Raw genomic sequence first — 144,179 nt, forward strand, 5'->3', positions numbered from 1 at the left:
CCAGATTTCTATGAAATATGGCCTAGAAATAATTCATTATTAGAAATGAAATATTTTTCCTTCCTGAAAATTGTAATTAAGTATGTTAAACAAACTTTTCTGTATTTGAATGGTGTGGAAGTACCACAACAACAGAATGGTGTGGGCGTATAACGGTAATAAAAAAATATTCAGTAGACCGCTGATTGGACAGCTCAGCCAATGAGCCAACATGACATCATGATTTATGAGGAAATAGCATTTACTCATAGTTTATTTTTTATTTTTGTGTGTTTTTCTTAAACTGTTTCTTCTCCAATTTATGCTTTGGTCACAAATATGAGTATAGGATTGGTCAACAACATTATTTAATTGTGAGTTAACAGAATATAACAGATTTTCACTGGACAATTAATTTAAATGCATCTGGAAAATGTTGGCCTTCAATACAAATTTGAAGAAAGAGATATGATGTGTCACAACACTTGTCATTAACTAGAATTTTAAATCTCTCTTTAAAACATAGATTTTTCTCTCTATCTCCCCCAGTGTGCGTACGCCATTTCCAGTGCTGTGATATCCAAACCACGGAGGGCCTGGGCCAGGCTTGGTGGCGGTTAAGGAAGACCTGCTTTCAGATCGTGGAGCACAGCTGGTTCGAGTCCTTCATCATATTCATGATCCTGCTGAGCAGCGGTGCTCTGGTGAGCAGTGTGCATGCTGGGTAGGGGTTGTGTGGGAGTGGCACCGGGCGCTTTGCTCTGCCTGCTAACTGGTTAATCTGCCAGGGAGAGAAACCGGGGAAGAGGTTGGCACAGAGCAGTCTGACACGGACGGCTACTGTAATATGGTAGAGGTCTCAGGCTGTGTGAGATGTTTGTTACCAATGTTCCCTCTAAACAGCGCGCAGCTCCCCTCAGACTGCAGCGCAGAAGAAATATGAGCCAACGCAGATAAGCACGAAATTTAACTTCACCCAACTTTCTACAGTTTTCTCCTTTAGTTAACACTATTAACGTTTCGCTCTACTGTGAGAATTATAATCGAATCAACGTAATATTAGACACTTTCAATGTAATATACCGAAACAAAACTAACTATGCAATATCTACAGTGAGGGAAAAAGTATTTGATCCCCTACTGATTTTGTACATTTGCCCACTGACAAAGAAATTATCAATGATCTATAATTGTAATGGTAGGTTTATTTGAACAGTGAGAGACAGAATCCTGAAATCCTGAAAAACGCATGTCAAAAATGTTATAAATTGATTTGCATTTTAGGGAAATAAGTATTTGACCCCTCTGCAAAACATGACTTAGTACTTGGTGGCAAAATCCTTGTTGGCAATCACAGAGGTCAGATGTTTCTTGTAGTTGGCCACCAGGTTTGCACACATCTCAGGAGGGATTTTGTCCCACTCCTCTTTGAAGATCTTCTCCAAGTCATTAAGGTTTCGAGGCTGACGTTTGGCAACTCGAACCTTCAGCTCCCTCCACAGATTTTCTATTGGATTAAGGTCTGGAGACTGGCTAGGCCACTCCAGGACCTTAATGTGCTTCTTCTTGAGCCACTCCTTTGTTGCCTTGGCCGTGTGTTTTGGGTCATTGTCATGCTGGAATACCCATCCACAACTAATTTTCAATGCCCTGGCTGAGGAAAGGACATTCTCACCCAAGGTTAGACAGTACATGGCCCCGTCCATCGTCAGTTTGATGCGGTGAAGTTGTCCTGTCCCCTTAGCAGAAAAACACCCCCACAGCTTAATGTTTCCACCTCCATTTTTGACGGTGGAGATGGTGTTCTTGGGGTCATAGGCAGCATTCCTCCTCCTCCAAACACGGCGAGTTGAGTTGATGCCAAAGAGCTCCATGTTGGTCTCATCTGAGCACAACACTTTCACCCAGTTGTCCTCTGAATCATTCAGATGTTCATTGGCAAACTTCAGACAGGCATATGTGCTTTCTTGAGCAGGGAGACCTTGCTGGCGCTGCAGGATTTCAGTCCTTCACATCGTAGTGTGTTACCAATTGTTTTCTTGGTGACTGTGGTCCCAGCTGCCTTTAGATGATTGACAAGATCCTTCTGTGTAGTTCTGGGCTGATTCCTCACCATTCTCATGATCATTGCAACTCCACAAGGTGAGATCTTGCATGGAGCCCCAGGCCGAGGGAGATTGACAGTTCTTTTGTGTTTATTCCATTTGCCACCAACTGTTGTCACCAACTCACCAAGCTGCTTGGCGATGGTCTTGTAGCCCATTCCAGCCTTGTGTAGGTCTACAATCTTGTCCCTGACATCCTTGGAGAGCTCTTTGGTCTTGGCCATGGTGGAGAGTTTGGAATCTGATTGATTGCTTCTGTGGACAGGTGTCTTTTATACAGGTAACAAGCTGTGATTAGGAGCACTGCCTTTAAGTGTGCTTCTAATCTCAGCCTGTTACATGTATAAAAGACACCTGGGAGCCAGAAATCTTTCTGCTTGAGAGGGGGCCAAATACTTATTCCCTCATTTTCCTCATTAAAATGCACATTTTTGACATGCGTTTTCCTGGATTTTGTTGATGTTATTCTGTTTCTCACTGTTCAAATAAACCTACAATTAAAATGATAGATGGATCACTTCTTTGTCAGTGGGGAAACGTACAAAATTAGCAGAAAATTATTTCAGGCAGAGCGCATTGGAGTAGGATTCTAATGCATTGACAGTCAAGACTCAGGCCTGTACTCTACACTGACTGGTGCGGCATAGCCCGACAGAGCTGCAGTAGGCTTATATGTAAAGCCCCACCTGTTTTGAGCTAACATATATACAGTGGGGCAAAAAAGTATTTAGTCAGCCACCAATTGTGCAAGTTCTCCCACTTAAAAAGATGAGAGAGGCCTGTATGTAATTTCCATCATAGGTACACTTCAACTATGACAGACAAAATGAGAAAAAAAATCCAGAAAATCACATTGTAGGATTTTTTATGAATTTATTTGCAAATTATGGTGGAAAACAAATAACAAAAGTTTATCTCAATACTTTGTTATATACCCTTTGTTGGCAATGACAGAGGTCAAACGTTTTCTGTAAGTCTTCACAAGGTTTTCACACACTGTTGCTGGTATTTTGGCCCATTCCTCCATGCAGATCTCCTCCTCTAAATTTCAATCTCTCGATGTGCAAAACTGATAGGGACACACCCCAAGCGACTTACAGAGATTGAAATCAGACCACTGATTCTTCACAAAAAAATACAGTTTTATATCTTTATGTTTGAAGCCTGAAATGTGGCAAAAGGTTGCAAAGTTCAAGGGGGCCGAATACTTTCGCAAGGCACTGTATATATATATATATATATATATATATATATATCTATATATATATATATATATATATATATATATATATATATATACTAATATATATATATTATATTAGCTACCATTCAAAAGTTTGGGGTCACTTAGAAATGTCCTTGTTTTGAAAGAAAATCTATTTTTTTGTCCATTAAAATATATAATTGATCAGAAATACAGTGTAGACATTGTTAATGTTGTAAATTACTATTGTAGCTGGAAATGGCTGATATTCAATGGAACATCTACATTATCAGCCACCATCAGTCCTATGTTCCAATGGCACGTTGTGTTAGCTAATCCATGTTTATCATTTTAAAAGGTTAATTGATCATTAAAAAACCCTTTTGCAATTATGTTAGCAACGCTGAAAACTCTAGTTCTGATTAAAGAAGCAATAAAACTGGCCTTCTTTAGACTGGTTGAGTATCTGGAGCATCGGCATTTGTGGGTTCGATTAAGAAAGAACTTTCTTCTGAAACTCGTCAGTCTATTCTTGTTCTGAGAAATTAGAAATTGCCAAGAAACTGAAGATCTCGTACGACGCTGTGTGCTACTCCCTTCACAGAACAGCGCAAACTGGCTCTAACCAGAATAGAAAGAGGAGTGGGTGGCCCCGGTGCACAACTTAGAAAGACGACATTAGAAAGTACATTAGAGTGTCTAGTTTGAGAAACAAATGCCTCACAAGTCCTCAACTGGCAGCTTCATTAAATAGTACCCACAAAACACCAGTCTCAACGTCAACAGTGAAGAGGCGACTCCGGAATGCTGGCCTTCTAGGCAGAGTTGCAAAGAAAAAGCCATATCTCAGACTGGCCAATAAAAAGAAAAGATTAAAGAACACAGACACTGGACAGAGAAACTCTGCCTAGAAGGTCAGCATCCCTCTTCACTGTTGACATTGAGACTGGTGTTTTGCGGGCACTACTATTATACTTTCAAAATCTTAGCTAGTAAGCTAGACAAGCAGTCATCATCATGAATCAAGTTGACAATCTACTGGCAATTCCTTTTCAATCCTTGTCATATGAAGAGAAATTATAGATAAAACATATCGGTGCTCATCGGCCATAAACATTACACAACAAGTTGGAAATCCAAATTCAACAATGAGTGGTTTGGAAGGAATCAGAGGCTAACTGCAAGCATTGCAAAGCAATTGCTAGCTTACTATTCAGGGGAGTGGGTGTGTGGTCCAAGTCTGGGTTTAAGGGTCTCTTTTCCAAGGTCAAAGGATAAACATTCAACACCATGGGCCAGAAAAGGTTGAATACATTGGCCATGCTGTCAATCCAGCATGACTTTTGCCGCATTCAAAACCAATGGAAACTTGGTACTGGGAAATCTTAGACTTCAGTGAGTTCAAGACAACTGGGAACTCTGAAAGAAATGAGCACCGACTGGGAAAATATTTTTTTCAGAGTTCTCATTTGTCTTGAAAGCACAATAAATCCAGAGAATGACAGACTTTGATGACAAAATTTGGACCACCGCGCTACCTTCCTGTTCAAGTGAGCACAGCACAAGGTGAGTCCAAAAATATCTTGTATGCGGCAGCATAAATTATGTAATTTGCCAGGGAGATATGTATACCTAAATAGTAGCCTATTTTCCACACTCATAATTTGGTCCCTTTCCCCCTCCAAACTTAGCCTACTGTTATGACTTGGTGTTGCACATGTAACCTATAGCCTATTTTAGACAAATGTTATTATTGAATATTGTAAGAGCTTTCATTGTCTGCTTATATGCCCACTTTATTTATCCAACGGTTTTGACTTGCTATACAGGGAGAATACTGTAAGAATGGCCCATGTTCTGAATTCTGTTGTAAATTTTAAAAGTTCTGAACAAATAGTTATAATGACTACATCAGTCCTATCTCGCTCATTAATATCTTAATCAAAATTACGGATTGCCTCTCTCTTCGTCATCCCCTTATGCCATAGTTTGTACATCTCTATTTTCAGTAGAAACCACATTTGTGTAAGCAAGTCAGCCATATCAGATTAGTTTTTTAAAGGCCGTAAATGAGGCTGAATGAACTGTTTCACTGCCAGACAAGGCTCCGCTGATAGTCAGGTGCATCGGTGGTAAAGGTTCACTCCATTGTGCTGAAAATAAAGCTCTGGTGTTGGGACAGCTTTATGTAGGCCCTAACAGTTTGTGGGCACTATTATAGTGCAATGAATGTATTGTTAAGTGTTGGGTGTCTTTTTCTACCTTTTATTTTACTAGGCAAGTCAGTTAAGAACAAATTCTTATTTACAATGACGGCCAACCCCGGCCAAACCTAGACAACGCTGGGCCAATTGTGCACATGCCCTATGAGACTCCCAATCACGGCCAGATGTGATACAGCCTGAATTTGAACCAGGGACAGTAGTGATGCCTCTTGCACTGAGGCATTACATTATGAGATGCAGTGCCTTAGCCTAATGCGCTAATGCTGGCATGCATCTAACAAATGTTTTGGAGCTTTCCCCACGCTAAAATCGCCACTGGTTGCTTCCTACAAGAGCACAACATGTGTGCAATTCTAGCAATCTTTGAAAAGTGATTCAGGTAAAGTTTTTTTATGTCTTAAAGAGAAAGTGCTGTATTTTGAGACATCTTGAATAAGCTAAGCTAGCGAATAGGCAGAGCATAGTCTGATTCTCTGTAATAATGGAATGGTAATAATAATTTATTTTGGAAAGTGGTTTCTTGCATCAAACACAACATTTTCAGTCACCTCTTTGTCTGAGTGGACAAACAGGTTAATGTCAAGTCCTGCATGTTTTTTCTTCTTCAAAAGGCTCATGGAATGTAGGCATTGAACACCACACATTGGTTGCTACATTGGTTGCTACATTGGTTGTAGGCTGAATGAACAGCTATCTATGTTAAAATGTTATGGTAGGCCTACATAATGATCAGATAGCCACAGTAGCCTACTTGGGCACCATTAAAACTGTAATTTAAAGTTGGTACAGCATCAGTGTTCACAGTAAATGCGAGCCAGAAGTAACACATCATTTTCACATTATTCAAGCTTGCGGTCCGCAGACCTGAACTTAGTTCAGTGACAAAAAAAATGTGAAGGAACATTGTTTGTTACTCTTCTTTTTTTTTGCTCTTTCTCTCCACAGTCATTGATTTACTCTATGATCGAAGCTATTAAATAAGATAATAATAAGATAATCTCATCAAAAAGAAGGTCAGCCAATAAACTTTGTACCAAAAAAAGAATAGTCACAAAGTCCCATATTTGATGACGGGTGGATGCTAACATGGATGGCCGACTCTTGATCAGCGTGTGTGATGTGCTAACCTTGGTCTTAGGTTGTAATAACAGTAACGGGTGTTTTGTGCATGAGCCCTCATACACTGTTTCCCAGAGAGCACCCGACAACCCTCCAAGGACTAACACTAACAGCATTTGTTCCAGGGTGCAGCTCACAAACAAGGTCAGTGACTCCTTCACCTGCTATTACAATCTAACACCAAGGTTGGCAGGCATGAAATGCCCAACATGGTAGAATTAGCTGATAATTTAAAGCAGGCGAAATTGAATATATACAGTGTATATAAGACAAAATTGTGGTGTATATGAAAACATTGAATATAAAGTTTCTATTGCAATAAATTGGACACACAGAATCAAGGAATGATTGGTTGAGGTGCAGCTTTTCTTTGCCTCTGCCCGGGCCCTCCTTCTTCTTCTTCTTCCTCCTCAGTGATGTAGTGCATGAGCAGATGTGCAGCTGAGGGGAGTCAGGTCAATGATTGGTCAAGCCTTCTCAGCTCTCCTCCTAATTAGCAGCGGATTGGTCGGAGCCCAAACCTCAGCTGTTTCTACCAGTGCCGGCCTCTCCCCTCCACCCTGGCCCTAGCCCATACTGCAACCATCCTCCTACTCCTCCCGCTCCATCTCTGTCCAAGCAGATTGTTGTTTCTCCTGGGTATTACCCGGTCTGTGCCCGTGTGACGTAAATGTAGGGCGCCTGGTAGCCGAGCTCACGAGAGCAGAGCAAACAGTTTCCAATGATGACGCGTCAAGCTGGATAGGGCTCTTGTTCAGCAAAATCCCTCCATTTTGTTTGTTTGTTTGTTTGTTGTTTTCCCCTCTCTGAAAGCACTTCCCTTCTTTTACAGAAAAGCATGCAGAGGCATATTCTGTATAAAGTATGTTAGTCATTATAATATAAAGAATAGCCACACACTGATGAATGCTCCTGTTGTTTTATTGTGCAACGTGTGTCTATATGACAAAGTCTAATTAATGACACACCTTGTATCACCTGCTTATGTTGAAACTATAAATATCACTGCATTTCTCATGTGGAATAAGCCTGACAAAGACCTTTTGGGTTGAAACATTGTACAAAAACAACAGGGGCATTCATCAGTGTGTGAGTATCTATTATTTCAAGAGTTTATTTTGTACCCAGCACCTGCAAGTCATTGGATGTGAGTACACGATGTTTGAAATTAGTCATTATACATTACTAGACATTTTAGAGGTCAAAGTCCCTCATTCGTGAAATGTTATTATAAGCAAAATGCCCTGTTTTCATCCAACTTTATTATCGGGGTAATATTTATAATAACTGTGATGCAAACATTGCAGCATTATTATATACTGTAGCATATAAACATACCCTTTTTCCCAATTGTAAAATGAAATTACTGAAAGGGTTTTTGGACAATAATGTGTAGACTTCCCTCATGGGTGCATACTGTCCAGTGGTCAGAATGAGACACTGCTGCATAGTCAGTAAGTATGTCATCGTGATACTGCATACATATTGCTACGTACAATTGATTGCCGAGTGAATATGAGTCTAGGGGCGTTCCACTGTATTACAACATGAGACTAATTTACTATTTAAAAAGCAGTCCCGAATCATTACTCGTCTCTCTTGTATCTTTCACAAGGCCTTTGAGGACATCTACATTGAACAAAGAAAAGTGATCAAAATGGTGCTGGAGTACGCCGACAAGATCTTCACCTACATTTTCATCCTGGAGATGCTCCTCAAGTGGATTGCCTACGGATTCAAGAAGTACTTCACTAACTATTGGTGCTGGCTGGATTTCCTGATTGTGGATGTAAGTACAACGTTTATTTCCAACCCCTCAGACATGATGATGAGATGATAATGTCATTTGCTCAAGCAGCGGCCCACTTCACTTGATTGTGTTGTATAATCTGTCCAGGCATTATCAATCGAGCTTGATCAGTTTGTCGTGTGTAATCTGTCCAGGCATTATCAATCGAGCTTGATCTGTTTGTCGAGTGTATTCTGAAATCCCTGAATTTGTTTTGAGACATGGACCATGTGGAATCCTGATGTGCCTTTGTTTTACTTTGTCAATAATAGTTTTACAAAACATTGAACATTATTGAGCCACTTCACTTTCTGGGTGATTTAGCTGTCTTGCCAGACAGGATGCTCAATGGAGATTCTTGTCCGGGAAAAGGCTTCATCTGTGTGCTGGAAACCGTTTCATAATGTAAAGTATACTGGTAGATACTGTCTTGGCAGGACTAGATGAATTCTCACCCGACCTACTGCGGTTCTCAAAAATTCTTTGTCCAAACAGCACAACCCTGAAGCGAGTTTAGCGACCCACAAAGCCCTGAGTTTATACGTCACTTATTTACATGTTGTTTGTTACCACTATCCTCAGGGAGAAACATGAGAGGTGAGTTCACGTCAGTAGTTTGGACATATTGGTCTGTGGCAGAGAATCTTTGGGCAGAGAGAGAGGCTTGAGCAATTAGTGTTTGCTCTCTGCACACAGACATACCACACAAAGGGAGGGAGAGAGTGTGGACAGGGAAGCGGGGGAGGGAAGAAAATGAAATAGAGGGAGGGAGGGAGAGAGAGCTGACTAGACAGATGTAAACAGCAGTTTCTCCCCGGGAAATGTCTCCCGCATGGCTTCATGTTTTATCATTGCCATGAAAACTGCCCAGTCAATACATATTCCCCATACATAGCTAGTTGGGTCTATTTAAATTGATAGATTATATCTTAATGTGTCTTTGTTTTGGATTTGCAACAGAAGTTGTTCTATTTAATTTGCCATGTTGTCCTGTGTTTCTTCAGGGCGATACATTGCCTTTTCTTCATGTAAATGTGAGATGAAGTGAATTGAAAAGCTGGCATTCAAGAAAATGGCATTCAAAATGATGTCTTCCTATTGTCCAGCAAAATAATGCCGACATGCTGTATACAGGTGTACTATCTTAATTTGACCAGTTTTTCACAACAGGAAACAATTTATGTGGATTTAAATTAATATAAATTTTTGTAGGGGTTGATACATGTTTAGTTAGAACAAATAAAGTCTGACATTTAAAGTGGAAATTATATGTTTTAGAAGCCTTTTTAAAACTCACTACATGTTTAACATTTCCTGAATTGCAGGAAAGTTCTCCTGCAACAGAGGGATCAAATTGAGATCCTACATCTGTATAGTTCCCTCCTGAGTGAAGTGATTCAATATTCTAAATTGCTGATAAAAATGTGACAAGTGAAGGGGGAATCCCATTGTGTACATGCGCTCGCTGATTCTTTTGAAAGCCTCCTCAACAAAGTGTTTTAATGCATCCTAAAATAGTATGTGTAATGCCAAAAGATCTCCAAGTGCTGAAGTACCAAACCCCTTTAGCAAGAGGATAACGAATGAGTTCATCCCCGTTATCTCAGTGTGCTCTACAGTTCATGTTCAACAAATGATTACAAGTGTTTTCTTACACTCCGAGGCATAAAAGCTCAAAAAGACCCTGCTCTTGAATCGGTGATTCATTAAAACAACATGACGAAGTCTGTGAACCTTTGACAATATTATTTATCTGATTGTGATATTAATCTCATATAGTGTCTGGAGGGCAGTTGAATATGAAGTTGTGAGGGGTTTTGGGGGGCTAAAAGTTTGCTCCATGCAACGTTTGCTGGTGTAGAAACCTGTGTGTATTTAATAAGTCTGTACTGTATATTCATTTACAAGTAAATAAGCAAGTAAGTAAGTAAATAAGTAAGTATCTGTTTTCACTGAATTAACTATAATTTGATTCACACAGATATCAGTGATTGGCCTGTTGGCCAGTGCCGTCAATATAGAGCAAATTGGCACCATGCGAGTTCTCAGGACCCTGCGAGCATTGCGCCCGCTGAGAGCGGTGGCCCGCTTTGCCGGCATAAGGGTAAGGCCTGATTTGACTGCTGACCACCGCCACGACCATCCACAGTAGACACCTAGAGCTGTAGTTTCTGGTTGGCTTTGCGGTTGACTTTTCATCGACCTCTCTTCCTCCCTCTCTTACACAGTTCCAAGAAGAGGTCTTTAACCGTCCTATTTCTATTTCAAAGTCTGTTAACAGGCCTCTTTATTTCTTCAGCTATGAAATAAACTAAATTTAACATTATATTCCCTTGAATAGCAGATAGACGTCCTTGATGGGTGACAGCACACCTTGGAGTCTAATGAACTATCCGTTTTTCCCTTAGGGCTGTTGCTAACAGGAGGGACTCGCCAGGGTTGTCCAGTGTTCCCTTTCAGGTTCTGTGTATCACAATTCCTTTTGAACAGGTTGTGGCAGCCCCCCTAACCATGTGGGTTCTTGCACTTTCTGTCCCCACCTAGGTGTCTTTGGTGAGTCTAGTAGCTAACATGCTGGGCTACTCGGACTTTGCTGCCATCAAATCACTTAGAACCCTCAGAGCTCTGAGGCCGCTAAGAGCACTGTCCCGATTTGAAGGCATGCGGGTAAGAGTCTTCTCTCCTCTCTGACTCATCAACTCCCGATTGTCCTCAAACCGTCTTCATCATCACTCTCTCTACCTCTGTTGCCACCCTTTCTTTCCCTTACCAGCAGTTTCTATTCAGAATACTCAAAATGTTTCCCCACTTTATCTCTCCACTTATAGTGTTATAATGCTGTCAAATACAATTCTCCAGCTAATGCCACTAATCCCTTGACATACTTTCCCTTGGAGCTGGCAGTGGCAATATTAGCACAAAGTGGCAATATTAGCACAGAGATAATTTGGTTTTCATATTTCCCCTCAACTCTCCCCTCTACCTGACATGACTACCTCATTATCCGACTTATCAATTTGGATAAGCTTTATTTCATATTAAGCTTTATTTTGTAGTCTTTTCTACCTGTTATTTACATAGAGCTTTCATGGTGAAATGATCATTAGGCCCTACATCATCATTTGGGAATCCTCAAAACAGGCAGTATAAAATGTGTACAACATACTGAAGTTAGAACAGAAAGTGGCCTATTGTTACCACATAATTACCAAGTAAATACTTGACAGACACATGTTGTAACACGTATGTCAAATACAGCATCAGCATCCATTTTTGTTGGATCCTTAAAATCTTTCATGACCATCGATGCACCAAATCATGTCTAGTTCTATAATGTCTAATTATACATAATGGTTCAGATAATTATGAGAATAGACTGAAGTGCCCGAGCAGAGTAAATTAAGTACATAGATTGAATTACAACTGCAGTCTTAGAGTTCTCCAGCAGTATTACATTTCATGTCAATTCTTCAACCCTTGGCTCTTACATGTAACATCACCACACGATTTCTTCTTTAGATTCTTCGATAGATTCTTTTGAAAGGAGAGATTGCACATGTATGTGTCTAATGAGAAAACCAGTGTAATTACGTAGAAGTTGAGAAATTGCTTGGTAATGGAATTGAGCATTTTTTGTAATTACAAGTTTGCAGTTAGATAGACCAGTTCTTAATAAATCGATGTTGTTACAGGGAATTACAGCATTATTACGCAGGAATATGGACACAGTTATGTAGTGTTACCAGAAAAGCTGATAAATATAGCAGCATTATTCATGTACATGCCTAATCCACTTAGTATGGAATATTTCAATTATCTCATTCCAATCTTTCCATCCTTTCTCACATCTATAGTTATCTGTGATATTACATTACAAGTTGTTGCTCACTACTGACAGTATTAATATTATTCTCCTTGCTGTTCCGCTGTTTGTTTTAGCTGTTGATTTTCTTATCACGTTCTCTTGCACGCATCCCCGTGTTCAGATATTCCGATGAATGTTTAGCCCGTAACATTTCCATAATCGTTATTCATTCCCTAAAGCACATCCTTAAACCCTCTTGAACATTTCATGCACACTATAGTTAGGATTTTGGCCTATTGTTCCCTCCCATTACACAGTGTTCGTTTTCTAAGTCGACACCTGTCAGCCTAGCTTGTGGCCTCTAATATGTATATCATTTCCCCTGACATCCACTGGAATTAATTTGAATTCCTGCCCATGAAATTTGCATGCTGTCGGAAATGGGGGGCTGATGTCCGCCGAGCTCACTGCTCTCCGCCACTGTAAATCTGGCAAATGGGATTAGGCGTCACGCTGCTTTAAAAGGCTGGGTCCACTACTCAGTGGTAAACGCAAAGTGGAAGTGCAGCCCGGCTATACAGAGGCGGGAGTCTGAGTGAGCAGCAGATTTCTTTGTGACACTCTCTTGAGGGATGCACGGGGCTAAACCCCCTATCTACTGGTTCCATTAGAGCTGTGATACTCAGGATCTCCTGGCTCAGCACTCATTTCCTCTCAACCAGGAAATCTCTTACCAGGGTGGTTTGAAAATCTGCTGCTGCTCCTGATTGAATATAAGACACACACTCAATAATCTCATTTGCCAGATTCAGTAGTTTGCATGAACTTTGGAAATTTTGGGTTTGATTATTATGTTTTCATTAGGATCTCTTTTGTTTGAGTGGTTTGATATTTTGTGTTTTGGGGGGGTGTGGATTGGGTAAGCACTTAGGGTAGGTTAATTGAACCACAAGCATGCAGACACTGAGTTTCTCTGATTGAGTTACTGTCGTGTATGAAGTGTGGCACGTGACAGCAAAAGGGGGCCGGATGGATACCTGACTTGATGTGTTTCCATGGAAACAGGTTGTGGTGAACGCCCTGATTGGCGCCATCCCGTCCATCATGAACGTCCTGCTGGTGTGCCTCATCTTCTGGCTCATCTTCAGCATCATGGGGGTCAACTTGTTCGCAGGCAAGTACGGCCGCTGCGTTAACCGGACGGGCTACATCCACAACGTGTCCGTGGTCAACAATAAGACTGACTGCCTGGCCATGAACGACACGCAGTTCTACTGGACTAAAGTCAAAGTGAACTTCGACAACGTGGGCGCTGGTTACCTTGCACTCCTACAAGTTGTGAGTTTGGCTTTTTTTCCCCTTTCCTTTTATTTTTCCTCACAGTTTGAGACGTTCTTTCCTCCCACTTTGTACATTATACTTTTTGTCGCTGCCCACCTTGTCTGTCCAGAGAGCCCCGAATCAATCAACAAGTCGCTAGGTTCTTATTTTTAGCAGCGACGGGGGCCATTACAGAGAATTGTGTGATCAGCGAGAGTGCACTTCATTCTTCGTTTTAACTTAGTTGGCGCGGTAGCCTAGCAACAGTTCACTTAGCTCCTTTCTGTCACCTTCTTGTGACTTGCCTCCATGCAAACCTCCCATTTGCATCTGGAAATAGTCTGACCCTCAGTCATTCACAAAAGCCAGTAATAACACGTAACCAAAGGGAAAAGGCCCACCGGCGTGATTTCTCGCTGATAAGAACTCACTTGTGTTGAAGTGGGGCTCCCCACTCACTCTCCTTTTTCCTCCCTCTAGAAATACACTCCATGCAGTCAGGAGGAAGCCCATATAAGTCCTTTCCACTGCCATTAATAAAAACATGGCTCTCACATGGCACACATGCAATATTTTGTACAGACTGTAAGTGTTTTTCTCTGGGTGGGGGGGGGGACTTCCTTAAAGGAAAGAGATTCCCCCTCTCTGTGTCATAGTTTGGAAAAATCCAGAGGCTGGAAATACAAACATATACACTATATATACAAAAGTATGTGGGCACCCCCTCAAATTAGTAGATTCAGCTATTGCAGCCACACAATTTGCTGACAGGTGTATAACATTGAGCACACAGCCATGCAATCTCCATAGAGAAATCAACTGGAACAACTGTCTTCATTGACATTTTCAACCTCTCCCTGACCAAGTCTGTAATACCTACATGTTTCAAGCAGACCACCATAGCCCCTGTGCCCAAGAATGCCAAGGTAACCTGCCTAAATGACTACCACTCCGTAGCGCTCACGTCTGTATCCATGAAGTGCTTTGAAAGAATAGTTGTGACTCAAATGAACACCATCATCCAGGAAACCCTAGACCCACTCCAATTCGCATACCACCCCAACAGATCCACAGATGATGCAATCTCTAATGCACTCCACACTGCCGTTTCCCACCTGGACAAAAGGAACACCTATGCGAGAATGCTGCTCATTGACTACAGCTCAGCGTTCAACACCATAGTGCCCACAAAGCTCATCACTAAGCTAAGGACCTTGGGACTAAACACCTCCCTCTGCAACTGGATCCTGGACTTCCTGACGGGCCACACCCAGGGGGTAAGGGTAGGCAACAACACATCTGCCACACTGATCGTCAACACAGAGTCCCCTCAGGGGTGCGTGCTTAGTCCCCTCCTGTACTCCCTGTTCACCCATGTGTGTGTGGCCAGGCATGACTCCAACACTATAATTAAGTTTGCTGATGATGCAACGATGGTAGGCCTGATCACCGACAACAATGAGACAGCCTATAGGGAGGAGGTCAGAGACCTGGCAATTTGGTGCCAGGACAACAACCTCTCCCTCAACGTGAGCAAGACAAAGAAGCTGATTGTGGACTATAGGAAAAGGAGGGCCGATCACACCCCCATTCACATCGACAGGGCTGTAGTGGAGCGGGTCGAGAGCTTCAAGTTCATTGGTGTCCACATCACCAAAAAAAACTATATGGTCCAAACACACCAAGACAGTCGTGAAAAGGGCATGACAAAGCCTATTCCCCCTCAGTAGACTGAAAGGTTTTGGCATGGGTCCCCAGGTCCCCACCAATCAAGACTGGTTGCATCACCACCTGGTATGACAACTGCTCTGCATCCGACCAGAAAGCGCTACAGTAGTAGTAGTGCGTACGGCCCAATACATAATTCTGGCCAAGCTTCCTGCCATCCAGGACCTTTATACTAGGCGGTGTCAGAGGAAGGCCCCAAAAAAATTAAAATACTCCAGTCACCCAAGTCATAGACTGTTCTCTCTGCTACCACACGGCAAGTGGTACCGGAATACCAAGTCTAGGTCCAAAAGGCTCCTTAACAGCTTCTACCCCAAGCCATAAGAATGCTGAACAATTAATCAAAGTGCCTTGTTATTGTTATTTTATTGTGCTACTTTTTATACTTTAGTTTATTTAGTAAAAATGTTATTGACTCCTATTTTCTTAAAACTGCATTGTTGGTTAAGAGCTTGTAAGTAAGCATTTCACGGTAAGGTCTATTCGGCCCATGTGACAAATCAAATTTGATTTGAAACATTGCCAGTAGAATGGCCTTACTGAAGAGCTCAGTGACATTCGACGTGGCACCGTTATAGGATGCCACTTTCCCAACTTGTCAGTGTGTAAAATGTCTGCCCTGCTAGAGCTGCCCCGGTCAACTGTATGTGCCGTTATAGTGAAGTGGAAACGTCTAGGAGCAACAACGGCTCAGACGCAAAGTGGTAGGCCCCTCGAGCTCACAGAACGGGACCGCTGAGTGCTTAATCGCGTAGCGTGTAAAAATCGCCTGTCCTCAGTTGCAACACTCACTACCGAGTTCCAAACTGCCTCTGGAAGCAACATCAGCACAAGAGCTGTTTGTCGGGAGCTCCATGAAACCGGTTACCATGGCCGAGCAGCCACACACAAGCCTAACGCTTCAAACACGCTGACAACATTTTGGTAAACCAGAATTACATTAATTTCCGATGAAACGCTGCGTTTGCCTCACAGCATTGCGTTGCAGAGGCAGTTGCAGTGCGTTCGGTCTGGTGCATATGTTGGATTTATCAAACGCATGTGTCAAACTGTATGCGTAGACAGCTTGACAGAAATAGTAGCGGAAGGTGAATGTTGAACTTTTGTTGCATGCATTTCCAGATGATGCTGCATACTATTTTGCCCAACGACACTGTGGGTGAGTTCAAAGCGTAAGATCACCATGTGCAATGCAAAGCATTGGCTGGAGTGGTGTAAAGCTGGCCCGCATTGGACTCTGCAGCAGTTGAAACGCGTTTTCTAGATCACTCTTCACCATCTGCCCCCATACGAGTCAGGCCTAATCGCCCAACATCATTGCCCGACCTCACTAATGCTCTTGTGGCTGAATGGAAGCAAGTCCCCTCAGCAATGTTCCAACATCTAGTGGAAAGCCTTCCCAGAACAGTGGAGGCTGTTATAGCAGTGAAGGTGGAAGCTGGTCCATATTAATACCCATGATTTTGGAATGAGATGTTTGACTACCAGGTGTCCACATATTTTTGGTCATGTAGTGTATCTTCAAATCTGATGTCAAAAGCGAACATCTTTTACTGCATGAACGTTGTGTATACAAATGCATCTTTTGTCCTCCGCATGTGTTTATATGGCGATAATAGTGGCACACCTCCTCTAATTACCTCATCATGCCCATTGAAGTTTATGTCCTTTGTTTACAAGGCTACATTCAAAGGCTGGATGGACATCATGTATGCAGCAGTGGATTCTCGTGCTGTAAGTATTAAATGCCAATGTACTTGTTTTGTATAACATTTTCGAAAGGGTTTGGTACATAGAGCTTTAGTATTTTCATTAATTTCATTAATGGCTGTCTTTGTCATAGCCATGCCTTGATGCAATATCACAATAACATTTACCAGAATAACACAGATTTCCACTGATAAAAAAAAAATGGAACTGAATGATGAATTGCTTTTTCCACTGGCTGGACTAGGTGGAGGAACAGCCTATCAGAGAGGTGAACATGTACATGTACCTATACTTCATCATCTTCATCATCTTTGGCTCCTTCTTCACCCTCAACCTCTTTATCGGGGTGATCATCGACAACTTCAACCAGCAGAAACGAAAGATAAGTATCAAAAGCATCATGGCCAACAAATGGTTTGATGTGAACAAACCAGATACCTGCCATGAAAAAAAGTGTTATTTTCACAGTGAAAATAACAGAAAACGGGGTGTCTCTTTACTTAGGTGGGCAAGACATCTTCATGACAGAGGAACAGAAAAAATATTACAACGCCATGAAGAAGCTAGGGTCTAAAAAGCCTCAGAAACCGATTCCAAGGCCAGTGGTAAGCTGGAGCTAATTGAACCCTACTTTCTTGATCTTATTAAAGGGATAGATCATTTCTTTGAAGGTATTAACTTGTTTTTGATAACACCCCAGATAAGTCGAAAATAAGTTAAAACCGAAATAAAGTGAACTATTCCTTTAATTTTCTTTGCCCTAGTGTATTAGCCTCTTGGGTTCCAAAAGGGCTTTTCACCCACTTCTCACACCTCCTCTCTTCTCCCAGAACCAAGTGCAGGGCTTCTTCTTCGACCTGGTGGGCAAGCAGGCGTTCGACATCATCATCATGGTCCTCATCCTGCTCAACATGATTACCATGATGGTGGAGACGGACGAGCAGCCGGCCCGCATGGAGTACATCCTCAACAAAATCAACCTGGCCTTCATCATCATCTTCTCCTGCGAGTGCCTCATCAAGATCGTGGCGCTGCGGTGCTACTTCTTCACCATTGGCTGGAACATCTTTGACTTTGTGGTGGTCATCCTCTCCATCGTTGGTGAGTCTGTTGCTTGGGCTTAATCAGAGGTTTTCAATTATTCTCGTTACAATGTAATTACATGGGTTCATCACCTGCCAGTTATACTGGAATAAGGTTGCTATATGTAGCTATATGTACCTGATGTCTGGCCAACGGTTTGTAGTTATCTTCTAATGTCACTGTGTCCTTGGGTGTCCTTGGGTGTCCTTGGGTGTTACAGTTGATCACATGACCTTGCGTTGGCTGACAATGTCAAAAAAATGATGCGTGCGCATCGATGAGGCTGAAGCTGTGCTTAGCTATGATTCTGAGCGGTCAGATAGCTAGCAACAATGACAAGAAGCTGCCATGTGGGGAATCGTAGGTGGCTCGTTTCAGCTAGTTTTATCTTGTTCTTGATACCATGTCTTGCATTTGTGAATGCTAATATGGCTAAAATTCGCTAGCTAGCTAACCAACAATTGAGAGACAACAATGTATTTGAGAGACAACAAGTGCTCTGTGTGCAAATGTATTTCTATTTTCAATAAACATTTGGAGACTAAATATAGTTTACATGTTGTCAAAAATCTAATCCAACCCCATCTGTTTGCCTCATACTTGCTCACATACTTGCTAAACAACCAACCCGTCTGTAAGCAAGGCAAACCACGTCGCTAGCTGGCCCATACACAGATTATGGCATTTAGCTTGGAACCTTCAAATTTACAACAGATTACAAATCATTTTTGAATTTAGTTCCAAACAATATCATGCTCAAAGAACACATTTCAGAATCTTAGTTGTGTTTTTCAATGACACGGACAATACACCTTGGCCATCATCCAAGATTTTAGTGTCCATTTGGCAAGGTTATCTATCATGTCAATCAAGTCATTGAATTTAAGTGGGGCTATATCTGATGAAACTAGGGCACTGTGCTTACAGTAGGTAATAGACCCATTTTTTCCCTCGTTCTGTGAACATATATGTTCTGCATTGGGGTGGAGGCTGAAGCAAACCAAAGGGCCAGCACATAGATTGAAGCTAAGTAGCTGCCTCCATGCTAACTGATGTGTGTGGACAAGGATGCCCCTGTTGAGGTGAAGGTAATCCTAGCAATCAGGGCTGTCAGTGGGGGTGATTTGGGCGTGATTGAGGTGCTGCATCAGCTGACTGTAGTCGGTGAGGGGGCTGGGGGCTTGACTTATGGCTCTAAAGGGTGACTCCCAACCCCCCTCTCCGATCCATCTAAGGTGACAGTCTTGTTCCATGGGGAGAGGAGGGTCACAAATCAGGGACAGATGGTATATTGGTTGTGGGGGTGAGAGGGTTGGGAGGCAACATGAATGTCATTTGAGGGCAGACAGACTCTGTAGTAAGAGTGGAAGCCTTTATCATGGGCTCATTGGTGATTGAGATGGTGGAAGTTGGAATTTACATGGAGGAGAACGAGGCTAATATTCACTCCTGGTTACCAATTGTCAACCTAATTTTCTAAGATATTGTGTACATAGTGTGTAGGGGTGGCAGGTAGCCTAACGGTTAAGAGTGTTGGGCCAGTAACCAAAAGGTTACTGGTTCCAATCCCTGAGCTGATTAGTTGAAAAATCTGTCAATGTGCCTTTGAGCAAGGCACTTATTCCTAAATGCTCCTGTAAGTCACTCTGTATAAGAGCATCTGCTAAATGATGTGAAAAAGTTGACCTTACTCTATGCCGTTAAATGGTTCATGATGGTCTATTAGAAGTACAGAGATCTCAATCATGTTTTTTTCCCCTCTCTTCCAGGTATCGTTCTCGCTGACATCATAGAGAAGTACTTTGTATCGCCCACTCTTTTCAGAGTCATTCGATTAGCCAGGATTGGACGAGTACTGCGACTCATCCGCGGAGCCAAAGGAATAAGGACCTTACTCTTTGCCTTAATGATGTCCCTTCCCGCCCTGTTCAACATCGGCCTCCTGCTCTTCCTGGTAATGTTCATATACGCCATCTTTGGCATGGCCAACTTTGCCTATGTCAAGAAGCAGGCAGGGATTGACGACATGTTCAACTTCGAGACATTCGGCAACAGTATGATCTGTCTGTTCCAAATCACCACGTCGGCAGGCTGGGACGGCCTGCTCAGCCCCATCCTCAACAACTCTCCGGAAGAGTGCAACCCCAACCTCATCCACACCGGCACCAATGCCCGGGGAAACTGTGGCAACCCCTCGGTGGGCATCACCTTCTTTGTCACCTACATCATAATTTCCTTCCTCATCGTGGTCAACATGTACATCGCCATCATCCTGGAGAACTTCAGCGTGGCCACCGAGGAGAGCACCGAGCCACTGAGCGAGGACGACTTCGAGATGTTCTACGAGGTGTGGGAGAAGTTTGACCCGGAAGCCACGCAGTTCATCGAGTACGCCAAGCTGTCAGACTTTGCAGACACGCTGTCGGAGCCGCTGCGCATCGGCAAGCCCAACAAGATCAAGCTGATCTCCATGGACCTGCCCATGGTGAGCGGTGATAAGATCCACTGCCTGGACATTCTGTTTGCCTTCACCAAGCGCGTGCTGGGCGAGTCGGGTGAGATGGATGCTCTCAAACAGCAGATGGAGGAGAAGTTCATGATGGCCAATCCGTCCAAGATCTCCTACGAGCCCATCACCACCACGCTGAGGCGCAAGCAGGAGGATGTGTCGGCCGCTGTTATCCAGAGGTGCTACCGCAGGCATCTGGTGCGGAGGCAAATGAAGCAAGCCTCCTTCCTGTACAGATCAATGCAGATCAGTCTGACGCAGAGCCCCACGGGCGAGGGGGGCACCGCTCCAGAGAAAGAGGGTCTCATAGCCTCCATGATCAAGGAGCACTACGGGGGGCCTGAGATGGAGCTGATGGAGACCCTGTCCTCCACCTCCTCTCCACCGTCTTACGACAGCGTCACACGGGCGACTAGTGAACTTTTCCAAGTTTTAATTTCCGAGCAGTCCAGGAACAGTGACTTGAGGGAACATTGCCCCGCACCCGACAGAGTACCAGACCGCGAGACATTTCTGTAATGGCAACTAGGAAATGCTTTTTTCTCTTTTTTCTTTTTTTGTTGTTTACCGAATGTAACATAGCTCAAATGACACTGGTTTAATACTTGTGGTTGTCCAGAGAGTCTGCAGGGGTTTTCATAGAGAAAAGGCTAACTATTTCTTTCTTTTTGGAGAACATGCTTTGAGGGAGTACACAAAGGCGGTGTGTGTAAATCCTAGATGACCTTTGACCCTGCTCATGTCAACTTTGCTTCACAGTTAATATGCATGAATGACCTTTGCAGGGTCACAACAATTATATCACTGATGTAATAATAATTTATTAGACTGAAGGAAATACAGTTTATCAATATTTACAAAGTATGCCTGACCTTATGAGTTCATTAAAGGTCTTACTATTATTGGTGTGATTACTTATAATAAATAGTTTTCAAACTGTGAGATGTGAGAAAAAAACTAAGGGATACAATTTTTCGTAGTAAAGTATAACATTGTTGATGTTACCAGTCTTTCATAGCAGTACAATAATTACTATTTTTTATATTTTTAGAGTAAGAAAAAAAACATGGCCTCTTCTGAATTGCAGTACTACCACATTGTATTTGAGCATATTCTGAGCATTTTTGCATTTACGTTTCCACGTAAAGATATCCCGGGATATCCGGGGGCCCTGCATTTTAGTTGTTTTCTTTCATAACAATCTGGGCCTAGTTACACAAAGCTAAGAAGCAGTGCAGTAACCATGATCTGTATGTGACAATCAAACCTACATCTATCTCATGGTTACGATTGACAGATTTCTCTTTCTCCATAACTTCTGTAGGATTAAAACTGCCCCAATGGCTATATATTTTATATGACCATCAGCGATCATATTCACTATTAGTCGGACGGATAATTGTCCTATTTATTTTTTATTTAAAGTGTGTTTCGCATGTTTTGACTGCATCATATAGAGACGTTGCGCTCAAGACTGAAAAACAATTATTTATCTATTTTGCACAAACTGTGTTTAGCAATAATTTACTACTTTTTAGGATAAAAGGGTCAAAGTTTGTACAGCATTTATTTTTGCTTGAACTCTACAAACCGTTCAGCTTCTCTTGGTTACCCATAGCTTAGGCCTACTCTCAACTATATCACTGACACTGGTTTCTATTTGACTCAAATAATAATAAGGACACCGCTTAAGGACAACTTTAATATGATATATATTTTCAGGTTATGGTTGCAGGTGTGTTGAAGGGCTGTTTTCTGTAGCAATAGATCCAGTGTGTGCCTGGTATATACCCTGTCCTGTTTCTAAATGAACCTCTACTCACATCGTTCTCCCATTAGATGCCATGGGTGTGTGACTGGGATCGCACTGCTATTTACCAGTGTCTACGGGGACTTTTCTAAAGACATTTCTGATTGCATGCTTTGTATTGGGAATGTTGGGAACATGTTTAAAAGTCGGGAGCGATCCTATTCGTTTTTGGGTGGGACATTTGTATACAAAAATGTCATGGTGAAAAGTCAACTCTGCACATCTCTGTCATAAATGCACTGTTTTCATCCTAACGAGAGCTGCTTCATCATAAAATCATCCAAGACATGCACAGTAAATGCTTATTTTTCATTCTTATAAACTGTCAGAAATGCAATAACCTACAACAGGCATCTTCTCAGCAGTCCGTATATAATCGTTTTGTTGTTATAATGATTATTCCCAGAGCATTTCTCACTGCTCAACCACAATGCAGTGCCTCAGTGAAGCCCCCGTTGCAGTAAATATTATTCAGAAAGAAGTTTTACTACTTTCAGTTGACATTTTTTTCCGTATGTTGCAAACACTTGCCTCTGTATTTAAGATAACAACCTCCTGTGAAATAAATGAGAGAGCCTACAATATCACTGATTATTCTTTTGATTTCAGAGTCATGTATGTGGTAGTGGTGCGCGGGTCAGCTGTTTGTTCACCCGCACCCACAATTGCTAATAACCCATCTGCAACTGCCCGACTTCATGTGATAGTGAAAATCTGAGGCCTGCACTCGACCCCAACCCTAATATAGAAAATGCACTGTAAGCTACAGCCAGAGATGGCAGAACGATTTCTTTACGGGGATACAGGATATTTTTTGCCTGATTTAGATATGTTTCTGCTGATAATTCTTGACATTTTGGTATGGTATTTGTTAGTCAACTTGTCCATAATTAGATACATGCAGCTTCTCTTCTGTCATTATATGTTGCCCTAGAAGACTAAATAAACCCTTGCTAACCAGAATAATGTCATAAATCAATAGAATGAATGCTTCTGCTGCTTTCACACAACAAATACATTTAGGGACCAGGGAGAAAATGCAATAACTCAACCCCAAAAAACTGGAAAGATATTCTGTGCAAAATCTCCAAATGACATCAGTTTGATCGGTTGTAACGAAATAGAAAACTGTGAAAACGACCCAACATGTTTTTGGAATCCTATTTTATGTGGTTGAAATATCAGCTTTTATGATGCTGATAAACATGATGCACCTACAGATGGTATCTAACTGGCCTTCACATTCTCTCAAGATGCTCAAAGAAAGAAATCATATTTCTTCACTCCTGTTCCGAGTCAAACTTTCGCCGACATTTGGAGTATCATTTTACTTCAATAAATGCTTAATTCTGCAGGAGTTAATATTAAGGCTATGTGAGAGGTTATAGACCTACAGTCAGTGTCTGGATTTCAGTTTCCATTTAAAACATCTGAACAGTAGGCTACAGTTCCCTTGACGTGCCATAGGCCTATTTGAAGTCCCCATCTTGTGACTGTCGAATTTGTATAGCGCCTCACAATCATCACACAACATAACAGACATTCCTATCATCCTCTTTAACCACTTTGACAAATCTTTCCCAAACATGACTTTTCTGGGCCTCCTTTCTCTTTATTTTCAACTCTACATTTCGCAGCTTTTCTCCAATTGAATTAAACTCAGACATTGTCCTTTTGCCTACATGGATCATGTTAACATTTTCTGTCATTTCCCAAAGCATTTGGCGATTGGTGTGTAGGCTATTTGGCGATTGGTGTGTAGGCTATTTGGCGCATGTACAGTTAGGCCCTAAAGCTTATAGGCTTACACATTAGTACCAGGTAGTCTAAAATGATAAAAGAAAAACTCAATGTAGCCTATAGATATAAACGGTAATAGAATGATACATTTATGGATTTCTAAAAGGTATTGTTTTCAACCCCCAATATTTAATGACCCTAAACCCACCAGCCCCACACCTCGGACTGGGGTTATGACTCAACCCGCTCATCACTAGTATGTGGCAGACCTAGGTGAAAATATTTTCTTTCAAATACTTTAGCTGCACCTGATTGAGCTTGCTTAGCACAATGGAAACAATGGGATAGTCCGAGCTCATCCCATCTGGAACTGCAGAAAGGCTCCATCGAACACTCAAAGTTTTTCAAAGAAACAGATACTATTTGAACCCACGGCTGGTATGTGGTGGGTATGTGCGAGCAATCTTCATTTTGCCAAATGAGAATGGCATTATGTTGAGAAGAAGGCGATGGATTGTACTATGACTCCGCATGAAGAAGACGTTTGGATTTGGCATACAGAAGGGATGCAGCATCATGCTACAGTAGCTCAGAACATCAACTCAAGTGACCTACTATGATGTAGGTTACTGGCTGTCAGTAAGTATTACATGTCTCTATTATGGCTGCGTTTAGACAGGTAGACCAATTCTGATCTTTTTTCCACTAATTTGTCTTCTGACCAATCACATCAGATCTTTTCACGTCAGATATTTTTCAGAGCTGATCTGATTGGTCAAAAGACCAATTAATTTAGAAAAATTTCAGAATTGTGCTGCCTGTCTAAACGCAACCTATTTGGTTATACAAGGAAGATTGGCTACTTAAGCGGAAACCCCACCAGGGCTACAATGCAGATGTTCCCACCGACCCTCAAAAGAGATGATGTAATTTGGAATCAGTTGGGTTAATTCTGGCATCAGTAATTTGGTAATTATTTTTTTTCCAACACAGATTGAAAGGGACTTGAAAGGGATCTTAGGGCTACCTAAGATGATCAAATCCTAAAGTAGGGCCAATAATACAGAAACTGCAGAAAAAAACATTACATTAAAGTCTTGTCTTGCATGGATGTTAAAAACAGTAGAGGAAATGTCATTGTGCTGTGCATGTCGTTATGTGCAACAAGAAGGAGTCAGTCAAAATGTATCCTAAACCTGTCTTCGGGCTTAATACAATCAAGCGTAAAACACAGTATTTATACAGTAGCATATATAGAAATATTTTTTTTCCTGTAGTCAGAAAAATCACAGAGGATGACGCTGAGGTTCTCTGAGGATAATAAGAATGCACATCCGTAATTACTGTAAAAAGAAAAACCTTCACTCGTCATTGCTTATGGTTTTCCAAGCACAATACACGTGTGCAAGGACAGTGATTTTATACTGAAAGACATTGCATGTTTGACTGGATTCTGCCCAAAGTCTTATTGCTATTGCGCACAACCTGAGCTATTATTATATAAGTGTGTGTGTGTGTGTGTGTGTGTGTGTGTGTGTGTGTGTGTGTGTGTGTGTGTGTGTGCGTGTGTGTGTGTGTGTGTATGTCTGCTATAGTAGCTGTAGGAACAGGCGTGTGTGTGTGTGTGTGTCTGCTATAGTAGCTGTAGGAACAGGAGTGTGTGTGTGTGTGTGTGTGTGTGTGTGTGTGTGTGTGTGTGTGTGTGTGTGTGTGTGTGTGTGTGTGTGTGTGTGTGTGTGTGTGTGTGTGTGTGTGTGTATACCCAGGTGTGTGCTTCTAGATTATACAGTATGTTTATATATTGGGTGTTGTGTGTGTGGTTGTGTTTTCTTGTACGTGTGTGTACTTGTATTTGTATGTGCCTGTGTATGTGGACTTCACCATACCATGGCATACAGTGCTGCGTCTGATCAGCAGGATGAAAGCGGAGCGATGCTGCTATCTCTGTGATCTGATGCTTTCAGATGGCTTCTGTGCCGGAGAAGAGGAGCAGATCGACTTTGACACCTGGACGCAGGGCACAAAGGCCCCCTTCTGTTTAGGGCTTAGTTTAACAGCACATCGCTCTGGCTCCACTTCTTCTCTTTGCAGTCTAGAAGACCAGGAATTCACTGTTTATGTTTTTCTCATTTAAGCAATTACCATTATTTAAAAAATATATTTTATGTGGATGTTTATGAAGCGTGGTAACTTGTTCAGCATGAGACCATACACCTGATATGAGTGATCACTGCTGTAAGTGCACACAATTTTATTTTGTCAAAACGGATGTACTTTGTTTGTTACTTCTATAATTGCTAGTCCTGTCAATATTACAGCCCTACACACACACACACGCAGGCAGACACACACGCACGCATGCATACACACAGCTGTCAACCTCCACTGGGGACAGACCTTGGAGTATTTTGTCTGGATTGTGGGACTTCAAAAGTAGCACTGTTTAGGTTATATGGTGCCAATTCAGACGCACCCCCGACTCGTTGAGATGGAGACCCAAAAAGAAAAAGTGCACAGAAACTCTCTCTTTCTCACTGTCCTTTTTTTAAAAGAACGCCAGATGTCCTCAACATATGAGCAGAGAAAAAAACACTGTGAGCGTGAAATAATCTGCATCTCTCTTTGCCTGAAACCTAGTTGTGCAACCAAGGTAAATAAGCCAATGCCCTTGATGCTACTCAGAGCATGTTCACGTCTTCTGCAATGAGGCTTGTTATGAGGAGAATATATTTAAAATAATCTAGTTGTCTGAACAAGGACGTCTATATTGAGTTGTCAACTAACTGCAGGACAGGAGTTATTGTAGAACAAAATGCATAATTGTGTAGTCAATTATGTTGTTATTGTACTATTATGACAGTTTTGTAATTCAACAGTGATCCAATTTCTAGTTTCAGGCCCTGGCTAATCCAGGAATGCATCTCAATAGTCTAAAATAGGTTCTTCTCACTTTCTCTTTTCATGAATCTCCACTGCCTGGAAAGAACTGGTGAGGTGAAAGCAGCTCCTTACAAGGCATCAATCATATTGCTTTCACCTAATCCTGTAGTTTCAGATCAGTGCAGTTGAAGAAGATTGAAGGAAGCCACAGTAGACTATTGAAACGTGCCCAGGGCCGACTCCAGGCATAAGCGACATGACCAGACTCTTTGGGCCCCAGGCTGCTAGGGGGCACTCGGCTCCCCCCAAAATATGTTTTTTTATATACAGTATATCTCAATTTTTTTAAAGAAACTTACTTTTGAGAGCTAGAATAGTAGAAAACATAAGGTGCAAGTTCGAAATTTGTACATCAGTACTTTTTCTCTTGTTATGTCAGTCACTGACAGTCACTCAATTAGCTAACAATATTTATATTGGTCAGTTAGTCTCGCCAGCCTTCTAAACATCTAGTAATCATGGCCGAATATCGACCTCACTCAGATATCATTAACGTGGCATACGTCATCGCAAAATATGTAGAATTGCAGGAAATGAGTTTCAAAACGGATTTCTTTTTTTCTCTGTCCCATGGCAAAATGAATAGAATTGCATGAAATTTGTTATAAAAACACTCTAATGGGAGGGGCAAACAAATCTCGCTTAGGGCCTGGACGCACCCCTGCAATAAGATTTGAAGAACTGTCTGTGCCCTAATCTGACCCTGGCCTGGTTAATGTCTAAATGCCCTGGACAATATCGACACATGGGCTCTGTGTGAACTGACTGAAAGTACATGACACACTCAACCACTGGCAGGACACAGACACACAAACTGACAGGAAACACACGCACGCAGACATGCACGCACATGCACACACACATTGGCGAATACCCAGTTTGGAACACCCCCTAAGGGATTTGAATATTTTCCTCTGCAGGGTGTTTTTCAGTGAATGAGAAAGGCACCTATACCCATATCCACAACCTGGAGCAGATGGCGCCCACAGTGAGAATCTGAACCTAAAAGATCTTACAGTAAACATCACTGGCTTTAATTACTGTTTTACACAAACACACACACGCTGTACGGGAGACATGTGGCGTAGCCTTGCCAAGTGACAGACAGCGGCGGAAATGTTGACGTTAGCCTGGCAACCCCCTCACTGTATGTCCTCATCAGTGTCGTTGGGAAGGAAGTTGCTTTGATGCTTTCTATTAGATTAGTGTTTGTACAGGAGAGAGATTAGCTGTTCCTCCACGATGACCTGGTATCATCTGAGGACAATGCCCTTTAGAAAGCCTCAGTCCCTTCAGTTTGTTCAACTTTATTTGACTATAGGTGAAATAAAATGATGAAATAATTTACCTGTATTAATACTACTCCCTCCTTTTATCCATTAGGATCTGAAAGGCAAAACTGATACTAGATCAGCACTCATAGGCATTTTCAACAGTCAAAGCAAGAAATTCTAAGCACGTGCAGGACCATGCTGTTTTCTTGTAAACATGTATAAAATTACAAATTATGAGACACGTTGTGTCCTGGACTAAAATACATTTTAAATGCAGATTCTCACTTGAGAATGCTTTTTAATCCAGGACTAAGCTTAATTTGGGTCTAGGAAACAGGCCCCATATATATATATATGACGCATTTATGTGTGTAATGTAAACACTGCCCATGTAGTCATCTCACCTGACTGTTTGGTGGTCACCTTGGGTTGTGTCTGTCATTAAAACACAGTGACAGCTGTCACTTTGGCTCAGTGTGTAACCTGTTTGTCTTGTGGTTAAAACGCGGTGCTTATTACCATACCTGCCCCGGCTCATTCCTATCAATCCGACAGTGCTGTCGCACACACTCTGCCACAGCACGAGTCAGGACTATGTATCCTCGTTATGTCAGGTGTATAAACATCGCTCAGCCCCCAACGCTTCTCACGCACATACATGTATATGTAACCAGCCTCGTGCTGCCACAGTGTAAATGACCTATAGCATTACAGTATAGCTTCCGCCCTCATGAGCTCGCACTGAGACAAGCTCTTGGGACGCCTTTCTTGCAAACATAAGTGACTCTCGAAACACTGGTAGCCAGCTGCGCCACAGAAAAGCTAGCAATTTCATGGCGCGGGTCCGTGGGGGTATTTCAACATGAGCAGTGAGTTTAACCAATCAGCAATGGGGGCATGAGGGGCTCAACAGATATATTGAAACATATCCCATGTGACATACCAACTCGTCTGCTGTATGACTGTGATGGCTGAAATACTTAAGTCAATGAACCTCTCATTTCTAATCTCTGAATGGTCATTAAATCAAAATAATTCATATAGTGATATGCTTTAACATGAACCTTAGACAACAGAAACCGTGAAGGCCTCAAGCTACAGTATGTAGACCTGCATAGTTTATTTGTTGCATTAGAGCTGGCCTGCGTTATGTACCATCCATCCCATACTGCACTGAGTCAGTCTCGAAGTCCTTTCTCATGTCAAAGTGATATGACCGATAGGAGAAATTGTGTGCCCCATTTGGGCTGTCAGTGAAGGTTGATGTGGGTGGTATTGGGGATGGGAGGGTTGGACATTTTAAAGGGGGGATGGCTAGTCGCTAGTGGTGCACGTGTCAGCTGTTTGTTCACCCGCACCCACCCGCAATTGCTAATAACCCATCTTCAACGGCCAACTATATGTGATAAAGTGAAAATCTGAGGCCCACATCCGACCCTAACCCGCTAATATAGAAAATGTACTGTAGGCTAGTCAGAGACAATGGAGGATTTTTTGACAGGGGATGCAGGATATTCTTTTGCCTTTTTTTTGTCTTTCTGACATTTTGGTAGGCTATATGTTAGTCAACTTGTCTATAATTAGATACTGTACATACAGCTTCTCTTCAGTTATGTTGCCCTGGAAGGCTAAATAAACCCTTGCTCACCAGAATAATGTCGTAAATCGATAGAATGAACGCTTCAGTCTAGTTGACATCCTTAAACTTTTCTCTGTCATCTGCTTTTTTCGTGGACCAAAGACATTTCGGGATCGTGGAGAAAATGAAAAAATAAAATGAAAAATATATTTCTGATATGATTTCAGTCTGGCTTAGATACATATTTGATGTGGTTGAAATACAATTAGCTTTTATGATGCTGACAAAGATAATGCACCTACAGATAGTATCTAACTGACATTCACGAGATCTCACAATTTCTCGCATGGAATATCCTTCATTTCTCAGAACAAGAATAGACTGACGAGTTTCAGAAGAAAGTTCTTTGTTTCTGGCCATTTTGAGCCTGTAATCGAACCCACACATGCTGATGCTCTAGATACTCAACTAGTCTAAAGAAGGCCAGTTTTATTGCTTCTTTAAACAGCACAACAGTTTTCAGCTATGCTAATATAATTGCAAAAGGGGTTTCTAATGATCAATTAGCCTTTTAAAATTATAAACTTGGATTAGCTACTCAACATGCCATTGGAACACAGGAGTGATGGTTGCTTATAAATGGGCCTCTGTACGCCTATGTAGAAATTCCATCAAAAATCTGCCGTTTCCAGCTACAATAGTCATTTACAACATTAACAATGTCTACACTGTATTTCTGATAAATTTGATGTTATTTTAATGGACAAAAAATGTGCTTCTCTTTCAAAAACAAGGACATTTCTAAGTGACCCCAAACTTTTGAACGGTAGTGTACATTCAGCCTCTTGCATATTGAAGGAAACACAGAGAGACGAAAGATAAATAATTAGATGCTTTTTAAAATGTATATTATTGGTCAGATTTTTGGTGCAAGCTTGGCTTCCGTTGGCATCCATGAATACACACCACTGGGGATGCAGGGGTGTGGGGATAGAGGGATACAGTGGCGTGAGGAGTGGAATGGGCAAGGGGGTGGGTATATGGGAATGGTACGGGAGAGAGAGAGACAAATAGAAGAGATTTGGACTAGTACACCACCAGTTGGGCAAATGTTGTCCTGTGCCCTACCCAGAAGCTGGTGTGCAGTTGTATAGTCGTGGTAGGCACTTTGTCTAGGGCTCATTTGCAGTGTTAAAGATGAAACCAACACAAGTTGGTTAGACGTTAAGAGTTGGAGAGGTGAGTTGGTTAAAAGGGGAGATTAGAGAGACCACAGGGCATGGGGCGCGCACACAATAGGTTGGTTAGAGGTTAGTTTTGGTTAGGAGTGGAGGTTAGAGAGACCTCGCGGCATAGGGCACTCACACGACAACAGCTGGTCACACACTAGTCTAACTCATGGGAAGGTTACAGGTCCTACTGTGCATAAAGTTATCATCAATCTAGCTATTCTATTCTATTGCTCCAGCAATGATTAGGCTTGAATAGTACTTACTCCAAGATGAGGGTCAAATATATTAGGATATCAGCATACTAACGCAGAAAATATCAAGTCAACAGAAATGATTGTGGTTTTAGTAAGAAGTCATTACAACAAACAAATGGCCATAAAAATGAACTAAAACTTGTTGTGTCAATGCAAAACCTTTAATCAACTGAAATAAACTGACTAAACCAGCCATTCACCACAGGTCACTGCTGTGAGGAAGCAGAACAGAGCAGTAGTCAAAGAGTCCTGGGTCCGGTCTTTATCTCTCTCCCTCCCTCTCTTTCGTCTCTCTTTCTGTAATTACCTCTCCTTCTCTCTCTATCTTCCACTCCACTCTCCCCGCTCCCCACTCCCCCCTCTTTCCATGTGTTAAGAGATAAGCGTATGTGTCTGCGGTGGGTCCCGGGGGAGCAGTGTGTTGCTGTATGACGTTGCCATGGCAGCCGCGGTCCTGATGAGGTCTCAGGATGGCCCGGGAAGATGACTGTGTTCTCCCAGGTGGAAGGCTCTGACCTCACTCTCCCAGGGTTAATCCTCCTGTTTGCCTCCCGTCGTACAGACAGAGATGACTACGAACCACACCACTCACTCACACACACACACACACACACGTACATGTATACAGTATGTACAATACACACACATGTACACACAATGCGCAATACACACAGTACACAATTGTGTACACACACAATATTGGGACTATAAATTGTGCATCCTATATTATACTTATGCTAAAATGTTTATTATATTCTACTGATTTTACTATATTCTAATATTTTCTTGCATTATTTATTTTTGTTGTTGCATTATCAAGAAGGAACCTGCAGGTAAGCATTTTGTTGGATCGTGTGTATCCTGTACATAAGGCCAATAAAACTTGAAACACACACATAAAATAAGCACAGACACATATGCATGTCCACACATGTACGCCATTTCAATGTGCTAACACATGCCCACAGCTGTAGAGAGAAAATACCCTATAGTGATAGAGAAGGGCATCCCTTACCTTCAGAATCAAGGTTAGGAAAAGTAGCATTTCAAACTTCTGCAAACTGACTCATTGGTGACACCGTGATTGGCCTCGGACTCATTTGGGCTGACATTTTGTCGATGCAAAAAAGCTGTGCAGTTGTCACAGACATCATCACTTCACTTCAGCATGGCTTATATTAAAAAATGACCTTTTTCCTTATTTAGCTAATACTGCTTATTTTAACGCTAACAATACTTATGTTGACGCTAACACTACTTATTCTGATGCTAACACTGCCTATTTTGACAGTAACACTGTTTATTATGGCACTAACACTGCCTATTTTGGTCTTAACACTACTTAATTGGGTTGTCAAAATGAGACCCTGGGTGATTGTTTCTGGAGGACCAAAACTTTAGGCCCGAAAGATGTGAAAAGAAGAGGGACAGTTTGATCATACACTCTGGGTGGATGGGACAGTCAATCCACTCTGGTGTGCTTATCCTATGTGTTCTTCTCAGTGTTGAATAGTCGCCTTTCTCAAAGACCATCCCACATACCCCTGAAGTTTAACAAGATTGAGAGTAAACAATTCAAGCCTCTACCAAATCGTGTGGCAAGTGCCTCTCCTTGACGAGCTTCCAGGAAAGTCAAGCCAGCAAAAGGTGAGTAGGGCCTCGGAGGGCCACAAATACAACAATACCGGAAGCCCCTCCGACAGCATATCGGCTGCAGCTCTCCTTACTCAGACTTAATGCGAGTGGTCCTCGGAGCCAAGCGTGTTGTGCTGTCCTCTAGAATGCCTGACCTCAGAGCGTCTCTGTGTTTTCCAAATCTTTCAGGGTGGCATTGTCGCGCTAATTCAACGTGACAGCTCGTTAGGGGAAAGAGAGAAAGAAAGAGAGAAAGAGGGAGAGAGAAAGAGAGAGAGCAACTGAAGTTCATTATGTCGACTTGCAAGTGTCAAGGGAAAGAAAGAGAGAGGGAGAGAAAGATAGAGAGAGAGAAAGAAAGAGAGAGACCGAGAGGCTCTTCACGAAGTCCATTACGTTGACTATTATCAGCTGGCCTAAACTTCTACACAAAGCATAATATTATCCGGCCTACTTCACAGCACTTAAAAAAGTTAATTGTTTCTATTTTTGATAGGTCTAGTTATAAGAATAAGACGAAGGAGGCAAAAGTGGCCTAAAAAATGGAGATTCATATTACAGTAAGCAGAACAAGTCCATTGTACAGGGCTAAGCTATAAATATTAATGAACTGTTTAAGTCTGTGTGGACAGACATGCCTGGGTCGTATTCATTAAGGTACCAAACAGAAGAAAACAGACAAACAGGGAGGGACTAGATTAACTGTCAAATAAGAAATGCTTGTTTTCGTTTTCCATTGCAAAACGTTTTTCTATAGTGTGCCCTAAACGACATTCCCTGTGTGGTTCTTGAAGCACCTTTCGGAGGATGATATTAAGGAACAGGGCAAAGGTCAGTGTAATTTACATGAATGGGAGAAAAGGCTAGTCTTAATCACAGATCCTTTGACCTCAATCCCCTCAAGGAGTCTGAGCTTGTTCGCCCCTCTCTCTATTTCTCTTCCTCTCCCTCCATCTCTGCCACTCCTGTATCCTCTGTATCAACACATGCACGCACGTATGCACACACACTCACACACGCACACAAACACACACACAATTCAAGACTTCTGTGCTCCAAAGCAAGATCCTAAACCTGCTGGTATTAAACTACACTGTTATTACCATCAACTCTAAAGACGTGTGGTAATCAACTCACTAATAATATAGCACCGATACTGTCAGTACATGGTCTAACATCTCCCCCTGCTGGATTCTACAGGTAGGAACCAAGAGTGTCCTGAACACAGAACCTGCTCTCGGCTGAAGGAGACACACCCTCGAAGGAATTACCAACAGTTTCCCTTATATCTGCTTTGACTGAGTGGAGATAGTCAGTAGTACTCATTGTCAGTATCCTGTGTTTACAGATCTGAGCAGATGATGGGAAGGAGATGAGGAGAGTAAGTTGTATTGAGCCTATAGAGCCCCAATGGTAATGCACTCTATGGAATAAATGGATGAGTCAGGGTATTTCAATTAGCTATAGCTTTGCCAAGCTTGGAAAACACTGGATTAAAGACAGTGGTTCAATAAATTGATGTCAGATTCACAACAACTTTGAGCTTGGTCTATGAAGGGACACAGAGGAAGTGAGGGACAATGTGAGAGAGTGCAACATTTTTTTTCCCCTCCCAGAAGTGTGTAGGCCTACAAACATAGCAATGTTGATTATAAGTCAGCACAGTAGCCTTGTGTAAGCCAGATCAGCCCTCCTACTGTGCTGTTAACCAGAGGACGGGCAGAGCATAGATGGACTAATTGCTTACATGGCATGTTGTTCTGAGGGGGAATTCACTCCGACACCGTGGCAGACTGGGGCAGCTAATTACAGCCTTGGGTTGGCCAACGCAGCTGCTCCACACACAGTAACAGCACAGGTCTGCATGGGGAGGAGAAACACTGCAACTTCACACATACACACACACACATGCATGAAAGTCTACACAGACACACACTTTCACATGCACGCAGGTACACACACTCACTTGCAGATATGACACTCACAAGACTCACAGACGCTACTCAAAACCGCCCATGCCATCGCCAAAACCGCCCATGCCACCGTCAAAACCGCCCATGCCATCGCCAAAACCCCCATGCCACCGTCAAAACCGCCCATGCCACCGTCAAAACGCCCATGCCACCGTCAAAACCGCCCATGCCACCGTCAAAACCGCCCATGCCACCGTCAAAACCGCCCATGCCACCGTCAAAACCGCCCATGCCACCGTCAAAACCGCCCATGCCACCGTCAAAACCGCCCATGCCATCGCCAAAACCGCCCATGCCACCGTCAAAACCGCCCATGCCACCGTCAAAACCGCCCATTACACTCAAATTAGTATGATATGTTACGTTTGGTATGGTTACATAAGACAGAAGGTTATTTAAGCCAAAAACCAAAGGAGGAAGGTTGGTCAGGGAGGTGTATAATGCAAAAGTCTAGCAACCCAAAGGTTGCGGGTTCGAATCACATCACATAAAACTTTAGCTAATTAGCAACTTGTTACTACTTTTTTGCAACTACTTAGCATGTTAGCTAACCCTTCCCCTAACCTTAACCCTAGACTTAACCCTTAACCCATAACCTTCACCACTAACCTAGCTAAAGTTAGCCACCTAGCTAATGTTAGCCACAACAAATTGTAATAACATATCCTACAAAATGGGTGATGGACATCCACAAATTAATACATACCATATGAAATGTAACATTTCATACTAAATGGAGGGAGACAAGAGTTACACTTGCTATGTTACATCTACCCCTGAGTCCAGCTTGGAATTAAACATACCCTTTTCCACGCCATAGTTCTTGTAACCATGCAACCGAGCAGCACAATACGGTTTGGATCTGCCTTTATTGTGTGTATCAAGTATTTCTCTTGCTAGCCTATTCAGATTCCATTCACATTTTTAACACCTGTAGCCAACACCTTTGAAAATAGTATGATATCTCCCAAAGGCCATGTGAAGTTATGAACTCTCTCATGTAATTTACAATGTAATGACCTGGATTACACAAAAAAATGTGATTACATTTGATCCAGCTGCATTCAATTTCCTTTATGGCGTCTGCCTTATTAGTAAGGTTAAGAGGATGTAGGTGATAAAAAAAAGTTAAAAGGAAAATCTGCTTTAAAATGGGACAAGGTCCCATCTTCCAAATGAGAACTTCTCTGCTCTCCATATATATTAGCTGTTGGGAGAACTTGATCTTAATGTACAGTTGATTATTAATAAAACCATGCCATACATTGGAAAAGTAACAACGTATTTCTACATAATATATCATCACATGGTTCCCAGTGCCACCCTTGCCCCTGACCTTCCCTGGCTGGTGATCCCTGACAAACACAGTGGCACAGTGGGAATCGAAAGCAGTGCCAGCTGAGCTCAGACTGGATTACTGTCGCCCCAACCTACTGTAAAGTGGCATCAAATCATTTAAGCTAGACGAATTACAAATATAGCATCTCAATAGTTGAAAATGGTCGAGAGCCATGCGTCCTCCAAAACAAAACTCAACCAAGCCGTACTGCTTTTTGACACAATGGCCACTTAACCCGGAAGCCAGCCACACCAATGTGTCGGAGGAAACACCGTGCACCGGACGACCGTGTCAGCGTGCACTGCACCCGGGCCGCCACAGGAGTTGCTAGTGTGCAATGGGACAAGGACATCCTGCCAGCCAAACCCTCCACTAACCAGGACGATGCTGGGCCAATTGTGCGCCGCCCCATCGGTCTCCCAGTCGCGGCAAGCTGCGACAGAGGCTGCACCTTTAGTAATCTCACAGGACTGGAGAGGTCCAAGCAAATTCCTAGTAGGCATCAAGCATGAGAGTTTCAAGGAGAGAACACAAGCAGAGTAAACTGCTTCGTAATATTGAGATGCAGCTCTGGTCTGCCAGACAGTGTGTGTACAGTAGACAGAGTGTGTGTTCATGTGTTCTCATCTGTCAATTACATTGCATTAGGCCTAATACTTCTCATCCTGGTTCCAATAGGCTATGGTTGATTTTTCTTTGGCTGAGTAGGATCCTGTGTGTGTGGTTGTGTGTGTGTGTGTGTGTAAGGTGGATGATGGGTGAGTGATGGGGTCTAGGCTAGTCTTTATTGATGTGATACTACTGTATATCTGATATCTAACGGGTCCATTTGGCAGAAGGCAGTGGTTGAGTGGTAATGTCCTGAAGTCAGCTATGAGGTAATACAAACAATATAGCGACCCATAGTGCTTCTCGGTAACAAACTGATCCATTACACTGGTGATACATGTGCCCTTCTTTTCCTGCGGTCCAATTGAAATGTCTCAATGCAATTAGTGGCGACAGGAAACACATGATTCCGCCTGGGTCTCTATTATCGATTAGTACACATAAAACCCTGATCAGCTGATTGAGTTAGACGGGGGGACAATACATTTATTTAAAATGCTGATTTTTTTATATGAACTGTAACTCAGTAAAATGCTGAAATTGTTGCATGTTGCGTTTATATTTTTGTTCAGGGTAAATAAAAAAAACTATCCACATTTAAAAAAAACTTTTTGTAATTCTGGCATGGGAAATAACCCTTCCAATGGGAAAAAAGTAATATACAGAAAGATCTGTTCAATAAACAATCTAACAAACTATGTAACCCATAGCAAAACAGCCACTTGACCAGCTGCTCATTTCACAGAGCCATAATGGACATTCCATCCAGGGTTGTGTTCATTAGGCACCAAACCAATCAAAACAGGAGGGACTATGTGGACTTGTCCAATTAGAAACCCTCATTTTCTGTTTCTGCTACAAAACGTTTTCTCTTAGTGCCCTAAGGAACATGAGCCAGGTTATGCTCTTTGTTTTCCAGCTCCTTCTTCTTCTCCTGGTACAGTTTGAGTACGTAGTCGTCCGGGGCGATGCCTTGCTCTTTCAGCTCCGCCATGCTCTTCTCCAGCTTCACCGTGGTGCGGGCACTGCCCACCTTCCTGGCCGTGAGGTACAAGGTGAAATCCTTAAAGTCCATCAATTGGCAGGAATCCCTATCGCACAAGTTGGGGAGGCTCGGAGTTGTCCGCTCCACTTTGGGAAAGAAGGTCAGGCCCGAGATCTTCTCTAGTTCCGATAGACTCACCTGGAAGTCCGTCAGTGGGCGCTTGAAGCCGATTGGCTGGTTGGGTACGACAAAGGCCCCGAGGGCCAAGGTTTCTGATACCGATTGGTTGTTAGTCAAATTGCCCGATGCCGATTGGTCTTTCCCGACGAGGATGACTTTGAAGAGGTGGGTGGGGACGGCCACGTCGTCTTTGCCTATGACCTGCACAAATAACAACATATTACGTTAAATCATGTTAAAACACACATTTTTTTTGCATTTTGCATATTTTGGTCTACCCGTGCCTCGATAGATTGTGGGCTAGGCTGTTCCGAGATACGACAGTGTTAGTTTATGGAGGCCTCGTAAAGAACAGATGGACTTATGCCTTCAGCGCCCTGAGATCTCAAGGAGAGGTCCACGCTGATTTATGGTAAAGGTTGTTTGTTCTAGATTAAAGTAGCCTCATCAAATAATCCAGGAGCCAGGCAGATCCGCTTCAGCCGACTTCCGCATATCTGTAGCTGTTGTTTTGATGGTGTGAGGTGGAACTGCATTAGAGCTGTCAAATCCACAAGTGGCACCTAAATAGGACAATGCCATCGCTTTGTTAGTGGGGCAATAACCATTCAGTTAAAGGGAGAATCATTCACACCTGCCCAGTGCCCGGGGCTCCAACTAAGGCCTTGACAAATCAGGGAGACCTCTCAATCAGTTACATTACTCGAATAAACGGGAGTACAGACTGTACACTAAGATCACATTTCCCTTCATAAGGTCATAAAATAAAATTGGGGTTGTGAAGGAAAGTACCGAAAATAAAACACATACAGTGCCTTGCGAAAGTATTCGGCCCCCTTGAATTTTGCGACCTTTTGCCACATTTCAGGCTTCAAACATAAAGATATAAAACTGTATTTTTTTGTGAAGAATCAACAACAAGTGGGACACAATCATGAAGTGGAACGACATTTATTGGATATTTCAAACTTTTTTAACAAATCAAAAACTGAAAAATTGGGCGTGCAAAATTATTCAGCCCCCTTAAGTTAATACTTTGTAGCGCCACCCTTTGCTGCGATTACAGCTGTAAGTCGCTTGGGGTATGTCTCTATCAGTTTTGCACATCAAGAGACTGAACTTTTTTCCCATTCCTCCTTGCAAAACAGCTGTTGTTGGGCAACACGGACTTTCAACTCCCTCCAAAGATTTTCTATGGGGTTGAGATCTGGAGACTAGCTAGGCCACTCCGGGACCTTGAAATGCTTCTTACGAAGCCACTCCTTTGTTGCCCGGGTGGTGTGTTTGGGATCATTGTCATGCTGAAAGACCCAGCCACGTTTCATCTTCAATGCCCTTGCTGATGGAAGGAGGTTTTCACTCAAAATCCCACGATACATGGCCCCATTCATTCTTTCCTTTACACGGATCAGTTGTCCTGGTCCCAGCCCCAAAGCATGATGTTTCCACCCCCATGCTTCACAGTAGGTATGGTGTTCTTTGTATGCCACTCAGCATTCTTTGTCCTCCAAACACGACGAGTTGAGTTTTTTTTACAAAAAAGTTATATTTTGATTTCATCTGACCATATGATATTCTCCCAATCTTCTTCTGGATCATCCAAATGCTCTCTAGCAAACTTCAGACGGGCCTGGACATGTACTGGCTTAAGCAGGGGGACACATCTGGCACTGCAGGATTTGAGTCGCTGGCAGCATAGTGTGTTACTGATGGTAGGCTTTGTTACTTTGGTCCCAGCTCTCTGCAGGTCATTCACTAGGTCCCCCCGTGTGGTTCTGGGATTTTTGACCCCACGGGGTGAGATCTTGCGTGGAGCCCCAGATCGAGGGTGATTATCAGTGGTCTTGTATGTCTTCTATTTCCTAATAATTATATATATAGACACAGTTGAAATCGGAAGTTTACATACACTTAGGTTGGAGTCAACAAACTATAGTTTTAGAAAGTCGGTTAGGACATCTACTTTGTGCATGACACAAGTCATTTTTCCAACAATTGTTTACAGACAGATTATTTGACTTATAATTCACTGTATCACAATTCCAGTGGGTCAGATGTTTACATACACCAAGTTGACTGTGCCTTTAAACAGCTTGGAAAATTTCTGGAGATGAAAGTACTTTGGTGCGAAAAGTGCAAATCAATCCCAGAACAGCAGCAAAGGACCTTGTGAAGATGCTGGAGGAAACAGGTACAAAAGTATCTATATCCACAGTAAAACGAGTCCTATATCATCATAACCTGAAAGGCTGCTCAGCAAGGAAGAAGCCACTGCTCCAAAACCTCCATAAAAAAGCCAGACTACGGTTTGCAACTGCACATGGGGTCAAAGATCGTACTTTTTGGAGAAATGTCCTCTGGTCTGATGAAACAAAAATAGAACTGTTTGGCCATAATGACCATCATTATGTTTGGAGGAAAAAGGGGGAAGCTTGCAAGCAGAAGAATACCATCCCAACCGTGAAGCACCATGGAGGTTGCAGCATCATGTTGTGGGGGGACTGGTGCACTTCACAAAATAGATGGCATCATGAGGTAGGAAAATGATGTAAACTAATTATATTGAAGCAACATCTCAAGACATCAGTCAGGAATTTAAAGCTTGGTCACAAATGGGTCTTCCAAATGGAAAATGACCTCAAGCATACTTCCAAAGTTATGGCAAAACGGCCTAAGGACAACAAAGTCAAGGTATGAGAGTGGCCATCACAAAGCCCTGACTTCAATGTATGGGCAGAACTGAAAAAGTGTGTGCGAGCAAGGAGGCCTACAACCCTGACTCAGTTATACCAGCTCTGTCAGGAGGAATGGGCCAACATTCACCCAACATATTGTTGGAAGCTTGTGGAAGGCTACCCGAAACATTTGACCCAAGTTAAACAATTTAAAGGCAATGCTACCAAATACTAATTTAATGTATGTAAACTTCTGACCCACTGGGAATGTGATGAAATAAATAAATCTCTCTACTATTATTCTGACATGTCACGTTCTTAAAATAAAATGGTGATCCTAACTGACCTAAAAAGACAGGGAATTTTTACTAGGATTAAATGTCAACTGAGCTTATATGTGTGTGTGTGTGTGTGTGTGTGTGTGTGTGTGTGTGTGTGTGTGTGTGTGTGTGTGTGTGTGTGTGTGTGTGTGTGTGTGTGTGTGTGTGTGTGTGTGTGTGTGTGTGTGTGTGTGTGTGTGTATATATATATATATATATATATATGTACAAAGTTGAAGATGGAAGTTTACATACACCTTAGTCAAATAAATCTAAACTCAGTTTTTTACAATTCCTGACATTTGATCCAAGTAAAAATTCTGTCTTAGGTCAGTTAGGATCAACACTTTATTTTAAGAACGTGACATGTCAGAATAATACTAGAGTGAATTATTTATTTAAGCTTTTATTTCTAATTGTTATAATGGACAAAAGAAATGAGATTTTCTTTCAAAAACAAGGACATTTCTAAGTGATGCCAAACTTTTGAATGGTAGTATATATATATAATATCCCCATAATGACAAAAGGTAGGCCTACTACACAGAGCTTTCATTCTTCTCTACGCTCTCCTTCTCCACTCCATCCCTCCCTCTCTCTCTGTTTTATCTTCCTCTCATTCTCTTTCTTCTTCCTCTCTAGGTGGGAGTCCTGTTCCTGCTGATGGGGGGACAGTGTGTTGGCCCCTGATAAACCACAGGGAGACCCCACTCCAGGGGAGTTCATCTGGGATAAAGACACTGCACTCCAGGCCTCTCCACCATGGATGTTAGAGGCTGGCACAACCAACCTAAGGCGGGCATCCCCAGAGCCCTCTAAACCTCTCAATCCCTCACAGGAAACAAGGACCGCCTGGCAATGCCCAGGGGGCACTGCCATGGCAACTGGAGAGGTAGCAAAAGGAAACAATAAACTGTGGGTGTGTCGTGTGTGTTTAATCCCCACCGCTGCAGCTCAGGCCCCAGGTGGGTTTGGGGTTTCAATGGGTGGAACACGGCCCCTGTCGCAGATGATCTGTGTGTCTAGGTAACAGCCCTAGGGCTAGGTTCCCCAACTGGCGGGGAACCCATACACCTGTCACTGTGACTTTATTTGGTCCCCGAAAAAGTGTTATTTTATTTATTATAATTTTTTATTGGTAGACATAAGACTGTAAAAACACCAGCAAATCAGCTCCCAAGTTATTTTGATGTAAAAAAAAAACTGTTCCAAAGTATTCCCACGAATAATAGAGATATGTGATCGTATACAAATGTAAGCAAGGTTTGAAATTATGTTTCAGTCAAATACTATATCTGTTTGGGCATCTTGCTGTCAATTTGCAGTCTACAAATGATTTGAAATTATGTTCTGGCCCCTTGACCATCGACTCAAGAAAAAATCTGCCTGCGGCTGAATCTAGTTGATGATCCCTGCCCTTGTGGGTTTACACTCTGGGCCTCACTGGAGGACAAAGAAGCATTCATAGCACACTTTCTCTGATAGAACAGCCACAGGGGGGCAAAGCATTGATGCAAACCTAACCAACGCAGAGGAAAACAAACACTAACCGAACCAGCCGACAGCATCCAGATATTCACTTTTTTTTTTATTAAAAGCTACTAAACAGCCACTGTCATAATCTAGCGAGTGTTGTCTGATGTTGAGTAAGACTAATATTACGAGAGTGGGCAGTGTACAAAAGTCTCAGTGAATAAATAACAACTTAGTACTTGTGTGCTTTCTGTGGGTTGGAAAAACTTGAAAAAAAGATGGGCTTCATCAACAAGAGGGATTTTTTTTGTGCAACAGTGACATCTAGTGGCCATGAGGCTACACTGTGATATGTCCAGGAAATAGCATTATGTTATCTCCTCCCTCATTTCATTGTATACGTAAGGGATAATCAACGAGCTGCATTTGGAAGCAAAGTTCAAATTGAAGTTATTGGCATTGCTGAATTCTATTTTCAAAATAGCGAGCAAGGACTAATGGGTTGGTTAGCTAAACTAGTAAGTCTGTTTGTTTGGTTACCAAGGCAACTACTGTAGCTATCTAGTGAACTTGCTAATTATTTCAGTAGATGTTGAACACGTTTATTCCTGCAAATGAACACATTTCTAGCTGCAAATGTGTTAAATTATAGCCATGGTATAAAATAGATAATCAACTTGGGGCACTATGTGTTCTCTGGAAAATAATGTAACTCCTTGGAAGGTTAGTTCCACTCTCCTAGCGTGTCGTGGAAAACACCTTCCATATCATACATTTTTTCTCTCCAGAGAACGCATAGCTCCTCGTTGATTATCCCTTATTTATAAACTGTGTGGTTCGAGCCCTGAATGCTGATTGGCTGACAGCCGTGGTATATCAGACCGTATACCACGGGTATGACAAAACATTTATTTTTACTGCTCTTATTAAGTTGGTAACAGGTTTATAATAGCAATAAGGCATCTAGGGGGTTTGAGGTATATGGCCAATATACTCCACATTGTGTCGTGCTAAGAACAGCCCTTAGCCGTGGTATATTGGCCATATACCACACCTCCTCGTGCATTATTGCTTACATAATAATGCACACTCTAGAATGCCCTTCAAGCCAATTAGAAACGAGCATTCAACAATGTCATGGTATAATTAAGTAATGATGCCCGAGCATAATTAAGTGACTCTTCCTAGAGCTGGCCTCCCGGCCAAACTGAGAAATTGGGGAAGAAGGGCCTTGGTCAGGGAGGTGACCAAGAACCCAATGGTCACTCTGATAGAGCTCCAGAGTTCCTCTGTGGAGATGGGAGAACCTTCCAGAAGGACAGGTTCTGCAGCACTCCACCAATCAGGCTTTTATGGTAGAGTGGCCAGACAGAAACCACTCCTCAGTAAAAGCCACATCACAGCCCACTCTCAGACCATGAAAAACAAGATTCTCTGGTCTGATGAAACCAAGACTGAACACTTTGTCCTGAATGCCAAGCGTCACATCTGGAGGAAACCTGGCACCATCCCTACTGTGAAGCATGGTGGTGGCAGCATCATGCTGTGGGGATGTATTTCAGCAGCAGGGACTGGGAAACTAGTCTGGATTGAGGGAAAGATGAACAGAGCAAAGTACAGAGAGATCCTTGATGAAAACCTGCTCCAGAGTGCTCAGGACCTCAGACTGAGGTGAAGGTGTACCTTACAACAGGACAATGACCCTAAGCACACAGCCAAGACAACACAGGAGTGGCTTCGTGGACAAGTCTCTGAACGTCCTTGAGTGGCCCAGCCAAAGCCCGGACATGAACCCGATCAAACATCTCTGGAGACACCTGAAAATAGCTGTGCAGCAACGCTCCCCATCCAACCTGACAAAGCTTGAGAGGATCAGAGAAGAATGGGAGAAGCTCCCAAAATATAGGTGTGACAAGCTTGTAGCGTCATACCCAAGAAGACTTGAGGATGTAATCGTTGCCAAAGGTGCTTCAACAAAGTACTGAACAAAAGGGTCTGAATACTTATGGAAATGTGATATTCCCCCCAAAAAAATTATACATTTGCAAACATATCTAAAAAAAAAAACTGTTTTTGATTTGTCATTATGGTGTATTGTGTGTAGATCGATGAGAATGTTTTCTTTTTAATCAATTTTAGAATAAGACTTTAATGTAACAAAATGTGGAAAAAGTCAAGGGATCTAAATACTTTACAAGTGCATTTCTTTTTGGAGCTCTCAGACAAACCACTGACATTGAGTGGACACTGTACAGTTGCCCCTAGTCGCATTTCCCCCATTAATGGTTAAGGTTAGGATTTGGGGAGATCCTAGAGCTGTGCACCCTGGACTGCACAGTGTGGTCTGCCTAACAGCTTCAGTTACCTGGTAGGACACTGTCTTTTTCCCATCAGCCTCCTCTTCAGAAAGGACCAGAGGTCCCGATATGACCCACACGTCATCAAAGCGCTTGGCTAGGTCCCTGCAGTACATCTCCAGTCTGAAATACAAAACAGTATATTATACTGGGGCAACACACAAATCACGGACTTCAAAATGATCATACAATAGCTTAGATTAAGAGAGTTTTATTTCAGCATAGGTCATTCCATTTATATACAGTACTAGGACCAAGTAGTATCACCTAACTTGTGGAACAAATGCAATGAATATCACTGGGGGTTCCCATATACCTGTTCCAGTATCCAGCGTTGTTTTCATAGTTCTGGGGCACAATGTTGGATAGGTAGAAAGTTTCAGCCATTGACTGCTGTTAATAGGAAGAGAAAGGAGAGAATTCTGTAAGACCAGTTCACCTCACATACCATCAAAACGAGAAAAGGTCTTAACAAACCACTGGTGTAAACCACATCAACTCAGGACAAGACATTACTCCAAGCTCAATCTATGACACCAATATGTTGGATAGGTGTGATGTTGCTGGGTACCTCGGAGGCCTTGTTGTCTCCTGCGGGGGCCATGTGGCCCCTGGACCAGCCACTGCCCAGGTAGTCAGCATTGTGTGCAGTGAAGGGTTCTGGGATACTGGGGTCTGGCTTGAATTTACAGTGCTTTCTGTCAGCTTTCCCTGCGGCAGCAAGAAGAAGAGAATTCGCCTATATCTAGAATGTCTGTATAACAGCTGCCTATGACTATCCCAGTGAGCACAATTTTTGCTCATAGGGATATTATGACTACATTATTAGATTATCATTACAGCATTATTACCCAATAGTTTCTCATGTGACAGGTGCTCTGCGACCCATCTTGGTGTTTTCATGGCTTGGTTGTAGGACAATGTGTGGTTGGCGTAGTATCGTATCTCAGCTCCTGTCAAGGGGAAGCCATACCGCCCTATCTCCTGCTGTGCCTGAGGAACTGTAACAAAGCATTGACGTTATTTACATAGACAGAACTCACAAATATTGCAAAATTCTACCACATTTGGCTGGCTTCTGAACTGGCTAAGTTTAATATGAATAATTTGGGTACTTGTGTATCAGCTATGATAATTGTTCATTAGGTAATCATTACGTATCATCTGTGTATACTGGCTAATTTCATTACAGGTGACGGCTAACTTAACTTAGCTAAATACTAACTTAAAAGCAAACCTTTCTCGGGCTCTCTCTGGTCCTCTGTGTCCTCATCCTTGTAAAGTTTCATCACTGCAACACATGATCCAGTGGTGACGGCGGCGCCGCACACATAACCACCGACAAATCTAAAGAATTTAATATTCCCTGCCATCTTTATAATATTCAACTGATGAAATACTTTGAAATAATTTGTCTTGTTGCTTTGTGTTTTTAGGTAGAAGCGATCACCAGCGTCTCGTGGGCAACACAAAGAAAAGTACATCCGGGTCACGAAATTTTGAACATTTTCAAAATAAAAGTATCCTACGTTCATGATATGTGAAAAATACTAGTCTAAACATGAACACTGATCCATATTTGTTTATATTTAAGTGACATTTGCACTTTTATTTGGGTCAAATAAATGCTCCAATGAAATACACTGTATATGCAATACAGTACATATTGGCTTATTATATTATTGGCTTACATGTTGGCTTAGAAAACTACTCCAGATGCTGAAGTAAAAGTGGGGTTGAGGTTACTCACTAGAGAATGTAGAATCTATATGTTATTTAATGGGGGACTGAGGTCTATGTGCCCAGCAACACTTTCTAGTCCACCCACTCCATTCGTCCCAATGTAGTCTCGTCTTGCCATACCTCCCATATCACGTTGTTGTCATATCTCCCTTGGAAGTCTGAAGAACGTTCTTTTGCAAAAACGGTTTGAATGGTCCGCTGGCTCCCAGTGGCAAGATTTTGATTTCAAGAACCCTCCCCTTACACGCCCGTGGAAGGAGGTGCTGTATGTCATGTGAGTCACTGTTGCGTCATTGTAATTGTTGCCTCTGCTTGATTCATGCATTGTTTCTATGTCCGAGGTTTTCCTGTTAAATGGGCTACTTTGAAAACGATGTCGCTTGTGAATGTTTTTTGTTGTTGTTGTCGCAGGTTGCTTTTTGCGTGCCCATTTCTAAGTTGCACCGCAGCCGCAATGGAATTTATCTTAAACATATTTCACTGTGACCTGCTGCTGACTGTCAGGCTGTTGCTGAGTGAGTGAGTGGTTGGGAGGGCTGGAGCGGTGTGTGTGTGTGTTGAGAGAGCAGTAGAGCTATAGGCTGAGTCACGTGAGCGAGAGGAGAGAGCAGCACGCGCACGTTCTAAACCGCTCTGGAGACAAAACACACCTGTCCCCCCCATTCCATTTGTCAACATGGCTGCGCTTTGCTACCACCAAAAATATTGTGACGGTTGAACATTATTTTGTTTTTGTAAGGACACAAAAAACAGGCAGTGGGAGAATACATTTTTTTAAAGTAAAAAAATATATATTATTAGCTAGCTGCTACAGTAGGCCACGTTATAGGCAAACTCAACTGAGCTGGTAGCTGTCAAATTTGCTAAGTGAATTAAGTGTGATCAGCTAACTAACTTCTTATTAGCTAGCTATCTTGATGTAATCCTTGTAAATTAAAAATACAGACTCCAAATGCATTTGTAGATAACAGCCCCCATGACAGGGTGAAATTGCAGCTCCAGCTGTCAGTAAAGGGAGTGTACAGTAGACTACTGGATAGGGTGAGGTAATTACGTTGGAGGACATGACAATATTCTCCAGTTCCAGTCTATGTAAAGTCTATGTCCTCAGATATGTAAAGCCTGATTGCGATGAAGAGAGAAGTCCCAATGAATGTCCTAAGAGACTAAGGGTATATCCTATATGCCATGTGTAGGCCTACCTATGTTAGCAAATAATGTATACATAAATACAGTTAAACATCACACAAAATGTATAAACATATTGCAATTGGAGCAGGCCAACCCTGCTGGAGGTCTGCTGGATATGCAGGGTTTTCTTTCAGCCCAGCAATAATACACCTGATAATTAAGCGGGCTATTTCTAGGCTGGAATATAAATCCGTTAACCCAGTAGATCAGGGAACAGTGGAGCAAGGTTAGCCACCGCTGGTATGGAGTTTTTTTTTTGTTCACCTTAAATTATGCTTTAGTAATAGTAGCCTACTTGTTACTACTCAAGTACCTATTGTTGTTTAGACTAAGATGTCTAATCTTTACATATGATCTTATTTGTACATGTTGAAGTCATGAGAAGAATCATGAAGTGTTGATTCTTTGAAGATCTCCAATCTGTTTTATATTTGATTGTCACTCTCTCTCAGTATATCCGTTATGTGAATACATTTTTAGTTTTTCACATGACATGCGTTGCCAATGCAGCCATAAACCTAGATAGAGTATGATAGCGTAATTGACTTTTGATTTGTCATTATGGTGTATTGTGTGTAGATCGATGAGAATGTTTTCTTTTTAATCAATTTTAGAATAAGACTTTAACGTAACAAAATGTGGAAGAATAGCGAACCTCACACATTGTTTACATGTTGAGCTATATGCTCAATTTAAAATGATACCAGTCGACAATGAATATGAGGCAAACCATATACCAGATTTGGCCTTTTAAGTGCTGACAAATAAAATTGTTTAGTGGGAATCCATCCCTTGAAATTTAGGTACAGTGGGAAAATAAGATGACAATTAAACTACATGAGATCCCCATTACAGGTAACATTTTATTTCATTAATTTTAGCAATGTTGCTAGGAACATGATTGCAGATGTTTTTTTCAGGGAGTTGGATCAGCTTTAATATTGCAGATAGATTGTGGCTTCCATCAATGTAATTGTCTGCATCATTTCCAATCCACCATATGATTGCAGTTGTTCCCATAGATAGACAGTACATGGTTTATCTATGTATCACTGACACTGGATACGCTAGCAACGGCTAACCTTTTAGGTCAATAATATGCCCTTTTTCTTAAAATGTTGGCGTTATAATCGTGAGAGAAATTGAACTAGCCAGTAGCTAGCCAGTTATACCCTAGGTATTTTACAAGTTAGCTGACTTCTCAAAATGAACGTCATTGTGGCTAGCTGCTTCTTGTCCCTCATATTTACCTTTACAGCCAAATATCAATTCAGAAATGTCCAAATAAAAAATGTTGATATGGTCAGCATTGTTGACCATTTCTCCCCTCTTGTTGCAGCTTTAGCTCATCTCGAAATAACAGAGTAATTAATGCTTTGAAAACCAGCGCGCTGCAAACGTTCTAAAATGTTCTGTAACGAATGCTTGTTTTATTGAAATAGACCTCAACAGGTCTATATGCCCAACAACACTTTCTACTCCACCCACTCCATTGGTCCCAATGCAATACACTATAGGCCTATAAATTACATATTAGTTTATATATAGAACAAAAACACAACATGTAACAATTTCAAAGATTTTACTGAGTTACAGTTTATATAAGGAAATCAGTCAATTGAAATAAATTCATTTGGCCCTAATCTATGGATTTCACATGAGTGGGTAGGTGTACAGGCACACCCACTTGGCATCCAGGCCCACCCACTGGGGAGCCAGGCCCAGCCAATCAGAATGAATTTTTCACTACAAAAGGCCTTTATGAGACAGACATACCCACCCCAGATGATTCCGCAGGTGAAGAAGCCGGAGCTGGGGTGGTTCCACGCGGTCTGCAGTTGTCAGGCCACACCGCCAAATTCTCTAAAACAATGTTGGAGGCGGCTTATGGTAGATAAATGAACATTACATTTACCGGTAACAGCTCGTGTACATTCCTGCAGTCAGCATGCCAATTGCAGGCTCCCTCAAAACTTGAGACACCTGTTGCATTGTTTTGTGTGACAAAACCACACATTTTAAAATGGCCTTTTGTCCCCAGCACAAGGTACACCTGTGTAATGATCATGTTTAATCAGCTTCTTGATATGCCACACCTGTCAGGTGGATGGATTATCTTGGCAAAGGAAAAATGCTCACTAACAGGGATGTAAACAAATGTGTGCACCACATTTTAGAGAAATAATCTTTTTGTATGGAAGATTTTGGGGATTTTTTATTTCAGCTCATAGTTATAATTTGGGGTAGTGCATAATATTAAAATGTTACAAAGCTGCAAAATACATTTCGTATCTAACACTTAAGGCAAAATAGGAAAACCCGTAAGTCTTAATGTTGCTGCCATGACGCTAATCAAGTTGCCGGTTGGTTTCATTTTCCAATGAGCTTTCTTTGAAACTGTTGAACTTGAAACACATGTGGTCAACAACAACAACGCAAGCTTGGTGAAGGAAGTACTAGAAATATAATCATTGCTTTCTGGTGGCAGGGGTATAAACAGAGTGGCATCAAAGGAATTTACTGGTCTTGGATTTATGGATTAAAGTTTACTGAATTTCTATCAACACGTTTTGCATTTAATTGAAACTACAATCAAGCACTAAAGAATGCCCTTTTCATCACCGATCAATAGATTTAGCCTATCACATAACCAAACCACAGGTTGTGTTTGTATGGAGAGCCTAAATTCAAAGTGAAAATAAAAAAATAAAGGTCTTTAATTGATTTACAAAAATTATGTATATATTTTCAGTGTATCATGACACAATAACATGTTATATTTATGTGGTAGCAACTGAGCCAGGGGACACAGTTAGCACAAAGCACTTGAACAGACTACACTATCTCAAGCAAGAACAAATTGAGAAGTCATTGAAATCACTAAATTGCTGCTGTGCTTTAATATAAGTTCCTTTAGGACATTCCATAGAACAGCCTTGGAGAGTTCATATTTAATTTGCGAATGTGCAGTAATCTTGTGTAATTATCAATAGTTGAGGCATTTAGCCCACTCCTGCATGGTAGTTCACTGCATGAAGAGCATTTTCAAATTCCAGAGAATAAACATTGTCAGCTCCCTTCAAGGCCACTGAGGCTACACAGAACACACGCAACATTATCACAAAAACTTGTGATGGATAGAATCTCTTTCTATTATGGTGTGATTAACATCCTAGCACATTAGAAAACTTAAACATAATTCTGATGAACGGTCATTCTAAATGGACAACACATACACAATAAAGTAGGAACATGCTGCAATCAAATGCTTTAACAGTATTTTATTGTTTACTTTCATATACAAAAAGATACAATTGAAATAATCCATTCTAGTATTTTTTCTCTAACAGTCAGGGTGTAGTTGTTTCACACTGGGCAAATACTACATTCATACTGGTTTATTCTGGCACCAAGTGCAGAGTAGAAACAGCCACACCCCAACAACTAGGCAAATCTACTTGGATAATGAGTTCTAAAATTACCACAGTAAAAAGGAACAATGATCCACTGCAAATTAAAGAACTATGTTACACTGATCGTTCAAAAAGTCCTCATGTCATTACGGCAATACAATGGATGTTGGATTTTTCCAGGGCATTTCATATACATAAAACTTTTAAACATATTCTTCAATCCAAAAGAGGGGTTTACAGCAACAATCTCAACTCTCCGTATACATTTTATCTTATACAGATTTATTTGAGTATATTTATGTTAAAATCAGTAGTACAAGCCATCTCTGTTCTACAATTTAGCTACAATAGTGAAACATAACCTACAACATTTACATTTCACGTATCCTGGTATAGAAACATCACTTTTAAATAAGACCCCTTGACAAAACAAGAAACCCCCCTTGACCCGTTTGCCGAATCCTGCACCCTTGTTTTGGTGGGTCTTGGAAGAAAGACATTGTGAATCAGTTCTTTGCAGTGGAATAGTTTTTCGGATTTGTTTGAACACTTCCATGTGCAAAGAGCCACTGATGAGCTCTTATGAGGAACAAAAAAACATTCCACATTGACATTGTTTACCAACAGCAAATTCCACCTGGTTTTAAAGGAGCGAAAGAAACTGGCACTGTATGGAAGTGGCTTTTTAAAGCAGCAAGCTCTACTAACCCAGAGGCTACAGAGATATTGGACGTTCTTAGCGTTTAGTCATTGGCATTTAGAATCAATAGTTCTCCCCTGCTGGGGAAGATCTTAATACTTGAGGGTAAGTCGATTGCCCGGGCTCACAGCTCGTCCTGTTTGACACAGGACCTGAACACTGATCTCTTGGAAAACCAGGTAACGCTCACATGGCCTGAGTGACTGTCCATGTACAGTAAATAAGTAACGTAATATCACTAAAAGATGCTCAGAGAGTTGGGTAAAGAAGTAGACGTATAAGAGGGATTGATGACCAATCTAAGGGTACAATGGTAATTAGTGTTGTTGTGGCATTTTTAGTGAGGTAGACAGGACTATAATGAAATCTCAGCTAATTTAAATGTTTTTTTTTCTTCAGTTCTGTCAGATGACAGAGTGAGCTGTCAAACCAGTGTACACTAACAATTTCAGCTGGGAAAGTAGCAGAGGAAGCACTTGAACATGGTTTTCCATACAATACCATTTCTTAGCTGTTGAAAACTAGAGGCGAGAAGCTCGGAAAGGAAGAGGATTTTCACATTGTCAAGGGGTGGATCATACATGTTACACCAGTACAAACGAGGTTTCCTGTTGGTATGACGAAAGTGTACATAATTTTTCTGTAGTAGACGACTATCCAGCTAGCAACACTGTTTCACGTGAGGTCTGAGGTAATTGGTTCCTGAACAACCTGGATCTAAGACTGCATCCAGAATTACAGCTGGTCACTTAAGATTTTAATATATATATTTTAATATATATATTTTAATATATATATATATATATATATATATATTTATTTTTTTAAATATATATATATACATATATATATTTTAATATATATAAATATATAAATATATATATATATATATATATAAATAAAAATATATATAAATATATATATTAATATATATATATAGATTAGTATATAGATTAATATATATAGTTTAATATATATACTAAAATATATATATTAATATATAGATTAATATACATATTAAAATATATAGATTAATATATATATTAAAATATATAGATTAATATATATATTAAAATATATAGATTAATATATTGATATATAGATTAATATATATATTAAAATATATAGATTAATATTAATATATATATAGCATTTTTTTGTCAGGTACTAATAACAAACAAACAAAGAGGGGCGCCGCAGCAGTGGCTTCAGCAACGACGATGAGGAAAATAAAAGGCACAACATCAGAACACCTCAGGATTTTAGTCCAAAGCTCCAGCAATAGCAATGTTACTGATATTACATGCTGTTTGTATTCCAAGACTTCAGCTTTGTCATCATGAACCCAAATGTGAGTATTGGTAATAATAGATCACTGATTTTACCCTATGTCCAATGTACTAAAGCTAAACTATTCATTTGGAAAGATGTGTTACGTCCAGCTCCCATCCCTCTGCTCTCAGATAAGACTAAACTAGAGTAACGGTAGAATCATTAAAATGGCACCAGAGTAAAAACCCAGACAATGATGAAAGACCAGAGTAATACTTGCCTTTCCCATTGTGGCTAAAACTTTAAAACCACCGATTGGTATTGCATAATTCATCATAAGTGACCCCCCCCCAAAAAACCTGAAAGAATTAAACCCTTAAGACCGCACGACAAATGTAATGCTGAGAGTGCAACGGGCCACTATTTGGAAAGAAACTTTAGAGCTTTTAATTTGGAAGTCAACAACTAACAACTCACTTTTGTAGACCTTACTCCCTGCACTGACACTCCCTCCCCATCAAATTAATCCACTTAGCTCTGGAAAAGGTGGCAAAAATGTCAAAGCAAGGGAAAAATGTCAGATTATTTTGTCTAGCGTCTCAAATCATCAAAGTCAAAGGATCATAGGACAGAAGGATTTTGTCTCCGCTGTTCCACATAAACAGAAAGTGAGAGTGGGGACACATTACAATTCTCTCAAATATAGAAAAAAAGAAAGACTTTGGTTCCCCTTCTTTCAGACTGAGGTGCAAGGATTTGGCGACATGTTTTTCATGGTCAAAGGTCTACAACTGAAGGTAAACCTATCATAACTCAACAAGCATTATGACCATGACTTGGGGATCAGCAAACCCACCAACCTTCCTCTTGACAACAAAGCGCATCTTGAACAAGATGTTTTGGTTGGTCGCTAGCTCAGGGGCCTATTGCAGTACCTATGAGGTTATTCTGTCATACCAGAAACAATATGTAGGACTATTGCTGTAGATATTGCTTGCTACATTTATATCCAAACTTGCAATTTCTTGATCCCATTACATTTATAGCAGAAATACTGTAAACCATAGTGTTCCAATAAGCTTCCTGAAAAGATAGACATCAAACACTAACCTGATAATTTGACACAAACATAACCCCGATTTGCTAACAGGCCATTGAAATCAAAGCAAGAATACTTCCATTCTGGTTAATGATAAAATGGTGGGGAGTCAATCCAGAGAAACTAAAAAGTGCTAAACAAGCGTGCTCTACCTTGGCAGAAAGAGAAATTATTTTCTTACCCTCTTGGCAAATATTACAGAGAAAGTGGGGCTCCTTGAAAAGCAGTCTCTTAACAGACCTAAATACATGTTCAAGTTTCCTAAGCCCAAAAGCTCAAAATAAAGCTAGCTGTGGTTTTCCTACTCAAAGCAGCTGGATCACAGCGATCTGCAGGCCCACATCAATCACTGGGGTTCATGATGACAAGAGATTGAAGTCACGAGTGTCTCAATGCTCTCACTTCTCCATGGGTATCCCTAAAACACCCTGAAAGACTCTGCGCACATGGTTCCACTTACACACATGCGGAACACTGGTAAATGATGTAGAACCTTAAAAGACCGTATGACACCGTGAATAAAACTTAAAGCGCTCGTCTGAAGGATGTAGTGCTAAGGTGCTGAAGCCGCCGCCATGGTGTCTCGTCAGTCAATGTGTGAGGAAAGGAGATGAAGGGATGAGAATCCAGGGACACCCCCCCCTCCCCCAAAGGCGCTATCAATTTCATAAAAATATGACTATGCTTTAAAAAGTTAGAACGCTATAAATCGAGAAACTAATTTGGAGATGCGTTGCTTTGTATAAGGAAATTCAATGGTATTTCTTAGTTCTCAATTTGTCTTTTCTGTATAAATGCTTTCTTTTTTTATAGAGGAATGGGATAAGTCATTAAAATACATTTTAAAAGCAATGACAAACCCAAGGTATATCCTGGGGTATGCAAAAATATTACAGGTGAGACACGGTGGTGGTGGTGGGTGGGTGGATATTTGTTTTTCTGGGAGGAAAATCAAATACAAGGTTCAATGTCCCTTTAGGTAACGGAGAGGGGGGGGGAGCCAGCACAAATCATGAATAATGCCTAGGTGTCATATATTGGTAGAATACTACAACTGTATACAGCTATTTACACTATTTTCTTTAATTTATACAACATGTTGCGGTAGCACTATTTTTCCAAAACTCCCTAATCATATAAGCCAAAAAAACTCACATTAAAATATACTTAATACAAGTCAACACAACTAACAAAATATATAACAGAACTCATACACGTAGAAAAATCTGAGGTATCTCTGGTTTGAGGTGGTCTGTGGTTCATTAATGTTTTTTGTTTTTTTTGCGTTTCGTTTTATGTTTTATCTCTACTAGATTGTATTGTTCACCTCGGAAGCCTTGTACGTTGGTAGACATGACTTTTGCTGTTTTATGCATGTTTCCTTTACTACTGAGAGTTGCACGTGTAATGCACAGAAAAAAAGGAACACAGAAATATATTCATCTTTGAGTTGAAACAGCAGCATTGTGGACATTCACTGTTACATTATGGCATACGGAAATGTGGTTTCTTGCGTGCCACTTTTAAGACAAAAAAAGTTCCATGTTCGTTTTCAGTTTCTTTTTTTCCTTCTAATGAATGAGAACGTGTAACTAATCGTGATGAAGTTAAGTTTAAACCGCTTGTTACGCTCGGTGCCCTGTCAAAAACGGTTCTACAATGCAGGACCTACCCGGTACAAACAGTTTGGTCCCTGTGCAAAAGAGGTAAATAACAAAGGGACCAGGCAGTGATGATTCAACTGTATTCCCTCCCGCTCAACACTAGTGAAGGATATAGGCTTTTGCTGAGGCCTAGGATGGGCCTCTGTGGAGAAGAGTCTAGGTCCTTAGCTCCCAATGTCCAATCTACTGACTGAAATAAAGGAGGAGAAAAAAAACTGAACAAAAATACATTTAACTTATCTTCAGATGTTTACGGCTGAAACTTTATGGTCTTAATCTCCATCCCTCTCCGCTACACACACACACACACAGTCACTCTCACTGCACAAGTAGTCACACGCAAACACACACCCACCCAAAATGCATACATATCTTCCCCAGGGTCTTGCACCGATTGTGTTTTTTGTGGTTGTTTGGGCACGTTCTGTGTTTAGACTCCATTTTGATCTCAGATAAAAAGGCTCTGAACCAAGTCAGAAAAGCCCCCCCCCCACTAAAGTTTGCCCCCTCCGACCACTCAAGGGCGGCAGTTGTGGCTCTCGCCCTACTTTACGGGACGCGTTGCGATATCACCTCAAATCAACATCTCCTGCCCCTTGAGACTGGTTACCTGAGAAGTAGTTCCATACCAAACGCACTATCCAGATGATGTGATGTCCAATCTCTGAATGTAAGCCATTTCCTTTTGAACTTTTCAACATGCACTCATAAGAATGCTGTAGCCAACCCCATCCATAGTCACCAGTCTGAACACAGAAAAAACCTAAAAGAAATGAGTCCAGTTGTTTTCCACTTTGCCCTGTGTTCTAGAGACACCCGTTAGTTCCGAAGGTTTGTATGGGACACGCTGTCGGAAAGGAAACGTTTTCTGAAAACTAAAATCCCTTGAGGAAGGTTAGTTGTGTGTAACAGTCTTAATGTTCCTACAAGGTTTATGCAGCATTGTTGTATTGTCCAACGTGGTAGATGGTTGCTTGGTTGGTGGGTGAGTTGGTTGGTTCTGTCACAGGCAATCCTGTCCAGAAGACAGAAAAAGAGGAATAAACTAAACCCAAAGAAACTACTGAGAGCTGAAAACATCTGAGGTACCTGCACCTTGTCAGCATTCATAAGTCGGCACCTGAATGCGCTTTTGAGATGTCCATTTAGCTTTTTTTTGTCCTGTATTGATAAAAAAAAGTATAGAAGAAGTGTGCTGGTAATAGTGATCCGATCGGAAATCAAATAGAAATAATAATAATTAATAATTAAAAATATTCAGGATAAAATAGCAGCTGCATTCATGTTTTTTTTCTGAGATCCGCTGAGACTTAAGAAGAAGACGACGAGTGGTTGTTTTGTATGCTTGCTTGCTTGCAGCTCTGCGTTGGGAGGGTTGGTGGTGGTCGGGTTGAGACTCAGATACTGGACTCTTTGGGTGGCAAGTCCACGTTGGTGACAGAGGTCACCATGGAGACCAGGCAGTCCGAGGTAGGGGGGCTGGTCAGCCGGCGGATCTGCGAGATGCGCTCCTCCACGCAGCCAGCAGAGAGGCGCGCCTCCGCGTCATGGTCCCAGCACTCCTCTATCGTCTCACACATAGACTCCAGGCCCTGGGAGACACATCAGTTAGGACAGGAACTCAGCATTTAGCAAAACCAATCTGCTTATTTATTGTCATTTAAGTGTTATTACATGCATGTATTAACATCTTATTCAGTGTTTGTTAGATGTATTAAATGTGTATTAACGGGGCGGAGCGGACATGTTCTTAGATCTCTCCTGCCAATTGCGGCTAAACTTCTTTTACAGGACAATGTCAGGCGTATCTACATCCATTATGAATCGACTTAAACATAGTCCTCCTAAAACATGAACATATCACAGACAACGTGGTCCAGGTTAGACCAGTTAGCCCTGCTAATTCAGCCAGCTCTACTAACCCAGTTAGCTCTGCAAGCTCCTCACACCACGAGTCTGACATGACAACCAAGGATGTAGACAACCTAAATCAGAACAAAGGGGTTATGGAAGCAATCTTTGCCATGAGGGCAGGCCTTTTCATCGAACTTGAAGGTGTCCTAACGGGGATTAGTGAGGTTAAACGTGACCATCAAGACAACTTCACGCGCTTGGACGAATCAGAGGAACACATTAGCATGGTGGAAGTTACTGTCGTCCCTTTCAACTCAATGACCGTAAAGTTGGATAAACAGGCGGCGGACCTTACTTCAAAACTAAGCTCGCTCGAGAACCACCACAGGTCTAATTTGAGAGACTGGTTAATCCACCCAAAAAAGTGGAAAAGGGTGACGTAGTTGCATGAGAGAGATGGCTTACAGAGGCATTAGGGCCGGACAACTTTCCGGACGCCTTGCGCATTGAAAGAGCCCTTCGCTTCAGGCTCCTACAGGCCCGAGAAACCACCCCTCTCAGAGTCCTTATCATTAAGTTTCTCAACTTTCAAGACTTTCAAACTCCAAGTGATGCAGAAAGCCAGGTCTGTGTATGGGCAAGGTGATGTACCCAAGAGATCATGTTCTTCCCTGGCCTATCCACGGACCTGCACCAAAAAAAGAAAAGGCTACGATGGGGTGAAACGCCAGCTCAGGTCCCGAAACATCGCCGTTGGAATAGCCTTCCCAGCTAAACTATGTCTGGCTTACAATCGACGGTCACACGAGTTTGAATCTCTATATGACAGGCGAGATAGCTGTCCATTGAGCATTGGACGCCATGTTAAGTTTAATTATGTTAATCAATCGCTTCCATTGGATTACATAAAACACTAAAATGTCAGACAAGATGTTTAGCTCCATGTCAACGGACACGTCGGCACCTTATTCGTTCTGGACCACAGAGAAGCATCGGGACTACTTTATATGATGACTTAAGTTTCAATCATATCCTTGGACTAAAATGATTGACACTCACGTGCAAGCCTGACATCAACATCATGTGCAAGGGTCTTTGGGTAACGTAGCGTATATTCAATGGTATCACTTTATCTCAAGTAGCCTGTTCATTTCTGAGCTTTGATATTTTTGGGGGGGTTTATAAACTTACTAATGGTATACTATGTTAACACTGTATGTATGGGCCATTTTGCTACTTGGTAGACCCTATGTTGTGGCTCATCTACAACTATTTAGGACTGTCCATATTGTAACGTTAGTTAGGATTCACTAACTAGCGTTACTGTTTTAGGTGGAGCTATTCTTTGCTACTTTTCAAACGAATACTACATGATATTTCACATATCTTCCTAGATATGCCTTTTGGTGTGATATTTCACACAACATCTTTTCAAGATATGCCTTTTGTTTTGTTCATGTGGAGTAATGGCCGAGAAGGCAGGAGACACTGTTTTGTTAAGCGTCACATTAGTTAGACTGCTCCCTGTAACAGATCAGTCGTCCACCAGACTACACTCTACGATTAGAGGGAGGTGGGAGAGGAAGCGCTGGGTGTCTCGGTTAGGGAGACAAGGGAATGGGATTCAGTGTTTTCCTGTTAGGATAGATTTATGTTTGTTTCAACAGATCTTTACATATTTTCCTCACTACAACATATTAATGTGGTCCTTGTGGTTACTAAGCATATTTTAGATATGCCTTTATGCTATAGCTTATTCCATGTTTACATCTTTGGTTAGATGACTTCAAATGTAAAACAAATGTACTTTGTGGAATGTCCATGGAGTTTGTAAACTACCCAAGCTTAAAAAGGTTATTACTAGGTTTAAACAACTTTATTCCTCTATTGTGTTTCTACAAGATACTCACTTGTTGAAGGATGAGCTATTTAAAGTACGCAGGAGGTGGCAAGGGTAGGTAATAGCATTCCGTTTCTCTTCTCGTGGTGTTATGTTTAAAACAAATTCTGTTCCATTTCAAGTGGACAATATTATAACTGATACAGCATGTAGATACAGGGAACTCTTTTGAATAATCATATTAATCTGGTTAATGTTTATGGTCCTAATGATGATAATCCCAAATTCTTTGAGAATGTATTTCTATTGATAGGACTTTACCAGGAAGGGAGTCTAATAACTTTTGATCCTCATCTAGATCACTCCTCTTCACACTCGCAGAGTAGAAGGGAATTAAAGCATTTCATGAGATCTATGTGAACCTTGGAGAACTCAGAACCCGAGTACAAATGCGTATTCATGTTACTTGCTGATTGCTTCCCAATGTAGCAGGAAATGGATATGATAGTATTGTTTGTTCGGTGTGACCATTCCCCCGTGTCATTATTCTATAGGGATACAAAACTAGTAAAAGGATCTTCTAGATGACATTTGCATCCCAGATGGTTACAGGACCAAGACTTTTACCAGTTTCAAATCCAATCAATTCAATCTAAAAATGAGACAGATTGACAGCCAAATCTGAAAATTGGAGAGGGAAGCTTTTTTGGATAATTTAGAAGATTGTAAACAAGGAATTATTTGTTCTTAAAGTTCTGAAGAACTTCCTCCCCTCAAAGGCCATAAACAGCTTAACGAGGCTGAAGGAGTCCTATGATCAAGGTGAAAAACCTGGTCATTTGCTTGCCTGGTGCATTAAGAAGTTAAATTCAGACAGAGCCATTAATGCAATTCATTATTTACAAGGACAATTATCAATGGAACCTGTAGAAATAAACCAAACATTTGGTTCCTACTACAACTCACTTTACGCTGAATCTCCTGAGAACTTAACTAATCAGACATCATTTTTGGATGGTCTTGATTTTCCCCTCTATTTCAGAAGACACAAAATTGGCCCCGGAAAAAGGAATTGGATGGTGTTGAAATATCGGATGCTATTTCAAATATGAAGGGAGGTAGAGCGGCAGGTCCAGATGGGCTCCCAACAGATATTTCCAAGATATTTAAGGACAAACTTCAAGGTCCACTTTTGGATATGTATGCTGAATCCTTTCAGCAAGGTTGTTTCACCTTTAAAATCACTCTTATTCTGGAGCCTGATAAATCCCAGACAAATCGTGAAAGTTAAATTGGTCTATCTTCTGAACTCGGACTCAAAAAATTATTGCTAAAGCTTTAGCCAGGAGATTGGATAGAGTGCTCCCTTATAATACACAAAGACCAAAATGGCTTTGTGAAAAACCGTCAAGGTTTTCACAATGTGAGGAGAGTACTAAACATAGTATCAGGGGACTGCACTGCCATACTCTACCTTGATGTAGAGAAGGCATTCAATAGAGTTGAGTGGTCTTATTTATTTGAAGTGCTTCAGAGATTTGGGTTTGGGAACTACTTCTGTAAATGGATTAAGATATGATATACAGACCCAACTGCAGAAGTTGACACTAACAACTTGATCTCACAACCTTAAGTTTTTTCAGGGCATGAGACAAGGATGTCCAGCCAGTCCAGGATTATTTCTTTTAGCTTTGAACCCTTTGCCATTGCAGTAAGGTCCCACCTGTCAATTAGTGGAATTATAAAACTGGATTTTGAACATTGAGTGGAACATGTATGCCGGTAATACCCTCTTATTCCTAACAGATCTAAAGAATTCTCTCTTCCCTCTCCAACTTATAACTTTGGGCAGTTTTCTGGGTTGAAAGTTAATAAAACCAAGTCTTCTATCCTTTTCCTCAACAAGCAAGAGAGACTGCATCCAGTTGTACAGCATCCGTCGGTGAATAGAGAACAAGGTTTCACTTATCTTGGTATTAAAATCACACCAGAAATAAGCTCCTTGAGTTCAACAAATGATGAACCCATGTAACGAATGCAACAGAACCCATCAACAGATGGACATCATTGCCTAGATCTATTATTGATAGAATAAATATCATTAAGATGAATATCCTGCACAAATGTTTTATCCATTTCAATAAATTATTCTGGCTCCACCTTTTTTCCCCACCCAAAGTTCAGAAAGATACTTCAGAAAGATACTTCCAAATTGTATCTGGATCAACAGAAAACCAAGGTTTAGACTTTCTCTTCTTTATTTGACCTATGGCAGAGGGAGGTTGCAACTTCCATATTTTTGTACTCTGCTCCATTTTAGAAGCTAAAGAAGAATACTACTAATCCCCTTTTAAGAAACACCCTAACTATATGGCACGAAGTACAGAAATATCTGTGCGAATCCCCTGTATTATCCAGTTTTTTTCCACACCTTAAAGAATGGGCAATAAAAGGTATTGTTAAAGTAATGGATTTATACAATGAAAAGGGGCTCATGTTTGAAGAACTAAAGGTAAGATTTAACTCGAGAAGCTTTATTCTTTCCAGTCTATAACAATCTGCCCTACAACCTCCTTTGACCACTAGAGAAACGCTCTCTGTTAATATGCGTTATGGGAGAGGTCAGATGACATCATTATATGGGAAAATGGTAGCTACTCACAAAGACAACTCTGATAGTAAGAGACTTCAGTGGATATACGATTTGTAGGAAGATATTTCAGCAGAGGACTGGGTAATGATATGCTCTAGAGCTCAGATACAGACAAACACCTGCCTGAGATTGCTGCAATACAATTGGATAATGAGAACATATATCACACCCATGTTAAGCTCCACAAAATTGAGCCTAATACCCCAGACCTGTGTTTTAAATGTAACACGCATTTAGGCACCTTCTTTCATTGCCTGTGGGAATGTGCTGAGATACAAATGTTTGAGCTCAGTACTGCACTATATCTCTGAGATTACTTCTACCCCAATACCATTAATCCCTAAATGTTGCATCCTAAATCTTTACAGAGGGAATATCTCTTTACATAGGAGAGAGAATAAAATGGTTGACCTCTGTCTATTACAAGCTAGATGTTCAATTTCTCTCCACTATGTCAGTTCCCCATCACTTGGTCATTGGTTAAAATAATTAACGTCAAGCCTAGCTCTTGAGAGTTTTTGCAAATCAGTGATACTGTAGAAGCATTGGAATTATAAATCTGTATATTCTTTATTTTTTTTAGGTGAACCTTGGCTATAGTCTAAGCGTATTCTGCATTATCTGTGACTACATATTATACTTCTGCATTTTTATTTTTGGAAATGGACTTTATTTTATTTGTCTGTGGAATGTTTGGGGGTTATGTTTTTGTCTCTTTGGGTTGGGGGGGCAACATGTTTACGCACTCAAGTCATGCCTGGGTGACATATTGTGGGAAATGTGAATCAAACCGTACTATAAGTACTGTACATCCCAGCATTGACCCACTGCTCTCTGCGTTGGAGACAGAGCTGGCATACTCACAGCGTGTTTGAGCCAGCAGTCCTTGAAGACCGGTCTCATCTTTTTGTGGACCACCACCTCCTGTAAGTCCTCCAGGGACGGGTGCTGTCCGATCTCCTCCTCAAACGGCAGCATGTACTCATCCACTGGGCCTGACCAATCAGCACAACAGCAACGTGTCTTAGCACGGAACACCTTACAGGCTATGCTACATCGTTACCCATAAGCTATGCGTTCTCATTTGTCTATTACACAGCATTAAAAAGGTCTCATCCTGATTCCAATGTGGTATGGTTGCTGATAAATCGCAGAGTAGGATCCCGTGTGTGTGCTTGCGTGTTTATGACTCACCGTCGGCCGCCTTGCAGCGCGACACCAGCTCCCACAGCACCAGGCCCATGGCGTACATGTCTATCCTGAGAAAGGCGTCCCGCTGGAAGTTGATGGCACCTTCCAGGACCTCCGGCGCCATGTAGCGCCTGGTACCCACCTGGACGACAGAGATAGACGGACAAGACACTGTCAGACAAGGTCCACTACGCACACACACACTTCCTTGCGTGTGAGTATGTGGAGCTAACTTTAAAACAGTATTTCCATGATGGCACTTGTTCATAGTTAGTATGGCTCCCTAATTCATGTACACTAGTTAAAAGCAGCTAACCCTTGGGACGCAACCAGACTGATAGTAGCCCACTGACCTGGCCGTGAGTGTCCCCTGGGGGCTTGCCCGGCTCGAACCGCACCGCCAGCCCAAAGTCCCCGATGATGGACGTAAGGTCCGTCCGCAGCATCACATTCTTACTCTTGAAGTCCCTGGAAGGAGAAGGAAGAGAGGACGGGGGTTCATTGACAGTTTTCTTTTTAAGCCAATCAATTAACATCGGTGATTGGCCTGAGAGTTTCCCCCCCCTGACTTGGGATCAGTTTGCCCTTTGTCAAGCCTGAACTTATCCTGAACTACAAACAAATAAAGCTCACAGAACGGTCCCGTCTAGACTTAAGGCTCGGTTTGATTGTAACGGAATTGAAGTGAATTCCCAATGGAATAAACTGTAAACAATTTTGATGCCACGCAGAAAAATAAAATTGCAGTCCAGAGATTTGAGTGCAATAATAATTATAACAGACTCCCTCAGGGTTAGATGCTTCTGGATTGCAGAATGAAGACACAGGGGACCGCAGACAGAACAAAGATTCAGCATAAACATCAATACGCTATAGGATTAACCTCAACTTTACTTAGCCAGATGGGTCATTGAGAAAACAACAAGATGCTTGAACCAGGCCAAGTCTAATGTTTCTCTCTTTTACACATGCATTTTTGAGTTTGGTTCGATTTCGGTTGCAATTATTTCATTAACATTAAATGCCCAATGCATTATGTGGGTTGAATGATGTAACACAGAATAAAACTATTAATAAATGTCCTATAATTGTAGTGACTGCTCATCCCTTATTAAACATAATTTATTCACATTACTTTAATAAAATATTTCATTTGTGTATATTAACATTTGTTTTACTTGACTATTTCATTCCAAGTCACCTCATCTCTATTAGGGCTGCTGCCTATGCTGTCTGACAAAATACCCATTGTGTAGTTCAACGTAATTAAGGCATACTTTTTCATGACAGCGGAATACAAACCATCAATCACATGGATCATGTATTTTCAGATAGAGATGCCTCAAAGCAACAGCTGCTCTCTATATCACCTCATAATCTCGCATTCTTCGCTCTTCAGCAGCGGTCGTAAAAGAAACAGACCGGACAAGTATATGCGCAATGGATTATGGTCATTCTAGGTAATTACCACATTTTATGTGCTAAACTATGTAGAATTTTGGCCTGTTGGAAACTACAACTCCCTTCTACATCCCACAGTTCAGGCTGGATCTAATTTTTCTCTAGAGAAACTGTGCAATGTCTGTACTGAGCTCACAGAAAAGTATCAAAATAAATCTAATTCAAATAATTGAACCGACGTCACTCAAGTAGTTCATTTTTAAAAATAAATAATCAACATTTCTGTTAATCGCTCAGCTCTAAACATACACCTAAGTGCTGAACTCGTGTGCCTTACCTGTGAGCAATGGCCGGTTTGGGTCCCTCTCCTTTGTAGCGAGGCACATCTTCGTGCAGGTAGGCCAGCCCGCAGGCCATGGTCTCAGCGATGTGGCACAGCTCAGTCCAGCTGATTGCATTCCCTTTCAGATAGTCCGTCAGGGAGCCCTGGAGCATAGACAGAGAGAGACACACACGCCGTGCGCATACACAGAAAGAGAGAGAAAGAGTGAGAAAGAAGTGGCGCTGTTAACAACTAGCTACAGTAAGACATCCCCAGAGCACACTAAATAGCTTGTCAATGATTGAACTGGGAAAAATACAAGTGAACTCGACTGCAGAGACAGGGATCACATCGTTTATTGTCCGAGAAATGCCAGCCAACCCACTGTGGTCAGTCAAATTGAGTGCTATTAAATTGTAGCAAACAACTTTCACGCTACTGAAAATTAAACAGCGAGGAAAATTAAAAGGCAATAGCTCTGAGCAACAAAACGCAGCTTCCTCAGTGCCAATAAATAGTGGATCTCTGTAGCAAGCCTGATACGAAAGCCTAGAGAACATTGCTAAAGCTCAGTGGCGGGACCTTATGAAGGCTAACTGATATAAACTTATGTCCCAGGCTTACAGCTGGTTTTATACTTCTTATACTTCCTCCACCAAACCGAACCTAACCTCCCCACACCTTAACACCTCTCCCTCCACCCCAGTCTCGCTCCTCACCCTCTCGTGGAACTCAGAGATGAGCCACAGCTCCATCTCCAGGTTGGTCCCGCGCTTCTCGGCGGCGATGTAGCGCAGCAGGTTCTCGTGCTTCATCCCCGGTGTTAGGAACACGTCCCGCTCGTTCATCCACGACTGTTTATCCTGTGGGAGGACACACACACAAAGAGGTGTTGTTACACCAAGGCTTCAGAGGACACAGACAGTTGAATCAACCTTTCAGCAACTTACCTGAATGGGGAAGACCTTGACAGCCACGTAGTCGTTCATCATCTGGGCCTTCCACACACAGCCAAAGCGCCCCCTGGCCTTAATCTCCAGCAACTGCAGGGGTTTGAGACCTACCAGGGGGGAGGGAGGGAGAACGAGGCCGGGATCCTGGTAGATCAAGAGGTCAGAGGTCGGAGGTCAGAACAGGTAAACACTGGGTCATTATATTCAATAAGGTTATGAGGATTGATTGCCACTCGCGACATACTTACAATTTATATAATAACTGGAGCTTTTATATCAATATAAAATATGAATTCTAATACTCATTCAAAACAGTTAAAAAGAAAAACAGATAAGGCTTTATGCACAATGGCTTGTGTAAAGTAGATGTACAGATACTGAAAACTGACAGTAGTAAACTAACAATGGTCCTATAGGTGGGACCTGTATCACGTCAGTGGCCCCCGACTACCTCTAGATGGGGCTAGTCGTTAACAGAGGTCCTGTGTGGCCTACTTGGCAGCTTTGGGGCTACTAACAAGATGGCCTCCGAAAAACAAGGGATGAAAACGGCAAGAGCGAGAGAATACAGGAGTGAGAAACCACAAAGAGGTAGCACCACAGAAGATAAGCAAACAGCTCTACAGACAAAGAGAGCAAACAATACCGACAGACAGGAGGACCACAATAAGTAGAAACTTTCCTTTGATTTGAATCCTCTATTTGTTTTGTATGTGTATTGTTCCACTTAGCTGAGGGAAGTCTACATGCACTTTAAACATGTCAAATAAATTCAGTCATTCAAAGATGAAAACAGAAGAGTGATGGGAAGCAAAAGTGAAAGATGCGTAGCTCGGGAGGGAATTGGCCGACCTCATTGATGTCCACATGGCCATAGGGTGGCTTGCGGTGGCGGTACATCCAGAAGGCCAGCAGCAGGGCCATGGAGAGCATGGTGATGGGCAGCAGTGAGTAGACCAGCACATTGAGTAGTGTGGGCATGGGGGGAGGCGACTTGATCACTGGCGGTAGAGAGAGGGACAGAACACAGTGTTACCCAGCGGCCATCGAGGAGCGGTGGGGGGGAGAAAAGAGGGAGAGAGGGAGGGGTGAGAGAAAATGACAAGAGGATAGGTAAAGAGGGAGAGGAAGGGAGAAGGGGAGAGAAGAAACCAGGAGAAGGGGGGAAAAAAAACAAGGAGGGAGTAGTGGAAAGGAGGGAAGGATAGGGAGAGAGGTGGATTGAGGGAGGGTAGAAAGAGGGGAAAATGGCAGAAATATAGGAATAGTTAGGCACACACTAGTTTTTTCCACCTTTCTAAGCCAAGCTTTGGCTTTAACACACACAAATAAGTTTGCTGCCTGTCTGGATGTCTGTGTGCTCAAGAAAATCTGGCGAGGAAAGGGAGCTGTAAAATAGAAGAGGTGCTATTCTCCTGGGCAAAATTGCCCCTAACTTTTGGAGCTTCAGTCTGCAAACAGGCGGTGTAATTCAATACTCGTGTGGCCTCTTGCACATTTCTGTCCATCGTGTTTAAGATCCTACAATACCCCACTGTGAGGACTTTTCGGGGAACAAAGTCAATACTTAACCCTGGGTGAGGCCCGTGGAGCTTCCAACTCGGTTTAAAGCTGGTATAGGTCTTACACGGATGTCAAATATAATATCAACTTACTGGGTTTCACGTCACACCAAACAGGGTTAAAATACCAAGTTAACATACCAAGATATCATAGCAAAGCAGGTGATATTGGCTCGGGAAACAAATGGAGCGAGCAATGATTGGGAAAATCAAATATTCCAAAATGACGACAAGCTAATTGAGATATGGGTCAATATAACATCTACATTTCCCTAGCCCTTGACATCTGACCCCAGACAGAGGAGTACAAGAGTCATCAGGGGTGAGATCCAGAAACACAAATTCTACTCAGGTCTGCAAAAGACTATCAGATCTTAACAATGCCTTGAGGTGTTTTAACGTCTCAGGAACCCAATCATATATGGATCTTCTGACCTGCACAGGCCGGAGCAGAATTTGTTTAGAACATTGCAATCAAGGTGTAGCCATAGAAATGTAATTAGTAGCACAGACTTTTCCTTTCGTGCTCTGTGACGGTTGGACCTGCGGCCCTATCTACTTTCTATGGGTGTAAAACAAAGAGGTAGAGTCCTACAGGTTCACTTACATGGTCCGTTGATATCAGGCAGGTGAGTGAACCTCTCGTTGCAGAAGTTCCCCTCGCAGCAACAGAAGAACACCTGAGGATTCTCCTCTGTTGCCACACACTCTTGCCTGAGAGAAAGAACGGGAGATAACATTTAATTGACTGTCAAAGGGAAATGTTTTGGTCTAGGGTAGCGAAGGGAGCGCCTCCGCTTTCTATTGACTTCAGTAGTTCAGAGGGAATGTGGTTATACCCTATGAAGGGTTCTGTTCACAACGCCATGAAAAGCAGTGAAACAGAAAGGTTCTACCTGAAACTGTCCAATCAGAAACTGTTCTTATATTTTCCGTTGCCAGACGTTTTAAAAAGCTTTGCTACAGTGTGCCCTACTGAACATGACCCTGGAGACAGAACCTAGATCCTATATGACCTGCTCAGATACCTAACTAACCCTTAGCTAACCACCCCCCTCCGTTCCCTTCCCTCACCATGCAACGCTCACACTATTGGCCTTGGTCTGATGCGGGGCCCACAGCGAAACGACTTATTGACCTCTGTGGAGGACAGGACTGGAAGGAGGGAGAGGACTGGCGGTGTCGCCATGATTCTGCTGGCGCCAGGCACATCGGCAGCGTCGGGCCATGTCAGCAATGTGGCGGCCTGGCGGGTCATTGGGCAGTGTCCTCTCTCCTCAGAGAGCCAGAGCCAATGGTGAGGCCAGCCAGTCGCCCCTGACAACACTGAAAGAAGGCCGGGATTAAGGGCTGCTTAGCCTTGTGAGAGTCTCCTCAAGCTGTCCCGATAGGAACTCAAAACTCCCTCAAGAAACATGCTTGTAATCATGATGGAATTAAGATTGAAGACATCATTGTATGTCTAGAGAAGCGAGATCACACTGAGAACTGTGTCCTCAAGGATCAACTTAAATGCTTTACTATTTCAATGCATTTATATCAATGCATTCGAGGGTATTAATGTACACAATTAATTCAGAGCAGGTCGGACCACCTCACTGGTGCCGGCAAAGTAACATCCCTTTACCTAAATCTAATCTACAACAGTCGTGAGCGTTTTAAAAAAAGCTTTCAGACTTAAGCCTGTCACTCAACACACTTCAGTGTTTGGTATTTCAAACATGCACCGGAGACTCTACTCGTCTGCTATTTTAAGAAGTGGTGACCTCTAGTTTTAAGCAACCTCGAATTGCTGCCGTTGCGTTTCAGATCAGTCATTGTTGCTGGCCCACTTTCACATGATTAGGGATCGGGGAATCGTTTCATAGATAGCGTCCCACTATAATAAAGGCAAACACAGTTTTAGAATTGAGCTTTTAGAAAGCGTCTGGTTAATACCTCAAAACAAAATCCCTTAATGGATTGGTACCTTGGCTGTTCTCATGCAACACTACAAAATGTTTTTCAGCTTTTATACAAATATCCTGCAGAAACATTTTAGAGTTGATCATTCAAACCATGTACACATCCACACAACATTTGTCTCGCTCTGTAAACAATGCAGTGGACTGGTCCTCGTCAAAACTTAAGGCACTTTGCTCCTCTCTAAATGTGTATCTGGGGAGAAGTGACTGTTTTCAAGCTTCTTATCCGGAACCATTTATTTAATGATTTCTCTTGGTCTCGGGAGCAAGGCTGGAAATAGATTGCAATGGCAGCAGGCAAGTGGTAGAAAAATCTAACGCACCACTCCGCCTGACTTCTCCCGAGACGTTATCGAGCACCTACGGGACCCGCCAGGTGCGGGATAATTGAATATTCCAGTTTGACAGAGAAACATTTAATATAGAGTCCAATAAAGCTTCCAATAAACGAAATGAAAACAAAAAAAAGTTGGTAATGCGAGCAAATGTCAGAGACTACCTTGTGTGGGTTTGCACACACATGCCAGCTGTGAAGTCAATGCAGTAATGAGTGAATGACAAATTCAACTGTGTTTTAATGACGTTTTATATATGGTGATATCTGATGTTTAGATGAACAGTCATTATCATACTCTAACATTTGTTGAGCCTTTGATCACACTGGGAAAATGAAACATTTGAAACCAACCATAGAGGGGGACACAGATTCCACCTCAGATCCACACCAGGGACTGTTTTGATTAAGCGTCTCAGAGTAGGACTGCTGATATAGGATCAGTTGCCGCCTTTAGAACTTAATGGAATATTGTTATATGGGCAGGGGGGACCTGATGCTAGATCAGCACCCCCATCCCAAGAAACTCTTTGTGAATACAAGGACCCTAATATTTTAGGCAGAGTTTATTGAATGTACAATACAGATTTATTAAATAGTTGATAGGCACAACAGTAGGAGATTTTACCTGTCATAGCAGTTGAAGTCATCCAGCCAGCAGCCCTTCTTCACCAGCTCTATGGTACCCGAGTTGTTTCGCCATGAGGCGTAGCAGTGCGACCGCTTGTCCTTCTCACCCTCGCAGCGCTCTACCCCACTCTGGTTGGTCTTCTCAATCTCATAGTTGATGTTATAGAACAAGCACTCCTGTGTGTCCACCTCTCCATGGCTTGGTCCTGTCAGACAGAAAGACGAGGTGCGTTAGTTTGATCAAGTATCATAGTGGCACTGTTAGCCCAGGTTAAACACACCCGGTAACAGATGGTGAAACACACCCGGTAACAGATGGTGAAACACACCCGGTAACAGATGGTGAAACACACCCGGTAACAGATGGTGAAACACACCCGGTAACAGATGGTGAAACACACCCGGTAACAGATGGTGAAACACACCCGGTAACAGATGGTGAAACACACCCGGTAACTGATGGTGAAACACACCCGGTAACTGATGGTGAAACACACCCGGTAACTGATGGTGAAACACACCCGGTAACTGATGGTGAAACACACCCGGTAACTGATGGTGAAACACTAGATTCAGCTGCAGGCTTATTTTTGTTGGAGAGGATGGTCGGGAAGACATACTATAATTATAATAATTTGTACACTGCAAATTGACAACTAAACCCAAAAAGAGATCGAATTTGAAAATGTCATACTTTGATACACAACTCACTTTTGGCTGAATTCCTGGTTATTTTACAGTCTTTTTTTTATACCAAAACACATTTGTGTTTGGTACAACCTTCTCCGAAGTTCCACATCTAGACATAAACAATCAAAAAGATGCTCTCCCATTAAATACAACCAAATATGCAAGTCAGGATTCAGATATTATACAAAGATCAGGACCGATCAGAAATCACAGATGACCTGTAAAACCACTCAACCACTGTGTGTCAATGTGTTTTTGTTCAAAGAAAAGTTTGCTGCTGAAGCACTCCAGAGGCCGGGGATTCTCCGGTATCACGTAGTGGGGTACAGTAGCGGTGATTTCTGTGGCGGTGGTGGGCGTGTTTGATGAGGACATGGCTCCCGGCACGGCGCCACAAATAGAAGCACCGGAGCCACCACCCTGCGGTGGCACAGAGACTTGTCTCAGTTTCCTCTTTTGTCAAAACAGCACTCAAGACGCCTTATTTTGATAACGGGGCAGAGGGTGAACATTTTCTGATCATGAAAGCGGAGTACGTGCCGAAAGAGGTAACGAGAGAAGTAGAGTAGTTTAGGGGAGAGAGGAAAATAGTGAGAGTACACAGTAGGCTGCAACAGACTGAAGGCAAGTGCAGCATTTGCAAGCACACAAAGCAGCATCAACGCACCTCAGTGAAGATGGAGGGTTTCATCATCATCATCTAAAGCCACGGCTGTGATCATCAAAGAGCATGGCCGGGGGAAGTGAAGGTACAGACCTTTGACCTCTGATATTCTCTGCTACCCAGAAAGTGGGGTCATTCAGATAACCTCGTCGGTACAGAAACACAGAGCCACATTTTTCTTTGACAAAGAAACACCAGGAGAAAGGGTCGATAATCGATAATCAGGGGATATCTTTACATGACGTTTTTGATATTGTACAGGAAGATGATGCATTTCTGAGTTTTTACCACAGGCTCAATAATTTGACAAATATGAAATCCCTATTTTTCTTTCATGCACTAATCATTTTTGGATTCCCTCCTGATATATTGAATCATTAGTATGTGAATCATTAGTGTCTTTTTCCCCCTCTATATGTTGAGCATATATTGACAAATACTGACACTAAGCCTACACAGTATATTTACTCAGCACATACAATGCATATGCTCTTGACTGAGGTCCATATCAGGATCTTGATATGCATGTTAGAATATTATATGCGCATCAGGTGCGTCTCTCACCCCAGATATATCCCTGCATGTAGAAACTGTCCACGTATTGAGCATATCCTAGCTCTGCATATAAAATGAAGGACATGAGTATCTGGAACATCCTTACTCCTTAGATTAACAAAATGTCAGATATCCAGAAATATGAATTGAAGATACATCCTGATATTGGTCAAACAGCTTTTCATTGACAGAAGAAATTCCTTCTGGAAGAAGAACATGTTAATAAACCTGTTGCAAACCAAATGAGCTTGAGTTGTAAAAGCCACATTTTTCAGCACCCAAAAGACATTTTACCAACCGTTTAAGAGCATTGTCGACAAATCTTCACTCCATTGTTTAACAGCCAGTGGTATTAGCAGTCCATAGCAACAATTAGGGATGTGCATGAGTAATCAAAAACAGACCAAAGCTTGATCTTTAACCAGCAATCTTATTTCTTTTCACTGAATACTGTAAAACTATTTGGTGGATGGTGCCTTGAGGCTGCCTGAACGAGCAAGTGAAATTGTCTTGAAAACAACATTAAAATTGCTTGGACTCTAGTTTACCATTTGTACATGTGCATTTGAGGGGCACAACCAAAAATAAACCAAGCATCACAGTTCTTCTCCCTAAATTCCCCATCTCACACTCACTTCACTGTGTTCCGAGCGTTTCCTCCACACACACACACGCGTGTGCTGACTGCGCACACAAGCTACCGTTAGGCCTACAGAAATAAATGCATAGAGAAACGTACCTGATGGGACACACAAGCTACCGTTAGGCCTACAGAAATAAATGCATAGAGAAACGTACCTGATGGGACACACAAGCTACCGTTAGGCCTACAGAAATAAATGCATAGAGAAACGTACCTGATGGGACACACAAGCTACCGTTAGGCCTACAGAAATAAATGCATAGAGAAACGTACCTGATGGGACACACAGGCTACCGTTAGGCCTACAGAAATAAATGCATAGAAAAACGTACCTGATGGGACACACAAACTACATTCCTTGTTGACTGAAGTAGGGAAATGTGTGTTACAACTCCCAAATGGCTCCCACAGCTGTGCCCCTGCCCAGTCATGTGAAATCCATAGATTAGTGACACATTGATTTCAATTTGACTGATTTCCTTATATGAACTGTAACTCAGTAAAATCTTGAAATTGCGTTTATATTTTTTCCCCAGTATAGATAAATGTGCACATATTTGTTTCCAGTGTGGGACTTGTGCTCTAAAAATATGCATTTTTAATTATTTGAGTACTCAACCAAAATGTTTGAATACTAACAGCCACAACATTTCAAATGCTCATCCCGGCAACAATCCCCGCAGGCAGAGGCCTCATCTCTGCATTTCCTGGAATATTACAATTGGCCGCTTGACAAGGGTGGCGTATCCTTGCCTTGGCAGAGGAGTGAAAGGTCATCAAGGAGACTACCCCGGTGGTGTGTGTGAATGGAGAGAAAAGAGAAAGAAAACAGACCAAAAGAACAGCAGGAAGGAGAGCTCCTCTTCCCCTTTCCGCTGGAGCGAGGGAGTGAGAGAGGGTGAACGAGAGAGAGGAGCAGTGTTTACTATACAACACAAATTTGGCAGCGCCGACCACGGCAGATGTTCTTGCCAATCTGTGCATTACTGTCGCTAGGCGACGGGAAATGTGGGAGCATACGACGTCGCCCCATTCCCCCAGACAAAGCCCTATTCAACCCCTCATTCACACACACACACACACACACACAGAAACACACATACGGGGTGCATAAACACTAACGGCAGACACACACACACCCCGGGATCAGTGTGAGACTGGAAATGGAGCTCGATGCCAATGTCCTGTTCGTGTTGCTGCACGACGGGTTGAATACTTAAAACCCCGCTGCCTCAGCAATGGACGCTCATCAACATTCAGGAGCTGAATTTACAGGGTTCCATGGGGATATTAAGGCTAATGGCAATAGCAGATGTCAGGAGCAACAAAAGGAAGTATGCACTCAAAATGCCGCTCCAGACACTGGGCCTTTAAGGTGCACGTTACAACCACTGATCTCCCCCTTTACATTATGTGGGCAATATAATTTTACTGTTACCAGTTTTTCTGGCCCGTGTACAGTGGGGCTGGCAACAGCGCTTTGAGCAGGCTAATTGACAACAGTATGACATAACCAAAAGCTTTATAAAAAAAAAATTACAAAAAATCTAATATTTAAAGTTAGTGCTGATAATCATTGGTGGTCTTTAAAAAAAAATTGGGACGCCGTAAAAGCGAAGTCAACTAAGCCCAGGCCCCGCTCGAGAGAGGCCTGCTGCTTCCTAGTCAATAGAAAAAGAACAGTGGATCATTAGAGCCAGCCAAACAGCTTTACCCTACTTCAGGAACAAAAGACAAAACCATCTGTTCTAGCACATCTTCAAACAGAACATCTTGTTCAGTACTGACTGCCTGAAATGTAGCGACTTAGCAAAAACACTCATTTCCCCAGGAAGACGGTGCAACATGTCAATACAATGTTCAATCTTAGCTATACAGCAGCATTTTGAAGGGGGTTTGTGGCACCAATCTGAAATGGCCGAACCAAACACTGCTTTTTATCCACAGCAGTTGGCAAACTCTGGTGCGAAATAGCCACTGGTTATAGAGCAAAAACGCAATCAGAAACCAATTCACACTCAACGGAGGCAAATTCCCTTCGAATTCCACACAGTCATGAAGCCAAAAGGAGAAACTCTAAATCCAGTTTCCCAGAAGTACACTGGGCAATTGCAAAATTCACTTATTTTCCCAGTTCTCTTGTCCACAAACCACACTATGAATCATCAAGGTTGAAACTTAACTACAATAACAAACGGTTGACTCACTTATAGGTAGATGATGCATGCCAAAAAAATAGATTCATCAGCTTAAATTCACCAAAGTGAAGTGCCAAATTCCAAGATTACAGTAAAACGATTGCATTCGACTCAGAGGCACAACAATATCGACCTAAACATTTGCCACCCATCCAAAAGAACAGTTAGAGTGTGAGAAGAACAGCTCAGTCTAGATATCACCACGTGAAATGAACCAAATCTGTTTATCGGAACAAAAAGGCCAGAACTATGCTGTTTCACATAGGGCTGGGAATTGCCAGGGAACTCACGATATTATCATGATACTTGGGGCGGCAGGGTAGCCTAGTGGATAGAGCGTTGGACTAGTAACCGAAAGGTTGCAAGTTCAAATCCCCGAGCTGACAAGGTACAAATCTGTCATTCTGCCCCTGAACAGGCAGTTAACCCACTGTTCCTAGGCCGTCATTGAAAATAAGAATTTGTTCTTAACTGACTTGCCTTGTAAAATTAAATTAAATTCACAGCACAATTCTTAGAAACTTGTTGGAAAATAGGAATGTATCAGAATATATGGATGTGCCATGGTTTATTAATGCCTCAATCTTATTGTAACCTATGTGCATTCTTATTAGTGATAAACCTGCCCCAGCCATTCCTGTGTAGAGCTATGCAAGTCCCACTGTAGCTACTTTAGGTAGAATCTTATGTGCCTCAAGCAAATTCTGTGCTCTTCAATGCTGTCAATTATACAAGATCAATCAAGGTGCCTCATTTGTACATTTAAAGCCCATTGGAGAGTGTAGAGGAAGCTTGTGCACAATAAGGGTATATTTGGGCATATAGATTTATTTACACAATACCCAGGACCTTGTTCATATTCTAGCTCAGCAATATTGTGTACATTTTATTATCGTTGGCTCTTGTACAGTGTTGCGTAATGTTATTTCAGTGAAGCTGCAAGAATGTTTGCGTTCTGCTGGTGAGAGGACAATGCTCTAGCCACGCGCCTGGGCTCAAGGCCTAGAAATGAACTCTGACAGACAAGAGTCTCAACCATAGTGGGTGAACCGCAGGCTTTTCATGTGGTCCCATCCACCATGCCAAACCCCAAGCCAGAGAAAGAGAAGTGATGACAGATTGTGTATCCAACATAATCTCTGTCTCTCTCTCAATTCAAGGGGCTGCTCTCTCACTCTCACTCGCACTCTCTCAACAGTAAAGATTAGGCCTGCATACAAGCCTCCCCATTAACCAGAGGCAAGACAATTAGCACAGTCAACAACTCAACGGCAGGTAATGACCATCTTTGTAGGAATTTATTGGCTTGATAGATTTTCATCCAAAGCATGGTTGAGTTCCCCAGTGCTTATTGTCCAACTGTAGATGTTTGTACATATGACTCGCATTGTTGAGCAAGACTGACATTTTTAAGTAAGAATGCAGTTGGTAGCAACTAGTAGTGTGTTTGACTGTTTTGCTACAGATATTGAGACCTATTTCCCTGGAAGCATGCGTCCGTGTCTTGTATAGGCTTTATAAGTATATTTTTCATACAGCGTGATGTTTTCTTTTTTTGTAGGCCTGTTATCAAAGTGATCCGGTTTGTTCGGGAAATGTAGGACTCAAGTGTTGTGATACTCCATGTAGCCTATCCTGTTAGGGTGAACGCTTCGGGTACCCAGTCACCAAAAATTTCCATGTCCAAGTCATAGCTCATTCCGGGGCTACAGATGCCCCCAACAAAATGAACACGCACCATAATATAATTCCTCTGTTGTTTATACAGCAAACAAGCCTCGGAGCCTAGTTGAGTAGACCTCAATATGTTTTGTGTGATAAAGCGTTTGCCGCTGTCTTCTTGTGGTTTGCCAAATTCTGCTTCTAATTACACACTGAGGTACTTGCAAGGAATGCGGGAGCACTGCTCGCAGTTGTGCCTCGTTCTGTTCTGACCCCGTGTGTGTGCACAGGGGTGCAGACTGACGCTGTTTATGAGCCATATGAAATTAGACTTTCCCTGTTCTTTTTTTCCCTCATCCCCACAAACCGCCCAGCCGTCTTTGTAAGTCTGCGTTGGAGACCCACTCCCTTTTCTTCCCCTTTGAATTGCTGTGATGGTACAGGGTTCCTAGGAATAAGCCTGTAGCCGAGAAACTAGTGATGGGAGAGAAAAATGTATAAGTTACATATCGGGATTATTATTTTTGACGCTCTATTGTATCGTTCTATCGCAATATTATTTTTGCGTTAGTTGGCTGTACCTGCACCAAAACTCCAGTATTTTTCCATCATAGCTTGTTCTCCATCTTTTTAAATAGGTAGCTGATTTGTTTTATTTCCATGAATGATCCATTTCTCGTGGTTCTCATCTTGTCCCTCTGCAGCAGACATATGGTGAGCAATATGTTTGGAACATCGAATCGCAACAAAATCACAGTATCGAATAGCAATACATATCGTGTCAGCACCTAAGTATTTTTTAATTTTACCTTTATTTTACTAGGCAAGTCAGTTAAAAACAAATTCTTATTTTCAATGACGGCCTAGGAACAGTGGGTTAGCTGCCTGTTCAGGGGCAGAACGACAGATTTGTACCTTGTCAGCTCAGGGATTCGAACTTGCAACCTTTCAGTTACTAGTCCAACGCTCTAACCATTAGGCTACCCTGCCGACCCTCTATAACAAAATCCTGGCAAATTCTTGGGTGCCAAAACACGACATTTATTCTCTAACACTATGCTCAAACCAGACGTTCGAAAAGCATTAAACATTTATAGTAATTTAATTAGCTAGCTTGCAGTTGCTAGCTAATTTGTCTTATTTAGCTAGCTAGCTTCCTGTTGCTAACTAATTTGTCCGGGGATATAAATATTGCATTTCAGGTAAAATAAAACTCACAAGGTCCTCTACTCTGACAATTAATCCACACATAAAACCGAATCGTTTCTAGTCATCTCTGCTCCTTCCAGGCTTTTTCTTCTTTAGACTTCATATGGCAATGGCAACTAACCTTCATAATAAGGTGTATTACCACAACCGACCTCAGTTCATCTTTCAATCACCCATGTGGATATAACCAATGAGATGGCACGTGGGTATATGCTTTTAAAAGCCAATGAGGAGATGGGAGAGGCAGGGCTTGCACCCCGTTCTACGTCACAAATAGAAGCAACTTCCATTTTAGCACCTGGCACCGCAGATGCTCAAAGGCACACGCAAAGCAGTGTGGGTGCAACGATTGAATGACATGTAAATGTATTTTGCAACGCACTTGACGCGTCCGGTTTGGGCAACATGTAAGGCAGTGGTTCCCAAACGGTGGGGCATTCAAGTGGTATTAATACATATTTTGTTATTAAGGAAATCAGTCTGGCTTCAACTTACTCTTGAAAGTTGTAATAGTAAAATGCACAAGGTGCAATTTGGAAATTGGGTAGTGGATTATCAATTTCCCTCGTCAGTCATTGAATACCGTAGAGCAACATTTCCCAGGACTAAAAACTTGTAGACCCTATAAAACTGAAGCTCCTACTCAACTCTTACTGATAACTTAGCTGAGGCCTAAATACCTAGGTCATGTTCAGAAGGACACACTTAAGCAAAACATTTTGAAACTGAAAAAGAAAATCTTTGTTATTATGGAACAAGTTCAGTAATTTTTCCATACTGAAAACAACCAAATTGTAAAACAGGGAGAGCGTCTGCATCAATCATTGGCTTTATCAAACGCTGATCTGCATATATCATGGAGATTAAGATAAATGAGAAATGTGTTCAGACGAGAAAGTATTTTGCATTGATGTGGCTATCTGGATGAAAAATGTATACCAAAACAATGCAAGCTTTGAACCTTAAAATAGATATCAATTTTCGACTTTCATCAGCTCTCTTCGGGCACTATTGAAGGAGTGTCAGAACAGTAAAGACTAAAACAGATCTTAACACATAGGACACTGTACTATAGGAACAATAATTAGCCAAGTTTAATTGCTTACTTTATATGTTTTTGGGGGAGGGGTATTTTCTTAACTGCATTGTTGCTTAAGGGCTTGTAAGTAAGCATTTCACTGTAACACGGAACCCAAACCCGGCTGCGCGCATGCGCCATCGTGCATAAATTTATTTTGCCCCCTCCCACACCAAACGTGATCATGACACGCAGGTTAAATATCAAAACAAACTGAGCCAATGACATTAATTTGGGGACAGGTCGAAAAGCATTAAACATGTATGGAATTTAGCTAGTTAGCTTGCACTTGCTAGCTAACGTTAATGTGTCCTATTCGGCTAGCTTGCTGTTGCTAGATAATTTGTCCTGAGATAAACATTGAGTTGTTATTTTACCTGAAATGCACAAGGACCTCTACTCCGACAATTAATCCACACATAAAACGGCCAACCGAATCATTTCTAGTTCTCTCTCCCAGGCTTTATCTATGAATTTATATGGTGATCGCATCTAAAAACTTTCATTGTATTACCACGACAACCGGTAACAAAGTTTGTGTTTCAATCACCCACGTGGGTATAACCAAATGAGGAGATGGCACGTGGGTACCTGCTTCTATAAAACAATGAATAGATGGGAGAGGCAGGACTTTCAGCACGATTTGCATCAGAAATAGGAATGACTTCTATTTTAGCCCTTGGCGTCGCAGACGCTCGTTGGCGTGCGCGAGCAGTGTGGGTGCAATAATTGAATAACATTTATTTGCGACGCGTCCGGTCTGGTCAGCATGTAAGGTCTACACCCATATACAGCTCATTCAGTGTGGTCTTAGTGCCAGCATCGGTTGTGGTAAATAGACAGCTACGAAGAATATAGATAAACTCTTGGTAAATAGTGTGGTCTACAGCTTACCATGAGATACTCTACCTCAGGCGAGCAAAACCTCCAGACTTCCTTAGACTTCGTGCACCAGCTGTTTACAAATACACAGACCCCCACCCCTTGTCGTATCAGAGGCCGCTGTTCTATCCTGCCGAAAAAAGCGGAAATCCGTCTAGCTGTATGTTATTCATGTCGTCGTTCAGCCACGACTTGGTAAAACATATTTAACTACAGTTTGTAATGTCCCGTTGGTAGGATATACGTGATTGTAGTTTATCTATTTTATTATCCATTGGTTGTACATTGGCTAATTTGACCGACGGTAGATTACCCATGTGCGTTGGCTAATTTGACCGACGGCAGATTACCCATGTGAGTTGGCTAATTTGAACAACGGTAGATTACCCACTCGCCATCGGATCCTTACAAGGCACCCAGGTCTTCGTCCCCGATATCTGTCTCTTCCTCCTAAAAATGACTGGGATGAGGGCCTTATCGTGCCAGACTCGTTAAAGGAAAAACATTAAGCATTCTTCCAGTATGGGGTGAGTAAGCTCTTTTCGGGTCATAAGAGACAGCGGCAGAAACATTATGTACCAAATAAGTTACAAAAAACAATTGTCTGGAGGATCGTAAAATGGCAGCCATCTCATCCGGCGCCATTATTGGACTTAAACTTCTTATGACTGGGGGCAGTATTGAGTAGCTTGAATGAATAAGTTTCCCAGAGTAAAGTGCCTACTACTCAGTCCCAGTTGCTAATATATGCATATTATTCGTAGATTTGGATAGAAAACACAAACTGTTTGAATGATGTCTGAGTATAAGAACTCATATGGCAGACAAAAACCTGGAGAAGAAATCCAAACATGAAGTGGGAAATTTGAGGTTTGTTGTTTTTCAACTCATTCCCTATTGAAGATAGTGGGATATTAGTCATGTTGCACTTCCTAAGGCTTCAGCTAGATGTCAACGGTCTTCAGAACCTTGTTTGATGCTTCTACTGTAATAAGGGCTCTGAGTCAGTGGTCTGGCACAGTGTCACAAGCTCGTGACGCTTGTTCACGTGAGAGTTCGCTCGCGTTCCATTGCATTTCTGAAGACAAAGGAATTGGAACCTTATTGAAGATTTACGTTAAAAACATCCTAAAGATTGATTCTATACAGCATTTGACATGTTTCTACGGATTGTAACAGAAATTTTTGACATTGTCTGCTCCTAGTGAACGCGCTTTGTGAGTTCGGATTTGTTTACAAAACGCGCTAACAAAAGTAGCTATTTGGACATAAATGGACATTATCGAACAAAACAAACATTTATTGTGGAACTGGGATTACTGGGAGTGAATTCTGATGAAGATCAAAAGGTAAGTGAATATTTACAATGTTATTTCTGACTTCTGTTGACTGCTCAATATGGCGGATATCTTTTTGGCTTGTTTGGTCTGAGCGCCGTACTCAGATTATTGCATGGTTTGCTTCTTCTGTAAAGCTTTTTGGAAATCTGACACAGCGGTTGCATTAAGGAGAAGTGTATCTAAAGTTCCATGCATAACACTTGTATTTTCATCAGTATTTCTGTAAATTGATGTGGCTCTCTGCAAAATCACCGGATGTTTTTGGAACTACTGAACATAAACGCACCAATGTATACTGAGATTTTTTTATATAAATATGAACTTTATCGAACAAAACATACATGTATTGTGTAACATGAAGTCCTATGAGTGTCATCTGATGAAGATCAAAGGTTAGTGATTAATTTCATCTCCATTTCTGATTTTTGTGACTCCTCTCTTTGGCTGGAAAAATGGCTGTGTTTTTCTGTGACTTGGCTCTGACCGAACAATCGTTTGTGGGCTTTCGCCGTAAAGCCTATTTGAAATCGGACACTGGTGGGATTAACAAGAAGTGTATCTTTAAAATGGTGTGAAATAGTTCTGTGTTTGAGGAATTTTAATTATAGGATTTCTGTTGTTTTGAATTTGGTGCCCTGCACTTTCAATGGCTGTTGTCATATCGATGCCGTTAGCGGGACCTCAGCCCTAAGAAGTTAATCACTTACCTTTGATGATCTTCATATGGTTGCACTCAGAAGACATTCATTTACTCAATAAATGTTTGATAGTCTCTCTTTATATCCAAAAACCTCAGTTTTGTTTGCGCGTTTTCTTCAGTAATCCACAGGTTCAAACACAGTCACAACAGGCAGACAAAAACAATCCAAATTGTATCCGTAAAGTTCATAGAAACATGTCAAACAATGTTTATATTCAATCCTCAGGTTGTTTTTAGCCTAAATAATCGATAATTTCAACCGTACAATAACATCGTCAATATAAAAAGGTAAACAAGAAAGGCGCGCTCTAGGGATTGCGTATGAAAAAGCTCTGACACTTTAGGGTCCAGTCCTTCAGACTGGTCTTACTCCCTCATTTTTCAGAATACAAACCTGAAACAATTTCTAGACTTGACGTCTAGGTGGAAGGCATAGGAACTGCAATTTGAGTCCTAAGTCAATGGATACTGTAATGGCATTGAATAGAAAACAAACAAAAAAATCCTACTTCCTGAATGGAGTTCAGGTTTTCGCCTGCCAAACCAGTTCCGTTAAACTCAGACACTATTTTAAGTTTTGGAAACAGTGTTTTCTATCCAAATCTACCAATTATATGCATATCCTATCCCCTGGGCCTGAGTAGCAGGCAGTTTAATTTGGGCTTTTCATCCAAAATTCTGAAATGCTGCCCCCTACCCTAGAGAAGTTACTTTTTTGGTTACTTCATGATTTCATATGTTTTATATCATAGTTTTGATGTCTTCACTATTATTCTACAATGTAGAAAATAGTTCAAATAAATTAAAACCCTTGAATGAGTAGGTGTGTCCAAACGTTCACTGGTACGTTACATATATATTTTATACCTAAAGGGGCCAATAAATTCCATATCAAATAGCTAAATTATCCTTGGTATGACTTTTTAAATCCATATGTTAGTTTATATAGCTCCACAGAGCACCAAAAAAATTACAAATCAAGCAGCTAAGAACGAGAGATGGCTCCCATAAGGAAGAGGTATCTGTGCAGTGAAATGCCGACAGGCTACATATTAAAATGCCTGCAGGCTACGTATTGACAAGCCTGAGATGAGCATTTTTTGCTGCAAGTAAAAGAGGGTCTTCCAAGCCATTTGCTTGCTGTCAGACCATTGAAGAGCTTGGCAAAGTGGGTCTGTCACGTAAGCTGCGCGCTACTGTCATGTAGGTAAGTGCTATGTCCTTATAACCAATGTGATGTAGACTTCCAGAATGGTGAAAGCTTAGCCAGGCCATTATACAAATAAAGCACATATTGTTTGTGCTGATATAAAGCACAAATCATAAAATGTGCTCTATATCAATCCTGTATATTGTTATTTCCATCCTAATGTTATTGTAAAGCAGTGGGTATGAGGTGCAATAAAGCAGTTTTGTCATTTAATCTGACATTGCCGCAGGGTCATATTTTCTAGGTCTACGAGGAGAAGCTCAGAGCTGTTTCAGGTGGGTTTTCACAAGGTGAATTGCTGAAGGGGGAGAGGGGTCTTCCTGCTCCAGTTAGCAGGTCCTGCAGGGTGTGATGGGGAGACCCTCCTTTCTCTGTCTTCCCTCCGGCCGTGTAAATAAAGCACTCCATAAACTCCTGGCCTGCCCTGGAATTCCACGCCCACTTAACTCAGCTGCCTCCAACGCCCACCACTCACTCCTTTGTGGTGTTCAGCCTTGCTTAACTGGTCCTGGCCAAGTCCCATCTCTCTCGCACACACACACCTCTCTCGCGCACACACACACAGGATCTATTTCTCAGCCCTGTCTGAGCAACTGGAGAAGTCCAGTGTTGTTCTTGGCAGATGCAGCTACCTGAGCAGAGAACACTTCCATCTCTGATCCCCACACTGAGCAAGTCACTTCCTGCAGTTTCCTGAGGAAACTAGGCCACTGGATGAGGTCAAAGGCTACTCATTTGAGAGTTATACGTTTACTTCTGCACATCTGGGTGCCTAGCTAAAACAAAACAAGACAAGCTTAAGGCTGCAAATTGCGTCACTATGTATGACACGTGTCCTCAAAGCACTAACATACAGTTTACATGCGGAAAAGATCACCCACGTTGCAAACACGAGCGTTGCAAAAATAGGTATACACATACGTTATTCAATAACTTAACCCAAACTGCTCGAATCTGCGTAGCCAGGCGCTAAAATACAACTTGGTTCTATTTTAGACGCATTGCATGTCCCACCTCTACCATCTACTCATTGGTGTGTAGCCGCATGGGTGATTGAAAGATGAACGAGGTCCACACTTCTGTCCAGTTGGTGGCGGTAGTGCACCATAAAGTTGGTTGCCAACCACCATATAAAATCCACAGAAGAAGGACGGAAAGATTTATCAAAAGAACACTAAAAACGAACTCGGTTCCCCCTTTTATTATATCTGCGGATTAAGTAGAGAACACATGATTTTGTATGACTCTACAATGGATCAAAATTCTACAACGATCCAGCAAAAAATAACATTCATTTCAAGTAAAATAACAACCCAATGTTTATTTCCCAGGACAAATTATCTAGCAACAGCAAGCTAGTTAAATGTCCATGTATGTTTCAACCTGTCCCCAAATTAATATATAGTTGGCTCACATTTGGTTTTAGTATTTTACCGAGTTTCAAGAATGCGCGTGGTCGGGATTTAAAAAAAATAAAAAAATCAACATGTGCACGTGCAGAGCCAGTCTGGTCAGCGTGTTAGACTACATGGAGTGTACAAAAACTTTCACCTGGTCAGTCTGTCATGGAAGGAGCAGAGTTTTTGAAACTCACTGTATACGGAAATCAGTAGGGCTTAGTTTCATTTTGCACAAGCAGCAATGCTTTTGGGTCACTTAATTGTAGTCCACTAAGGCGTGATGCAAGTGAAATACCTATTGATTTGATCCTTTAACATGCCAGTGGTCACAATTTAACATTAGGGGAGGATTGCATTAATACAGCTGTACAAAACAACTGAAAAGTTGAGTGCTAACAGTTACTACACATTAAATAGGACAATGCAAGGTAAGTGTGAAGCTAAAATGTAGGTCTACCTGAGAACCAAATTCTTAAAATAGACATGGAAATAAGATACCATGCTCTCTACAATCAGCAGCCTTTGAATTAAACACAGCAAGCAATGACAACCTGCTTTCATAAGAGTTTATATAATCATTGACAGCTCCAGCTCTAGTGTTACTACAATGCCTTAACGGCATAAAGCGAATCCATTCATCAGCACAGCAGGAAAAGTTCATTACAAACATCTGGCATTTGAGGGCTTCTTAGAGGAACGACATGGAGCAGGGGAAAGCAAATGTGTAATTGATGCAGAAAGTCAAGAGAGGAGTTGTGTACACTGGACTGTATTGTCAGCTGGGCAGAAGAGAGGATGCCACTGTTGCATGGCCACTGGGCACGCAAGTCTAATTACTGTTGCAGAGCTGGAGCTGTTGTGGTGCCTTCCACAAAAGATGCTGAGACATTCCGTTGTTTCATTCTTAAATTTGCTATCAACACTTGTGGGCCATGGTTTTATAGAGTATCCTTGAGCAGCATAGCAGATGGATATGGCCCCTCATGCATAGCCTGGAAGAACCTTAACTCTGTGTACAATCAATGAAGAACCACCACTTGGAGACCATTGTTCATATACAGTGCCTTCGGAAAGTATTCAGACCCCTTGATTTTTCCTACATTTTGTTACAGGCTTATTCTAAAATTGATTCAATATTTATTTTTTCTCAATCTACACACAACACCCCATAATGACAGCATTATGCTACAAGCTTGGCACAGTTATATTTGGGGAGTTTCTCCCATTCTTCTCTGCAGATCCTCTTAAGCTCCGTCAGGATGGATGGGGGGTGTTGCTGCACAGCTATTTTCAGGTCTCCCAAGAGATGTTCGATCGGGTTCAAGTCCGGGCACTGGCTGGGCCACTCAAGGACATTGAGACTTGTCCCAAAGCCACTCCTGTGATGTATTGGCTGTGCTTAGGGGCATTGTCCTGTTGGAAGGTGAACCTTCACCCCAGTCTGAGGACCCGAGCACTCTAGCGCAGGTTTTCATCAAAGATCTCTGTACTTTGCTTTGTTCATCTTTGCCTCGATCATGACTAGTCTCCCAGTCCCTGCCACTGAATAACATCCCCACAGCATGATGCTGCCACCACCATGCTTCACTGTAGGGATTGTGCCAGCTTTCCTCCAGACTTGACACTCAGATCCAAGAGTTTAATCTTGGTTTCATCAGACCAGCGAATCTTGTTTCTCATGGTCTGAGAGTCTTAGGTGCCTTTTGGCAAACTCCAAGTGGGATGTCATGTGCCTTTTACTGAGGAGTGGCTTCTGTCTGGCCTGATTGGTGGAGTGCTGCTGAGATGGTTGTCCTTCTGGAAGATTCTCCTATCTCCACACAAGAACTCTAGAGCTCTGTCAGAGTGACCATTGGGTTCTTGGTCACCTCCCTGAACAAGGCTCCTTCTCCCCCAGATTGCTCAGTTTGACCGGACAGCCAGCTCTAGGAAGAGTCTTGGTGGTTCCAAACTTCTTCCATTTAAGAATGATGGAGGCCACTGTGTTATTGGGAACCTTCAATGCTGCGGAGACGTTTTTGGTACCCTTTCCCAGATCTGTGCCTCGACACAATCCTGTCGTCTCAAAGCTCTACGCACAATTCCTTTGTTTTTTTGTTATGCACTGTCAACTGTGGGACCTTATATTAGACAGGTGTGTTACTTTCCAAATCATGTCCAATCAATTGAATTTACCACAGGTAGATTCCAATAAAGTTGTAGAAAAATCAAGGATGATCAATGGAAACAGGATGCACCGGAGCACAATTTCAAAACTCATAGCAAAGGGGCTTAATACTACTGTAAATAAACTTTCTAAAATGTCTAAAAAAACAGTTGTTTTCACTTTGTCATTAAGGGGAATTGTGTGTAGATTGCTGAGGATTTATATTTATTTAATCCATTTTAGAATAAGGCTGTAAGGTAACAAAATGTTTATAAGTTAAGGGGTCTGAATACTTTCCGAATGCACTGTACTTAGTACAGTATAGACAAGGAGATCCCCTTGTCTCCAAAAAAATAATCCCAAATTGACTGGACCTCAGAAGCAAGGAAATGAGACTTGCAGGGTCTTCAAAAATGCAGCACGAAACAAACAAGGAAGCATTCAAAACAGCATTACAGTGGGACTCATTCGGTTACAGGCGGTGTATTTCTCAATGCCAGAAACGCATGTAATAGTAACTTAGAGCACCCCAAAAAGACATCGCCAAATTACAAACTCTTAAATCAAATGTTATGTTGTTTTAAAAGTAGAGTTTAAGGTTCTCCAAATCAACTCCATCTTCAATCCCACAATGTCCCACATGATGAACAAAAAAAACGTAAAAATTTGCCCTCGTTCTCATTAATGTATTTATTTAACCAGGTAGGCCAGTTGAGAACAAGTCCTCATTTACAACTGCAACCTGGCAAAGATAAAGCAAAGCAGTGTGACAAAAACAGAGTAACACAGGATAAACAAACGTACAGTCAATAACGCAATAGAAAACTCTATACAGTGTGTGCAAGTGTAGTAGGATTAGGGAGGCAAGGCAATAAATAGGCCATAGTGGCAAAATAATTACAATTTAGCATTAACACTGGAGTGATAGAAGTGCAGATGATGTGCAAGTAGAGATACTGGGGTGCAAAAGAGCAAAAATAAATAACATGGGGATGGGGTAATTGGGTGGGTTATTTACAGGTGGGCTGTGTACAGGTGCAATGATCGGTAAGCTGCTTTGACAGCTGATGCTTAAAGTTAGTAAGGGAGATATAAGTCTCCAGCTTCAGTGATTTTTGCAATTCATTCCAGTCATTAGCAGTCGAGAACTGGAAGGAGTTGGCTTTGGGGGATGACCAGTGAATTATACCTGCTGGAGCTGTGCTACGGGTGGGTGTTGCTAAGGTGACCAGTGAGCTGGGGATAGAATTGGGTGTCTACTCGATAATCTGCGAGGCACATTTCATCCCTGAGAACTTTGACTATCAATGGAAGGAGGGATTCAGCAATAAGTTGTTTTTCAAAGTGGATGCTGTCCCTACCATCAATGTGGCTTCTAAGAATCTCAAAAGAGCCAGTAGCACGCCAGCAGAAACCGTGAGATTGGAAGTGAATCGGGTAAGTGAAAGAGCCATTTTTCTACCCAATATTAGCTAGCTATAGCACATTTAGCTCACATCTTCCATCTAAATAACACTGATAAAACTAAACAAATGTAAACATGTCTGACAGCTGTTGGTAGCCAACTGCTGATGCTTACATAATTTATTGGAAAGGAAATACAGAAATCTAATTTACATAAGGATTCACACACACACACACACACACCAATACTTTGTAGAAGAACCTTTGGCGGTGATTACAGCTTTGAGTCATCTTTGGTATGTCTGTACAAGCTTTGTACATTTGGATTTGAGGATTTTCTCCCATTCTTCCTGGCAGATTTTTTCAAGCAGTGTTCATTTAGATGGGGAGCAGTAGTGAACAGAAATCTTCAAGTCTTTCCACAGATTTTCAATGAGATTCAAGTCTGGGCTTTGGCTAGGCCAATCAAGGACATTCACATTCTTGTTCTGAAGCTATTCCAGTGTTGCTTTGGCTGTACGCTTGGGGTCATTGTCCTGTTGGAACATAAATCTTCCCCCAGTCTAAGGTCATTTGCACGCTGAAGCAGGTTCTCATCAAGGATTTTCCTGTATTAGGCTCCATCCATTGTTCCCTCTATCTTTACCAGTCTTCCAGTCCGTCGCTGAAAAGCGCTGCCATCATCATGCTTTACGGTAGGGATGTTGTTAGATGGGATTGCGTTCAGGACAAAGAGTTACATTTTTGTCTCATCACATCACAGAATCGTATGCTCTCAAGTCTTCCATGTGCCTTTTTGCACACTCCAGGCATGTGGTCATGTGCTTTGTTCCCAGGAGTGGCTTCAGTCTGGTCACTCTCCCTTAAAGCCCAGATTGGTGAAGTGCTGTAAAGATGTAAAGACTGTTGTCCTTCTGGAAGGTTCGTTCATCTCTGCCAAGGAAATCTTTTGTTTTTCCAGAGTGGTCATATGGGTTCTTGGTTACCTCCTTGAACAAGGTCATTCTTCACTCATTCGTGCCTGGTTAATATGTTGGTTTCACAGGTCAATAGTATTTCCATTAATAATGACTTGCTTTGACTCTAAAGCTGGGGGACTTACACAACAAGAAGTATAGTTTTTACTACTTGTAGAATAGCCTACCTGTACCAAAGGTGATTCGCTGAATACAAATCTTGAAAACATACAATATTAATTTAAAATATTAGAACGAGTGGATCTAACAAACATCAAAATAAACCCGAACTATAAAGGAGAGGATGAAGGTACAAATAGACAACTATATTTCTAGAGGTTGATAGTTTTACAAAGCATTTCAAGTGAAATTAAAGACCATAAAACCTAGAGAGAAGTAACAAGAAACTGTCATCCATACAATATTTCAAAATACTAAGTAAGAGTAGTCTCTTGAGCTAGTTACCAGACTCTGCAGAGCTAGGTGGTTAATTAAACAGACTAGAATTTATGCAACACTCCTGCAGTGGTGTAAAGTGCTTGAGTAAAAATACTTTAAAGTACTTAAGTTGTTTTTTGGGGGTATCTGTACTTTACGGTTTATATTTGACAACTTTTAATCCACTACATTCCTGAGGAAAATGTAATTTTTACTCAAGTACTTTTCCCCGACACCCAAAAGTACTCATGGCATTTTGAATGCTCGTGCAGGACAGGAATATAGTCCAATTCACACACCTATCAATATAACGTATTGTTATCCCTACTGCCACTAATCAGGCGGACTTACCTAACACAAATACTGTGTTTGTAAATTGTTGGAGTGTGCCAGTCTGTCCTCACATTTAAAAAAAATAACATTGTGTTTGGTTTGCTTAATATAAGGAATTTGATGTACAGCGTTTACTTTTAACTCAAGTATGTCAATGTAGTACTTATACCACTGTACATTTAAAACCCATATACTTTTACTCAAGTGAAGTCATTTTCTATTAAGTTATCTTTACTCAAGTATGACAATTTAGTACTTTTCCCACCTCTGTAAGGTTCCATATAACGCAAGGTATAAGAGCTTTTCATCAGGAAGGTTGGCGTTTGTCATTGTGAAAGAAAATCTCAAACTGGGCCTAGCCTACAACGTGGGCCCAGCAAATGTCAACTGCTTTCTGTACATTAATGTCAAGGCTAGAGTGCAACCTTTCCATGAGCTCCATAGAAAAGGTAAAAGGAGTAGCAAGAAACGACTTTCGACCGGTTTCTATAAATTGATGTCAGCAAGGACCAGTGGAAGGAAAAGGCCAATGAAAAAGTAATGGGCTTAGAACTTATTGAGCGGGTTGTTTGCGTTGCCTAGAGGGTGCAGGTTTATACTGACATAAAAACAAAAAAAGGTACAAATAGAATGTTGGAACACTTAGCCTTTTGGACCCATTCTTGTCAGGCAAAGCAGGTGACCAAAACAACAGACCTTATAAAGATAAAAAAATATCTTAGTGTTTCTTCAACCGCATTCTTGCATTATTTGTTCTGAACATTACCAAGAGCGCCAAAAACTCATGTTCAACCAAACCATATCTTCATATTCATTCTATATCTCTCTCTTCATTACTCAATGCCTAGGTTTACCTCCAATGTACTCACATCATACCTTACCTTTGTCTGTACACTATGCCTTGAATCTATGCTATCGTGCCCAGAACGTGCTAGACGGCCAGTTCGTATAGTCTTTAGCCGTACCCTTATCCTACTTCTCCTCTGTTCCTCTGGTGATGTGGAGGTTAATCCAGGTCCTGCAGTGCCTAGCTCAACTCCCACCGCCCAGGTGCTCTCATTTGTTGACGTCTGTAAACGTAAAATCCTTGGTTTCATGCATGTTAACATTAGAAGCCTACTCCCTAACTTTGTTTTACTCACTGCTTTAGCACACTCTACCAACCCAGATGTCTTAGCCGTGTCTGAATCCTGGCTTAGGAAAACCACCAAAAACCCTGAAATCTCCATTGTTAACTATAACGTTTTCAGACAAGATAGAACTGCCAAAGGGGGCGGTGTTGCAATCTACTGCAAAGATAGAAAATACAGAACTCTGCAGGCTAAATCTGTACCCAAACAATGAGCTTCTACTTCTAAAAATGCACCTTTCCAGAAACAAGTCTCTCACTGTTGCCACTTGCTCTTGACCTCCCTCTGCCCTCGATACTGTATGTGAACTGATTTTCCCCCATCTATCTTCTTAGCTCGTGCTACTAGGTGACCTAAACTGGTTAATTAACACCCCGGCCATCCTACAAACTAAGCTTGATGACCTCAATCTCACACAAATTATCAATGAACCTACCAGGTACAACCACAAATCAGTAAACACAGGACGACATCTATGCTGGTGCCCAACTAATTCACCATCCAAATACACCTCTGCTGTTTTCAATTAAGATCTCAGCGATCACTGCCTCATTACCTGCATCCGTAATAGGTCTGCGACCAAACGACCACCCCTCATCACTGTCAAACGCTCGCTGAAACACTTCTGCGAGCAGGCCTTTCTAATCGACCTGGCCGGGGTATCCTGGAATGACATTGACCTCATCCCGTCAATTGATGATGCCTGGAGATTCTTTAAAAGTGCCTCCCTCACCATCTTAAATAGCACCTCTACGCAGACGACACCATTCTGTATACTTCTGGCCCCACGGACACTGTTAACTAACCTCCAGGCAAGCTTCAATGCCATAACTCTCCTTCTGTGGCCTCCAACTGCTCTTAAAATGCAAGTAACACTAAATGCATGCTTTTCAATCGATCACTGCCCGCACCTGCTCGTCCGTCCAGCATCACTACTCTGGACGGCTTGGACTTAGAATACGTGAACAATTACAAATACCTGGATGTCTGGTTAGACTAAACTCTCCTTCCAGACTCACAATAAGTATCTCCAATCCAAAATTAAATTGGCTTCCTATATCGCAACAAAGCATCCTTCACTCATGCTGCCAAACATACCCTCGTAAAACTGACCAACCTACTGATCCTCGACTTCGGTGACGTCATTTACAAAATAGCCTCCAACACTACTCAATAAATTGGATGCAGTCTATCACAGTGCCATCCGTTTTGTCACCAAAGCCCCATACACTACCTACCATTGCGACCTGTACGCTCTCGTTGGTTGGCCCTCGCTTCATACTCGTTGCCAAACCCACTGGCCCCAGGTCATCTACAAGTCTCTGCTAGGTAAAGCCCTGCCTTAACTCATTTGTCACCATAGCAGCACCCACTCATAGCACGCGCTCCAGCAGGTCTCTCTCACTGGTCACCCCCAAAGCCAATTCCTCCTTTGGTTGTCTTTCCTTCCAGTTCTCTGCTGCCCATGACTGGAACGAATATCAAAAATCTCTGAAGCTGGAGACTCACATCTCCCTCACTAGCTTTAAGCATCAGCTGTCAGAGCAGTTTACAGATCACTGCACCTGTACTTAGATAGCCTGTCTGTAAACAGCCCATCTACCTACCTCATCCCCATACTGGTATTTATTTTGCTCCTTTGCACCCTACCTGCACATTCATCTTCTGCCGATCTACCATTCCCATGTTTAATTGCTATATTGTAATTACTTCGCCACCATGGCCTATTTATTTCCTTAACTTACCTCATTTGCACCCACTGTATATAGACTTTGTTTTCTTTTGTTCTACTGTATGTTTTGTTTATTCCATGTGTAACTGTTGTTGTATGTGCGAATTGCTACGCTTTATCTTGGCGAGATCGCAGTTGCAAATGAGAACTTGTTCTCAACTAGCCTACCTGGTTAAATAAAGATGAAATAAAAAAAATACCTTTTTCAGAAAAATATTTTGCAAGTTTTGTATAGGTGCAAGATCAGGTTGTTCTGCTGAGAGAAACTGAATAAGATTGTGAGGTTGGAAAATAACACTGTGGTTCATTTATGAAATAACTAAATGGAAAAGCCGAATTAAGCTCCGCTCACAAAAGCTCCATTCTGTTTTTCAATATCCTCCTAACAGAGAAGGCCTAGGCCCTTCTCATCACTATGGAGATGGACTTACATTTAAAACACGTAATTTCCCTGAACGGAGGCTTGACTATACCCCTGAATGGAAGCCTATGGCTGTAGAGTTAGGCAAAGTCACCTTTCTCACATGGTGAATAGGCGGTGGTGACAATGACAAGAGATGCAGCTCTGATGTGGACATTAACTACGTGTAGGTTTTTCACACAGGAAAACGCAGAGAAAAAAAGGATTCTCCTAACCATGCTATACACAACCCATCAACGTGTCTGATTAATCTTTGCCAGATACATTCAAATAGGCTGAAAACTTGCATTACTTCCCTTTAAAAAAGACAGATGCTCTGTTCTGTCTAAAGAAACCCAGGCCCAGAACAAGGTTTGGGCCATGCGGTTCCATTGAGCAGTTCTTCAAATCCATATGATCAAATAGGGTCATTTGCATGTGTGTGTGAACCCGAGTCTCATGACAGCAAAATATGTTAATGACATGAATATGGTCATTTTGCATGATAATATACATCTCAGACATACATCTGGCAAACCTGTGGTGAAACCTGGTGTTGGTGGATGGAGCGAGACATGATGTCTCAGATGTGCTCAATTGGATTCAGGTCTGGGGAACGGGCGGGCCAGTCCATAGCATCAATGTCTTCCTCTTGCAGGAACTGCTAACACACTCCAGCCACATGAGGTCTAGCATTGTCTTGCATTAGAAGGAACCCAGGGCCAACCGCACCAGCATATGGTCTCACAGGGGGACTGAGGATCTCATCTCAGTACCTAATGGCAGTCAGGCTATCTTCCAATGGAGGGCTGTGCGCCTGCGCCCCCCAAAGAAATGCCACCCCACACCATGACTGACCCACCGCCAAACCGGTCATGCTGGAGGATGTTGCAGGCAGCAGAATGTTCTACACGGCGTCTCCAGACTGTCACATGTGCTCAGTGTGAACCTGCTTTCATCTGTGAAGAGCACAGAGCGCCAGTGGCGAATTTGCCAGTCTTGGTGTTCTCTGGCAAATGCCAGACGTCCTGCACGGTGTTGGGCTGTAAGCACAACCCCCACCTGTGGACGTCGGGCCCTCATACTACCCTCATGGAGTCGGTTTCTGACAGTTTGAGCAGACACATGCACATTTGTGGCCTGCTGGAGGTCATTTTGCAGGGCTCTGGCAGTGCTCCTCCTGCTCCTCCTTGCACAAAGGCGGAAGTAGCGGTCCTGCTGCTGGGTTGTTGCCCTCCTACGGCCTCCTGATGTACTGGCCTGTCTCCTGGTAGCGCCTCCATGCTCTGGACACTACGCTGACAGACAAAGCAAACCTTCTTGCCAAAGCTCGCATTGATGTGCCATCCTGGATGAGCTGCACTACCTGAGCCACTTGTGTGGGTTGTAGACTCCGTCTCATGCTACCACTAGATTGAAAGCACCGCCAGCATTCAAAAGTGACCAAAACATCAGCCAGGAAGCATAGGAACTGAGAAGTGGTCTGTGGTCCCCACCTGTAGAACCACACCTTTATTGGGGGTGTTTTGCTAATTGCCTATAATTTCCACCTGTTGTCTATTCCATTTGCACAACAGCATGTGAAATTTGTTGTCAATCAGTGTTGCTTCCTAAGTGGACAGTTTGATTTCACAGAAGTGTGATTGACTTGGAGTTACATTGTGTTGTTTAAGTGTTCAATTTTTTTGAGCAGTGAACATATCTATATATGGTATTTTCTGATATATTGAGAAGGTATTTAATAATTTTCTATAGCCCTAGTCCCGTGTACAAAAAATGATGAACACTTGCTCTTTCCATTACATAGACTGACCATGTGAAAGCTTTGAAGCCTTTTTGATGTCACTTGTTAAATCCACTTCAAAATCAGTGTAGATGAAGGGGAGAAGACAGGTTAAATATTTGTATTTTATTTTAAAGAAGGATTGTGTATGTGTTACATTCAGAAGGTGAATGGGTAAGACAAAAGATTTAAGTGCCTTTGAACGGGGTATGGTAGTAGGTGCCAGGCGTACCAGTTTGAGTGTGTCAAGAACAGCAAAGGCTTCTGGGTTTTTCATGCTCAACAGTTTCCCGTGGGTATCAAGAATGGTCCACCATCCAAAGGACATCCAGCTAGCTGTGGGATCCACTGGTCAACATGGGCCAGCATCCCTGTGGAACGCGTTTGACACCTTGTAGTCCATGCCCCGACCAATTAGGCTGTTCCAAGGTAATTAATAAATAAAAATATAAATATAAAAAGAGGGGGTGGGGTGGTATCAATATTAGGAAGGTGTTAATGTTTTGTACACTCAAGTGTATATGACTGGATGAAGGTTCTGAATTAAGTTCACATTGCTGCCTATAATTTTGAGGATACCAGAAGACTTTTGTTCTAGCATTGAAGCCCGCCCTAATTTAACTCGCATAACCCACGGCCTACTCGAGGAAACCCCAAATGATAGCAATTAGCAACCCCAACGTTACTCAATTGAGTTCTGATAATGACTACACAGGCTAAGGAGATACAAAAACAAGACAGCGCCTCTTCCCATTCATAATGCTCCATGGTCCCGTGTGGTTCAGTTGGTAGAGCACGGCGCTTGCCATGCCAGGGTTGTGGGTTCGATTCCTACAGGGGACCAGTACGAAAAAAGTACACTCCTCCTACTGTCAGTCGCTCTGGATAAAAAATGACTTCAATCAATCAATTTTTAAAAAGAGAAATCCCCCCCCTCCACAAAAAAAGCAGCTCTTTACTACGCCACCTCCAAAAACAAAAACAAAAAAAACTCCCCCGCCACGGCTACACTCAGCCAGGCCTTGGCCGGCAGCCAGCTGGATGCCAAAAAGGACTTTTCCTTCTGTACTGCGCCGCTCCCCCTCATTCATACTTACTCCAACACTCTGCTATTTATAGATGCTGGCAAGACACCAACCACAACTCAACCACAACCACAGACCAAGGCAAAAATAATAATAATTGGGGTCAAGAATACATATTAAGAGAGAGGGACAGGGAACGGGAGTGGGCGGGAGGGAGACGGTAGGGGAGGGATTCTGAGGCCAGCCTGTTTCCAGAGAGAAGAGATAGGGGGATACGGGCAGGCTGCACCCATTGGACCGCACGGTTCCCTCATTTCCGTCAAAAAACCAACAGGCATCCTGGTCTGCAGAGAGCACCTTCCTGGTGGAATCTCACGTGTGAGTAGTGGGGCTCTGAAACTAGGTCAAGACCAGGCCTGAACCACATACCTTATGCAGAGGTGGCAGCATAGCATAGGTCTTAAGTTACTGCACAGCACATTCAGTAGTCTACAAGGTCTGTTTACAAAGTCTGAACGCTGTTGTCGTCACAATATAAACCATCGATATTTCAAGGACAATTAATACAACTGCCATTGTGTGTGTGTGTGTAATGTGGGAGGGTAAAACACTCAACTGATGTTCACCAACCACACTACAAGCAACATAAGCAGAACAAATAACTCTGGCCACAGGTAGTGGCAGGTAGCCTAGTGGTTAGAGCGTTGGACTTGTCAGCTCGAATCCCTGAGCTGACAAGGTGAAAATATGTCATTCTGCCCCTGAACAAGGCAGTTAACCCACTGTTCCTAGGCTGTCATTGTAAATAGGAATTTGTTATTAACCGACTTGCCTAGTTAAATAAAGGTAAAATAAAATGTAAAAAAACATAGCTCAAGGCAAGTCAGCTGCACAGTTTTCAAACGAGGATATGATTAACCTCAAAACCTCAATGTTTCAGACTCATTTTGGGTCTGCATGGCTCTGAATACATTTCTGCTCATCTGACAGTGACAGCATAATATCAGCCTCTTGCTCAATGTGTGGCAATCAGTGTTTTCCCTCAGTGACAGTACAAAAGGACCCTAGACAATGGACCCACAATACTCAGCAGCATCAGGGAGAAGGGGGGGGGGGGGGACAACTCCCAACGTTCCATTTCAAGGTGTCTCAACTGCTAGACAGAAATGTTAGGGGCTAAATCCTAACTAATTCAAAGGTTTGTGTTGTGTAAATATTTAGTTGTAGGATTTGGCCTTGGGGGACGTTTGCCAGACCTGAGAGTGATTCTAACAAATATAGACAATACGAAAATGCTGAGCCACCTAGTGGTAGTCTGGCCTACATTTTAGGCTAAATCACACACACATTGGAGCATGACCTTCACTCACCATTTAGTTTTATTAAGCTCAGAGAAAATGTTAGCTCTGTAAATTTAAGCTTCTCAATTCCCCCAAAATAAGCCTATAATCTTTACATTTCCCCTGGTGGTGTGATAAAGTTTTCAGAGTTAGTCTGCATCCTTGGGGGCTGTTCATTTCCCATGCAGCTGTAGACATCTATTGTTGGGGCCTTATGCACAGCAGGTGGTCAAGTTACTGGGTTTACCATGACAAAAGACTCACCCCGTGACCTTCTCCCTCTGTTGTTGCTGCCCTTCCCTCCCCGGCGAGAATCTTGCCCATCAACATGTCTATGGTTCAGCCTGCTACCCTTCTTAGAGCTAGGGGGAATGTGTGACCCTCCCACACTCCTCAAAACATCATTGTCCATCAATAGTGAATGGCAATTCTCTAGACGGTCACGGTAGCCATCAATTAAAACCAGGGTAGAACAAAACCAAGGATTCATGCAACGTGTTGGCTGTTGCCTTGTCTTACAATATGATACATATGATGAAGTCGAGTCACAGGCAGCGTCATAAGAGGTATCATTCTAAAGCCACAGAAAAATGGCTTCAAGGTCTGAAATGTTCCCTTTATGTACAACCAAACATTCTCCACACAACACATGCAGCAGGGTTTTTCTATTTTGCTCACTCTTGGCCACATCAAGGGCATACTGAAACAGGATGCCGAAGACAGAGACATTTACAAACAGAAGTTTGTGTGTGTGTGTGTGTGTTGACGGTCCGCGACAGATGGGCCAGAGACGCGAGGGTCATCAGAGCAGCCTGGGAGTCAACATGAACCAGCGTACGCCTCCATCTGTAGACGGCAGACCAGGAGGAAGCCAGATGAGCAGCTGCCGCCGTCATCTCCATCTGAAAAAACCCCAAGTTCAAGCAAGCAAGGTGAGCTAGCTCCACAGTCCACACACAGCACAGGCATGGGGCGTGAGGTTTAATGGAGATGGGAGGGGTAGAAGGGTGTTGAACGAAACCAGTCTGCAGCCTGATCAAAGGCCTTCACTCGTCCATCTGAGAGAAAGAAACACTGTCTAGATCCAGAGAGCTAAAAGGGACATGTTTTCAGAAGTGGTCCAAAAATTAAACTGAACTCATAATAATACAATTCATTTTTTTGCCAAATCCATAGGCCTACACACCAACTGAATAGTAAGGATTGTCCTATCTAGATGGACACCTATTTTGATACAAAAAAAGTGAGAATCTGGGGTGAACTAGCCTAACTGCTTAGGTAGTTTAAAAATATAGGCCATATATGGAACCAATGTTACATTTATGTTGCTCTTCCGGTTCCCCTGACAGAGAGCATGCGCCAAAGGAGGTGTCGATGGAAAGCATTCACAGCAAAGGAGAATTGAAAGGGAAGTAGGCTATGTTGAATGAAACCTGAATGAGCATTGGACGTCATTTCAAGTAGCGGTGACACAGGGAATTTTTTTTTTTTTTTTTTTTAAATCACCTCAAAGATGAATGCTAAATGTTTCGCATTCCCTTATTGTTTAAACCTTTGTGGTTTGAGTTAACATCCCTTATACACACACACATAATTACAGAACAGTTCTTCACACGTCCTCTTCCTCCAGAGTCCAACCCAGAAGTAAGAGGGAATCTTTGTTCTCTTCATTGCCCCCTGACAGGTACAACATGTGGATCTGAGGGAGGTGGTGTCAATATCATGCTAAACTCAAAAGGGGGGTGGGTGACCACCATGCCCCTTCTCCCAGTCCCACGCCCAGCCTCAAATCCCCCAGCATGGGGCACAGGGGCTTGACAAACAGGCCCCAGCAGCAGCCTGCCTGACACATCTCCACACAGAAGGGGGGGGTCAGTGCGTGGGACACAAAAGCAGAGGGGCCCTCCACAGGGGCTGGATGTGGAGTGGAGAGACACTGCACAGGTCCTCTGGGGGAAAGGGAGGCTTCTTTCAGACACAGGAGCGTGAGGGCCATCAATCCCACCGTGAAAGGAACTTCAAAACCAGTGCCCAACCCCCTTCCCCTCTAGCACTCAGTGAGTGAAAGTTGTTGCAACCACTGCTCTCTGAAATGGGGCGAATGGATGGAGCAGGAAATCAGAGAACAGAGGAAGAGAATTCTAACTAGTGCCAAAACTAACCCCTAGCCTATAGGGCTGGGAATTGCTAGGGACCTCACGATATGATATTATAATGATACTTAGGTGCCGATACAATATGAATTGCGATTCGATACTAAGGCTGGGACAATACCAGTATCGCAATATTTTTTGATCAGTCAGGAAAATAAGTGTTGAAAACATGTTGGCTCACTATTTTCAAGAAGATGGAGAACAAGCTATAGGATGAAAAATACTGGAGTTGTCGCAGGTCCATCCTACTAGTGTTAGCTAACGCTACCTACAGTAATATTTTTTACATCCTCTCTAGACACTTCCGGTAGCTCAGGATAGATTAGGTTGGAGAACGTACTATATTAAAAAAATAATAATAATTGTTCCACCTAACCTCTCTCTGTTGCAGGCCAGGTTGAGTTAACCTTAAATGCTCCTGTAAGTCGCTCTGGATAAGAGCATCTGCTAAATGGCTTTATAAAATTAGTTTCCACCATTTTGCCTACACCCATTTGATTCTTGCAGATCAAAGTGTCGAGCGGTTGGGGCTATAAGGTTGATGTCATGACATCAGTCTGGGTATTGGTGATCACCGCAAAATGTAGAGAAGAGAATGTCCTGACAACTTTAAATGGATAGCGAATGACATGGTACTCCTACTACAGAACAGTTCTGTGCCTCCTAATGGTCAAGCATATCCCATTGTTTTATATTAATGATTTGTTTACAATAAAATAAAAGGCCAAGAGTCAAATTGGAATCTCATTTACTTTCTGGAGAGAAAAAACATGAAAGTGGATATGGCCCGAACATGCAACAATTTCACAGAGTTACAAGGAAAACAGTCAATTGAAATAAATTCATTCGGCCTTAATCTACGGACTTCACAACTGGTCAGGGGCACAACCACTGAGGAGCAAGGCCCAGCCAAAAAAAATGTTTGGAGGCGGCCGTTGGTAGAGAAATGAACATTCAATTGTCTGGCATGCCAATTGCACGCTCCCGCAAAATTGACATCTGTGGCATTGTGTTGTGACAAAACTAAACATTTTAGAGTGACCTTTTTTTGTCCCCAGCGCAAGGTGCACCTGTTTAAATAGGCTTCTTTATATGCCACACCTGTCAGGTGGATGGATTATCTTGGCAAAAGAGAAATACTCACTAAAAGAGATGTAAACAAATTTGTGCACAACATTTTAGCGAAATAAACTTTGTACATGTGGAATATTTTGGGGATATTTTATTTTAGCTCATGAAACACTTCACATGTCTAATTTATATATTTGATCAGTATAGATCATTGGATGTTGTCCATCTATTTCCAAAGGGGGATCTGGAATGGACTCTAAAAGCTTGATCTCTGCGTTTTGTGATAAACAGTAAACATTGATAATGAATTAACATACGATGAAACGTGGCACGTATCTTCTGGAACTAAACGCTTGGCTAATCCCATCCCACCGCATGTTCAGCAGGACTTTGAGTGCTGCGTATAATGTGCGACGCGGCCTACACAAAGATAAGGCCCTGCCTAATATCATTGTTTACGTACCGCATTCCACCCATGCAGCTTTTCCCAGATAAGTGTTATCGGCAAAGGTAAACAAACGCTGGGGCCAGAACAGTGTGGCTCCTCAGCAGCACGCGACTGAGCGGGGATGCTCACAAGCTTCCTCCCTTCCCACTTCAAAAGCTGGAGCTCACACTTAAGAAATAAGAGATTTGGGCACACAAGGATATAGCTATATTGGGACATTATCCAAGGCTTGGCAAGCAATTCCCATTTGTCAGCAAACTCGGCATGTTTCCCAGACCCAAACAGAGAAAAATAGTTCACAAGGCCGTAGATACTGTGCAAATTAACCTCTTTCACTTAAAAGTAAACCAACATCATCTCTATAGGCTTAAAGGTTGCCCATCCCCAGGCATGAGCATAGTCAATGACAGTTTTCACTTGGTAAACAACTAAGCATGAGGCCTCATTATGGCAGTTAGCTATGGGAGTCAACAGTGCCCCACCAGAGAAGAAAAGATAAAGATATAGGAGCGTTAGGACAAGGTTTAACCTAAAAACTCTTAACCAGCCTGTTCACTTAAGATGACCCCAAATAACTGCAACCTGCTCTGGCTTATGCATTTCTGTTTAATGTAACAGCCTATATAAAGAATGGATAGGGAAGATGCTATTTATGCTTTAGCTTAGCAAATAGCTGAAACATCTGGCAGACTAACTGTAGTTACATTATCAAGAATAATCAGTACTAGTGTGCTTTTTCCCAATAGGCAGCACATCATCCATTTACCCCTACACAATTATCAATTCAGCCACTGTGTCAAAGCAAACATGCGCCATTTCCTTTCACACAGGGTATTTTCCTTGGGAAAGAAACTGGTATCGCTCACTGGACCACTGTGTTCCATTTATTTAGTGCCTTCAGAAAGTATTCACACACCTCGACTTTTTCCACATTTCGTTATGTTACAGCCTAAATTTAAAATTGACTAAATTGAGATTGTGTCACTGACCTTACTCACAATAACCAAGTGGAATTTAGGTTTCAAACATGTTGACAAATTCATTTTAAAATGAAAAAGCACTGGGTTAATAAGGCAAGCCTAAATAAGTTCAGGAGTTTTTAAAAAAATGTGCTAAACAGGTCACACAAGTTACATGGACTGTGTGAAATAGTGTTTAACATGATTTTAAATGACTATCCCATCTCTGTACCCTACACATAATTGTAAGGTTCCTCAGTTGAGCAGTGAATTTCAAGCACATATTCAACCACAAAGACCAGGGAGGTTTTCCAATGCCTGCGAAGAAAAAACTAAGCAGACACTGCATATCCCTTTGAGCATGGTGAAGTTATTAATTACACTTTGGATGGCGTATCAATATATTCAGTCACTACAAAGATACAGGCGTCCTCCTAACTCAGTTACCGGAGAGGAAGGAAACCACTCAGGGATTTCACCATGAGGCCAATGGTGACAGCTAGAGTTTAATGGCTGTAAGAGGAGAAAAATGAGGATGGATCAACATTACTCCACAATACTAACCTAAACTAGAATGAAAAGAAATACAAATGTAAAAAACATCTGTCTGCAATAAGGCACTAAAGTAAAACTGAGGCAAAGAAAATGTACTTTATGTCCTGAATACAAGGCGGTATTTGGGGAAAATGCAACACATCACTTCATATAAGCATGGCGGTGGCTGCATCATGTTATGGCTATGCTTGTCATCGGCAAGGACTAGGGAGTTTTTTGGGTGGATGCAAATAAAACAGAATATAGCTAAGCATAGGCCTTGTCCTAGAGGAAAACCTGGTTCAGTCTGCTATCCAACAGACACTGGGAGAAATTCACCTTTCACCAGGACAATAAGCTAAAACACAAGGTCAAATATACACTGGAAGGGCTTACCAATAGAGCGAATGTTCTTGAGTAGAGGTCGACCGATTAATCGGAATGGCCGATTAATTCGGGCCGATTTCAAGTTCATATATCGGAAATCGGTATTTTTGGGCACCTATTTTTTTTATATACCTTTATTTAACTTCTTGCGTCGAGCAATCCCGGATTCTATTTATAGCCTCAAGCACATTAGCAAAACGCAACGTTAACTATTCATGAAAACCGCAAATGAAATAAATATATTTGCTCTCAAGCTTAGACTTTTGTGAACAACACTGTCATCTCAGATTTTCAAAATATGCTTTTGAACCATAGCAAAACAAGCATTTGTGATAGCTAGCGTAGCATTTAGCGGGCAACATTTGCACAAAAAACAGAAAAGGATTCAAATAAAATCATTTACCTTTGAAGAACTTCGGATGTTTTCAATGAGGAGACTCAGTTACATAGCAAATGTTCAGTTTTTCCTGAAAGAATCTTTGTGTAGGAGAAATCGCTCCATTTTGTACATCACATTTGGCTACCGAAACTAAACGAAAATTCAGTCACCAAAACGTCAAACTTTTTCCAAATTAACTCCATAATATCGACCAAAACATGGCAAACGTTGTTTAGAATCAATCCTCAAGGTGTTTTTTCACATATCTCTTCATTGATATGCCGTTCGTGGAAGCCTGCTTTCGTCTCAGAATCTCATGGAAAAATACCAGCAGCTGAAAATGACGCACCAATTTCGACGGAGGACACCGGGCGGACACCTGGAAAATGTAGTCTCTTATGGTCAATCTTCCAATGATATGCCTACAAATACGTCACAATGCTGCAGACACCTTGGGGAAAAGATAGATAGGGCAGGCTCATTCCTGTCGCATTCACAGCCATATAAGGAGACAATGGAAAACAGAGCCTCAAAAATCCTGCTCATTTCCTGGTTGCAGTTTCATCTTGGTTTTGCCTGTAGCTCCTGTTCTAGGGCACTCACAGACAATATATTTGCAGTTCTGCAAAATTCAGAGTGTTTTCTTTCCAAAGCTATCAATTATATGCATAGTCGAGCATCTTTTTGTGACAAAATATCTTGTTTAAAACGGGAACGTTTTTCATCCAAAAATGAAATAGCGCCCCCAGAGTTAAGAGGTTAACTAGGCAAGTCAGTTAAGAAAACATTCTTATTTTCAATGACGGCCTAGGAACGATGGGTTAACTGCCTTGTCCAGGGGCAGAACGACAGATTTTCACCTTTTCAGCCCGGGGGATCTAATCCTGCAACCTTACAGTTAACCAGTCCAAAGCAATAACAACCTGCCTCTCTCTCATTGCACTCCACAAGGAGACTGCCTGCGAATACAGTAAGCCAAGGTAAGTTGCGAGCTAGCATTAAACTTATCTTATAAAAAACAATTAATCATAATCACTAGTTAACTACACATGGTTGATGATATTACTAGATATTATCTAGCGTGTCCTGCGTTGCATATAATCTGACTGTGCATACAAGCATCTGACTGTGTGGTGGTAGGCAGAAGCAGGAGTGTAAGCATTCATTCAAACAGCACTTTCGTGCATTTTGCCAGCAGCTCTTCGTTGTGCGTCAAACATTGCGCTGTTTAGGACTTCAAGCCTATCAACTCCCGGGATAAGGCTGGTGTAACCGAAGTGATGTGCTAGCTAGTTAGCGTTTCAAACGTCGCTCGTTCAGCCTTTCAGTGGTCGTTTCCCTTGAAGCAGCGTTACCCATGCTGAGCGAGGGTGGCTGTTGTCGTTGTGTTCCTGGTTCGAGTCCAGGAAGGAGCGAGGAGAGGGAAGGAAGCTGTTACACTGGCAATACTAAAGTGCCTATAAGAACATCCAATAGTCAAAGGTTAATGAAATACAAATGGTATAGAGGGAAATAGTCCTATAATTCCTATATTATTAACTACAACCTAAAACTTATTACCTGGGAATATTGAAGACTCATGTTAAAAGGAACCACCAGCTTTCATATGTTCTCATGTTATGAACAAGGAACGTTAGCTTTCTTACATAGCACATATTGCACTTTTACTTTCTCCTCCAACACTGTCTTTTAACATTATTTAAATCAAATTGAACAGGTTTCATTTACTTGAGGTTAAATTGATTTTATTGATATTAAGTCAAAATAAGTGTTAATTTGGTATTTGGTTCATTTGTAATCGTCATTATTACAGATAAATTAAAAATGAGAAATAAAAATATAACTAAAACATTTTTTTTTTTTTAAACAGTCTGATTTATCGGTATCGGCTTTTTTGGTCCTCCAATAAACAGGTATCGGCATTGAAAAATCATAATCGGTCGACCTCCATTCCTGAGTGGACTTGTGAAAGTCGACTTAAAAATCAGCTTGAAAATCTATGGCAAGACTTGAAAATGGCTGTATAGCAATGATCAACAAACAACTTGACAGAGCTCTTAGAGACTTACCCAGAAAGACTCACAGCAGTAAATCGCTGCCAAAGACGATTCTAAAAACATGTTCACTTTGTCATTATGGAGTATTGTGTGTAGATAGGTGAGATTGGCTAAAAAACAATTTTAATTCAGCTTGTAAAAACAAAAATGTAGTGCAAATCGGGGGGTATAAATACTTTCTGAAGGCACGGTAACTTCGGTTCAAACCTTCCAAAAGGCACATTTGGTGCCAAGCCAAAGTAACAGCAGAGTCAAACATGGATAAAACTATAAACTGTGAGGGGAGATAAGGACATTCATGTTGCAATCCATTTTTTTGATCTGCGTTAACCAAATTAGCCCGATTCATACTGTGGGTTTTTAGAGAGCTGCAGTTAATTAGGAAAGAAGCCAGAGTAAAACTGACAGCTTAACTGCTTGGTGACGGGGCAGTATTTTCACGTCCGGATGAAATGCATGCCCAAATTCAACTGCCTGCTACTCATCCCCAGAAGATTAGATACAGTGGGGCAAAAAAGTAATTAGTCAGCCACCAATTGTGCAAGTTCTCCCACTTAAATGAGAAGTTAAAAAAATCCAGAAAATCACATTGTAGGATTTAGAATGAATTTATTTGCAATTTATGGTGTAAAATAAGTATTTGGTCACCTACAAACAAGCAAGATTTCTGGCTCTCACAGACCTGTAACAACTTCTTTAAGAGGCTCATCTGTCCTCCACTCGTTACCTGTATTAATGGCACCTGTTTGAACTTGTTATCAGTATAAAAGACACCTGTCCACAACCTCAAACAGTCACACTCCAAACTCCACTATGGCCAAGACCAAATAGCTGTCAAAGGACACCAGAAACAAAATAGACCTGCACCAGGCTGGGAAGACTGAATCTGCAAGCAACTTGGTTTGAAGAAATCAACTGTGGGAGCAATTATTAGGAAATGGAAGACATGCAAGACCGTCTGAAGTTTGCTAGAGAGCATTTGGATGATCCAGAAGAAGATTGGGAGAATGTCATAGGGTCAGATGAACTTTTTGGTAAAAACTCAACTCGTCCTGTTTGGAGGACAAAGAATGCCGAGTGGCATACAAAGAACGCCATACCTACTGTGAAGCATGGGGGTGGAAACATCATGCTTTGGGGCTGTTTTTCTGCAAAGGGACCAGGATCGTGAGATTTTGAGTGAAAACCTCCTTCCATCAGCAAGGGCTTTGAAGATGAAACGTGGCTGGGTCTTTCAGCATGACAATGATCCCAAACACACCGCCCGGGCAACAAAGGAGTGGCTTCGTAAGAAGCATTTCAAGGTCCTGGAGTGGCCTAGCTAGTATCCAGATCTCAACCCCATAGAAAATCTTTGGAGGGAGTTGAAAGTCCGTGGCCGGGAAACAGCCCCAAAACATCACTGCTCTAGAGGAGATCTGCATGGAGGAATGGGCCAAAATACCAGCAACAGTGTGTGAAAACCTTGTGAAGACTTACAGAAAACATTTGACTTCTGTCATTGCAAACATTGATAAATACGTATTTGGTCAATAACAAACGTTTTCCACCATAATTTGCAAAAAACAATAAAAAATCATTAAAAATTCTACAATGTGATTTTCTGGATTTTTCTTTTTTCATTTTGTCTGTCATGGTTGAAGTGTACCTATGATGAAAATTACAGGCCTCTCATCTTTTTAAGTGGGAGAACTTGCACAATTGGTGGCTGACTAAATACTTTTTTGCCCCACTGTATGCATATTATTAGTAGATTTGGATAGAAAAACACTGAAGTTTCTAAAGCTGTTTGAATCATGTCTGGGTATAACAAAACTTATTTAGCAGGCGAAACCCAGAGGACAAACCATTGAGATTTTTTTTAGGTCACTTTTCAATGGGTTTTCATTGGGAATCCAGTTTAAGGGACCTTCTTGCAGTTCCTATCGCTTCCACTGGATGTCAGTCTTTAGAAATTGGTTGAGGTTATTCCTTTGTAATGAAGAAGTACGGCAATCTTGAACGAGGGTCACTTGAAGTGTACTGTTAGAGGCACGTGGCCAGAAAGCGAGCTACAGTTTGTTTGTTTTCCTCCTGTATTGAACACAGATCATCCAGTCTTCAATTTTATTGATTATTTACATTAAAAAAATACCTAACGTTGTAATACAAAAGTAGTTTGAAATGTTTTGGCAAAGTTTACAGGTAACTTAAGATATTTTGTAGTCACGTTGCGCAAGCTGGAACCGGTCTTTTTCTGGATCAAACGAGCCAAATAAAAATGGACATTTTGGATATATATCAACGGAATTAATCGAACAAAAAGGACCATTTGTGATGTTTATGGGACATATTGGGAGTGCCAACAGAAGAAGCTCGTCAAAGGTAAGGCATGAATTATATTTTTATTTCTGCGTTGTGTAGCACCTGCAGGGTTGAAATATGGTTTCTCTTTGTTTACGGAGGGGTTTTCCTCAGATAATAGCATTGTTTGCTTTCGCCGAAAAGTATTTTTGAAATCTGACATGTTGGCTGGATTCACAACAAGTGTAGCTTTAATTTGCTAACTTGCATGTGATTTAATTAGTTTGATTTTTATAGTAATTTATTTGAATTTGGCGCTCTGCATTTTCCCTGGCTTTTGGCCAGGTGGGACGCAAGCGTCCCACATATGCCAGAGAGGTTAATGGAAGCCACATTTCTCCAGTTTCAGGGACCGATGCCAATTACATAAGGCAAGCGACCGAGGCATTGTCTACATTCCTTCCAGTGTTTGCACAAAGTGTTCTGAAGGAACACGCCAAGTCTCGCATTGTGGGCAACATGAGAAGGAAATATCACAGGCAGTGCTGATCGCACTCACAGGTAGGCCCAAACTATTTCTCTTTCACCTTTCTCTGTTGGGTGTAATTTCCAGTCCTGAACATCGCTATGAAAAATTTGACTTTTGCTTGCGAGTCACTGACAGAGGTAGCAATGAGAAGAGAGGTCCCCCTTCAGCTATTTACATTGTACGGATGCTGTGTGTGTTAATTCGGTCATGGTCACAGCCCATTTTGTACAATAGACCTACAGTGCATTTGGAAAGTATTCAGACCCCTTGACCTCTCCCAGATTGCTAGTCTTATTTTAATCCAATTTAGAAATGTTTTTTTCTCCCTTATCAATCCACAAACAATAGCCCATAATGAAAAAACAAACAAATTACATTTACATAAGTATTCAGAACGTTGTTGAAGCACTTTGGCAGTGATTACAGCCTTAAGCTCAGTCAAGCCGGATGGGGATAGTCGCTGCACAGCTATTTTCAGGTCTCTTCAGAGAAGCTCGATCGGGTTCATGTCCGGGCTCTGGCTGGGTCAATCAGACATTCAGAAACTTGTCCCGAAGCCACTTCTGCGTGGTCTTGGCTGTGTGCTGAGAGTTGTTGTCCTGTTGGAAGGTGAACTTTAACCCCAGTCTGAGGTCCTGAGCACTCTAGAGCAGGTTTTCATCAAGGATCTCAGTACTTTGCTTTGTTTATCTTTCCCTCGATTCAGACTCGTCTCCATGTCCCATCCGCTGAAAAACATCCCCACAGCATGATGCTGCCACCACCATGCTTCACCGTAGGGATGGTGCCAGGTTTCCTCCAGATGTGGCACTTGGCATTCAGGTTAAATAGTTCAATCTTGGCTTCATCTCAACCAGAAAATCTTGTTTCTCATGGTCAGATTCCTTTAGATGCCTTTTGGCAAACTCCAAACAGAATGTCATGTGCCTTTTACTGAGGACTGGCTTCTGTCTGACCACTACCATAAAAGGCCTGATTGGTTGAGTGCTGTAGAGATGGGAGAACCTTCCAGAAGGTCAACCATCTCCACAGGGGAACTCTATCAGAGTGACCATCGGGATCTTGATCACATACCTGACCAAGGCCCTTCTCCCAAGATTGCTCAGTTTAGCCCAGAGGACAGCTTTAGGAACAGTTGGTGGTTCCAAACTTCCTACATTTAAGAATGATGGAGGCCACTGTGATCTCTGGGACCTTCAATGCTGCATAAATGTTTTGCTACCCTTCCCCAGATCTGTCTCTTGACACAGTGGGCAATTCATGGCTTGGTTTTTGCTCTGACATGCACTGTCAACTGTGGGACCTTATATAGACAGGCATGTGCATTTCCAAATCATGTCCAATCAGTTGTGGGAAAAACTCAAGGGTGATCAATGGAAACAGTATGCACCGGAGCTCAATTTTGAATTTAATAGCAAATAGCCTGAATGCTTACATAAATAAGGTCCATTTTATTTGTGATACGTTTGCCAACATTTCTAAAAAACTGTTTTTGCTTTGTCATTATGGGGTATCATGTGTAGATTGATGAAGGGGAAAATATATTTAATACATTTTAAAATAAGGCTGTAACATAACAAAATGTGGAAAAGGTCCAGGGGTCTGAATAATTTCAGAAATAAGTGTACATGTACTATAGGCTTCCTCCTCGTATAAGAACATTGGTCTCGATGACTCCTCTTCCAAGAACTGAACAATGTGAGATTCGCTTTCACAACGTGAATGATTTTGGGGCCCGATTTCTGTAATATTTGACCTTTTACCCCTTTTTCTCTCCAATTTCGTAATATCTACATTGTTAGTTACAGTCTTGTCCCATCGCTGTAACTCCCATACGGACTTGGGAGAGGCGAAGGTCGAGAGCCAGAGCCAAAACACAACCCTGCCAAGCCACACTGCTTCTTGATACACTCCTTGCTTAACCTGGAAGCCAGCCGCACCAATGTGTTTAGAAACACCGTACAACTGGCGACCGGGTCAGCGTGCACTGCAAGAGGAGTTGCTACAGCGCAATGGGACAAGGACATCCCGGCAGGCCACACCCTCCCCTATACTATCATAGACGATGCTGGGCCAATTGTGCGCCACCTCATTGATCTCCTGGTCACTGCCGGCTGCGACACAACCTGGGATCGAACTTGGGTCTGTAGTGACGCATCAAGCACTCCGATGCAGTGCCTTAGACCGCTGAGCTACTCGGGAGGCCGGGGGGGGACCAGATTTCTATGCAATGTAAGATTTTCTGCTCGTTTTATTCCATTCTAGGAAATGACTGCACAAACACGATATGAATAGAAGTGTTAATGAATAAAGCGCATGGAGTCAAGCAGACGTTGGGATCTTTAGGGAAGAATTCCAGAATGTCTCGTTAAGTGCTCATTAACTTATAGAAAGCAAAGACATGCTATGGAACTTTGGTGACCAGTAAGTATTTTCTTAAACCTCTCACTTTGGGTTGGATGTGCCGATGTGTACTTCACACATGCATAATATGAGCAGAATTACTGTCTTAACTCAATTAGCCACAAAGTCCCTAGTCTGAAAGCGACCGTATTTTGGATGCTGTGCCATGTTCCCTTCATTTCCCCCCACATGGACCAGCACCCTAGCAATTCGCATTCCAGCCAATGAGCTTGAGTCCCTCGCCATTTGAGTGACAGCTAGCAAGATGCGAACACAGCAGAGTGAGAGAGAGCGCAATGACGCGGTGCACATATGCAGCGAAGTAGCAATTTTCAGGGACCACCTTTGGCTCGTGAGTGCTACTTTCAGAACTACTGGATAAAAAGTATACATAAAGTACCAGATCATTTCTTTAAGAGCTTGGGGGAAACTAAGCAAAAACAAGATGGTGTAATTTTTATCAGAAAGATTGATGGTTTATGGCTTTCGGTTTGAGGGAAAAGCTCAAAACAAAACCACACCCTTATCTATGGTCTCATACGGTCATTCTGCAGGAAAAAGCGTCTCCGAATGAGATTTTAAAGATGGTATCCTTTGACAAAAGTAGGCCGATGCTGTATGCATGGTGCCAAAAATATGCAAAGAGCTCAAGAAAATACACTGCAATTGGAACGATGTACACCAAAACAAAGCTTATCTTTTAGCTAAATACACTAATATAAGGTCGACCGATTATGATTTTTCAACACCGATACAGATTATTGGAGGACCAAAAAAAGCCAACACCGATTAAATCGGACGATTTATTTTATAATAATGATTACAATAATACTGAATGAACACTTATTTTAACTTAATATAATACATCAATAAAATCAATTTAGCCTCAAATAAATAATGAAACATGTTCAATTTGGTTTAAATAATGTAAAAACAGTGTTGGAGAAGAAAGTAAAAGTGCAATATGTGCCATGTAAAAAAAGCGTTTAAGTTCCTTGCTCATAACATGAGAACATATGAAAGCTGGTGGTTCCTTTTAACATGAGTCTTCAATATTCCCAGGTAAGAAGTTTTAGGTTGTAGTTATTATAGGACTATTTCTCTACCATTTGTATTTCATTAACCTTTGACTATTGGATGTTCTTATAGGCACTTTAGTATTGCCAGTGTAGCATAGCTTCCTTCTCTCTCCTAGTTCATTCCTGGACTCAAACCAGGAACACAGACAACAGCCACCCTCGAAGCATCGTTACCCATCACTCCACAAAAGCCGCGGCTCTTGCAGAGCAAGGGGAACAGCTACTTAAAGGTCTCAGAGCGAGGGACGTCACCGATTGAAACGCTATTAGCGCGCAATTTCACATCAGTTATACCAGCCTAATCTCGGGAGCTGATAGGATTGAAGTCATAAACAGCACAATGCTTGAAGCATTGTGAAGTGATGCTGGCAAACTGAGGAAAGTGCTGTTTGAATGAATGCTTACGAGCCTGCTGCTGCCTACCACCGCTCAGTCAGACTGCTCTATCAAATCATACTTAGTTATAATATAATAACACAGAAATACGAGCCTTAAGTCATTAAATGGTCAAATCCGGAAACTATGATTTCTATATATTCTAAAACGTTTATTCTTCAGTGAAATACGGAACCGTTCCGTATCTTATCTAAGGGGTGGCATCCCTAAGTCTACATATTGCTGTTACATTGTACAACCTTCAATGTTTGTCATAATTATGTACAATTCTGGAAAATGAATTAGTCTTTGTTAGGAAGAAATGGTCTTCACACTGTTTACAACAAGCCAGGCGGCCCAAACTGCTGCATATACCCTGACTGCTTGAACGGAATGCAAGAAGTGTCAAAATTTCCCTAGTTTAAAGAAATTCATGTTAGCAGGCAACATTAATATATACTTGCGTATTGATTTTTAAAGAAAGGCATTGATGTTTATGGTTAGGTACACATTGGAGCAACGAAGTGCTTTTTTTTCGCAAATGCGCACTGCATCGATTATATGCAATGCAGGACACGCTAGATAAACTAGTAATATCCTCAACCATATGCGGTTAAGATTGGTTGTTTTTTATAAGACAGGTTTAATGCTAACAAGCAACTTACCTGCTACGCAGGCTCCTCGTGGGGTGCAATGTAAGGCAGGTGGTTAGTAACCGAAAGGTTGCAAGATTGAATCCCCGAGCTGACAAGGTAAAAATCTGTCGTTCTGCCCTTGAACAAGGCAGTTAACAGTAAAATATTTATTTTTTAAAATCGGCCACAATCGGTGTCCAAAAATGCCGATTTCCACACAAAGGTATGTGGGGACATCCCTTCAAATGACTGGATTTGGCAATTTTATTTTGCTGACAGATGTATAAATGAGATGCATGTGTCCACATACTTTTGGTCATGTAGTGCTTGTATATTACACCAAAATAAAATAAAATAAAAATATATATATAAATAAATCTACTTCTGTGGAAAAACATACTTCAATACTAGATTTTGGAATTACAGTACCAGCTGTACCGACAAACATATCTGGCCTATTCTCACCCAAACAACTATGCAATGAATCTCCTACAGCTCAACAACAGTAATCCAAGGCAAGGGGAGGGGAGGGGGGGGGAAATACACTGTCACTTTAAAATCCCTTCTCCTGCTAGAGGCTACCCATCCCCCATTTCCCAGTGTTCCCCCCCCCCTCCCCATTTCCTGTCAATGCACAATAGACTGTATCCATATGATGCATGAATTCACCGGTAAATATGGGGACGATATGCAGTAACTAGTAGATATGTTTCTAAGGCAGAAAACAGATGAGCGTGTTTAGCAGTGGCCATTACAACTCAGGAGTAATCCATCCTAGCAGAGCCACCCCTCCCCCCATTTCCACTACACCATGTGGCCGAACCTTAGAAAATCCGGATCTGTAAAGCTGCGATGAGAGAGCACTAACAGCATTCCAAGCCCTGCTCTCACAAACACACACTAACGGATCGGTGGGCAAGGCCAATCTGCACAGGGGGGCGCAGCCCCTGCCTCAGTTGACACTGTGCGATCATAGACGATACCAGGACAGTCACAGACTCTCCTCAACTCAGCAAAAGCCAATGAATCGACAGGAGTGAGGAAAGATGCTATGACTCGGGGTCAGCATCTCCTCCTAGTAGCGAGAGAGCAAGCGAGCCATTGGCAGGGATCCGGCTTCCTTTGTCTCAACAGAGTGGATTATCAGTTGATAAGAGCAGAGGACCAAAGCTGCATTCTACTACCTCTGCTGCTAGCCAGGGAGCCACAGAATGCACTCAGTGAGACCATTACACAATACATCCAACACAGTGAAAACAGCTGGTTTTATGCCCCCCCCCCCCCCCACCCACCCACACACAAAAGCATTTACTATTCTGGCTCCCAATGGTCTAGCAGCTGTTATTTGGCATGTTTCATTACAATGACTTGTCTCTTGTGATCGACTTGTGCAGAATAGGGTGAATACATTTGAGTGTTCAATAGTCGCCAAAATGTTGTGGTTGTGTATTGGCCTGACCATACAGCATAGGACTATAATGTTTTGCTGCTTGCAAGAAACCAAGGGTATTGTCATTGACCTATCAAATAGGGTTGGGCAGTATACCGTATCTTGGAGTATTTTGAAATATATACGCAATTGGAAAATCATACCGAGGGGGTGGGTGTGTATAACATACACAAACAACTGTTCAAAAGTTGTCTCACTTAGAAATGTCCATGTTTTCCATGAAAACATACATGAAGAGATTCATTAGTTACCAGCCTCAGATTGCAGCCCAAATAAATGTTTCGCAGAGTTCAATTAACAGACACATGTCAACATCAACTGTTCAGAGGAGACTACTTTAAATCAGGCCTTCATGGGCAAATTGTTGCAAAGAAACCACTACTAAAGGACACCAATAAGAAGAAGAGACTTGCATGGACCAAGAAATACAAGCAATGGACATAAGACTGGTGGAAATCTGTTTGGCCTGATGAGTCCAAATTTGAGATTTTCGGCTGCAACCGCCGTGTCTTTGTCAGACGCAGAGTAGGCGAACGGATGATCTCCGCATGTATAGTTCCCACGTGAAGAATGTAAGAGGTGGTGTGATGGTGCTTTGTTGGTGACACTGCGATTTATTTAGAATTCAAGGTACACTTATCCAGCATAGCTACAACAGCATTCTGCAGCAATACGCCATCCCATCTGGTTTGCGCTTAGTTGGACTAACATTTGTTTTCAACAGGACAATGACCCAACACACCTTCAGGCTGCGTAAGAGCTATTTGACCAAGTAGGGTGATGGAGTGCTGCATCAGATGACCTGGCCTCCACAATCACCCGACCTCAACCCAATTGAGATGGTTTGGGATGAGTTGGACCGCAGAGTGACGGAAGAGCTCCCGAGTGGCGCAGCAGTCGAAGGCACCGCATCTCAGTGCAAGAGGCATCACTGCAGTCCCTGGTTTGAATCCAGGCTGTATCACATCGGGCGGTGATTGGGAGTCCCATAGGGTGGCGAATAATTGGCCCAGCGTCGTTCGGGTTTGGCCATCATTGTAAATAAGAATTTGTTCTCATCTGACTTGCCTAGTTAAATAGTGCTTAAATGTAAATAAAATAAAATGTAAAAGCAGCCAACAACTGCTCAGCATGTGGGAACTCCTTCAAGACCGTTGGAAAAGCATTCCATGTGAAGCTGGTTGAGAGACTGCCAAGAGTGTTTAAAGCTGTCATCAAGGCAAAGGGTGGCTCCAAGCATTTTTCTACGCCTGCAATAACGTTGGCTAAACACGTGTATGTGCCAATCAAAGTCAAATCAAATTTTAAGAATCTAAAATATATTTTGATTTGTTTAACACTTTTTTGGTTACTACATGATTCCATGTGCTATTTCATAGATTTGATGTCTTTACTATTATTCTACAATGTAGAAAATAGTAAAAAAAAAAAAAAAAACCGGAATGAGTAAGTATGTCCAAACTTGGCTGGTGCTCTATATCTATTTAAGTTGCGCCAGATAACATTCTCTCCAGCTGGGTTTTGCTAACGTTAACTTTCCAGGATCAAGTTTCTTGGTAAGAGCAGCAAAAACAATCACCTCCCGGATTAAGATCTTGCCATCTCATTTCCTTTTTTTGTGAGTGCTGCAACCTGAATTTTGAGATGTATGCATAACTTTAGCTGGGTTGTCATTCCGCCTTAGTAGTGAATGTTTCCATGCGCTCCTTAACATTTACCTAGCATCCACTATGGGGATTCCATACTTGCTATCATCTTGTTATTGTTCTGGTAGGCAACGTTTTTTGGGATGTTTTTGTTTTTCGTGTGGGAAAAAAAAAGGAAGCAAGCCCTGCCGGTATACCGTCTGTCCCAGGATGGCACAGGCACAGTATGAAAATCTGAATACTGCACAACCCTTCTATCAAATAACTAGTGATCTTTACGATTAGATGGTTGAAGGGATTACGATTTTTGACTGGCTTTGCTTTCAGTGTGAAATCCATAGTAAGCAACAGGCGTAGAGGCATTTGAACTGGGTGAGTAAGTACCACATACAAAAAGAAATCCTTAATCAGTTCAAAGTTATTCAGAAAGAAATGGAACTGACTTTGACTGTATTCAGCTGAAATGTCATGGAGATACAAAATAGCTGGTCCCACGTGCTGAGAAAAGTCCTGTCGGTTTCCCACAACCACACTTATCAAACGCTCCTTGTATTAAATTGTAGGTTATTGAAAACCTCATGACATAACGGAATCTTGAAACTCATTCATGAATAGAAATAGTAAAATAGTAACAGTGGCTATTCTGTCGAATTCTATTTTTGTTTTGAAGCAATAACCATTTTCCTTTTCAATCAAAGTCTGAAGAGTGCAACAACCATGGCACCATAATCAAATAGAGGACTACGGTCATTCACAACAAATCTTTGAATTAGAACATTTCAGAAATTCCAAGAACTACTAAGGTGAAGAGACATAAAATGAAGCAATAACAGCACTTCAATATGTAGGCTAACCAAGTCACTGTATAATGTATTAGCTAAGTATCAAGAATTGACACTTTAACCAATTACCAAAATATCAGAGATGTTAGGATAGTGTTTGACAACAATCATGCATCCAAATGACAAATAACTTGTGTCTGACTGGGATGAATGGTAACCATAAACATACACAAACGAATTCGTTAACATATCTACATTTCAGGTAAAAATAAATAAATCATTTTATTTCAGCAAAAGCGAAAATAAACAAGAGCCATTTTCACCCCAACCCCATACGCACCCCTCCCCCAAAGTCGACTAAACAAGGAGGGAACTACACAACAAAGCAGCAGTGATAAACAAATAGCCAAAAATGAAATCTGCAAACCTACAGGTATATAAGCCTAAATGTATGCGTCACTGAACTAGATAATGAGGACATGAACAATCACATTTCGCGTGGAAATCCAGAGTAGAATGCTAAATAAATATATATAGTTATTTGGAGTACTCATCCTACTGCTCTGAGAGAACACATGCCAAAAAATAGATTAATTACCAATTAGGCTACAAGTGATGTGGGCTGTGCGAAATACGTGGAATTCTAAGCATCATTCACATCAATTTCAACACCTCTGTCAGCGCGCTTCAATGGAGATTGAAGATCTATCATGTGGTTTAATTTAGTCTACACAGGTCAAAATACACTGATAAGTCTGATACACGTGTAAACACTTCCAAACGAATCACCTTGTGTTTCTCCATCTATGCATTCCTAATAGTCGCAAACACTTCTAAAGCAACGATATCTTTGCAACATGAGGCCACATGACTTCATCGTAGGCTTCTTTTTTTTAACGGTCCTGCTTTCACATTTCAGCCAAATACGATAAGCTGTCGTTCAAATAAATGCGACACTTATATTTTAATGACTAATCATTGAAGATTGTTAAAGGAAATGTATCAAACTCATTCGAAATTGTATGTTGTCGCGAATTACTTATTGATCTACAGTGAACCAATGCACCGAAAAGCTTAAATAACCTTTCGCATCAATACTCAAAATAACAAACATACAAAATGTTATCAATTTAATTATTGCATTAGCTATTGTAATACCATTAAATGTGTAATTTTTGTACCATTCGATAGAGCCAATATCAGGTCAAGTGACTACCCACAGCACGTTATCCCTGGTTGGGTACATTAGAATTAATCAGAATGTGTTCTGCTTTTCTGTTAGTGTGAAATCACTGAATACATTGATTGCCAATTCAAACCATAAGAGTAAGCGATAGCCTATTACATAAATAGGGTGCTTACCTGCACAAAAAGTTCCCAGAAGTGCAAAAGTCAGACAGGAAGCAAACATATTCCTTTAATTAAAAAGAAACACACCAGATGTTCTCCTTTTTAACCTATTTTCCTTTGCGAACATTTAAAAAGATGATAGCACAACACAACGAGCCAAATGTCCCAAGGCCTTCGATGTCCACCGCACCAAGAGTTTGCGTTGCTTTTGTGTGTACAGCCCCCCAATGCAACAAAATTGCACGGGCTAAAAACAAGTTTTAAATATAAACAAATCCATTGGGAAAGGGTCGGTCGAATCCAGGATGTAAAATAAACTCGATGTTTCAAAGAAACAATTTTCTCGCTCCGCGGTGCGCGTTAACCTTTTCTACTGTGTAGTGGTGAATGGCTGAGGACAGGGTCCGATATTCACATGCAAGAAACTGAACTGAGTCCAAAATGGCTTCTGAGAGGGGGAGTAAGCCAGAGTAAGCGCAGTCAGTGGGAAAACCCGGATGTTTAAATACAAAGACAGGAACACAATCAAAGAGGCATGGGTAGGGAGTGCAGCAATGTTGGAGCTTTAATTTCAGTTAATATACTAGACAAGAAGTACGACTTAGAAAGGGAATTAAAATTATACACATTGGCAATAAAGGTCAACAGGCAAAACAATAAAGTAATAATAATAATAATATTACTGATGCCCACATCTAAACATAAGCCTTTTGGCTTTAGAACAACAGTGCTTGGAAAGAAAACCCTGGGTCTTTTTTCTGGAAAAGGCTGTACACTTTTTGTTCTGCTATTAAGGTAAGTCTGCTTTCATTACATGGTTATTTACCTTAGAGATACAACATTCTGGAAAAAAGGTTAAATTGCTAACAATGCCAGATAATAATGTAGCCTATAATGTATGTTAGCATTTTAATTATATATAAAGCCATAGGCCTATAGCCATAAATAAAGCCATAGGCCTATAGCCTAAAAAAAGCCATGGATATCTTGATTAGTCTGTAGTTGTAAGAAAGTAGATCAGCTTTATCGAAATCTGTCAGCCCTTCAAAAAAGTCTTGCACACATTAAAGGGTTTTATGTCATAACTTGGAAACACATGTCTTTGTTTTTACACAGTGTACACATTGGAATTCATCCAAAGATAAATTGCATTCATTGTGAAATTGGTGTAGAAAAGCATTCCTGAACTAAGGAGAATATGTCGGCCAATCACCAACAGTGGATCTGCTTGGGAGCCTTCTCTTATACACTGAGTGAGACATGGCATTTTAGTTAAAGTTATGCAATGGCATGTTATAAACATTTGCTACCTCAGCAACATGTTTTTAACACCCACCGAAATATGTGACTGCCTGTTATTATTTTTATAGTGCATCGCTCTCTTTCTCTTTCTCTCCCTCTCTCTTGCCAATCTCTCTTTTTCTCTCATTTGTCTATGGCTATTCTCTCTCTCTGTCTCTCTGTGAAAAGTAAAACTATTGATCTAGATCCTTTCTTGCCAGGAGCTGAAGATTTGGAGAACATTAAAGCCTAACAATGAAATATCTCCTCTTGTCTGGAGCTTCAGCGTGAAGCACAATGTTTCCCAAACTCGGTCTTGGGGACCCCAAGGGGTGCACGGTTAGTTTTTTTGCCCTAAAACCACACAGCTGATTCAAAGCTTGATGATTAATTTAATCCCTTGTCCCTTAACATATGGGCCATGATAGATATTCTATCGCAGTCATTTTTTTTAATCTCAAAGAAACTTCAGTTTTGGACTTATCGGTAGATTTGCACTGAAGTCCCAGATTTAGTTCATTTCAATTCTACAACAAAATTGAATAGATAGAGAGATGGATCATGAAATAGCACGCTTTCAGTTTTAAACATATCCTTGAAAAAAAGGATGTTTGGTGTCAAGAGTTAGTTGTATGAGATCAAACCAGTGGAAATTGCATTGGTGATATCAGTAGATGAGATATTCACATACACTGATTGACCAGCAGTAGTGTGTAAAATGCTCCCTCTTCACGTTTATGTACTTCATACATCCCTCCACCCTTAATGGTTGCCATGGGAACAGCAGAAAAGGTTAACATATCCTTAAGACAGTGGTTGATCCTAGCGACACTTTTTGTTTAACCTGCCGACAGATGCTTTTATAGCCAATGCATCCTTTGTGGTTAAACACTATCAGTTTACTCTTTCATGTTTGTATGAAACATTCATCTCACTTAATCAAATGGCATGGGGTGCACAAAAGCTAAGTTTGAAAAAAACTCTGTAGCTTTTAGAAAAAGACAAACTGTGTGATACTATCATCAGTCAACACATAGTCCTGATGACCTCCCTCATTACAACCCATCCCGTACAATTGTAGTGTAATTACTCTGTTTGTTGTATGTCAGGTAGTGATGATGGACCACAAGGAAAGCGGAATAGCAACTGGCCTCTCTGCAGGTCATTCACTAGGTCCCCCCGTGTGGTTCTGGGATTTTTGCTCACCGTTCTTGTGATCATTTTGACCCCACGGGGTGAGATCTTGCGTGGAGCCCCAGATCGAGGGAGATTATCAGTGGTCTTGTATGTCTTCCATTTCCTAATAATTGCTCCCACAGTTGATTTCTTCAAACCAAGCTGCTTACCTATTGCAGATTCAGTCTTCCCAGCCTGGTACAGGTCTACAATTTTGTTTCTGGTGTCCTTTGACAGCTCTTTGGTCTTGGCCATAGTGGAGTTTGGTGTGTGACTGTTTGAGGTTGTGGACAGGTGTCTTTTATACTGATAACAAGTTCAAACAGGTGCCATTAATACAGGTAACGAGTGGAGGACAGAGGAGCCTCTTAAAGAAGAAGTTACTGGTCTGTGAGAGCCAGAAATCTTGCTTGTTTGTAGGTGACCAAATACTTATTTTCCACCGTAATTTGCAAATAAATTCATTAAAAAATCCTACAATGTGATTTTCTGGATTTTTTTCCCTCATTTTGTCTGTCATAGTTAAAGTGTACCTATGATGAAAATTACAGGCCTCTCTCATCTTTTTAAGTGGGAGAACTTGCACAATTGATGGCTAACTAAATACTTTTTTGCCCCACTGTACATGCTACGCACAGGTAAACAAACTAGTCAGTCAGCAGTACACATCGCTGAAGGGCTTGTCAGACACGCCCGTGAATGGCATGACAGAAGACTTTCTCCCTAACATAACTGTATGTAACTTGACATGTACAGGTTAACCACATGTCAACAGTAGCATACCATACAATGTGTCCTCAAGACCATATGTCCTAAAGACCATATGTCCTCAAAATGAGTGCGAGAGAAATGTATTAATATTTTAATATTTGTATTCAGAATTGTACTTCCTGCGGGCGGCTATGCTCAAGACAACATGTCACTGAGAATCATTTTCACCCACACAGCCTCAGGTGAATAACACATAGTTCTTCTGTAAGTACAGGACACACACTAATGATATGTATCAGCATACATTACAGAGGAACACCAACACGGCACACAAACGCACAAACACACACACACAGCCAAAAACACACACACAGGTGAATGGCGTGCTAGCAGTCCTTTCTGGTCAGAGTGTATGGATTTCATGGCGCCCTTGAGGGCATACCATGACTCAACAGGCAGGACAGGTATTCCATGATTCAGTCAAACCATACTGACATGCCGAGCTGGAGGAGGACGTACATGTTGGGCTCCCGAGTGGTGCAGTGGTCTAAGGCACTGCATCTCCATGCTAGATGCGTCACTACAGACCTTGGTTCAATTCCAGGCTGTATCACAACCAGCCGTGATTGGGAGTACCATAGGGTGGCGCACAATTGGCCCAGCGTCGTCCGGGGTTGGCTGTCATTGTAAATAAGAATATGTTCTTTACTTACTTGCCTAAATAAAGGTTGAAAAAATGTTTTTTACTAAAAATGTAACTGCCAACATAAAGGAAACACCAACATAAAGTGTCTTCATAGGGTGTTGGGCTATAGAAGTGTTTCCATTATTTTTGGCAGTTACCAGTATGTGGTTATCAATTATGACTACGACAGTTAGCCATGAGATTAGCGGACGGCTAGCTTTCAGATATGGAAACGGGTATACTCATGAGAGGCCAGAGCGGCAGCATTCTTTGAATGGCATGTGGTGTGTGATTGCGTTCTGTTGAAGGAGAGACAATATGATAGAAGTGATGTGAATCTCGGTGTCAACATGTTGTTTGTTTCCTCTTGGCGTTGCTTGTATCACATTACACACGCATACACACACACTACGGCACATTCAGTTAATGTACTAATACACATGTAGTATATGCACGTAGGCACCAGCATTATGTCTCTGTGAGGCTGGAGGATTTGATGCACGGCCAGGGAACATCACATGATGGCCTTGCATAAGTGCCCCGTCATCAGAAGAGCCTAATATATACAGTATATGGCTGTGATCTTAGCAGGCGTATATCATGATGTAAGTCCTCTATGGTCACAATGTGTTCCTAATGTCCATCAATGATTAACGCTCCCCATTATGTTTCATAATGAGAGGTGATCATCATATAGAAGATGGAACTCTCGCCCACAGATCTAATTGAATCCTTTACCCACATCAAAAATATGATATGTTTCCATACAAATATAACTCTTGTTTAAGATCTAGGCCATTCTGTCCACTATGTGTTGGAGTGATTGGTACATTTACATTTGCTGTGTGGTGATCTTGAGGGAAGCATCTCGTATGACTCACAGAGCTGGAACTGTGTCAATATTTGACAGAGTGGAGGAAATCATTTTCCAGCAAAACAATATCTCTGGCATACATGAAATCAATCATAAGCAATTAAATGGAGGTGAAACATATCCAGCTACTTAATAATGTCCAAAAGCTCTTATCTGTAGGCCTATGCACCATTGATGAGACAAATGTATTTTCTTCAGGAAAATCTGTGGGCGAACTGTGAAATGATCTAGTCACTCTTTTTAAATTAAGGACATAATATTATTTGGACATTTTCGTGGTGCCAATAAGCCAAAATCTGGCAGCATGATTTACATTGCACACAGTTGAAAACAAGTTCAAAATAATATCACGCTGCCAGATTTAAATGGGGTTCATTGTATTTTTTAGCACAGATGTCTGCTCTTTTGCACCACAAAAATGTTGCCTACAGTGCACGCCACGTCCAGTTCTAAGGGTACATGCACTGTTCAAGACACAAACTGTTCACACCCCTCTTGTTGGTGGATACACAATAAGTTTAAAACTTATTTCCTGCAATTCACACATTTTGTGAAAGGTTGCCGATAACATTTAGCAGTTTGAAAGCAAATTTTCTTGCAATTCTATACATTTTGGCATGTCTAATGTGTATTCATGTGATATTTGAGTGACTCAAAGATTACAACTAAATCTATGGGCTAAAAAACGTAGCTTAAAAAACGTTAGCTGACATGGGCTAGTTGATCTGGACATTTCTGACAAGTTATGCAATGACTGACATGACAAGAGAAATTAACCAATTACAAAATGTGACCTTGTGCATTCTATTATTACAACATTTAAGATTAAGTTGAAAGCCGGACTAAGTTCCTTACTCCGCCAACCCCTCACGCCCCACAGTTTGGGAATGACTGGCCTAGGGTATCGTGTTTTTGGAAAAGAGAAGGCATTCATTTAGTAGAAATGGGTTGGTGCTTGTAGTTTAGATGAGGTAACCTGAAGACAAACTAGCAAAATGATCTCAATGGTCAAGACGCACAGACAAAAACACAGTAAATTTAATTCCACTTAACTCATTCTACCATAGTGATATTTTTGGGCCATAAAAATGCATGAATTCACATCAATCATAATGAAATGGATAGCTGGTCTGAAGGGATCCACTACGCTACACCTGATTTACATAAATTCCCCTCAAACGAAAGGTCATGAATTTAAAAATCACACATGATTTATTTCACCATTTGTCAGTAGGTATGGGGCATTATGGAGATGAAGATAGAACAGCAATTATATGCAATAAATCTATAAATGTAAGTATCCAGTCTGAAATGTTCCGTAATAACCTTATGAATGATGGCCTCATGTGAACGCATATTTCTGCTCCTATAATTTTGTTTGTAAATGTTGCTCAATCTAATTTTGATATAATTGCATTTTGATATAAAATGATGATCAATCAAACAAAAAACACAGTTGTTGATACTTCAGAGGATTGTCGTATGTCATCATTATTAACAAAAACATTTAGTTGAAAACTATTCCCCTATTTGACAATTGATCATGTAAAGAAAGCCCAGAGCAGACATGGGATGGGTAAAGATGACAGCTGACAGAGAGCTGTGGTACTGGGGCTTGAAAACGTAGAGCCATTTCTTTCTGGCTGGGGAGTTTAGCATTAGAGAGTGAAAGGCACTTTGGGGTCAACAGCCTCATGAAAAATACTAAATGCTGCTCTGTGGCTACAATTACCAATTGCAGCATTCCTCCAGCGTGTGTGTGTGTGCGTGCTCGTGTGTGTGTATTTGTAAATCAAATCAAATTGTATTGGTCACATACACATATTTAGCAGATGTTATTGTGGGTGTAGCAAAATGCTTGTGTTCCTAGCTTCAACAGTGCAGTAGTATCTAACAGTGCAGTAGTAGCTAACAGTGCAGTAGTAGCTAACAGTGCAGTAGTATCTAACAGTGCAGTAGTATATAAAAATGATTCACAAAAATACACACATCTAAAAGTAAAATAATGGGATTAAGAAATATCTAAATATTAGACTGAGCCATGTCGGAGTGGCATTGACTAAAATGCAGTAGAATAGAATACAGTATATACATATGAAATTAGTATAGCAGTATGTAAACATTATATAAGCATTATTAAAGTGACTAGAGTATATACAGTTGAAATCGGAAGTTTACATACACTTTGGTTGGATTCATTAAAACTCATTTTTCAACCACTCCACAAATTTCTTGTTAACAAACTATAGTTTTGGCAAGTCAGTTAGGACATCTACTTTGTGCATGACACAAGTAATTTTTCCAACAATTGTTTACAGGCAGATTATTTCACTTATAATTCACTGTATCACAATTCCAGTGGGTCAGAACTTTACATACACTAAATTGACTGTGCCTTTAAACAGATTGGAGAATTCCAGAAAATTATGTCATGGTTTTAGAAGCTTCTGATAGGCTAACTGACATCATTTGAGTCAATTGGAGGTGTACCTGTGGATGTATTTCAAGGCCAACCTTCAAACTCATTGCCTCTTTGCTTGACATCATTGGAAAATCAAAAGAAATCAGTCAAGACCTCAGAAAAAAATTGTGGACCTCCAGAAGTCTGGTTCATCCTTGGGAGCAATTTCCAAATGCCTGAATGTACCACGTTCATCTGTACAAACAATAGTACGCAAGTATAAACACCATGGGACCACGCAGCCGTCATACCGCTCAGGAAGGAGACACGTTCTGTCTCCTAGAGATGAACACACTTTGGTGCGAAAAGTGCAAATGAATCCCAGAACAACAGCAAAGGACCTTGTGAAGATGCTGGAGGAAACAGGTACAAAACGAGTCCTATGTCGATATATCGACATAACCTGAAAGGCTGTTCCGAAACCGCCATAAAAAAGCCAGACACGGTTTGCAACTGCACATTAGGACCAAGACCGTACTTTTTGAAGAAATGTCCTCTGGTTTGATGAAACAAAAATAGAACTGTTTGGCCATAATGACCATCGTTATGTTTGGAGGAAAAAGGGGGAGGCTTGCAACCTGAAGAACACCATCCCAACTGTGAAGCACAGGGGTAGCAGCATCATGTTGTGGGGGTGCTTTGCTGCAGGAGAGACTGGTGCACTTCACAAAATAGATGGCGTTATGAGACAGGAAAATTATGTGGATATATTGAAGCAACATCTCAAGACATCAGTCAGGAAGTTAAAGCTTGGTTGCAAATGCGTCTTCCAAATGGACAATGACCCCCAAGTATCCTTCCAAAGTTGTGGCAAAATGGCTTAAGGACAACAAAGTCAAGGTATTGGAGTGGCCATCACAACGCCCTGACCTCAATCCTATAGAGAATTTGTGAGCAGAACTGAAAAAGCATGTGCGAGCAAGGAGGCCTACAAACATGACTCAGTTACACCAGCTGTGTCAGGAAGAATAGGCCAAAATTCGCCCAACTTATTGTGGGAAGCTTGTGGAAGGCTACCAGAAACGTTTAACCTAAGTTAAATAATTTAAAGGCAAGGCTGCCAAATACTAATTGAGTGTATGTAAACTTCTGAACCACTGGGAATGTGATGAAAGAACTAAAAGCTGAAATAAATCATTCTCTACTATTATTCTGACATTTCACATTCTTAAAATAAAGTTGTGATCCTAACAGACCCAAGAAAGGACATTTTTACTAGGATTACATGTCAGGAATTGTGAAAAACTGAGTTTAAATGTATTTGGCGAAGGTGTATGTAAACATCCGACTTCAACTCTATGTATGTGCTTGTTTGTGGCTGTGTGTGTCAGCAAGTCATCCGTGTATTTGCTTCTGTATTAATGTGTGTGACTGTGAGCATGTGGGAGGGTTTGTGTGTATGTGGTTGTTTGTGCCATGGGACACCCAGTTTGCTGTCTGTACATCTATGCATGTGTGTGAGTGGGTGTTTGTGCCATGGGACACCCAGTTTGCTGTCTGTACATCTATGCATGTGTGTGAGTGGGTGTTTGTGCCATGGGACACCCAGTTTGCTGTCTGTACATCTATGCATGTGTGTGAGTGGGTGTTTGTGCCATGGGACACCCAGTTTGCTGTCTGTACATCTATGCATGTGTGTGAGTGGGTGTTTGTGCCATGGGACACCCAGTTTGCTGTCTGTACATCTATGCATGTGTGTGAGTGGGTGTTTGTGCCATGGGACACCCAGTTTGCTGTCTGTACATCTATGCATGTGTGTGAGTGGGTGTTTGTGCCATGGGACACCCAGTTTGCTGTCTGTACATCTATGCATGTGTGTGAGTGGGTGTTTGTGCCACGGGACACCCAGTTTGCTGTCTGTACATCTATGCATGTGTGTGAGTGGGTGTTTGTGCCACGTGACACCCAGTTTGCTGTCTGTACATCTATGCATGTGTGTGAGTGGGTGTTTGTGCCACGGGACACCCAGTTTGCTGTCTGTACATCTATGCATGTGTGTGAGTGGGTGTTTGTGCCACGGGACACCCAGTTTGCTGTCTGTACATCTATGCATGTGTGTGAGTGGGTGTTTGTGCCACGGGACACCCAGTTTGCTGTCTGTACATCTATGCATGTGTGTGAGTGGGTGTTTGTGCCACGGGACACCCAGTTTGCTGTCTGTACATCTATGCATGTGTGTGAGTGGGTGTTTGTGCCACGGGACACCCAGTTTTCTGTCTGTACATCTATGCATGTGTGTGAGTGGGTGTTTGTGCCACGGGACACCCAGTTTGCTGTCTGTACATCTATGCATGTGTGTGAGTGGGTGTTTGTGCCATGGGACACCAAGTTTGCTGTCTGTACATCTATGCATGTGTGTGAGTGGGTGTTTGTGCCATGGGACACCCAGTTTGCTGTCTGTACATCTATGCATGTGTGTGAGTGGGTGTGTGTGCCATGGGACACCCAGTTTGCTGTCTGTACATCTATGCATGTGTGTGAGTGGGTGTTTGTGCCATGGGACACCCAGTTTGCTGTCTGTACATCTATGCATGTGTGTGAGTGGGTGTTTGTGCCACGGGACACCCAGTTTGCTGTCTGTACATCTATGCATGTGTGTGAGTGGGTGTTTGTGCCACGGGACACCCAGTTTGCTGTCTGTACATCTATGCATGTGTGTGAGTGGGTGTTTGTGCCACGGGACACCCAGTTTGCTGTCTGTACATCTATGCATGTGTGTGAGTGGGTGTTTGTGCCACGGGACACCCAGTTTGCTGTCTGTACATCTATGCATGTGTGTGAGTGGGTGTTTGTGCCACGGGACACCCAGTTTGCTGTCTGTACATCTATGCATGTGTGTGAGTGGGTGTTTGTGCCACGTGACACCCAGTTTGCTGTCTGTACATCTATGCATGTGTGTGAGTGGGTGTTTGTGCCACGTGACACCCAGTTTGCTGTCTGTACATCTATGCATGTGTGTGAGTGGGTGTTTGTGCCACGGGACACCCAGTTTGCTGTCTGTACATCTATGCATGTGTGTGAGTGGGTGTTTGTGCCACGGGACACCCAGTTTGCTGTCTGTACATCTATGCATGTGTGTGAGTGGGTGTTTGTGCCACGGGACACCCAGTTTGCTGTCTGTACATCTATGCATGTGTGTGAGTGGGTGTTTGTGCCACGGGACACCCAGTTTTCTGTCTGTACATCTATGCATGTGTGTGAGTGGGTGTTTGTGCCACGGGACACCCAGTTTGCTGTCTGTACATCTATGCATGTGTGTGAGTGGGTGTTTGTGCCATGGGACACCAAGTTTGCTGTCTGTACATCTATGCATGTGTGTGAGTGGGTGTTTGTGCCACGGGACACCCAGTTTGCTGTCTGTACATCTATGCATGTGTGTGAGTGGGTGTTTGTGCCACGGGACACCCAGTTTGCTGTCTGTACATCTATGCATGTGTGTGAGTGGGTGTTTGTGCCACGGGACACCCAGTTTGCTGTCTGTACATCTATGTATGTGTGTGAGTGGGTGTTTGTGGAATTCCATGTAAGGGCACTGAGCATGTTGGTTTATGATGTCTTGAGCCACTCCTCTAATCTTGCCCATAGTTCCTGCTCCCCGCTCAGCCCTTGTCGCTTAGCACTCCCTAGCCGAGGTGACGGTCTTCCAGGTCACCACCTGCATTCTTATGGGCCTGAATGGGCCCCAAGGAGGGGTGGAGAGGTCAAGGAGGGTGACTCTGGCCCTTCCCCCCTTCCTTCCTGCAGAGTAGATCACCAGTCTGCGCAGGCAGCGCAGCGACTGATTTATAACCCCACACGCTCCTCTCCCATGTCACCTGGTTAGCCTAGTGGTTAGAGCGTTGGACTAGTAACCGAAAGGTTGCAAGTTCAAACCCCCGAGCTGACAAGGTACAAATCTGTCGTTCTGCCCCTGAACAGGCAGTTCCTAGGCTGTCATTGAAAATAAGAATTTATTCTTAACTGACTTGCCTAGTTAAATAAAGGTTAAAAACAAGGTAAAATAAAAATATAAAAAATAAAAATTCTCTGGGGCCAACGTGCAGCGCCTCAACCACCGCCTGTAATAGTCAAACCTGATGCCCCCCATCCCCTGCTGCCCTGATGCCCCCCATCCCCTGCCGCCCTGTTTCCCCTGCTGCCCTGATGCCCCCCATGTCCTGATTCCCCTGATGCCCTCCCATCCCCTGCTGCCCTGATGCTCCCCATGCATTGCTGCCACTACCACAAAATAATCAACAGCTTACCAATTTATAGAACCCCCATGGAAACAGCAAAACAAGTTGCTCAGGGGTTTCATGAATTATCATCAGCGCTTTGGTGTATAACACCCCCATTAACCATTGGAAAGAGAAAGAGAGAGGACTGAGTCTGTATGCTGTATTTATAGAACACAGCTATAAGCAAAATGTGATAAGCACATAGCATATAACAAGCGGACAAAACTGACGTCTTTTCCCACGTCACATGATGTATTTTTTGATGTAGACCTATTTCCCAGACACCTTTCATTACCTGGTTAAGGTTTGAATTTGAGTTTGTTCCGATTTTTACAGGGACAGTGCACATTAATCAACGTTTCAGTAAAAGTGACGGTTTTAGCCAGCCGGCAAATTTTCTACCGCAGTCCCTGGGCAGGTTATTAGGTTTGTTTTTTAATGACACATTTTCCTTATGGATACATACTGCACGTGTTAACAGGCATGCATTAGCAGCTGGTCTGTATGGAGTCTATGTTTATGATCACGACAGGGACCAGGCCATTATGGTTGTGTTGTGGCAGTGGTTCCGTAGTCACACTTGTATGAGGTAAGCTAAGGTGAGGCGAGGGCTTAGTGAAGTGCTAACTACTGCTCTGGCATTTCAGCATGTTGCAGATGGTGTCATAAAATTGAATTAACAGATATTATGCTCATACAAAAGCTTTAAGTTCCTTGGCGTGCACATCACTGACAACCTGAAATGGGTCCTTCACACACACACACACACAGTGTGTTGAAGAAGGTGCAACAGCGCCTCAGGAGGCGGAAGAAATTTGGCTTGGCCCTGAAGACCATTACAAAGTTCTACAGATGCACCAGTGAGAGCACCCTGTCGGGCTGTATCACCGCCTGGTCAGGTAATTGCATCGTCCGCAACGGCAGGGCTCTCCAGAGGGTGGTGCGGTCAGCCCATTGCATCACCAGGAACACTGCCTGCCCTCCAGGACATCTATAGCACCCGGTGTCACAGGAAGGCCAAGAAGAACATCAAGAATCTCAGCCGTCCGAGCCACGGCCTGTTCACCCCACTGCCCTCAAGAAGGCAGAGACAATACAGGTGCAACAAAGCTGGAGCCGAGAGACTGTGAAACAGCTTCTATCTCCAGGCCATCAAAATGTTAAACAGTCACTACTAGCCTTAGTCACTGTTCTAGTTGGATACCACCCGGTACTCTACCCGGCACCTTAGAGACTGCTGCCCTATGTAGATAGTCACTGAACACTGGTCACTTTATTAATGTTTACATACTGCTTTACCTCTTCAAATGAATATACTGTTTTCTAGTCATGGCTCACCCTACATACATATATAAATATATATAAGGTGTGTACATCAGTATATATATATATATATATATACTGATGTACACACCTTTTCTCTTCACGTACTGTCCATACTATCTTTAAACACCACTTTAAGTCCAGTCTCTGGCTGGGTCACTCAAGGACATTCAGAGACTTGTCCTGAAGCCACTCCTGCGTTGTCTTGGCTGTGTGCTTAGGGTTGTTGTCCTGTTGGAAGGTGAACCTTCACCCTAGTCGGAGGTCCAGAGGGCCCTGGAGCAGGTTTTCATCAAGGAGCTCTCTGTACTTTGCTTCGTTAATCGTTGCCTCAATACTGACTAGTGTCCCAGTCCCTGCCGCTGAAAAACATCCCCACAGCATGATGCTGCCAACACCATGCTTCACCGTAGGAATGGGGCCAGGTTTCCTCCAGATGTGACGCTTGGCATTCAGGCCAAAGAGTTCAATCTTGGTTTCATCAGACCAGAGAATCTTGTTTTAGGCGCCTTTTGGCAAACTCCAAGCAGAATGTCATGTGCCTTTTACTGAGGAGTGGCTTCTGTCTGGCCACTTTACCATAAAGGCCTGATTGGTGGAATGCTGCAGAGATGGGATAATCTTCCAGAAGGACAACCATCTCCACAGAGGAAAAATAAAGCTCCGTCAGAGTGACCATCAGGTTCTTGGTCACATCCCTGACCAAGGTCCTTCTCCCCAGATTGCTCAGTTTGGCCGGGTGGCCAGCTCTAGGAAGATTTTTGGTGGTTCCAAACTTCTTCCATTTAAGAATGGGGACGTTCAATACTGCAGAAATGTTTTGGTGCCCTTCCCCAGATCTGTGCCTCGACACAATCCTGTCTTTGAGGTCTACAGACAATTCCTTCAACCTCATGGCTTGGATCTTTGCTCTGACATGCACTTTCAACTGTGGGAGCTTATATAGACAGGTGTGTGCCTTTCCAAATAATTTCCAATCTATTGAATTTACAACAGGTGGACTCCAATGAAGTTGTGGAAACAACTCAAGGATGATCAATGGAAACAGGATGCACCTGAGCTATATTTTGAGTCTCATAGCAAAGGGTCTGAATACTTATGTAAATAAGATATTTTCTTTTTATATTTTATACATTTGCACAAATTAACAAAAAACATTTTTCACTTCTATCATTAAGGGTTATGGGTTATTGTGTATAGATTGTGGAATGTGGAAAAAGTCAAGGGGTCTGAATACTTTCCGAAGGAGCTGTATATACAGTACCAGTCAAAAGATTGGACACCTATTCATTCCAGGGTTTTTCTTTATATTTACTAATTTCAACCTTGTAGAATAATAGTGAAGACATCAAACTATGAAATAACACATATGGAATCATGTAGTATCCAACAAAGTGATAAACAAATCAAAATATATTTGATCAACATATATTTGATATTTGAGAAAATCTTCGAAGTAGCTACCCTTTGCCTTGATGATAGCTTTGTACAATCTTTGCATTCTCTCAACCAGGTTCATGAGGGGCCTTGGTCAGGGAGGTGACCAAGAACCCGATGGTCACTCTGAAAACGCTCTAGTTCCTTTGTGGAGATGCAAGAACATTTCAGAAGGACAACCATCTCTGCAGCACTCAACCAATGTAAAAAATAGTACAAATAAAGAAAAACCTTGGAATGAGTAGGTGTGTCCAAACCTTTGACTGGTACTCATATATATATATATATATATATATATATATATATATATATATATATATATATATATATATATATATATATATATATATATATATATATATATATATATATCATACATACATACATACATACATACATACATACATACATACATACATACATACATACATACATACATACATACATACATACAGTGGGGAGAACAAGTATTTGATACACTGCCGATTTTGCAGGTTTTCCCACTTACAAAACATGTAGAAAATTTTTAGCATAGGTACACTTCAACTGTGAGAGACGGAATCTAAAACAAAATTCCAGAAAATCACATTGTACGATTTTTAAGTCATTTAAGTCATTAGTCTGGCTTTTTTATGGCAGTTTTGGAGCAGATCGTGCTTTTACTTCCTTGCTGAGCGGCCTTTCAGGTCAATATAGGACTTGTTTTACTGTGGATATAGATACTTTTGTACCGGTTTCCTCCAGCATCTTCATAATTTTCGGGAATTTTCCAAGCTGTTTAAAGGCACAGTCAACTTGGTGTATGTAAACTTCTGACTTCAAATGGATATATTTATATTCCGGTCTCTGACATTGCTTATTGCTCATATTACTGCACTGTTGGAGCTAGAAACACAAGCATTTCGCTGCACCTGCGATAACATCTGCAAATTTGTGCAAGCGACCAATCAACTTTGATTAGTGCTTCATCAAATGAATCTGCAATTTGGCCCTGGCAGCAATATGTTATTACCCACTCCCTGATAGGATATGATTGACTCCTCACACTAAAGACTCATATGCATATACATAGCTGGTGTTTCAACTCTTGTCCCACTGTATGGCCTTTTTCCTAATTGTTAATGTTTATTTAATCTGATTCATCAGTTGAGGAACGAGACCGGAACAGCAGGCCAGAATGGTCGATAGCAACTGAAAAACAGCTTCAATGATGCAATTGTGAAGTCTGGTCTACTCTTGACTACACATTCGACTGAACTGCAGGCCTATCAGGATCAGAACCGTAAAGATACAATATAATGTTCTACTGTAATTCTGTGATCAGAACGTTGCCGATCTCGCTTAAAAATTGAATGTGTTCGAATCCATTTTCAGTGCATTTTCAGTGTATGGTGAGTGAGTGAGTGACAGAGAGAGTGAGAGAGTGAGAGAGAGAGAGAGAGAGAGAGAGAGAGAGAGAGAGAGAGAGAGAGAGAGAGAGAGAGAGAGAGAGAGAGAGAGAGAGAGAGAGAGAGAGAGAGAGAGAGAGAGAGAGAGAGAGAGAATGATCTTTTTCAGAGAGCGAGAGAGAGAATGAGAAAGAAAGAGAGCGAGAGAGAGAATGAAAAAGAGCGAGAGAGAGAATGAGAGAGAATGAAAAAGAGAGAGAGAGAGTGAAAGAGAGAGAGAATGAAAAAGAGAGAGAGAATGATAGAGAATTTAAAAAAGAGAGAGAGAGAACAAAAGAGAGAGAGAGAATGAAAAAGAGAGAGAGCGAGAGAGAGAATGAAAAAGAGAGAGAGAGAATGAGAGAGAATGAAAGAGAGAGAGAGAGAGAGAATGAAAGAGAGAGAGAATGAAAAAGAGCGAGAGTGAGAATGAAAAAGAGAGAGAGTGAGAGAGAGAATGAAAAAGAGAGAGAGCGAGAGAGAGAATGAAAGAGAGAGAGAATGAGAGAGAATGAAAAAGAGAGAGAGAGAACAAAAGAGAGAGAGAGAATGAAAAAAAGAGAGAGAGAGAATGAAAAAGAGAGAGAGCAAGAGAGAGAATGAAAAAGAGAGAGAGAAAATGAGAGAGAATGAAAGAGAGAGAGAGAGAGAGAATGAAAGAGAGAGAGAATGAAAAAGAGTGAGAGTGAGAATGAAAAAGAGAGAGAGTGAGAGAGAGAATGAAAAAGAGAGAGAGCGAGAGAGAGAATGAAAGAGAGAGAGAATGAGAGAGAATGAAAAAGAGAGAGAGAGAGAGAGAATGAAAGAGAGAGAGAATGAAAGAGAGAGAGAGAGAATGAAAAAAGAGAGAGAGAGAATGAGAGAGAGAGAATGAGAGAGAATGAAAGAGAGAGAGAGAGAGAGAATGAAAGAGAGAGAGAATGAAAAAGAGTGAGAGTGAGAATGAAAAAGAGAGAGAGTGAGAGAGAGAATGAAAAAGAGAGAGAGCGAGAGAGAGAATGAAAGAGAGAGAGAATGAGAGAGAATGAAAAAGAGAGAGAGAGAGAGAGAGAGAATGAAAGAGAGAGAGAATGAAAGAGAGAGAGAGAGAATGAAAAAAGAGAGAGAGAGAATGAAAGAGAGAGAGAATGAGAGAGAATGAAAAAGAGAGAGAGATAATGAAAAAGAGAGAGAGAGAATGAAAAAAGAGAGAGAGAGAGAGAATGAAAAAGAGAGATAGAGAGAGGGAATGAAAAAGAGATCGAGAGAATGAAAGAGAGAGAGAGAATGAAAGAGAGAGAGAGAATGAAAGAGAGAGAGAGAATGAAAAAAGAGAGAGAGAGAGAGAATGAAAAAGAGAGATAGAGAGAGAGAGAGAGGGAATGAAAAAGAGAGTGAGGGGAAGGAGGGAGGCAACACTACGTGTGGCAACTTTCAAAACTGCAAGGCTTCTCCGGTGAGAGGAACAAAGGAGAGCCAAAGCACGAAGGAGAAAGATCTATACGCAGCTCAAGGATGACCTTCATATGGCGAGAAAACATCATAGACTCTTTAGAAAAGACAGCATGCAAATGTAGGATCATAATTTGATCACCCTGTTGTTGCAGGACACTCTTAGTGTCTTCAAGGTTTAGAAAGGCTTCTAAAGTTTGTGATTTCCATTTTAAAATTTCACTCTTGATTTGCCCTAATGAAAAAGTATCGACCCCGGCAAAAATGCCCATTAATTATAATCCACACAATAATTTACATTTCCTGTGGCTGCAGGATACTTTTTCCTGCTATGAGAAACTTTAAATTTCAAATTGAAATCTTGTATACAGTAGGTCACAATGGAGCCATTGTGTGAGGGTCCTTGTTGAAACAATGTAGAAATGTTTCACCTTTCAAATGTTTACCAGTCACAAACATTTTCTCAGTAATGTTTTCCCTGTGCGCTAAAGGTCTTGTATATGACTCATATGAGCACACTTAATGTAGTAAAATGAAACATGAGGGAAACAAAATAATGTAGCAAAATGAAACCGGAGGGAAACAAAATAATACAATTGAATTGCCTATATAGCCAATATGGCTATCATAAATCATCCTGTCTTTACCTGGACATGCAAAGAGTCACAGACTCTACAGCCTTGACCTGACATTGCATTTGTATTATCTTTGGGTTGGGGGGGGGTAGTTTAGAGAGAGGGAGAGCAACCCTGCCAAATTTGACAGCTGTGTGTGTGCGTGTGTGCGTGCGCATGTGTTTGTGTGAGTGTGTATTCCCCCAGGTGGCATAGCTCTGTTCTATCTGTCAACCCTGTGGCAGCAAATTAGCTCCCAAGCTGAGGCAGAGGGTTCCTCCAGCACTGCAGGTTTGTGTGCCTCCATCTTCATGCCTCCATTCCAGTAAACATATGCACACAAACAATGCATTCACTTTTGATGAAGGCAATTCAGCCTCACAAACGCATCAGATGCATATCTCCTACAAGAAGTCTCGCTCCTGCAGGAGAAACATGTATCATGGTGGCCTTTTGTTTAAAAAAAACTGGCTAGTTTTATTTATATCCGGAGCAGATTTTTATCTGCCAACATTTGAGTTGCCTTTATTATTAACACTTATATGATCGTAAATCGGGGGAGAAAACGAAAACTGATAACTACTTAATTCATCTTTAATTATTTGATAGGGAAACATTTCATACCAAAAGATGGGGGAAGAACCTGACAGTTGGTCTCTTTCCCTTCCCATGTGTTTAGCAGAAATATACTGTAGTCTGACAAATTTGAGATAAGATCAGAAGTAATTTGCACGGCATTATTGGGTTGGTCTCAGAGATCCATTATTATGAGAGATTTGATCAAGCCCGCATCAATCTCCAATGGCAATTGGGGGAAAGTATTTACATTCTCTTACAGTAATATTAGTGTAATTTGACCTAAAATTATCCACTGTAATACAGGCCGCAACACTTATTGTACATTTCATGAAAGTTGTTGAGTATGATGAAGTCATTTATAACTGTATCTGAAAGACCAGTGGTCTCTTGTGTGGATATATAGGCTTCTTTGTTGTCTGTTTTTGTGAGTGTACATGTGTAGGATCTTAATTTGACCTATATTGTCATAGCTAAATAATCATGCAGCAAAAGGATTTGAATATTTTAATGTTGCTTGATCGGTGGTTAGTCTATTAGCTGGCCAAAAGTAGGCTACATGAAAAGTGCAATACTGTTAATATTGTCGAATTTCAGTGAATTTATGTAAATCACAAATCACATCTGCATTTCGTGAGGCACAGGAAAATTCTCAGTAACTAAAGGTCAAATTATGATCCTACACCTGTAGGTATAATCATCTGAAGTAAAATCAACACCACTGGCGAGGGAGAGGGAGAGGGAGAGGGAGAGGGGGAGAGAGAGAGAGAGAGAGAGAGAGAGAGAGAGAGAGAGAGAGAGAGAGAGAGAGAGAGAGAGAAGCGTCTGTCCAGTCCAGTATGAAGCCTCTAATCTAACCCAGCAGTGTGGTGTGCCCGGGCAGAGGCAGATGTTCAAATACTGTTGCCGAGGCGATGGGAAGGGTTGGCATGCCAGCATGGAGACAAGGGTCATAAAAGCTGGGAGGGAAAAAAATCCCACAAACTGGCAAGTGCACAAAGGACAGAACATAGGAAAATAGTTAGGTAAACCAAAAAAACAGCTTCAATGAAGCAATTGTGAAGTCTGGTCTACTCTTGACTACACATTCGACTGAACTGCAGGCCTATCAGGATCAGAACCGTAAAGATACAATATAATGTTCTACTGTAATTCTGTGATCAGAACGTTGCCGATCTCGCTTAAAAATTGAATGTGTTCGAATCCAACCCTCATATTACTTATTAACAATCACATTCTCGAGGGGAACAGCTCAAATGAAGTGGATCCACAATGACACCATTCCACCACTGGCCATTTGAAAACGAGCAGAGCAAACAATAGAGGGTTAAAGTCGTTTGAGTGAAGTCAAGCAGTTCCAACGGCCCTTCTCTCTCCAACGAGGCAGCAGAAAAGGATGAATATCCTCAATCATCATTGTTTCTTTCACCACTTATTTTCCATTACCATTTCGCTTGGCCCGGTGTTGCCATTTCCTGAACTCCTAAATGACGGATGATCAGTACAGTTTTTCTCTCTCTCTCTCTCTCTCTCTCTCTCTCTCTCTCTCTCTCTCTCTCTCTCTCTCTCTCTCTCTCTCTCTCGTTGCTGCCATCGAGAAGATGAACTCACAATTGGACTATGGTCGGTTGCTCTGCTCTTCTCTGAAACCAAACAGGGTAATTAATTTGCCGGCCAGAAATAAAGGTGCATGCATAATTGACGCTGCTTTGTTAAAATGAACAAATTGGAGTCATCGGTATCATCTCAATAAATCATGGGCTGGCCGGCCATGCTACGGACCCAGAAGCCGTTTCATCACATCTTCAAGCCCAGGGAGAACAGAGGTTTGTTGGGCCAAGGGGAAGAAATGTATCATACTCTGACTTCTGATCCTCATTATACCATCCTTATGATATTTTACAATACCTTTTGATATACATTACCAGTCAAAGGTTTGGACACACCCATTCATTCAAGGGTGATTATTTATTTTTTTACTATTTTCTAATTTGTAGAATAATAGTGAAGACATCACTATGATGAAATAACACATATGGAATCATGTAGTAACCAAAAAAGTGTAAAACAAATTAAAACAATTTGAGATTTGAGATTCTTCAAAATAGCCACCTTTTGCCTTGATTAGAGCTTTGCACCCTCTTGGCATTCTCTCAACCAGCTTCATGAGGTAGTCACCTGGAATACATTTCAATTCACAGGTGTGCCTTATTTAAAAGTTAATTTGTGGAATGTCTTTCCTTCTTAATGTGTTTGAGCCAATCAGTTGTGTTGTGATAAGGTAGGGGTGGTATACAGAAGATAGCCCTATTTGGTACAGAAGATAGCCCTATTTGGTAAAAGTCCATATTATGACAAGAACAGCTCAGATAAGCAAAGAGAAATGACAGTCCATCATTCATTTAAGACATGGATGTCAATCAATCCAGAAAATTTCAAGAACTTTGTCAGTTGCAAAAACCGTGAAGAGCTATGATGAAAATGAGGACCGCCACAGAAAGGAAGACCCAGAGTTACCTTTGCTGCAGATATTACCTCAATAATGACAGCCCAAAGAAATGCTTCACAGAGTTCAAGTATCAGACACATCTCAACATCAACTGTTCAGAGGAGTCTGCGGGAATCAGGCCCAAATAAACCACTACACCACACCAATAAGAAGAAGAGACTTGCTTTGCCCAAGAAACACGAGAAAATTGACATTAGACTGGTGGAAATCTGTCCCTTGGTCTGATGAGTCCAAATTTGAGATGTTTGGTTCCAACAGCAGTGTCTTTGTGCGAGGGAGAGTAGAATAACTGATTATTTGTTTTCAACAGGACAATGACCCAACACACCTCTAGGCTGTGTATGGGCTATTAGACCAAGAAGGAGAGTGATTGAGTGCTGCATCAGATGACCTGGCATCCACAATCACCCGACCTCAACCCAATTGAGATGGTTTGGGATATGTTGGAAAGCAGAGTGAAGGAAAAGCAGCCAACAAGTGCTCAGAATATCAGAATATGTGGGAACTAGCAAGCTGACTAGCTACTAGCTAGTAGTCAGCTAACCACTGCTAGCGGTCATTAACTAACCTTTAGCTCAGAAAATTCTCGCTAGTATGCACAACGCGATTCAAAACAAGAACGAACACACATGCCTCTCCTTAATGTCAATATGCCTTGTCCATTGCTGTTCTGGTTAGTGATTATTGTCTTATTTCACTGTAGAGCCTCTAGCCCTGCTCAATATGCCTTAGCTAAACCTTCAGTTCCACCTCCCACACATGCGATGACATCACCTGGTTTAAATGATGTTTCTAGAGACAATATCTCTCTCATCATTGCTCAATGCCTAGGCCTACCTCCACTGTATCTACTCTATCTACTCTATCGCGCCCAGAAACCTGCTCCTTTTACTCTCTGTTACTAGACGACCAGTTCTTATAGCCTTTAGCCGTACCCTTATCCTACTCCTCCTCTGTTCTTCTGGTGATGTAGAGGTTAATCTAGGCCCTGCAATGCCTAGCTCCACTCCTATTCCGCTTCTGTAACTGTAAAAGCCTTGGTTTCATGCATGTTAACATTAGAAGCCTCCTCCCAAAGTTTGTTTTGCTCACTGCTTTAGCACACTCTGCCAACCTGGATGTCCTAGCCATGTCAGATTCCTGGCTTAGGAAGACCACCAAAAGCCCTGAAATTTCCATCCCTAACTATAACATTTTCCGACAAGATAGAACTGCAAAAGGGGGCGGTGTTGCAATCTACTGCACAGATAGCCTGCAGAGTTCTGTCAAAAATCCACCTTTCCAGAAACAAGTCTCTCACTGTTGCCACTTGCTATAGACCACCATCTGCCCCCAGCTGTGCTCTGGACACCATATGTGAACTCATTGCCCCCATCTATCTTCAGAGCTTGTACTGCTAGGTGACATAAACTGGGATATGCTTTAACACCCCAGCCATCCTACAATCTAAGCTTGATGCCCTCAATCTCACACAAATGATCAATGAACCTACCAGGTACAACCCCAAAGCTGTAAACACGGGCACCCTCATAGATATCATCCTAACCAACATGCCCTCCAAATACAACTCTGCTGATTTCAACCAAGATCTCAGCGATCCCTGCCTCATTGCCTGCATTCGTAATGGGTCTGCGGTCAAACGACCACCCCTCATCACTGTCAAACGCTCCCTAAAACACTTCAGCGAGCAGGTCTTTCTAATCGACCTGGCCTGGGTATCTTGGAAGGATATTGACCTCATTCCGTCTGTAGAGGATGCCTGGTTATTCTTCAAAAGTGCCTTCCTCACCATCTTAAATAAGCATGCCCCATTCAAAAAATATTGAACCAGGAACAGATGGTTCTCTCCAGACCTGACTGCCCTTGACCAGCACAAAAACATCCTGTGGAGTTCTGCATTAGCATCAAATAGCCCCTGTGATATGCAACTTTTCAGTGAAGTTAGGAACCAATATACACAGGCAGAACAGAAATTTGCAACCTGTAGCACAAACTCAAAAAAGTTCTGGGACACTGTAAAGTCCATGGAGAATAAGAGCACCTCCTCCCAGCTGCCCACTGCACTGAGGCTAGGAAACACTGTCACCACCCATAAATCCATTATAATTAAGAATTTCAATAAGCATTTTTCTACAGCTGGCCACGCTTTCCACCTGGCTACCCCGGTCAACTGCCCTGCACCCCCACAGCAACTCGCTCAAGCCTCCCCATTTCTCCTTCACCCAAATCCAGATAGCTGATGTTCTGAAAGAGCTACCTACAAATCAGCTGGGCTAGACCATTTAAAAAATATATATATAAATATTTCACCTTTATTTAACCAGGTAGGCTAGTTGAGTTCTCATTTGCAACTGCGACCTGGCCAAGATAAAGCATAGCAGTGTGAACAGACAACACAGAGTTACACATGGAGTAAACAATTAACAAGTCAATAACACAGTAGAAAAAAAGAGTCTATATACATTGTGTGCAAAAGGCATGAGGAGGTAGACGAATAATTACAATTTTGCAGATTAACACTGGAGTGATAAATGATCAGATGGTCATGTACAGGTAGAGATATTGGTGTGCAAAAGAGCAGAAAAGTAAATAAATATAAACAGTATGGGGATGAGGTAGGTAAAATTGGGTGGGCTATTTACCGATAGACTATGTACAGCTGCAGCGATCGGTTAGCTGCTCAGATAGCAGATGTTCAGATAGCAGATGAAGTTGGTAAGGGAGATAAGTCTGCAACTTCAGCGATTTTTGCAATTCGTTCCAGTCACAGGCAGCAGAGAACTGGAACGAAAGGCGGCCAAATGAGGTGTTGGCTTTAGGGATGATCAGTGAGATACACCTGCTAGAGCGCGTGCTATGGGTGGGTGTTGCCATCGTGACCAGTGAACTGAGATAAGGCGGAGCTTTACCTAGCATGGACTTGCAGATGACCTAGAGCCAGTGGGTCTGGCGACAAATATTTAGCAAGGGCCAGCCGACTAGAGCATACAGGTCGTAGTGGTGGGTGGTATAAGGTGCTTTAGTAACAAAATGGATGGCACTGTGATAAACTGCATCCAGTTTGCTGAGTAGAGTATTGGAAGCTATTTTGTAGATGACATCGCCGAAGTCGAGGATCGGTAGGATAGTCAGTTTTATTAGGGTAAGTTTGGCGGCGTGAGTGAAGGAGGCTTTGTTGCGTAATAGAAAGCCGACTCTAGATTTGATATTAGATTGGAGATGTTTGATATGAGTCTGGAAGGAGAGTTTACAGTCTAGCCAGACACCTAGATACTTATAGATGTCCACATATTCTAGGTCGGAACCATCCAGGGTGGTGATGCTAGTCGGGCGTGCGGGTGCAGGCAGCGAACGGTTGAAAAGCATGCATTTGGTTTTACTAGCGTTTAAGAGCAGTTGGAGGCCACGGAAGGAGTGTTGTATGGCATTGAAGCTCGTTTGGAGGTTAGATAGCACAGTGTCCAAGGACGGGCCGGAAGTATACAGAATGGTGTCGTCTGCGTAGAGGTGGATCAGGGAATCGCCCGCAGCAAGAGCAACATCATTGATATATACAGAGAAAAGAGTCGGCCTGAGAATTGAACCCTGTGGCACCCCCATAGAGACTGCCAGAGGATCGGAGAGCATGCCCTCCGATTTGACACACTGAACTCTGTCTGCAAAGTAGTTGGTGAACCAGGCAAGGCAGTCATCAGAAAAACTGAGGCTACTGAGTCTGCCGATAAGAATATGGTGATTGACCGAGTCGAAAGCCTTGGCAAGGTCGATGAAGACGGCTGCACAGTACTGTCTTTTATCGATGGCGGTTATGATATCATTTAGTACCTTGACCGTGGCTGAGGTGCACCCGTGACCGTCTCGGAAACCAGATTGCACAGCGGAGAAAGTACGGTGGGATTCGAGATGGTCAGTGACCTGTTTGTTGACCTGTTTGGACCCTCTCTTTCTAAAATGATCTGCCGAAATTGTTGCAGCCCCTATTACTAGCCTGTTCAACCTCTCTTATGTATCATCTAAGATTCCCAAAGATTGGAAAGCAGCCGCGGTCATCCCCCTCTTCAAAGGGGGAGACACTCTAGACCCAAACTGCTCCAGACCTAAATCTATCCTACCCTGCCTTTCTAAGGTCTTCGAAAGCCAAGTTAACAAACAGATTACCAACCATTTCGAATCCCACCGTACCTTCTCCGATATGCAATCTGGTTTCAGAGCTGGTCATAGATGCACCTCAGCCACGCTCAAGGTCCTAAACGATATCATAACCGCCATTGATAAGAGACAATACTGTGCAGCTGTATTCATCGACATGGCCAAGGCTTTCGATGCTGTCATTCACCACATTCTTATCGGCAGACTCAACAGCCTTGGTTTCTCAAATGATTGCTTCGCCTGGTTCACCAACTACTTCTCAGATAGAGTTCAGTGTGTCAAATCGGAGTACCTGTTGTCCGGACCTCTGGCAGTTTCTACAAATACCTAGGTGTCTGGTTAGACTGTAAACTCTCCTTCCAGACTCACATTAAGCATCTCCAATCCAAAATCAACCTAGAATCGGCTTCCTATTTCGCAACAAAGCATCCTTCACTCATGCTGCCAAACAAACCCTCGTAAAACTGACCAGCCTACCGATCCTCGACTTCGGCGATGTCATTTACAAAATAGCCTCCAACACTACTCAATAAATTGGATGCAGTCTATCACAGTGCCATCTGTTTTGTCACCAAAGTCCCATATACTACCCACCACTGCAACCTGTACGCTCTCGTTGGCTGACCCTCGCTTCATACATAAGCCCTGCCTTATCTCAGCTCACTGGTCACCATAGCAGCACCCACCTGTAGCACGTGCTCCAGCAGGTATATCTCACTGGTCACTCCCAAAGCCAGTTCCTCATTTGGCCACCTTTCCTTCCAGTTCTCTGCTGCCAATGACTGGAACGAACTGCAAAAATCACTGAAGCTGGAGAAACATATCTCCCTCACTTGCTTTAAGCACCAGCTCTCAGATCACTGAACCTATACATAGCCCATCTGTAAATAGCCCATCCAACTACCTCATCCCCATACTATATTTATTTATTTATTTATCTTGCTCCTTTTCACCCCAGTATCTCTACTTGCACATTCATCTTCTTCTATTGTAATTACTTCGCCACCGTGGCCCATTTATCGCCTTACCTCCCTTATCTTACCTCATATGCTCACACTGTATATAGACTTTTTCTACTGTATTATTCACTGTATGTTTGTTTATTCCATGTGTAACTGCGTTGTTGTATGTGT

At 41.9% G+C, this 144,179-nt stretch overlaps 3 protein-coding genes across 3 annotated transcripts in view; 1 reads left to right on the forward strand and 2 right to left on the reverse strand.

Annotated features, from left to right (window-relative positions):
* scn5lab (sodium channel, voltage gated, type V-like, alpha b) overlaps positions 1 to 22,973 on the forward strand; it is a 279,945-nt gene extending 256,972 nt beyond the window's left edge. The window contains exons 19-27 of the mRNA XM_064941469.1: positions 529 to 683; positions 8,248 to 8,421; positions 10,966 to 11,088; positions 13,292 to 13,564; positions 16,955 to 17,008; positions 17,229 to 17,370; positions 17,489 to 17,589; positions 17,815 to 18,085; positions 19,837 to 22,973. Coding sequence (XP_064797541.1) covers positions 529 to 683; positions 8,248 to 8,421; positions 10,966 to 11,088; positions 13,292 to 13,564; positions 16,955 to 17,008; positions 17,229 to 17,370; positions 17,489 to 17,589; positions 17,815 to 18,085; positions 19,837 to 21,095 — 2,552 coding nt within the window. The 3' untranslated portion in view covers positions 21,096 to 22,973. The remainder of the gene's footprint in view (positions 1 to 528; positions 684 to 8,247; positions 8,422 to 10,965; positions 11,089 to 13,291; positions 13,565 to 16,954; positions 17,009 to 17,228; positions 17,371 to 17,488; positions 17,590 to 17,814; positions 18,086 to 19,836) is intronic.
* A 14,523-nt stretch (positions 22,974 to 37,496) lies between these two features.
* LOC135517298 (nuclease EXOG, mitochondrial-like) lies at positions 37,497 to 46,424 on the reverse strand. Its single transcript, XM_064941471.1, has 6 exons — positions 46,189 to 46,424; positions 45,803 to 45,952; positions 45,523 to 45,662; positions 45,268 to 45,344; positions 44,960 to 45,074; positions 37,497 to 38,327 (listed from the first exon to the last, which is right to left on the reverse strand). The coding sequence occupies exons 1-6, from the start codon at positions 46,322 to 46,324 to the stop codon at positions 37,842 to 37,844; spliced, it is 1,104 nt and encodes a 367-aa protein (XP_064797543.1). The 5' UTR covers positions 46,325 to 46,424; the 3' UTR covers positions 37,497 to 37,841.
* Positions 46,425 to 53,097: 6,673 nt separating this feature from the next.
* LOC135517299 (activin receptor type-2B-like) lies at positions 53,098 to 118,618 on the reverse strand. Its single transcript, XM_064941472.1, has 11 exons — positions 118,188 to 118,618; positions 70,736 to 70,943; positions 68,417 to 68,523; positions 67,100 to 67,248; positions 66,245 to 66,391; positions 66,014 to 66,157; positions 65,310 to 65,458; positions 63,925 to 64,039; positions 63,575 to 63,713; positions 63,245 to 63,375; positions 53,098 to 57,625 (listed from the first exon to the last, which is right to left on the reverse strand). Exons 1-11 carry the CDS (start codon positions 118,234 to 118,236, stop codon positions 57,431 to 57,433), a joined length of 1,533 nt encoding a protein of 510 aa, XP_064797544.1. The 5' UTR covers positions 118,237 to 118,618; the 3' UTR covers positions 53,098 to 57,430.
* Positions 118,619 to 144,179: the final 25,561 nt, after the last annotated feature.

Source organism: Oncorhynchus masou, chromosome 28 (genome assembly GCF_036934945.1).
Source record: "Oncorhynchus masou masou isolate Uvic2021 chromosome 28, UVic_Omas_1.1, whole genome shotgun sequence".
Taxonomy (NCBI): domain Eukaryota; kingdom Metazoa; phylum Chordata; class Actinopteri; order Salmoniformes; family Salmonidae; genus Oncorhynchus; species Oncorhynchus masou.

Excerpts from the sequence above, each read along its gene's own strand:
- LOC135517298 (XM_064941471.1), bottom strand. The coding sequence starts at position 46,324 with ATGGCAGGGAATATTAAATTCTTTAGATTTGTCGGTGGTTATGTGTGC. Across the intron at positions 45,953-46,188 it reads CCAGAGAGAGCCCGAGAAAG|TTCCTCAGGCACAGCAGGAG; the intron begins GTTTGCTTTTAA and ends GCTTTGTTACAG. Across the intron at positions 38,328-44,959 it reads AAAAGACAGTGTCCTACCAG|GTCATAGGCAAAGACGACGT; the intron begins GTAACTGAAGCT and ends TTATTTGTGCAG.
- LOC135517299 (XM_064941472.1), bottom strand. The coding sequence starts at position 118,236 with ATGTTTGCTTCCTGTCTGACTTTTGCACTTCTGGGAACTTTTTGTGCA. Across the intron at positions 64,040-65,309 it reads AAACCGGCCATTGCTCACAG|GGACTTCAAGAGTAAGAATG; the intron begins GTAAGGCACACG and ends TTCTCCTTCCAG. Across the intron at positions 63,376-63,574 it reads GCGCTGCAAGGCGGCCGACG|GCCCAGTGGATGAGTACATG; the intron begins GTGAGTCATAAA and ends CTGATTGGTCAG.